The sequence below is a fragment of the Eublepharis macularius genome, chromosome 12 (genome assembly GCF_028583425.1).
Source record: "Eublepharis macularius isolate TG4126 chromosome 12, MPM_Emac_v1.0, whole genome shotgun sequence".
Classification (NCBI taxonomy): domain Eukaryota; kingdom Metazoa; phylum Chordata; class Lepidosauria; order Squamata; family Eublepharidae; genus Eublepharis; species Eublepharis macularius.
In genome coordinates this window covers 46,922,039-47,028,581 of record NC_072801.1, presented here as the reverse complement: position 1 = coordinate 47,028,581, position 106,543 = coordinate 46,922,039, and the positions used below count along the sequence as shown (strand labels likewise).

Here is a 106,543-nt window from a genome sequence, read left to right as displayed (position 1 = left end):
CTGAGGGCGACCTCAAGCCAGCCACACATTCTCGGGCTAACCCAGCTCACGGTTGTTGTGAGGATAAAATGGAACAAAATTGTACCCTGCTTTGGGTCCCCATTGGAGACAAAAGCGGAGCATAAATGTATAATATAAAGGCATAAATAAGAGGGAGCAGAGGAAGTGTCGTGCAGAATTAATTAATCTGAGATGTTCTTTGTGCCTGGAATAGATGGCTTAATGTAATTAAGTCTGTGTAACGTTTCCTGTGCTCTCTCTGAAGGCTGTGCCATCACGTCTCTAATTATTATTTTCTTCCCCCATCCATCCCCTTTAACATCTAGGAGATCTAGGGGAACTCCAAAACTTGCTCACTAATGTGTGGTGCTTTTGAAAGGCACTCTTCAAAGCTTTGCTTTTGTGTTAAGCAGAGACACAGCAGTGTAGGTTGCCCTATGGGAAGACAGCTGCATTTCATGTCTCTGCAGTTCACTTTTGTCGAAAATAAACAGGAGTGGCCACCTTAAAGGCTGACCCTGAAGTAAAGCCCATTTTTTTAAATGTTCTGATCCCCGAACAGTTATGCTGGAATAAAATCTTGTTAATCTTGAAGGGGCCCTTTGCAGTTGTTGTGTCCATCTGCATACTAGGACCCCAGCAACTGCGCATAGGTCTTACCAATAAGTGCAGTATTTGTGTGGTCTGAACAGAGGTGACACATAGATTTTGCATATGCGTACCACATCCTGGTTAAGACACAGCAGGTTTGTTTGTTTGCTTATATGTTTTTTAGATTCTGCTTTTCTCCCTGAATCTCCAGGCGGATTGCACAGTGCAAGACTATATGACTGATCGCTGCAACTTTCAGTAAACTATACAGTAGGGTATGGACTACAGAAATTTGAAAACAGACATAATTCCGAATACAGAGGTGAAACATTGCTGAACAAAACACAAGTAATTTGACTTGACATAATTAAAAATGTAGAAACTACCCCGTAGGAACAGATCTACATTAGCAGACAGAACTCAGTAGTATAGTCAACAGACCCTGTACCTTTGCCAAAGAATCTTAGCCGAAAACACAATGAAAACTGAATAATTCAGTTTTGTATAGGCTGCAGAAAGCCGAGTGGGAGCTCTCTTGACATCTTCAGGCAGCCATTCCACAAGGGGAGAGGCACCACAGAGATTGTGCATGTATGGGCAGCAGCCAATTTTGCAGGGGGGGGGGTGGTATCTGCAGAAGGCCAGTTTTAGATGAGGGAAGCTGCCATGGTGGAACATAGGGAGAGAATAGTCCTGCATACCAAGGTCATGAAGGGCTTCATAAGTGAAAGCCGAAAACCTGAATTGAGCCAGGCAACTGATGTCTGGATCACCATCTCCTCTTCCAAAGAGTCACTCTAGTATCCATTTGTGGAATTTTCTAAGTGTGTTGCTTCAAGTGTCTTAAAGAGAGAACCCATGGAGGGATAAAGAAACTTCTTTTTCTGTTTCTAGGAGATAACAGCAGAGGGCGCTAATGCCCAATATTTGTTGGTAGCTTTTATCATTTGTTTGCTTGATTACAAAACACACACACATAAGTTGGATCCAGTACTCAACCGACCAGAGAATTTTGAAAAAATTTTCAACCCAGGCTCTTTTCCAAACAGATGTGACTCCAAGCACCCGTGTTTTCCTTACCCCAAAAAAATTCTTACAGAAAGATGGATTTTAGGCCACCTCTTCTAAAGTGGCACTGGATCTCGGAGATTCCCCCTGCGTTCCAGAGCTATGGGGGAAGGGCACATGGATCTCATTACAAATAAGATCTCTGCTGCACTTCCCTTGTTAAGGAAGGAAACAGAAGCACAAGACACTCTTTGTAATGTATGAAGTGGCTCATGTCTAGACTCTTTGCTTTCTTTCCCTGAGAGGAGTATTGATACAGAAGGGTTGGGCTGGATTAATCACCAACCACACACAGTATTCTCCAGAGTAAATCCCAAACCAGATTTATGAGAAATTGTATGGGACCCATTCTTCAGTCCCCATTGTTGCAGAAGAGAGAGATCAGTTTTCAGATAAAGCAAGGGTACCTTTGTATGTGATTGTGTCAGTGTAAGCATGGGGAAAGAAAACTGGCTATAGCTGAGTGAAAGGAGTGGCCCTCCAAACTGCATTAGGCTCCAAGGCACAATCTTCCATTCAGCATTGTGGCATTGGGACCCAAATAATCTCCTACCTTCCTGTAACTAGAGTATGTTCCGCAATGCAGACATCACAATGGCTGCCAGGTAGGTTGCTCTTTCTTCCAGCTGGAAATGCCCCTCTCCCAGTGTGGTGGCGGCGGCTAGAGTGTTGGGCTAGGATTCAGGAAGGCCAGGCTGAAATCTCCACCTTGCCATAGAAGATTACTGGGTGATCTTGGACCAGTCATTCTCTTTCATCCCCACCTTGCCATAGAAGATTACTGGGTGATCTTGGACCAGTCATTCTCTTTCATCCTAACTGCTATAGCATAGTGGTTAAGTGGTTGGGATGTGAACACTGTTTTGTAAGCTGCTTTGAATAATTGTTTGGGAGAAAAGTGAGGTATATGTATTTATATAAAGAAACATCTTCCACCCAGAATAAGGAGGTAGGACTTCTTAGAGTCTGGCTGGGAGGAGGGGTTGAAGGATTAGAATGAAGGTGCATAGGCCCATTTATGAGACTGATAATATAAGACAAAAAATACAGAGTTATAACCTTTTCCTTTGTTCTTTCTTGTTTATTTCTCCAGGACTCACTTTCGTAGATTGCAAGATCTCCAGTAGAGAGATGGAAACATTTTTCTGTTCAGTTCTCAGTTCCCATATTGATTTAGCCAAACAAGACACTTTTCCCATTGTTTGGACCAACTAGTATTTAAAATGCAATATTCTTACACAGCTTTAATGTTTATTAACTTTATTTTCTTCACTGGTTTTTCTCCGTAGTTGAGACTCAAAGTGGCCTACATCATTTCCCTCTCTTCCATTTTACTGTCACAACTCTGTACAGTAGGTGAAGCTGAGTGTGGGTGAGTGGCTCATGGTTATCTGGGTAAGCTTCCATGGCAGAGTGGGGACTGAGGTCTCCCATATCCTAGTTCAACACTGTGACCACTAAAGTGGCAATGGATCACACCCTTCTAAATCTAGTCTTCAATGGATTTAGAAGGGCATTATCTCTCCTTAGGACAGGTTGGTAGCCATGTTGGTCTGCTGAAAAACAGCAGGAGTTGTCTAGCGGCGCCTCTGGGACCAACAAAATTATCAGGGCATAAGCTTTTGTGAGTCAGAGCCCCTTTCTTCAGATACCTTCATCCTGCTGTTCTTCTTGGACTGCACTAAAAGAGCAGCATTCTTAACCTGGCCATCCCACACCTGTCTTGCCCTACTGGGAGAACTTATACACTTGGGAGCAAGCAGGGGCCCCAGATGGCCTCACTGAAGGAAACTTCCGAACATTGGGGGGGGGGGCTCCCAGAATAGTCAATCTGGAACCTTTCAAATACCAGTGCTTGGCATATCGTAATGTTCAAGGGAAATGTACTTGTGAGCATGTGTAGACAGCCTTTCCGTCACACCACTAATGCAGAGGAAACCACATGCAACCGTAGTATTTCTGGGAAATAAAAGTAGTGATGGATAGATTTATATAGTGCACCTAGGTTACTGTCCTAATAGTCCCTGGCTACATAGAAATTAAACGTGGCTTCCACTGCGAAAGAAAGAAAAGAATCCTCAGTCTCCAGGGTGAAGAGTGATGGAAATTAGAAATCACTGCAAAAACTCGGCAGAATTAGACTGCAGAATTTCTCTGTAATATTTTGGAATTACTATGCCTTCAAAATTAAGCGTTTTTTTTTTTGCACATTCCCTCATTGTTTGCTGGAATAGAATTTAGCAGGTATTTTTAAAAATTAAGACAATGGTTGATCTGTTGGCAAGTGTGGTTAGGAAGAAGACAGCAGAGAAGGGCATCTGGTGTATGAGACTGTAATCTATTGGTTAAGCGTTTTGGAAACTCCATGTTCTCACCTCTTTCCAACCCAATCCAGTGAATGTTATCCAACTCTGAAACAACTATTTAGTCTGTCCCTGTTCAGATGGCATGATTTACCAGGGAGAAGGGCTGAATGCGGGCAGTTAGAACTGGGGTGGGTGGGGGGTGGGAGTGGTTATTTGGAGAAGTAGGCACTTGGCCAACAAAAGAAAGGTGCATTTTTTGGAAAATCTTTGGAAAACAGGAGCTTTACTTATTTGGGAATAAGCCACATTGCACAGTGAGACATACTTCCAAATAAACATTCATATGACTGGGTTTCAGCTAGGACTGCTAACCACCAGGTGGGGAAGTGCAAATACATATCAACGCAATTTAAAGTGCATATATACAGGAAGAAGGTAGTCTATCGGATAAACAGTAGATATATTCATATATTACAACAAATTTTTCTGGTGGTGAGAGAGCGCAAACAGATGGAAAGAAAGCATTCCGCCTATGCGTGGAAACTGTCCATATGTCCAAGGATGGAGGTAGGACGTGTCCAAAGACACCTAGCCGATGGGCTTTAGCTTGCTATTCCCAATTCCCGTTTCGGTTTTTCTTCTTCTTGGGCTAGACTCTATGGATGTCCACAAGCATCTCTCTCCACTCCACACACCATTGCAATTGCAGGAACACCGATAGTTACAACTAGCCCAAGAAGAAGAAAAACCGAAACGGGAATTGGGAATAGCAAGCTGAAGCCCGTCGGCTAGGTGTCTTTGGACACGTCCTACCTCCATCCTTGGACATATAGACAGTTTCCACGCATAGGCGGAATGCTTTCTTTCCATCTGTTTGCGCTCTCTCACCACCAGAAAAATTTGTTGTAATATATGAATATATCTACTGTTTATCCGATAGACTACCTTCTTCCTGTATATATGCACTTTAAATTGCGTTGATATGTATTTGCACTTCTGCACTATTGCACTTTGAACAATATAATAATACATATTAGCATTGATTGCTTGATCGTTTGTGACCCTGGTTTCTGTATTTTTGAGTTGTCCGCGTACCCAGGGGGTTCCCTTTGTTGTTTTGCAAACCACCAGGTGGGGCCTGAAGATCTCCCAGAATTACAACAAATCTCCAGACTACAGTGACCAGTTCCCCTGGAGAAAATGGCTGCTTTGAAAAGTGGACTTTATGGCATTATAACCTGTGGAGCTCCAGCCCCTCCCTGAACCCTGCACTCCCAAAGCTCTACCCCGCCCCAACCTCCAGGTATTTTCTAACTCTGAGCTGACAACCATAGTTGCAGCCCTCTGCACACTTATACGAGCCTCACAGAACAAAGCAGGACTTGCTCCTGAGTAAATACAACACAAGCATTGTAAAGTTGGGTTCCACACCTGAAAGTCACCCCTGTTGAACTGGAAGTTCTGTATTCAAGAGATCCAGAGGGGCCCTTTGGCATTACAGACACAGCATTGGGTGGTTAGGGACACCTCTTGCTCCTTCAAATGGCAAAATTTCAATAGATGTAGCGCTTCTCTATTGTTTCTGTGCTGGTGGGCAAATTTCTACATCTGGTGGACTCCAGTCTATCATACAACCTTAGAAAGACATAGGAGCCCTAGGTTCCCTCCCCCCATTTCCCCACCTGCAGCTTGTTTTGTACTTTTTTGGGCAGAGGACATGATGGTGTTAAAGATGGAAACCACAAATCCAGTGCCCATATATGTACATTATATCAAGCCCAATGGTACCCAAGTGGCTTACATGGTTTCCTCCTCAATTTATCCTCACAACAGTCCTGCGGGGCAGGTTAGCTTGACTGGCCAAGTGAGCTTCTGCGGCTGAGCCGGGGAGGGGGGCGGGGCGGGATTCAGACCCAGGTCTCCCAGATCCTAAACTGATACCCTGACCAGTACGTGATGGCTGCCCTCGAGGAGTCTGGCGTTCAAATCCCCACTCAGACTTTATTTCATTCGTATCCTGCTTTTCTCCCCAGTGGAGACTCAAAGCGGCGTACATCAGTCCTCTCTCCTCCATTTTACCCCTTAGCAGATCTCGACCATCTAGGGTTGCCAGCTCTAGGATGGGAAGTTCCTGGAGATTTGGTGGAGGAAGAACCTTAGGAGGGTAGGGTTTAGGAAAGAAATTTAGGAAGGGACTTTAGCGGGGTATAAATGCCCTAAAGTCCACCCTTCCAAAGCAGCCATTTTCTCCAGAGGAACTGATCTCTATAGCCGGGAGATCAGTTGCTATTTAGGGAGATGTCCAGGCCCCACGAGGAGGTGGGCAGCCCTTCTTACAGGGCTGTTGTGAGGGTAAATGGAGGCGCGAGAGAACCATTCGAGTCACGCAGAGCTTCCCGGGGGCGGGGGGAGGGAGGGCGGAATTAAATTGAGAGTGAGAGAGTCATAATCCAACAATTTTTCAAACCCAACCCCACCCCCATTTCAATCCGCCGAACTCCAGTTTCCCCTCACGCTTTTAAAAGGAGCCGTCAGCAAGCAGGAAAGCAGAAGCAACATCTTTGCGCCTCTCTCCCTTCTCCTTGTATCGGAGGTAGAAAGCGTGGTTATTTTCAACAGAAGGCCGGGCTGTTTTTTTTTTTAAACCTGGGATTTCTAAGCGATTCCGCCTTCTTCCACGCACATGGAGGATCCCTAAGGAGCCGTGATGGGGAACCCGAAGTCTTGCAGTAAGACTACGGAGACGCGAACCCCGTTGGGGGAAGACAGAGCGCGCCCCCACCCGCCAGCCTCTTCTTCCTACTGCGCGCGCACCTACCCCCTTGGCCGTTGCTGCGGGGCACGCACGCGACTGGGCCCCGCCCTCTCCCTCCCCCCCTCCCGCCCGCGCGTGCTGACGAGGAAGAGGGCGGAGGCGGACGAGGAGCCCAGCGCCGCCGCCCGCCTCGCCCCTTCCTCCCCTCAGTCGCTGCCAGACGTTGCCTTGCCGGGGCGGTTTCTCTCCTTCCGCCTAGTCCCCTCAGGCACAACCTTGTCGGGCACCCTTGTTGTCTCCTCCGCCTTCTTGTCCCTTCCCCAGTACCCCTCCACTTCGGCAGCCATGAACCCCAGCTGCGCCCGCTGCAGCAAGATCGTTTACCCGACCGAGAAGGTGAACTGCCTCGACAAGGTGGGTGCTACCATGGAGGAGGCAGACCAAGCCAGGCCTGGGGGCGGGAGGGGGAAGTGTTGGAAGGAGGGCGGGAAACTACCGTTACCGGACAGGGTGAAGTCTGTCTGTGGGGAGGGGGCGGGTGAGGTTGGGGGCAGGAAGACGAGGAGGGGGCGGTGGCTGGGAGCAGCTGGGGTTATGTAGGGAGAGGAGGGGTTGGATAAGGGAGGGAGGGGAAGTTTGGGATGGTGGGGGGGGTAGGGAATGGGGTAATTTAGGGTGGATTGAGGTTTGGGTGAGAAAGGGTGAAGGGTGGACCGAGGGAGGGGAAAGGGCAGTCTTGGGGTGAATTAGGGGCTGGGAGAGGAAGGGAAAGAGACAATTTAGGAGTGGGTGGAGGGAGAGGAATGGGCAATTTAAGGGTAGGTTGGAGAAGGGGCAGCTTTGGGGTGAATTGGGGGCTGGGGAAGGGGAAAGGGGGCAAAAATCGTATGCTGGAGAGGGGAAGGAGCATTTTAGGGGTGGGTCGGAGAAGGGGCAGTTTTGGGATGAGTTGAGATTGAGGAAAGGAAGGGAGGGAATTAGGGCATTTTCCTTGGCAGGAGAGGAATGCAGATCCTGAAGTGAGGAATTGCCGGAAGGAGAGTCGGAGGCAGTGTGGATAAGGAAGTATGTGGAGGCACAAAGGGAGGGAAGGGGAGGCGGCTTTGATACCTGGCAGAACAGGAGGGGTGGTGGGGTGTGGAAAGGTACCTAAGGCAGGCTGGATTAAACAGAAAGGGAGGCAAAGGCTTGAAGGGTGGTAGTGGGGAACAGGAAGGAACTGCTGAGAATTAGCCCTGGTTTAGGTTAGTGAAAGATACTGGTTTATATGTGGCCTGCCTGATTGAGGAACACAATTTGGTGTTTGGCTTCTTGGGAGGATTATAGAATGGAGGCAGAATTTGATAGGACTGATGATCTGTGATAACAGCTGGTGCTTCTGAGGATTAACAGATTCGGTAGGCTGTAGATGTTTGGTCCCACATATGTCATTTGGTATTGATAAACTGTGTGTGTGTTGAGGGGGGGGGGAAGGTAACTTCACTTCCAGTCAAAAGGTTAGGCAGGTAAGATTCTCAGCAGAATTGGGAGTAAGGAGCTAGAATAACGGGGATTAAAACATTGTCCCCCAACAATGCCTTTTGGAAAAGATCTGGTTTGAGGGGACAGAAAATAGTTTTGAAGTCCATGAGCATGTATTCTCAATAGAACATGTGACTACAGGAGATTGTGTGTATAGTTCTTATATCTGACACCCTTTTGGATTTATTCTTTCCCTGTGAATGATGGCTACCAAAGCAGGCTTGCAGCTCTGATCTTCCATATTAGTGTACTCCTTTGAGGTAGGGTGTATGAATTGAACTAACCTAAATAAACATAACAGGCCCCAGACCTGACTTTCTTCTGCTTCTTTTATTTGTGGCTTTTCTTTGTTAAGCTGCTGAAACGTTCAGTAGAGACAAGCCTGCTTATATTTCTGGTAGTGTTTCTTCTAAATTGTCCAATAGGGGTGTTGTATGTAAAAAGACTGTTAGAGAACAGGACCTTCTCAATTCCTCTATTTTATTTTTAAAAAACATGGAACAACTGAATTGGTGTTGGGGATGTTCCAGATTTGTCTGCCAAGGTCAAAAACATGAGTTTTTTGAACATTTTTGACGGCTGTTGGTTTGAAAAAAAGCTGTGTGATTGCTACATTTTAAGATTTTTTTTCTTAATTGCTTTAAAATTTGCTTCTGATGAACCATTAACAGAATTTTTCCAGTGTTTTTTTTCCTCCACGGTTACAAACAGTTGGGTGTCTCAACAGACAAAATGAAAAGATGGATTCTCAAGGAGTAACTTACTGTCATCTGCTTTACATTAAATTCTGGTCCCCTGCCTCCACCCTTCAGATTGATTGTTCTGCAGTGTTTCCAAGTTTTAAAACTTAGTATTGGTTTTATAGATCTCTTGTAAGAGTTGATTCCTCATTTTGCAGTTATGGTAGTTTACCAAATATTTTAAATTTTAACCTATTTACCGATAGCTTAGGAGAAAGCAGTTGTGTATTTTGTCAGTATCACAGTAACATTAATTGCACTGTGTTGTTGCCCCTGTGAAAATGTCAGTTCTGCGTTCTTGTAATGTCAATTCTGGTTCTTGTTTGCTAATAGCTGGGTTTGGGAGCAGTTGCCTCCAGGAAGATAATTCTGTGGCTTTTGTTTTAAGTAAAAATGAAGATATCTCAACACAGGATTCCAAATTAAAAAGGTTCTGCTGCTTCCACTTACCCTCCTGCTCTGTTCTGGTGGCTGCTAAGGTTGAATGTGATCATGGCAGCAAAATTTGTTTAAACTCCAGTTGTTCCAAACATGTATTGTGAAAGGGATTTGTAGAGAGAACAGGATCCTTCCTATACTTGCTACTTAACACCTCGTAACAGTATTTGAGCTGGGTTGAGAAAAAAAAGAACCTCTGGGGACAGAAAGGTAAGCTACAGAGAAGTGAGAGTCCTGTCCAGCCTCTCATCTATTTTTGTTAAAAGTATCAGTCTTGAGTTTAAATGAATGGGTATGATGTCATTATCTAATGGGAGCTTAAGTTTAGTATCTCTTAAACATCTCATGGGTAGACCATTTCAAAGTGTAGATGTGGTTGTTTATCCCCCTGAAAAAGAGTAGAAAGTTCTGACTTTAAACGGAAAGCATGTACTGTGGGTGCCCTTTTCTATGTGCCTGTTGCACAGTTATGTGTCACTAGCAACCAAGCCTGTTTTTAAAAAGGTGGGGCTCTAGAAAGCAGCCCACTGTGGAGTACAGGAGCTCTCCAGGGCTCGTGGCACCACTCCACAGTGCTCCTGCTCCTGTTTGAGGCCAAACCAGGCCTGTTTGGGGCGGAAATCGGGCTGGTGCAGAGCACAGGAGCATTCCAGGGCTTGTGGCACCACTCCAGCAGCGCTTCCGTACTCCTGTTTGAAAATGAACCAGGCCTGTTTGGCCTAAAATCAGTCCAGCACGGAGTGCTCCCACATTCCCGTCTGAGGATGAACTGTGCCTGTTTGGGGCTGAAATTGGCCTGCTGTGGAGTGCAGGAACTCTGCCAGAGCAGTGCAATGGGCCCTGGAGTGCTTCTGCGCTCTGTAGCAGTCTGATTTCGGTCCCAAATGGGCCCAGTTTGGCCTCAGAGGGGTTGAAATTGTCCTGCTGTGGAGCACAGGAGCACTGCTAGAGCATCGCATTGGGCCCCGGAGTGCTCCTGTGCTCCACACTGGCCTTTCTGCCCATTTGGGGCTGAAATCAGGTCGATGCAGATTTCAGCTCTATGTATACTGTGCAATACTTTTCTTTAAGGTGGTAAGGAGTACAGAAATGTTGCCATGTTTGAAATGTTAATGGCAATATCTGTGCCTACGAGGTGGAGGAGTCTCAGTCCAGTATTGCATGTTGTAGAGATTTTTGGTATAGACAGCGAGAACCCTTTCCTTTAATGTGGTAGTGGTGTAATGATTTTAAATAAATGTGTGTATGTGTCTTTAAATGCTTGGTGTGGTATGAATGAAGAGTGGGGGGTGAAAGAGAGGGGTGAGTGATATGATTGGTTGATGACTGAGAGTGTGGGTGGAGTGAATGCAGTTTTAGACTGAGAGCCAATCTACAAGTGATGCCTGACACAGGTTGGACACTTGTCAGCTTCCCTCAAGTTTTGATGGGAAGTGTAGACGTCCTGGTCTTACAGCTTGGCTCTCTATTTAATTGAAGTTTACAGAAACCGCCCCCACGCACCCAGCAGAGGGGAAGGGCGGCTCCTGAAAAGACCCCGACGCCTGCACTCCCCTCCCAACCACATGTTCTCCTTCCCATAGACTGCTGCTCTGCAAACTTCAATCAAATGGAGAGCCAAGCTGCAAGACCGGACGCCTGCATTTCCCATCAAAACTTGAGGGAAGCTGACAAGTGTCCAACCTGTGTCAGGCGTCACTTGTAGCTTGGCTCTGAGAGTGGAGAGAAAATATTTAGTCAGGGCAAGAGAGGCAAGCTGTGTGCAAGCTTAGCATGTTTAAACATTTTTGAGAAAAATACTTAGTCTGGTGTTAGCAGGCAAGCTGTGTGCAGCCTGAGCTTGTGTATGTTGTCTGAGAGAAAGAAAGGGGTTGTAACAAGTGGGTTATAATTTAACAGTGAGGATAGACAGTAGCCACCTTGACCTAGTTGCGTGCAAAGCAAGCTGTTTTGGTGTTCATTTTTAGTTAGAATTGAAGTTGTTTTCAAAGTACTTCCAAAGGGGTGCGGAAGAAGAAGGGGTCTGTCCCAAGTTCACAGACCAGACAGGTGTATTTTGTCCTCCCTCGTGCTGCAGTTGAGTTAACTCTAGTAGAGATTCATGTGGAACTCAGTCTTATGATTTGAGTTCATGTGTACTGAATTATTTTGGAAAGTAGCCTTGGCACCAGGTTGAGCATTGCTGCTTCAGATGATCTCTCTGCTGGTACTTCCAGCAATGCCAAACTTGAACAGTGTAGACTTTCTTGATCAGTTCAGATTGTGATTGTGTCTAGTTGCTTAGATTATGTCATTTAGATTGAGAACTGCTCAGACTGTTGTTACATGGGACAATGGTAATACCATATTATGGGTCACTTCCATATATGGAGCCAACTGGCAGGTTAGGTAAAAATTCAGTTTCGTATAGGTCTCCTTAGTATATAAGCCCCTGTACCATCAGATTTATAGATAACATGTTTTGTGCAACTTGTACTTCCTGGTATTGTACATAATTAGTGTTGTGATTTTGGTGGATTAATTCCAACTGTAGCGTTTTAGGATGTTTTTTTTAATGTGGGTATGGGGAAACTTGGCTTGTAAGCATTCACTTCCACTGTGAGGTGTTTTTAAACTTAAGACAAATCAGAATTGAGCCTCTTGAATGGTGTGTAGTGTAGGATATAAAGTGGTACTTCATAATTTTTGCAGAAACTACCTTCAGTGGTGGTAGTTGGTTCTAATTCAGTGATACCTTATCACTGTACTTTGTAATCTGCTGTGAGAAGCTGATCAAATAAAGTGGTAATAACCTATATTTTACATATAGAATATTTCATGATTTTTCTTCCTCTTTTTTTTTCTAGTGACCATGTGAGGTAGATTAGTATTTTACCTTGTGAAGAGAAAACTGAGGGTGAATGATAATGGACATCATTAAGTTTTTTTCCGAGATAATATTACCTTGTGCTATCCGCTAGACAAAACTGATCGTTTCATCCTGTAACTTACGCATGTCTGTCTTAGCTTTCACCACGTTTACAACTGTATTTACTCAAACACAATGTTGGGAACATCTTATACATATGCCAAGAGACGATACCAGGTTTCGGTATTAGCCTTGCACGGTGTGTAGTACCGTCCTTTTGTTTCTTCTCCTTGGACCGCATTGGGTGCTTTTCTGTGCCCATGCTTTCTTCAGTATAGGTGTACGTATATTGTCTGTGGTGGCTAGTGGTGGTTCCAGTATGGGAAGAGTAGGAGTCCATCCTAATTTTTACACAGATAAGCAACGCAGGTGTATGTTTCTGATCTCAAACAGTTCAGAGATTTTAAAAAAACAATGAACAGGTTAACAAATGTGCTTCAACATCATGAAGAGTACAGTGTAGACTAAAGGTTCTCAATATTTTGTTATATGTAAAGGGCTTCAAAGGCAATAGCTATGTGGTTGCAGGCTCTTAACCATACATACTTGGTGGTATACTATTTTGCTGCTGTTACTGAATTGAATTAGCAGTTTCTTGTCTGGTTCAGCATCAGAATTGCGAATTGCAGGCCTTAGCTGCATGCTTTTGAAATACAATTTGCAGACAGCCTGAAGTCTACATACATACTGGAGGTGGGAAGATTGTGGTTTTGAAGACGTGTATGAGTCTCTGCAGATCTGCATCTTGATAGCAGAAGACTTGTTATTGCCTGAATGTCTAGGATTTTTTGCCATGAACAAAACAAAATCTGCATAAGGAATCTCTTGTATACTTTTGCATACAAAAAAGTCTGCAATATGAGGTCTGTTCTGCAAAAGCCAAAATTTTAGGTGGACTTTTGCATGCGAGTCACATCTTGGGTTTTGAGTGGAATTGTCTTTACTTTTGGGTGCTGTGGACTTTGAAAAAGAAAAAAAATACAACAGATCTTAAATGAGATGTCGTGACAGTGCATGAAGGAGCATGAAATTAGTTATATCAGAGGTAAATGGAGAACAGGTTTTTCCTGCTGAAAGCTAGAGGGGTCTGTTGAGTTCAAGAATGTAGAAAATTTCTGCAAAAAAGGAATTGGCTCTCAGCCACTGGTGAAGGTGCAAATCTGTTGCCTTAGGCAGCTAAAGTGAAGAAAGACTCCCTTTGCTCCAATACTGAGTCATTACCTGCTTCTGCCATATTGGGTTGTGGTGGTGTTTAACTATTGGGTGTGGTGCTTGCATTCACACCAGAATCTCCATAGTTGCTTCAGTGGTGGCTGTTGAGTATTCTGAATATGAGTGACTTAGGAATACTCAACCCAGTCATGCATTTGGACATCAAACATAAGTGCTGCATGGTGTAACTTGTTTGCAAATTTGTACTTGATAAAGGAAATACAAGTCTCTTGATTGGGTTTATTCACAAAAGGATCTAAAACCCAAATTGGTGTGATCATATGATAGTGTAGACTCTGACATGGCATCCATTTGTCTCTCCAGAACCCTGAACTGAACCTTGTTCTCTTCTGTTTAAAGTAAGTTTCTAGTCCTCATGAATATAGAGAAGTTATGGTAGGAAGTGACTTATAAAACATTTATGCTGCTGTATGGTCTCTGGTCTTGTAAATGGTGAATTGACCTGCAGATCCTTTGTTCATGCCCATATCTCTGTGTTACTTTCTCTTATTGCTGGAGGGGTTCGAAGGGTATTGAGGGATGTGTGTGTCTATACATTTCTTAGGTTTTCCTTCGCAGAAATAAGTGGTCTCTTTTTTCTTTTTTGTGTGGAAGTCTTTATTTTTGAACCGCTGCCTTTTCTGAATGATTAGATTGTAAATGCTCTGAAGAATAATGATGAATTTACAAAATATGTAAATATCTGGCTGCAAATAGCCAGGTAGCCTCTGCCCCCTCTACACAGTTGCCAGTGGGCCTTCCTGAACGTGTAAATTTTAGCTCATTATGCCCAATGTATCCTTTATTCTGTGTTGAAGTCTCTTGGTGGCATATACTGTGATTTGAAGTCTCTTGGTGTCATATGCTGTGACTACCAGAGTTTGCCAATTCATACTGTGAAGTGATATACGTGATGGGCATTTTCTATTTGCTCTCAATGTAGTTGCTGGTTGAGAGCAATGCTGCCTGTTGCCAGAGGAGAGCCTGCTTCTTCCTTAGGGCAGTATGCAGGAAGAGACTGCTTCTCAGCTAACTCATTTAGTTCTGGGGATCCAAGCCACCAAGGGCTGTTCTGCATTGACACATTAGCAAAATGAAAATATTATTCCCTTGAAGTATGTGTCTGGAAATTGAGGCTGTACCTACATCAATCTTACATGAGTGGGAGCTGTCTCCTGAGACCAGATGGGAAGCCTAGGTTGGTTTCAAAGTTAATTGTGAAGGGAGATCTTCCTCGGAGGATCCAGATTATGTTTCTGTGCAGCGCTGCATAAGGCAACTAACTTCCTGTCTGATGAGAGGCCTCTTGTTGCAGCTGGGTGACAGTTGCAAATATTTCCTTTTAAGGTTCAAGCTTGTGTCACTATAACACAGTTCTCTTGGGGTTGACCAAATTGTGTAAGCTAGTAATGCTTGTTTCTTAAAAACAAACAAGTTCACTGTAGCTGAACACTCAGGAATTTATTCCCTAGTCTTGCCCCAAACACTCTGGTTTGGGTTGAGTAACCGCAGTAGAAAGATCTTTTAGTATGTGTCTAGTCAGGTATTGTGTGGTATTGTGCCTGGAATGTCAACCGTTATTCCTTAAAATACCATTTCTAGACAAATTTGGTAGTCACTTCTGCAAGTAGCATATTCTAGGTAGGAAGTAACAGTCTGTTAGAAGCTTTTTTGCATTTATCATCTTGTTTCTCATCTTCTCCCAGTTCTGGCATAAAGCATGTTTCCATTGCGAGGTCTGCAAGATGACCCTCAACATGAAGAACTACAAGGGCTATGAGAAGAAGCCATACTGCAACGCGTAAGTTGAATGCTACCATCTCTTTCCTTCTTGATAGCCCAAAATGTGAGAAATGTAATGCTGTGAAAAATGTAATGCTGGGGTTGTGGATCCATGGGCTTAAATGTTAGGTTATTGGACTTTCTTAGCAGAGGAAAGATAAGCAGGGCAATGGAGCTAATACCTGTGCGTCCTTAATCTTACTTGGACTTTTAGCATCCTTCCAAAGCCTAAAGAGTCATGTGGATAGTATTTCTGTAGTAGTGATTATATAGTTAGTGGCTTATATCGTTAATGGTACTAGTGTGTTTGAGTATAAAATATCGTGCTGATAAGCATAGATAGTTAGGAGCATAGATGGTTAGGACGAGATGTGAAGGCCTGGGAAAAAACAGTCAGGACTTTTTCCACTAGGGTGAAAACCATCCATATTTATTTTCTGGAGTGAGTGAAATGCTTTTAGGTGACAGTTTACTGACTCAAAAAATATATTTTGAAAAAAATAGTGTAAGACAATCAGCAGCATTAATTGCTGTATATACTGTAGACATATGCTACATATTCCAGGATATAACTAACTGCTTCCACAATTAAGATGGTGGTAATATATAAAGTTTAAATCTGTATCTAAAAAGGTTGCTAGTCCTGTTTACTTAATTTATATTCTGCCTTTCTCTCTAGTGGGAACACAAAGCAGTTTACATTGTTCTCCTCCCCTCCCTCTTATTCTGACAACAACCTTGTGGGGTAGGCTAGGCTGAGAGCGTGAGTGGCTTAAGGTCAACAGCAAGCTTCCATGGCAGAATGGGAATTTGAACCTGGGCCTCCCATATCCTTGTCTGACACTTAACCGCTGCACGTGCTTGGTCACCACAGTTTGAATTGGGATCTAAATAAACTGCTAGATTATTTCTGACCAAAAAGATTTTCTTTAATCTGTTTTCAGCTTTTATTTTTCCTGCCTCTGAGATGGCAAAACCTATGATACATATGATAAAGTAGCATAGGTAATAGCAGTCTGCAGCTCTCTATAGTATTGTATATTTGCAGTTTTGCATATAAATAACTAAGACATACTCTCAAATTTCATAAACAATATAGTACAATTGTATATGGATTTTATGTTGTCACTAAAATAAGTTTAGAACTGATTAATATTGCATATGTTTAGTATTGCATTTGTTTAAACATATGAGAGCCAGTTTGGTGTAGTGGTTAAAAGTATGGGACTCTGATCTGGAGAGCTGGGTTTGATTCCCCACTTCTCCACTTGAAGCCAGCTGGGTGACCTTGGGCTAGTCACAGCTCTCTGGAGCTCTCTTAGCCCTGCCCACCTCACAGGGTATTTTTTTACGGGGATAATAATGCCATACTTTGTAAACCGCTCTGAGTGGGCATTAAGTTGTCCTGAAGGGCAGTATATAAATTGAATATTATTATTATAATAAACATTTCCTAAAAATTCTCTCTCTCTCTCTGTAGGGGAAAAATCCTTTTTTCTTCCATGGTTTCAAAATGTCTAGAAATAGTCCATCTCTAGGTAGGACATGGGTGATATAAAGAACAGCAGATAGGGGTGTGTGGATATGAACTAGTTGCAACAATTCAGAAAAAGCTTTGGAGTAGTACGTATTTTAGGAGGTGCTTGGAGGTTTTGGGGGGAGGTTCCAGACAAAGAAAATTGTATGTTACATGGCATGAAAGGAAAACAACAACCGAGGCACCAGCAGAAGATGGCTTGGAAGGTAGCGAATTGAAGCTTAAAGCTATCCGTGCTATGAAAAATAGTGGTTTAAGTGTAGAACTATATGTGGAAGAAGGACATCATAGCTATGGGGACAAGAATAACTTGAGAGAGGCGTTTTGAAAAAACAGGACTTGAGAGAAACTGAAAAAAAGTTAAGATTAGGAGTTACAAAATTTCGAAATTTAATTTAATTTCTGATCCAAAATATTAAATTTGTTTACAGAATAATATTTTTAAAGACTAGGACTTCTTAAGGAGCAGATGTTACATGTAAGTACAGGCAGAACTATATATGGGATGAAGAAAACAGTAGCTGTGGATGGGAGACCATGCAAGGCATAGTTGCTTCTTAAATATTGGTGCTCCCTGGAAACATCTACAGTTTTGCTAATGTATCTACTATCAGAGCTGTAAGCTTGGAAGTATTTTAAAAAGCCAAGATTGCCTAGAATTCAGATGTCCCCAATACCATGTTATGGTGCACAAGGCCCTAGGTAAAAGGGTTTCACCTGGAAACAGTTCATAAATGTCAAAACAATTCAAAAAAGTCAGAATGCTACTAATGAATTCTCTTAGTAGTAAAAAGGTTAGTAATCTAATTTAGGTATTGCAGGCTTCTTGTTTATATCATCTGCTACATAAGTAAAGCCCATAACTAGCCCAGACCAGTTTGGCTAGGTATCCTGACGGTGTTTTGTCATCTTCTGGGCATGGAGCAGGGGTCACTGGAGGTGTGGGGAGGGGATGTAGTTGTGAATTTCCTGCATTGTACAGGGGGTTGGACTAGATGACCCGATATCCCTTTCAACCCTATGATTCTAAAAATGCTTTAAAATTCTTTGCTTAAAATTAAGTAAGCTCACATTGGTCTGCTTTGAAGATGGAAATAAGTGGTGGTATAAAAATATAAGAAATAATAACATGAGAAGGAGTAGAAGCACTGGATTGATTGTGGTCGGCTGATGTAAACAAGCTTGTACAAAACCTGTGAAAGGAACGATTGCCACTGCAGCCCATAATCCACGTCTACTGTATGGCATCCTCGGAAATGGAAGACTTAATATTGCGCCACTGGGAGCTTTTGTGAGATTAACTTAGTGGTGACAAAGAGAAAGCTCTTGCCCTTTCCTGGTGCACTTTCTGTGTTTCTGGTTGTGTACCTGAATAAGTGTAGTCTCTGCTAATGAGAGAGAGACAGCAATCTAGGAAGGTAGGCCACCATCATCCCAGCTTCCGAGTAGCCAAGATGGATGTATCCTCACCATAGTGTGATGGCTTCAGGGCACCACCACCTTACTAAGCTTGAGTTTTCTGTCCTATCTATGAGAATGGGCTATGCTGTGGCCTCTGTTCATATCCTGTTAGTCATAAGGCAAAGAATATAGACACTGTTGGATGGGAAGACATGAGATAATGGGATAGAGCCACAGACTGGGGATTGCCTTTGAACAGGCATTCAGGAAATGCACATGCATTTCCTGTAAGAGAGATTTTAAAGGACAACAAGGGTCCAATTTCAAAGCATGAAGGGAATATTTGTGTCAGGCCTTCCCATTCCCAGACCCTGTACTCAGTGTTACTGTGCAGAATTTGACTTGTGACACAACGTATCTAGCAAAAAACTTCATTCCTGAGAACCTTGTTTTTCATTTAGATAATAAACGTCTAACCTGGTTTATTATTTATATCTGAATAACACAAAACATTTAACTTGGAAAAAAATCCTAAGATTGTGATGATTAGTTGATTTTTAAAAAGTGCTTTTGTTAATCAGCAGGAGCATTAAATATTTTTCCCAGTTAAAAATAAAACCAAAAATGGTAGCCACTATGTTTGAAGTAGTCCTTTTTTTCTTTTACAGTCAGGGAATGCCATTTTTAATATAGTACTTGCTGAGATGTATGCTTTTCTCCTAGAACTAGTACCTTTATTCTTATGCAGATTTAATATATTAAAATCTACCTATTGAATATGATTTCTTTAACTGTATTAATTATAGCTGGAATGGCTTATAGGTGGAAGGGTGTACTCCAAAACCTAACAGGCAGTGCCTGAAAAGTTCCCGAGCTGAAGAATTGTTCCTTGTCCTATTGCCTGTGCTTTTGTTTCCTTGACCCATCTCCTCTTCGGCCACTGTTCTCCTTGTCCCAGAAACTTGGAACCCTGAAAAGCTTCAAGCAACAACTTTACTATAAAGTGCTAAACAGAATATGCTAAGACAAGGAACCCCCTACATATTTATACTTTGCCATAACATTTTGGCTAGGAGGGAGTGGGGGCTGCAGCTAGGATCAGTGCTGTCAGAGTCTCTTTTTAGGGCTTCCTAGTGTTGCTGACAAGGTCCTCCTTTCTAAACAGTCTCCATAAAAACTGGAACTGCACAATGAATGTCTTATCATTCTCTGTGGAGTGTGGAGGAAAAAAAGGCCACGTTTATGCTGGCAGAAGTGAGCTTGTTTTGCCAAACATGTTTAATACAGGCTTTCTTCTGTCCATGCATTGGCTTCCTGCCAAGCAGTAAGCTTATTTCTCAGCAAGAGCAGTAGGAAGAAGGCTGGGCTTCCTCTCTGCTTTCTTGATGCCATACGGTAATCTGAACATAGCCTTCCAATAGGAGCCTTTGCTGTTTGATTGTGTCATCTGAAACTTTCCCCTACCGATGAAGTTAAGAGAACAGGGCATGTTTGCTCTCTTTTCAAGGGTTTCTTCTGTCAGTAGTCTCCAATAATGAACTAGACTGAACTGCCCCTTTAACCCCAATTTTAGAGAATTGGTGCAGTGTACTGCTACAGCTATTAACTGGAATGTCTGTGGTTGAAATATCTCTCTCTCTCATAGATGTACTAGATGGCTTTAGGCAAGTCACTAGCCCTCAGCCTTGCCATACTCTTCCCATCTGCAGTAAGAGGATAAGATTGACCTGCTTTAAGGTTAGTTGTAAGGATTCCAATAAAGTAAGGTGTGGATTTGTGGGCCTCCAGTGTAGTGACCTTCAGGAAAGCAGTTGTGGAAGTGCCTTAATAATTTGGGACATACTTCACACCTCAGTGTGAGAAAGCACTGTACAAATGTTACATTTTAAATTTCCTCATAACCAAATTGTCTTAGATTGCATCTACAAATTTCAGCCTTCTAGTTAGTGTAGAAGCACTTTCATCATATTGTTATATACTTCATTTACCTATTTTACAGAGAGATGTTTGTTTCTAGTAAATGGAAAGTTGTGGACCATACATAAGCTGCATTTCAAGATCCTAGCATAAATGTACTCTAAGAATCTTAATTTTCCCTTCCTCATTGTCAGTCCAGTTAGGCTGCCATTGATTGGCATATTTACCAGTCATCTATGACTTTAGGGACGTCGAGGAAAAGATTAGAACTTACACTTCAGTGAACATCATTTACCAGTCTTTTTTATTTTCTGTTAACTATTGCAGTAACACAGCAGAACAAAATATCCTCTTAATTCTACTGGTTAAAAGTGATGCCTGCTGCTTTAGTTCATCTACCAATCATAGCATCAGCTTTATTTCAGTCATAAGCTGCACCATAATCTGGTTGCAGGAACTGAGTTTATTTAGATGCAGGATTAAAAGAGGATGACAGTCAAGTGATGAGTGAGCAGAATTTCCATTGAGTTTTAAATAATCCCCTCTGCCCCATCTGAGAGTAAATGAATACGCTTTCTGTCGGAATATATTGCAGTAGGATAAAAGACTTGAAAGGGGGGAAATTGTATGAGCAAAAGTTCAATCAGCATAGCAATTTAATAATTAGTTTGTGGTTATAAAAGATGTAGTGCAGCTGTATTTGGCTTATTTTAGTTGAACTTTGTTCTCTAAATGAGCAAGGTAAGGGCCAGTGGGACAGCTGAAAATACAAAAGGACTCCTCAAAATGAATATGCTAAATACAGTGTAAGTGCCTGACACTGATAATCATGTGTCCTATAGAGTCTCTCAGTTTGCACTCACAGCCCAAAAGATAAAATCTAAGGTGGTACTGAATGAGGCTGTTTCATGACTCCTGGGCTAGTTTGACATACTGTATTGTTTTAATTAATTTTAGTAACCTATACAAACTGTGATAAGGGATTTAATTGTTTATTAGTCAATGTTTGGTGAATTGTGACGGCCTATGGCTATAGACAATAAACTCTTTTGGCTTTGGCTTTCTGTATACTAGCGGCCAAAATTGTGGAAACCTTTTGGAAAAAGTGCATTTTTGAGGTTTGATGGCTCATAACACCGCTTTTTTTTGGAGTAATACCATAAAATTATATATCAATGGAAAGATAATTTAATCAAGAATGTAATGCAACAAAGTTTGTTCAATTATCTGTATTCTATCAAATGTTATAGCCAAATAACCAGGAAAAGGAAGCACAACTTGCTTAGGTTGATATGAAGTAGCTTTCCTTCATCTGAATGTAGCCATTCAACGTAATACAATTAAAGAAATGGCACAAAGAGTTGACTGGTCACCTAGAAAGCAAGGTAAAATAGTACTATTAAGTGAACAAGGCTTCGGTTATGAAGAAATTAGAAGAAAAATTGGTGGAAACTTAACCAAAGGTGGCATTTCTAAATTTTTGAAGAGGTATAAGGCAACTCAGTTGCTACAAAACCAGATTGGTAAAGGCAGGAAAAGGTGCACACAAGCAAGGGATGATAGAAGAATTGAGAGACTGAGCCTAGGTGACAGAAGAAAATCTTCGGGGTGTATGCAGAACGAAATGGCGCAGTTCAATGTGAAGTTGAGTGCAAGGACTGTTCGGCGCAGACTGGAGGAATTTGGTCTTAATGCTAGAATTCCATGAAAAAAACCATTGTTATCTCTCAAACAAAGGTTGAAAAGATTAAACTGGGCTTAAAACCCATGTTAACTGGACAGCGGAACAATGGGACAGTGTTATTTGGAGTGATGATACCCAAATCTCCCTCTTTGGTAGTGATGGCATAAAATACGTGAGAAGAATCGGAGAAGATTTGCATCCTGATTGCATTACACCTACCGCGAAACACCCAGTTAGTGTTATGATATGGGGATGTATGACATCAAAAGGTGTGGGCAGAATTTGCGTGATAAATGGCAATATAAATGCCCAAAAATACATAAATGAAATACTTGAGCCCAAACTGAAGCCTTCCACACGTGATCTTTTCCAAGATAAAGAAGCATTTATATTCAACAAGATTCAGCTCCATGTCATGTTGCTGCTGTGTACAAAAAGTGGTTTCAAGATAATCATATTCCACTGTTAGAATGGCCTGGGAATAGCCCAGACCTTAACCCCATCGAAAATCTATGGAGCTGACTAAAGAAACTGGTTAGTGAGAAGCAACCCAGCAATAAAACGCAATTAATAGAAGCAATAACTCAATCGCGGTTTCACATTATAACAGCTGCAGAACTAAAAAACTTGGTTCACTCCATGGGAAGGCATTGTAAGGCCGTAATTAAAGCAAAAGGTTACCCAACTAAGTATTAACTGACATGGTGAGAATTGTTGTTTAACTCATTTTTTCTATGTGTTTCAATTTTCTTCTTTATAACTACTGTTCTAAAAAAAATTCCTTCATAAAAGTTATTGCATTACATTCTTAATTAAATTATCTTTCCATTGATATATAATTTTATGGTATTACTCCAAAAAAAAGTGGTGTTATGAGCCATCAAACCTCAAAAATACACTTTTCCCAAAAGGTTTCCACAATTTTGGTCACTAGTGTAAATGCATTTCTTATCCTTGATCAAAAATTGTAAATGTGAAATGCAGTCATTTTTATAGCACCACCCAGCCCTTCCTCACTATCTATCAGCACAACCACAATCTTTTCATTTCCCCGCCTGTCTTTTCTAGGTAGTTGCAGTGTTTTCAGTCAATTTCTTGTTCCTCGGACTATTGCTCTTTTTAGAAATGAACACATATCCTGCCACTACTGTATAGTGCAACAGTTGTATATGATTGCATGAAAGCATACCTTATTTTCTACATTTCCAGTTTGGGGAGGGAGGAGGAAGGGTTCTGGGCATGGACATGAATCAAGGTGGACCAGAATTTGTTAAATGATCTGGAATTTGATTAGCATGTAGAGTTTCTTATACAGGTATAAGCAATCTTAGACAAGGTGCATTGGAGCAGGCAAATTTTCCTTCAGCATGAAAGGAAGGAAGTGCTAGTATTGATTGTGACTACTTGAGTATGCGGTTAATCAGAGAGGCTGTCTTTTTTTGCATACACCCCACTGAACAGACCTTTTTTCTTCCCTTGAAATGCCATAGAATGGCTGGCAGGAAGCGAATGGCCTACTTACACAGCCATTTCCTACCTCTCCCCTTCATCCCCACCATGCCTAGGAGGAAGATGCAGCACTACTTTCTGCACAACAGCTGTTTAAAAAAAATTGTGTGCAGGGGGAGGGAATTTGAACTGAAGATACGATGCTATTGACTGGCTGCAGTTCAGTTTTTCTTCTTACCAAGCCTTCTAGGAAGAATACTGGGTTGGAAATCCTCACTTAACATGGGTGTGGGGGTTTCATCTGTGTTCTGTTTTGGCTCTGGTGGCAGATGAGTCCTGTGAAAATACCAGGAACTAGATAGAAAATTTGAGGGCAGTGTTGGTGTAAACTGCAGTGGCTCAGAATCAGACCTGCTGTTCACAATGGCTTAGTGTAGAGTGTTAGGTATTCCCTGCCCAATCAGGGTATGTTTGTATGGGAGCTCCTTAACAGTGCCTAAAATGGGGCACCAAATTCTAGTGCTGGAAGATTTGCATGTTCCCTATTCTGTGAGTGCTGAAATAGTTCTGGAGCTGGGATGTTTATTGCCTGCTGACACCTTATCATTTTCAGTGTCTTTGAAGCTGATGTGGCTGATCCCTGGAGTAAGAACATTTCCTCTCTTGTTCCTCTCTTCCGGCATTACTGGCAAGAAGCTCGAAGGTGCAAACAGTGGTAGTTGGTACCGAATAAGATTAACAGACTTTAAGCCTGTGTTTTACGGGCTTTCCAAAGCTATCTTGAAAATTCATAGTCTGACTGTCAGCTTTCCTTTTAATTATTTTATTTTTTGTTTGATTTTTGTTTGTTTGACTCACGTACTTATTGAATTGGCAGCTATGTGGGAGTATTCAGTGCCGGTATAGCCATTCAGAAACTGAAGAACGGACGACCATTCACTTAAGAGACTTACGAAACGGCACTGAAGGTCCTTTTCTGAGAGATACGGTCTATTTTGAATGTTTTGAAAATTTATGAGTGTTATATATATTTCCTTCTCGGACGGAAGAGTGGATTGTTATATTGATATGTGAATTGTATTTATTGTATTTATGACTTATTAATTGTATTTATTGCACATAGCACTTTGCACATAGAGAGAGGAATTTATTTGTTAGAGATACTAATATTGGGTAGTTTTTCATTTATCCCCAAGTGTGGTTTCCATTCAGGATTGTTGGTTCTGATGAAGGGAGCTCTGATTCTCAAAACCTCATGTCCTGGAAATCTAGTTAGCCTTTAAGGTGCTACTGGATCCAAATCTTGCTCTTGTACTAGAAACCAACACAGCTACCTGCCTGAAACAGTCTTACTGTTGTAGGCCAAAAGAGAAGGAACTTCGTGGAATTACAAGAGTGATTGTCTTTTTACTCACTTATTTCACAATCTGAAAAATAGTAAATACAGAGTATTACTTGAGTGAAAGTGAGTCTGGCTCTTTTTTTTTATTAGCAGTCTTCCTTTATGAAGGACAACTTGGTAGTATCCTCTTATCTCTTTTTCTCTTTCCTTTGGGGGAAAGTTGATGGATGAGTAGTTGCATGCAATCACCAGCTTTTCTGTCACTGCCTTTGAGCCTGGATGTATCACTGAAACTGCACATTATGGCTGTGGTTATTCTGTACGAGATGAATGAAGAAATTATGCTCTAGCTTCTGACAGTTAAAGGATCCCCCCCCCCAATCTTGGAACACAGCAACCATGCTTTTCAAACAGAGGATCAGACTTGCTTCTTTAATTGCAGAGAACTTTAGTGGTGATTTGGAAGGCTATTAAAGGCTGGCCCCTGTGCTGCGGTGTGGGTATTAGAGGAGATCTCTTATAATTTCATATATTATTGCTATTTGTCAGTGTCCCCATTTATGGATCTTTATTCTAAGTTGTGCTCTTATAGCTTATGTCTTACTTTGTGTTCTGGGGGTGGGGGTGGGGGGTGCTATTGCCTAATAGCAGACTTCACACAAAATATCACCTCTTATAATGTGTTGGACTAAAGACTTTCAGTAATATTGGAAAAGTGGCTAGATTTTAAATAGCTTCACTTTACCTCTTTCTGAGGCTGCTTGAATATAGCTTTAAAACTACTGAATTGGTATGTTAATATAGTTTTGTCTTTTATGTTTTCTATTTAAAGCTGAAACTAACCTGTAGCCATCTGTTTGCCAAGTGCTAGACCTGTACCCACAAAGTAGGGTCACATGCTTGGTCTCCAGAGCCTTTAGTCCAGCTAGCAGTATGATTCTTGTGTGTTACTGTGTTTTGTTTCTCATGCTATATCACTTGCTTTATCTCAAGGATATAGGACAGGTAAGGGCGCTGCAGAACTGTAAATGTCTGATCACAAGTGTTCACAGTAAAGATAAAGGAGGAAGGAACATTAAAGGAGAACTTGTGCATAATATATTGCTTCTGAGGTTTTTGAGAAACTTTCAAAATGTTTTAAGAACATCTTGATAGCTTTGTAACCAAAGCATAACAGATTTTTGGAAAACACTGTTGTCCAAATTTTATTGTTATTGTTGTAGACCTAACCACCATTAAAAACATATTTTATTCCAATTCCAAATATTCTTCTAGATTGTTTCTACTTTGAACCCTTCTTCAGTATTCTGAGAGTGAGGCAAATAACTTGTGACCCTCACTTTAAAAACAAAACAAGATTTTTCATTACTCTGAGTAAGCTATCAATTGGTGCCTGTGTCATCTTTTCACCTCATGCAGAAGGTGAAATAATACAAGTGTATTTTTACCATTGCTTGCTTAGGTAAATAAAATAAAAGTGATAGAAAATAAGGAGCTACAAGTTTTCCCTCCTTCCCATTGTTAAGAAATGGTGAAGGTGGAAGATGTATGGGTACATGACTGACAGCAATTTGCCAACAAAGAAAGGATGGAAATGTGTTTTGAAGAACATAGATGATATTAAGACAAGACTATGATGGAACTGAGTCATGTACATGGCTTCAGTGAAGTGGCAGCAGTCTGTATGCTAAAACCTTTAAATAGCTTCTCTGATTACTAGTTCTGCATCATGGCACAAGTGCTAGTATTGCAGTGTCAAACCTGTGAGTGTTAAGTCTCATTCCAGTCATAAGACCCCCATATTTTCTGTGCATATCTTCCTTATTTTCCAGGGTATAGATTCAGTAGTTTGGTGTAGTGGTTAAGAGCGTGGGACTAATCTGGAGAGCCAGGTTTGGTTCCCCACTCCTCCACTTGAAGCCAGCTGGGTGACCTTGGGCTAGTCACAGCTCTCTGGAGCTCTCTCAGCCCCATACTTTGTAAAGTATGAGTGGGCTTTAAGTTGTCCTGAAGGGCGGTATATAAATTGAATGTTGTTGTTGTTGTTGTTGTTGTTGTTGTTGTTGTTGTTGTTGTTGTTGTTGTAGCTGGCCCTGCAAAAATACCTTGATAATGCTTCCCTAGGCCCCTTGTGTAAAAGTCATGCATGTTTCAAAGTGACAGTCTACCCATTTACAGTTTCTTCACTACTAAAGACTTAACTGAAATGGGAGGAGTGGAGAATGGTATAAGCTGCTTTAGGTTCTCATTGGGGAGAAAGGAGGATATAAACGAAGGATGCCAAAATATAAGCTCCCTTTAATATATAAACTCTCTTTAAGCAGCCAGTATCTTACAGCAGAAGTGCTGGAGTGGTAACTGAGAGTATTCACACTAGATGCTGGATTCCTCCCAGCTGGTTGCTTGCCATTGTGGGGATTCAGTTCCCTGATGGCAGTTCACTGTCAAATCCAGTTTTATCTGCTTGATTCAAGCCCTAATTTTAAGGCTCCCTGGAGATATGGACAATCTAAATATTCAAGGTAGCTACTTCTAACTGATTGGACAGTATGGTTCATGTGTCCTGTGTAATGTTCTGCCCTTCCTTCTATGCTCTGGCTTTTGAGATAGCATCGGTACTTAAGTATGAAGTGTACAGGGAGTAATTAAATTTGTGTGGAATCAGGTATATCTGATACAGAAATAGTTGTCTTCTGTGTTAACCAAGGGAATCTAAAGTGGAATTCAAACATGGACACAATCTTAACGTCTAATTCTACTTATCCTTGTGTGTGCAGACTTCTCCTATATTGTGTTGCAATGACTGTTAAAACAAGAGGGCCAGCTTTGATAAGCGTTGTTGCATTGTAGTTCATTTGTTTATCAGGATTTTTCATATAATCTCCCAAAGTTGCATTCTTTGTCCCTTTGGAGTTGGGGCAGTTACCCTTTGGGGGTTTCTACATTTTATAATTCCTTTCTTGTCTTTCCTCTGCACTGAAACACAGAGGCCACTGCTGGGAACCCCCTTCTTGAACATGAACACTGGATATGGTTGCCATGGCAAACTAAGGCGCCTTCTCTCTGCAGTAGCAGCATAAAACTCATGAACCGTGACTGAACCATAAATGTGCCAGTATGTCTGCCCATAGTGTTATGTATATTTGGGAGCCTGTAAAAGACTGGAGCTGCCTCCTTCCATGAAAATCCATTTCTGTTGGCAGGCAAATTACTGTGTGTATGTGTGTCCGTAGGCAATTATATGTTCTGATTAAAGTCATCCTGCTGCATATCCCCAACCCCTCCCCCATAAATGGAGGTGGAGACAGCAGAAACTGATGCTGTGGGTCCCGTGCTTTTAACCTCTTCAAAGCCTGCACTGAAAAATAAGAACCAAAAGGTAGACCCTCATTTCCCCACCCCTATCCAATTGTTTGCCCCCAGCAACTCCTTTTATCTCAGTTTCTGTTAGCTTGTGCTCCTTCCTGTTAATCAAGCAACTGTTGATAACTAGATTCAAGTTGCCACCCTTCCCACATACATTTGGTCCCATCCTCCCCACTTAGTATGTTGCTTCAGCCCCATCTGTTGGTTCTACCTGTTGCAAATGCAGGTAAGATTACCATAGTTAATAGCTCACTTGTGGCACATTAATAGTCTGAATATTAGCAAGAAAGTGGACTTGTGGCTAGAAAGATGTGTGAGGATATTGCTGTTGCTGATCAGCCTTTTGGGCAAATAGGTAGTTTGAACTGTATCAGAGAATGCTCATTTACAGTGAATCCTAAACACAGTTGGATCTTTCGAAGTTAATTGAAGATTGGCTGGCCTTATGAGTATGGGGGCGGCGAGGAGCAGTTGTGGAGTTGCTCAGAGAACCACTGTGTGTGGGGGGGGGGGGGAGAGGGAACCATCTTGAAGTGTTCTACTGATGTAAGTGCGATTTTCTCTCTCAGGATGTTGCTCTAAATTTTTTGATTTTGAGCATGTGTGGATCACATATTTTAATTGCTTCTATTTCTGTTTGTGGGGAGATGGGCATCAAATTCCAATAAGGGACAGAAGACTGGTTTGATTGTGTTTGTAGCTACTGAGCTTTTAGGGAAATTTAAAGCAAGCTTGTTGCAACCTGTGATGACTTTCCCTATATTTTCAGTTCTATATTTGTCCACAGTTTTTTAGAAGTCCTTAACTTTGCTCCAATAGCTGTTGTTCATAGTCACTGCCCGGTAAATACATGCTCCAAAAATTAGATTCAGGGGGGTACTCAGGATCACTTCCTTATTCCTAAACTCATAATTCTGAGGGCCTACATGTTGCACTAAATGTTGCAATGTGTTAATGCCATAATAGCACCTACATATTCAATTTCACCCAGCTTACCTGTTAAGATTTACCTTTGTCTTGATATAACAACATTCTGCATTTCCTTACCACCAGCAGTCTGTGTTGTGTAGTGGGGGCTGGGAAAATAAAATTTTGGAATACATGTACAGGTTTTACTAGAAATTATGGAGGCAAGGGGAGCTAGCTGCATATTCAGCATAACATTTGGGTCAAAGGTAATTGGAGCACAGAGAAGTGACACAGATTCAAAATGGCAGCTTTCTGTCCTTATTGTGCTGCTGCATTCAGTGATTTTGGAGTTGATGCCAGCAGTGTTCATATTACGAGGACACTTTGAAAGGTCTTTGGAATTGGAAATTTTTTATCATATTGTAAAGGTTAACTTTATCCAAATATACTGTTAGCCGTATTATGACTGTCTGAGGCTTTCTTTTTTAAAAATACTTTTTATTTAATTTTCCAAATATTTATACAAACAACAATTTGAACAACTTACTAACAATTCAGTAATCAGCCATAATAAATACAATATCCATTAAAGTATTGGAGAAGTAGAGAGGTGAATTACACTTTATTAGTAAAGTACAAAGAGTCTGAGTATTTTTTTGGTAAAGAAATATATGATGATACATAACTAGTTTCATACTCAAAAAAGGGAGCCATTTTTCTAAGAAACAAGGTTGGAAGTTGAAGTTGTCATTCAATATTAGCTGTTCAGATACCTTATCCATTATCATTACATAAGCATATTTTTTGTATCCACTGTGTAATTGAGGGAACTTAATCTGATTTCCAGCTCTGTGCAATTAAAGATTTGGCTGCATATAGTAGTAATGAAATGAGATTTCTTCTCAGTGAAATTTTTTCCAAAGATCTATTAAAATGAGTTCTGGGTTTAGTGGTATGTTATACCATGTTATTTTTTCAATGTTATTTGTGACCTTTTTCCAGTAGGCTTGTATTTTACAACAGGACCACCAACAGTGGATAAAAGAGCCATCTCTGTAAGCATCTGAAGGACCGCTTAGTGAACTGGGGAAGGCAACATGGTTTTGTCCCCAACAGATCTTGTCAGACCAACCTGGTGTCCTTCTTTGATCAAGTGACAAGCTTACTGGATCGTGGGAACTCTGTCAATGTGATTTACCGGGATTTCAGTAAAGCTTTTAATAAAGTTCCCCATTACATTCTAATGGGTAAACTGGAAGACTGTGGACTGGACTATAGGACAGTTTGGTGGATAGGGAACTGGTTTGAGGATCGCACCTAAAGCATGGTGGTCAATGGCATTTCATCAGATTGGAGGGAGGTGTCCAGTGGGGTGCCGCAGGGCTTGGTTTTGGGCCTGGTACTTTTCAATATTTTTATAAGTGATCTGGATGAAGGGGTAAATGGGCTACTCATTAAATTTGCTGATGATACCAAATTGGGAGGAGTGGCAAACACCCGAGAAGATAGAGTTCAAATTCAACAAGACCTGAATACTCTGGAGAAGTGGGTGGTTATGAACAGGATGCAATTCAACATAGATAAGTCCACAGTATTACATCTGGGCCACAAAAATGTGAAGCACAAATACAGGATGGGGGATACACTTCTGGGTAGTAGTGTATACAAAAGAGATCTTGGAGTTAGAGTGGACTGTAAACTAAATATGAGCAGTCAATGTGATGCGGTGGCAAACTCGCCTTGGGTTGTATCAAAAGAGCCATTGCATTGAAATCGCAGGAGGTCATAGTCCCTCTCTATACTACCTTGGTTAAGCCACACCTGGAGTACTGTGTGCAGTTCTGTAGGCCTCACTTCAAAAAGGATGTGGACAAAATTAAGAGGGTGCAGAACAGAGCAATGAGAATGATCGTAGGGCTCAGTCTGGAGACTGAGCCCTACGAGGAAAGGCTGAGGGCCTTGGGAATGTTTAGTTTGGAGAAGAGGAGATTGAGGGGGGACATGATTGCTGTCTTTAAATATTTGAAAGGCTGTCATTTAGAGGAGGGCAAGAGCTGTTCCAGTTGGCAGCAGAGGATAGGACTCGGAGCAACGGGCTTAAATTACATGCAGAAAGGTGGATATTAGGAAAAACTTTTTCATGATCAGAGTAGTTCAAAGGTGGAATCAGCTGTCTAGGGTGGTGGTGAGCTCCCCTTCACTAGCAGTTTTCAAGAAGAGGCTGGATGAATATTTGTCAGGGATGCATTAGGCTCATCCTGCATTGGGCAGGGGGTTGGACTAGAAGGTCCGTATGGTCCCTTCCAACTCTGTGATCCTGTGTGATTCTCCTGTGTGATTTTAATGCTTCCATTCATTGAAGCAAAAGTCAAGCTGGGGTGATTGACTTCTGTCTACTATACAGGATGATCTTGACAGGCAGGAAAACTGGGCTAAAACAAATAAAATGAATTTCAACAGATACATGCAAAGTTCTGCATTTAGATAAGAAAAATCATAATTATAGGATGGAGGAGGCTTGTCTTGGCAGAAGTATGTGTGAAAAGGATTTAGGGGTCTTAGTAGACCATACACTAAACTTGAGTCAACAGTGTGATGTGGTAGCTAAAAAGGCAAATGCGATTTTGGGCTGTAGCAACAGAAGCATAGTGTCCTGATCACGCGAAGAGATGGTATCACTCTGCTCTAGTTAGACCTCACCTAGAGTATTGTGTTAAGTTTTGGGCACCACAACTTCAGAAGGAGACAGACAAGCTGGAACATATCCAGAGGAGGGCAACAAAGATGGTGAGGTGTCTGGAGACCAAGCCCTATGAAGAATGGTTGAAGGAGCTCAGTCGGTATGTTTAGCCTGGAGAGGAGATGACTGAGAGATGTTATGATAACCATCTTCAAGTACTTGAAGGGCTATCATATAGAGGATGGCACGGGAGTTGTTTTCCGCTGCCCCAATAGGTCGGACCAGAGCCAACGGGTTGAAACTAAATCAAGAGTTTTAGGAAGAACTTCTGACAGTTAGAGCGTTCCCTCAGTGGAACAGGCTTCCTCTGGAGGTGGTGGCCTCTCCTTTGGAGGTTTTTAAGCAGAGGCTAGATGGCCATCTGATAGTAATAATGATTCTGTGAAACTAGGCAGATCATGAGAGGGAGGTTACATCAGTGCTTAGTTCTTGTGGTTCCTTCTCACATGCCCAGATTAAGGCTGATCACCACCTTGGGGTCAGATAGCAATTTTTCCCAGGCCAATTTGGCTAGGGATCCTGACAGTGATTTGCCATCTTCTGGGCATGGAGCAGGGGTCACTGGGGGTGTGGGGAGGGGAGATAGTTGTAAATTTCCAGCATTGTGCAGGGGGTTGGACTAGATGACCCCGGAGGTCCCTTCCAACCGTGTGATTCTATATATGCTGTTTTGGGATATTGAGGGGCTTCTGTATTTAGAGTATAATCTCCCTTCTGTTTTTAGTATATAGTGCACTGACCTACCAGTCCTGCTCAGTGGTCCCTTAGTTTTTTTGTATTTTGCTGAAGTCATATGATGATAGATTTGCAAACATTCTGGGTGAGGAAGAAGTTTATTCTCCCCACTTCTAAGAAGGAATGGAAAAAGTGTCCCTGACTATCACATTGTACAGGTCGTTGTTGGTGGGAAGTTCTGAAAGCATGCTCTTTGCTGCTTACTTTTTTAAACTTCCTAGTCAGCACATCTAGACACACACTATTTTGATCAGAGATATTTTTAATCTTGCACTTCCTGCATTTCTGCTAAATTGTGCTTGCAGGTATTTTCCCTCTTCCTGCAGTGGCTTGCGGCTCACCTTTAAGGCACTCTTCAGCAACTTTATGTAAATATGGGTTTCAGCAAAGAGATTGGATTCCTAAGAACTTTATACTTAGGGTGTTTGGGGGCTTTTGGGAGGTGCTCTTGTGTGTGGACAATCATATATGGCTGCTGCGGTGAGCCAGTTTGGTGTAGTGGATAAGAGCGCAGGACTCTAATCTGGAGAACCGGGTTTGATTCCCCACTCCTCCCCTTGAAAGCCAGCTGAGTGACAGCTTCTAGGAGTTCTCTCAGCCTCACCCACCTCACAGGGTGATTGTTGTGGGGATAATAATAATATACTTTGTAAACTGCTCTGAGTGGGTATTAAGTCATCCTGAAAGGCAGTATATAAATCAAATGTTGTTGTTATAGGTATGCAGACTACCTCCAGTGTTAGGGATGAGTGCATGGCCACCAATCTCTTTGTAGAATATAAATCTTCTCCCTGCCAATATGCTTGCTTTGTGTAGTGGTGAAAAAGCCTGAATACTGCATCTGGCATACATAGAATAAACACTATAGGAGATATAAGTAATGGCACTTTTAATTTACAAAATCCTTCATAATCTGCTCTCATGACTATCTTTTGAGATAGGTCATTATATTCCCATTTTACAGTTTATGCCAAAATAGAGCAGAGTTGGCCAGAACAGCACAGATAAAGATGGGACAGTTACCACTCCGACACTCAAGTAGAATTTTTGTTTAATGCCCAGTTTTCCTCCGCAATGGGGACCCAAAGTGGCTAGCTTTATTCTCTTCGTGTCCATTTTATCCTTCCAACAACATTGTGGGGTAGGATAGGATGAATGTGAATGAGTGGTCCAAGATTGCCCACCAATCTTCTATGGCAGATGTCCCAGATCATAGTCCAGCATACAATATATAATACAATGCCGTGCAGGTCAAAATAACTTGAGAACCAGCGTAATATAGTGTTGGATAAAGATGCAATGAGGGACTTGGGCTTATTAACAGTGCCCCCCCCCCATTCTTCTATATAGCTCACTGATCAACTTTGGGCCAGTTTTGCTTTTAGCCTAACCTATTTCACAGTGTGATGTAAGGCTAAAATGGAGGGGGAGGCAGAGAAGGGTGAAGAAAAAATACATTTGCCTAGCTTGCTTATGCTGGGCCCCTACCTGCTATGTGGGCAGTGGTAGTGTATTGTTACTTTCACCTGCCTGTGTTGCAGATCCCTGGTGCACTGAAACTACCTGCTTTTAGCAAAGTTGTTTAGTTTAAATGAGATGTTGTGTATATACAGCATTGTATGTGCAAGTTGTCTGCCTGTCTAGTACTACAATTAAATTGGACATTTGAGGTGCAAAATTTTAGAATTGCCTCCCTGAGACACAGAAACCTAACTCCTTTAACAACAATTGAATTGACTTGAAGCTTCTTAATGTTTTATTTTAGCTGTTGCTTAGTGGGAACTGGAAAACAGTTGTGTAACCTTGTAGTATTTGCAACAGGTGGGTGTATAAGTGTAAGAAATCACTGTGAATTGTTTTTGTGGTAGCTCAGCATAAGCAAGACAGGCATGTTAATTTTTTTCCTCATCCTTCCTTGTAAGAGCTCCATTTTATTCTTAAAACCACATTGTGAAGTAGATTTAAACTTAAGAGTGCAGCTGGGCCAAAGTCTCTTAGCAAGTACATGGCAGAGTGGGGTTTTGAATCAAGTTCTCCCTGGTCCAGAATAGATTTCTAGCTTCATATTTTCTTTATTGGTCTGTAGTGAGTTGAAAGGCTTCAGTTTCATGGGGAAATTTTAAAGCTCACAAAGTGGGGAGGGGAACCATCTTCCACCCTGCGTTTCCTGAGTCTTCACTGCTCCCTAGTTCATTAAGCATGACATACTTGAGCAGAGGCACTCACTCAAGAAGACAGTAAATTCTTCCCATGCCAAGGAAGCAACACTGACAGTCCTGGGGGTGGGGGACAAATGCTTGACTGTTTCACTGATGTAGCCCAAGGACAAATGAGATTCCCAAGCTTTGGAGTTGAAGAGCTATTCTGTTAGATCCTGTCAAGGCTTTGCATGCACTGTGCTGAAAAACTCTGAATTTTGATTCAAGATAACACAGATTCTGTGCCATGAAAGAATTACACAAATGTGTAGCTGTGTGTTTGTTCATAATTTCGTTAGCTATAGGAAGGGACAGACAAATGAAGACCCTGCTTCCCAAGCCATTCATATGTTCTGAGTTCAGCAAGCACTAGCTTCATTAACACACACACCCTCAGTCATAAAGGCTAGAAATGTTGGAGGGGTGGGGGAGAAAGCTGAAATGATCAGGAATTTGCATTAAATGCTCTTTGCTCTTCTGCAGGCCATGCACAGATGGCACTGGACTCCCTTTCTTTTTTGTTGGTGAGAGGTTAAAGATTTGCAAGAAAGCAACTCTCATCTTGTGCTAGAGCAAACAGTGGGATTTCAGGGAAGGGACTTAAATGGACAAATGTCTCCAAGTTAAGGTCGGGGAAGCTGTTTCCTCTTAAACTTGCCACTTACCACACAATCACCTTAAATTACATGGCAAATCTGTTCCTTCTTTTTCTGTAGTAACTAGTCCAGTCACTTTAACTCAAAGCCTCATGCAAGCATGACAAGTTTATTTTTAAATATTTCTGTGCCCTGCATTCCATGTTGGGAGAGAGGTGGAAGTTTTCAAATCACCAGTAAATCAAACCATTAAATTTAATTAAACTTTTAATATAAAACTTAAGAGTAGTTTAAAAGCAGAACAGGGAAAACACGACAGGGTTACCATAGAATGGATCACAAAAAGGAAGAAACCAAAGAAGGAAGACATGCATCAGACAAATGGAACAGACTGCCTGGTGTCCAAAAGATAACATTGAATATGCCAGGCAGATCCCATTTGGGAGTGAGTTCCTTAAAGGGGACCAACCACAGAAAAGGTGGGAGTTTTTTTTCCAGTGTTGAGTAAAGAGGAATGTGTCAACTTCTCTTTCAAGGAACAACAGGTATGTAGGGGGGCATCCTATTTGCATAGGGTTGCTGACTTCCAGGTGGAGTGGAGATCTCCCGGAAATACAGCTGATCTCCAGGCAACATATACCAGTTGCAGTAGAGAAAATGGGTGCTTTGGAGGGTTGTTCCTATAGCATTATAAAAACAACAGAAATGGAAACCACTTCCTCCGATACAAACACAAAACAATCCAAGGATTAAGGAAGTGTGCTACAAAACATAAGAGGACACAGTGCAATATAAGCAATTTGTATCACCTATAATGTGTTATTCAAAATAATTGCAAAACCCACATGCTTAAGGGACATACACAAGTTAATAATGGTAATAATGAGTGAAAGTCCCGGAAGAGGTCCAATATCAGGGAGAGGAGCAACTTCTAAATGGAAGAAATAAACGGGAAACGCCCCGCTGAATCTTCTGCTGAACTACCCGAAACGCTGTTACGTGAGACTGGATACAATGTTAATTGCTTGGATCATGATTATTCTATGGCCTGAAGAAGGATATAAATATCTGAAACAAGTGAAGAGAGATAAGGCCGGCGTGGCTCGTTGCCTTCCAATCAGCTTTGCCTTTCACTCGGAGCTGACTATTCTAGCAGTCCAGAGCACCGTAATGAATCTACGGACACCAGCAGAAGATTCAGCGGGGCGTTTCCCGTTTATTTCTTCCATTTAGAAGTTGCTCCTCTCCCTGATATTGGACCTCTTCCGGGACTTTCACTCATTATTACCATTATTAACTTGTGTATGTCCCTTAAGCATGTAGGTTTTGCAATTATTTTGAATAACACATTATAGGTGATACAAATTGCTTATATTGCACTGTGTCCTCTTATGTTTTGTAGCACACTTCCTTAATCCTTGGATTGTTTGGTGCATATAGCATTATACCCTGCTGAGGTCCCTCTCCTCCCCAAACCTACCCTCCCCACACTCCTCCCCCCCAGATCTCCAAGTATTTCCCAATTAGAAGTTGGCAACCTTATTTTTGCAGGAGCTTTCTCATCCCAGTTATGCTGCTGTGATTTGTTATAGCTTGCTTCATAATTGGGGGGGGGGGCAACGGAAAATTATTTCCGTTGCCATAGAAATTGCCTCTGCCTCTTTGTGCTTCCTCAAAGTAGTAAAAATTTGGAATTTTCAGAACTTGGTTCTACCCAATGAGCTTCTGGATTTCTTTGGAGAACCTGATTCAAGTGCCTTCTCTGCCTTAGATTCTCTCAAAATGGATTTTTTCACCCACTAAGGTTTTGAGTATGTTAATGGTTTTGGTTGGTGCCATGACCCTTCCTTCTCTCTGCCCCCTTCCTTTATTTATTTTATTTATTTATTTATTATTTTTTTGCAGTGATCAAGTAAGCTTTTATTTCTGTCATGCTCATTATTTCTGATTGCCCCCTTCCTTTATAGTATCAAATTTCTCAGTTAAGCAGGCTGGATAATCCTTGATCGATTCTTTACAGCAGGTTAATGGTTTAAATGTTATTTCTTCTGAAAGATACGTTTCTACTGCAAAACATGCTAAGAAAATATTTTCAATACTTTTGATTGTATGGGCGTCTGTGGGATAAACGTGTGAGTTCTTGTAATGAATCCTTTATCAGCCGGATAAAGGGTAGCTCTCCATTAAGCCTGCCTGATTTTTTTGAAAAGCTCTTATAAAAGAAGAGATCCCTTACACTTTCAGTGCTCTTGGTAGCAAAACTAAGGACAACCACACAAGAACATGCAGTGGATTTGCAACAGAGCTTCAAGTTGCAAAATGAAAATCTCTTGCAACTAATCTTTGAATTTGACTAATTTAGAATGACAAAGTAACACTAATTTAGTCTGTAAACCTGGAGTTCTTGGGCCAGGGCTGCATTTAGTGAAGGGAAAACACAATTCAAGTTTTCAACTGGTTTGACATAAAGTTTTTAAACTTGGAAAGAGAAATTGCCCACGTTGTAATAAACAAAAAGAAAGCTTTATTATACAAACTCAAACAGTGTGTTGATCTGTTACTCTCTGGAAACAGAAGAGCTTAAAATAACACATTCGTATAATGAAGAGGTGGCAGTAATTTGGGTGTTTAGTTAAATATAGTGTATCGTCATTATGCACAATAAGGCTGAAGTCCTGTTGACAATTGAGAATGAGTTTGATTGAATCCAGTGTGCTTTCATCTAAGCAAATGCATAGGAACAGCCTACAAGTATCATAATACAGAGAACAAGCTATTCTGAAATTGATATTTATTTTACTGTATCCTGTCTAAGTAAATAAAATGTCATTATTTTACTGTATCCTATCTAAGTAAATAAAGTATCTTTCAAAAATCTTTTTTCTTTAATCAATTTCTGAAAAAGTCAGTTTCTGATTCTGAACTTTTTGAACTTTGCAGAATTTTTTTAAAAAGCTAAGCATGAACAAAAAAGCTTCTTGACTTCCACATACCACTTCATGAAAGTGAAACTTCTCTTTATGTACTTAAACACACTAAGATAAATTGTGCACAGTGATGTAAATGGTATTTTGTTCCTCACATCGTGTATTTTCTACCACTTTTTCACTAAGATGGAAGAAATGTTGGCAAGTGAGAAGCAAGAGGCTTTCTTACTATGTTGCAGGGATGTATGCTTGGTTGCTCTGTATTCTGTAATTTTAAAAATATTTTTCCAATATAAATTCCATAGGGTTTCTTGTACAGAAGTGTAACAGCTGCAGCTGCAATGGTACCACCTTTGAATTTTAGATGTAACAACTTTACAGCAGTGTAATTGTATGTAACCATATTAGTTTAGACAACATTACTATTAACAGATGACTGAAACCCTTTTCAAGAGAGAATACTGCATAAGTTTCCTTACCTCCCTCCCCCTTTCCATTTTTTTAAGTGTCAATCAGAAATGCTAGGGGGAAAATTGGATATTCTTTGCTAGGCAGTTGTGGCCCTAGTTGCCACTCAGCTTCTTTGTTTTTGTCTCTGTATGATTAGTTCATTTAGGTATTTTTATCCCACTTTTCTCTGGGACAAGTGAAACCTTAAACATGGTAGGGGAGGGGATTTACCTACTAGAACTATATTGGCCACAAGATTTATTCATTCATTTCTAGTTCCCATTTCTTGCTGATACTCAAGGTGGATTACAAAATTAAAACAATGTAATAGGAACAGTGTGATAGAACAAACCATGTAATAAAACTGGAGAGAATGGACTAGAAAACTATATAATAGACAGTAAGGCAGCATTACAAAGTTGCAGAATAATGTAGTAAAATAGTATATTATATAGAGTGGACAATGCAATAACAGCTGTCTAAGATTTCCAATATCAACTATAATCTTTTTTCCTTTATAACACCCATCCCCAACAATTCCATTTTACACATTCTACAGAATGGAAGAAGAGTGGGAGCCTACCTGACAAGTCCTCCCAGTGGGGACCACAGCAGAGAATGCGCAGATACAGGCAGCTGTTGATCTTACCCATGTGTGGGATAGCTACCTGATCCAATTCAGTGGAGTTGCATGAGGAAAACCAGAGTTCTGCTTTGCATTTTCTAGCAATTCCTTGTACACTTCTATTTCCTGGATGTAACCATTATAGAAACACTTCATAGAGAGAAAATATCTATGCTGTCAAACTTACGAAACATCTAGAGAGCAGCTGGATGGAGCCTTGAACAATCTGGGAGCAGGTTCATACTGACAAGTAGACAATTGGAATGGACAGAAGTGGTGTTAATCCACTGATTGTGCATTTTTGCTGACCAAACCAGAGCCATTCATTCATTTCTTTCCTTTGCAGACACTACCCGAAGCAGTCTTTCACCATGGTGGCAGACACTCCTGAGAACTTGCGCCTTAAGCAGCAGAGTGAGCTTCAGAGTCAAGTAAGGCTATTTCTGTTTCTTTTGCCTGCATTTTGTCAGTTACAGCTACTTCCATAGGATAAACTAGACATCTTCAAACAATAGCCCCAAAGAGGATAATAGTAACGTCTTAATCTCTTTTGAAATAAATACACTTGCTGCTTCCTTAGCAGACAAAAGGTTGCTAAAACATTAGTAGAGGAAATGAATTTAACAAGCTCTGACAAGCATCAATTCTACATGCAGATGATGTATATGGTACAATAATCGAGGGCCAACAACTCAACAGAGCACATAAAAGCAGCTGAGAAACGTGCGGGGGTGGAAAGCAGTACAGACTAAATAAACCAGATACAACCTTCTTAGGGAAAGAGCACAAGTTATGAAGTACTCAGTAAATAGTTGAACAAATCATTTGTGATGAAGAGCACCAAGCAGACTCTGGAATACGGTAGAAAAATGGAGATGAAACATCAGTTTGGGGCAATATAGGCAGTGATCAGGTGGCAAGGCAGTAGGATAACAGGAGCAAGAAACTCCATTCCTTGAACATGGAGTATAAGCTTTCAAGAGTCAAAGCTCCCTAGATACCAGTTGATTTTGTAGTTTGAGACTAGTAAACTAGCAGTGCAGTCCTAAACGGCGTTACTCCAGTCTAAGCCCATTGATTTCAATGGGCTTAGACTGAAGTAACTCTGTGTAGGATTACACTATAGATTTGAGAAAGCCAGGTATGTGCTGCACTATTCATCCACAGGGTCCTACAGTATGGGCAGTAAAACCAGGAATAAATATTAGTATTCTGAATAAACAAGGAGTATTTTCTTAAGAGGTATTCATTAACAAAGTTTCATAACTACCGATACACGTACATGTGGTTATAGACATAGGAGTGTGACACAGCATACAGCTCAAGAAGTGGGAAGGTTGGAATAATCTTAACTCCTTTAATATTATGAATGTATCTTCTGAAATATCCCAAAGTCTTCAGGAATGTGCAGATTCTGGCACTGAAAGCAGTCCCTTAGAGTTGCAAATTCAGTTAGGCTACTTTATTGGACTTGTTCAAGAATACTGACAGAACCAAGATCTGTAAGTTTTGCATGAATGTAGTAAGCCTTACAACATATACTTAAATTTTACTTATAAAAGAATCTATTTCTAAGCATACTTAGTCACACCCTGGAAAAAGGGAATAGGCCCTGATTCTGCATATAGCTGCTGCAGGTCTCTGTAAAAATGCTCCACCTGAGTCTGGTTCTACGACAGAACTTTCTCTGTGGGTGAAGTGCTCCAACTTCATTTTGAGAGCATGTTTTTTCTACTCTTTGAGGGTGGGGAAGGGGGCTTTCCCTCATTCCTCACTGGCTTGAGTCCAAGTGAGAATTCATTACTTGCTTTTTTCCAAAATCCAGTAGATGGTGCTGGCACATCAGCTATTATTGTCAGAGGGAAGAAATCAGTCAGATGACAAAAATATCTCACTGTTATCAGCTTGGGAGCCCACTCTAAAGCAACTACATACAGTCTTGATAAATTATTGCGGGGGCGGGGGGTGCTGTGTGGGGAAATATGAATACTACAGAAGAAAATCCAGGCTTGAATGTAGCCTCTGGTAAGGGAAAACTGGTTCCCATGAGCTATAGGAAAAAGCTTCATTTTCCAGAAAAGAGATTCATGATATAGATTGCATCATTAACAACACTGTTCTGGTTCCTGTATAATATTTAGCAGACAAAAATAGTTCCTGTGCATTAAGGGTGATACTCTCCATCTTAGTGTAGGTGAATTTAGGAGGTTGGAATAATGCAGAAAACAAATGTTTCTGGTATATTGTCAGGGAGATGGTTCTGTGCTTAAGTGAAGGTGGGGTTCAGAGAAGAAAAAAAGAATTTAAAGTTCACATTTGAAAGGAAATTTTTGTTTGCAGTGTTTTGAGAGACATATTTCACATTGAGGCCATCATGTCTCAACATTTGACCTTGATTTAAGCCCTCTGGGGAAGGAGCATGTCACTTAAATTTTACTTATAAAAGAATCTATTTCTAAGCATACTTAGTCACACCCTGGAAAAAGGGAATAGGCCCTGATTCTGCATATATTCTGTGTAGTCTAGTGGTAGCTCATACTGCCTACCTGTTTTCAAGTATGTCTTCAATCTGAAGGGCAAACTTGCTATATTTTTCTTTTTAAAGCACAATTCTTAATGGGCTGAGTTTTGTGCATCTTTGCTTACCATAGGTTCCTCTACAAATCCTCTTTCCCCAGACAGAGGGTTAGCTATCTTTTTGCTTTCAAGGATAGGAATGTATTAATGGGAGCCAATACATGTGTCCTGGATCTCTGGCCTTGCCATCGAGAAAGGAGGTGACTGAGGTGCAGTCATCCTCATTTGTCTTGTTGTGTAGTTGTGTACATGGCTGAGAGACAAGCAGACAGCTTGATTGGAAAACTGTCTGATTTGAGGCCATCTGCATCGTTCTGTTCTTCATAAGAAGGCTATGCCTCCTTTCTGCCATTCTGGGAGATGTGGATTTTGACTTCTGTATTTGTATCTGATTGTGGTGGCTTCACGGGATGGAGCATTAAAAAGCAAATTACCAAGGTGTCCTAAGGAGGAGGTAGCCTAATAGTGATCCAGAAGTGTCTCCTGCCCTGGATGCCCAAAACCAATTCCTAGTGGGAACAGAAATGGCATTAAAATATGAGTGAACCCTGATCCTAATGTTCTGTTCTATAGATGTGAAATCTTGTAAATTAATGGGAAGCTTAACATTTTTTGTCAACAACATTGTAAAGTCTCCTAACTCATTTCAGGTGGGTACATAGCTTTGGATTGGGAAGCACCAAACATAACCCCCCCATCCTTTCTAACTAGAAGGATAATAAAAGTAAGCTATTAGAAGGACACAACACAACCAATATTACAGTTCTCAGCTGCCAGCTCATAGCCATATCTGGCCCTCTGAGCCTTTTTCCTTGCCTTCCATTACATGTGGTTCCCATATCTTTTCCTGCTGTTCTTGGTAGATATTAAAGCCCCTTTCGCCATTTCCATAGTTTGTTCTGTAATATGCATGTGCATGTTGTGAGGCAAGCAGTTTCTATGAGAAGAGATGCATAGAATGAACAGCCCCTGAAGTCTTGGAGGGCTGGCTTTGCCTCCAGTTGGAATAACAAGGCATTGTGGCCATTGGAATAGATTGCTCCAGATTTGTTTTTTGCATGAGGGAAGAGCATTTAATCTTCGAGGCAAGGCATGCTAGAAACTGCATTGGTCTGTTTGTGCCCAGGGAGTCAGAATACAAACCTTGTCTTGCACATTGTGCCGTCTGGTAGCTTTTGGAACTCATAACTAGACGATCTCCAGGATCATCTGGGATTGAAGTAGCCATGCTAAAGGCCTCCCACATACCTCAGAGGTCTGGCTTTTTATTTTAAGATGTTGAGAAGGCGTAGCTAGTTCCGACAGCTTGCTGGAAGTATACAATTATCTTTTGTGTGAGTAAACAAGTCCTCTAGATGGATTAATTTTAACACCTGCAGCCCACAACTGACTATGGAATAAGACGGCTTACTTCCTGTCATTTTACCTCCCTGAATGATGAAAATAGCATCTTGGGGGGAGCAGGAAGAACTTTGAAGTAGGGCAGGACCTTGGACTTGGAGTTTTGTAGTTGCTTTTCTCCAAGATAAGCTGTTCTATTACTGAAGGATCCCTGAAAGATGTGGGTCCTGATTTTTGTTGAACTCTGAGGAAGGTGCGAGGCAGCTATATAGTGTAGCTTGGCAGCGTTTTCCCACAAAATAAATACACATTGGTTTTCTTATCAAAATACCTTTTGTGTTTCCAAAGTTCAGATTTTAACCCTGAACAGTCAGTTCTCGTGATTTTTTTTTTTCAGATAAGGCCTACTCCTTCATGTGGTACATCTATTCAGCTTGGAATGCCAGTTCATTTCTTGAAAAACAGAAGAGGGTTCTAGGATATACTTATGTGGTTTTGACTGTGGGGAAAGTATTCTTGTAATATGAATATGCAGAAGTAAGGAAAGATTGACCTATCCTGTCATTGTTTTCCTTCATGTGAATGTAGCCGTTACTGTGTTTGACTGTAATAATTTTTAGTACAGACTTTGGGCTTCTTATTGAAAACTTTTACCTTGCTTTAGAAAAAGTAGAGTGGCTTATACCTAGTGTAAAACATTACACAGTTGGCTCAATGATGGAATAGTTCTACTTAGGGAGAGATCTGTGTACTATGCTGCTAAACAAACAAACCCTGAACCAGAGAAAGATGAAACCTGCAGCTTATATATGTTGATTTTGTGTAACTTATTCTGCTGCTTCTACTTACTGGTTCATAGTTTCCTTGTAAATCTTCTTCAGACCATCTTCCTTCATCTGGTTTCTGAGATTTCACCAGGCAATGCTCAAACATTTTCAAGCCTATGGCTGTCATTGTTTTCTTGAGGGCTAGCAGCTTGGTGGGAAAGAAAAGATTAATAATGTCCAGGACTCAATTCTGCACTTATGTGGAATGCACACAGCTCTGGGGGTAAAATGCAATCCACTGCTTCCAGAATAATCCCATTAACTGCAAGTATGGTGGACTAGGATCAGGGAGACCCAGGTTTGATTTCACACTCTGCCATGGAAGCTTGCTGGGGGACTTCAGACCAGTCACACCCTCTCAGCCTAGCCTACCTCACCAGGTTGTTGTGACGATAAAATTGAGGAGGAGACAATGATGGGTCCTGATTGAGTAGAAAAGGCTGAGTATAAATAAAGTGAAAAATGTATACAAGTTTTTTTTGGATAAAAGGATAGTAGTCAAAAATCTTGTTTATTGGCTTCTTAACTGCTGGGAAATAATGCTTCTGTAACTTTTTTGTTAAGTCTGATGAATGGAATTGTTTCCTCAATGAGGGGCTTGCACCCCCCCTCCAGCTTCCCTATTTAGTGCATTTAGTCTTCCACCCCCGCCATCCTCTTTCTACCAGCTCATAATAGCCAAGCATTGAGTGGGACATGGGAAAGAGGGAGCCAGCTTGCCTGACTCACTCTCCTCTGGCCTTCTGTGAGGATCAGAGCTGAGTTGATTCCAGCTAAGTGCCCATAAAAGGACAGAGGGAACTGAAAGCTGGCCTTGTCTGAGAAGCGCTTCCTCTGCTTGCAGCACTCTGGTGCTTCAGCCTCTAATGTGCAGGAGAAACATCCTCCTTTGCACATTCTCTAAAACTGTAGCTGGGATCCTGCTTCCTTGTTGAGGCTCCCCCCAGTTATTATAATTTGGTTAATAGTACTGCACCATGACATGCATTTTTATAACCCTGAAGCAGTTTATTTGAAGTTCCATTTCATAGATAGAGCAACTGAGTTACTGTGAGTGTGTGGCTGGCCCAAAGCCAATGGTTTTATGGCTTAGACACAAGAAAAGGAGTATCCCATCTACCCAGTGAAAAGTAGGGCAGGGCCTGTTTCTTCCTCAAAGGTCCAGTGGGGGGTGGGGGTGGGAATCAAAGCTGGGATAAAATAAGAAACTCCTATTTTTTTCATAATTACCTACCTAATCTCCAAAGGGAAGAGCCCCGTGGTGCAGAGTGGTAAGCAGCAGTACTACAGCCCAAGCTCTGCTCCCAACCTGAGTTCAATCCTGGCAGAAGCCGGGTTCAGGTAGATGGCTCAAGGTTGACTCAGCCTTCCATCCTTCCGAGGTCGGTAAAATGAGTACCCAGTTTCCTGGGGGTAAAGTGTAGATGACTGGGGAAGGCAATGGCAAACCACCCCATAAAAAGTCTGCTAAGAAAACATCATGATGCAACGTCCCCCCATGGGTCAGTAATGACTCAGTGCTTGCACAGGGGACTACTTTTACCTTTACCTACCTAATCTCAAAAGGAATATTAATTTCTGAACATTTTTAGAAGTATGAGTTCCTTTGTTGGTTGATACTATTAAGTCCAACAACTATAGCTTTCTTTTGTGTTTTTATATTGAATTTTTTAATTTTGTCAACTTGCAGTAAGATATGCGTAGCTACCTTAGGATACAGCACCATCTTCTGGAAGTAGCTAAGATAGATCTGTGATCTGGGAGGTCCCCAATTCATACCTCTCTTCTGCTGCAAATTCATTTGGGAGTGTTAGGGGCACTCCCTTCTTCAGTCCCTGCTGCATTATGAAATTAATACTGTCCTACTTTAGGGGACAACATGTTTGAAGCTCTTCAAACACTGAAAGTGCTCTCTAAATGCTAAATATTTCATGTGACTCTAGATATATTTGTAGGGCAATTTTTTTTCAGTAGTGCATTGCTAGTGCCAACAGAGGATCTAAATTTGAGAATCTCCACAAGTTTTATAAAAGGAACATTTAAAAACATGGCAGCAATCACTCACACACCTTCTATTCTTCTGCAATTAGCTTATTATTAATAATAATAATTTAAATGTTTGTTTCCTTTCCACCCAATTCTGGATCCCCAAGGCAGCAGTCAAAACGTTTAATTTTTTAATGCATATATATTAAAACAACAAAAGTTCAACAAAACACAAACACTTATATACAGATAAACAGGAAGGAGAGGGTAACTGAGAGAATCCCAAGCAAAATTGAAAAGGCTTTTCTCTGCTGGCAGAAGACTTTGATAGATGGAGACAAACAAATCTCCTGGGGGTGGCGGGGGGTGGCATTCCATAATTTTACCGCCACAACTGAGGAGGCCCGTTCTCGTGTTGCTACCCATCTAATCCCAGATAGTAGAGGCACCCAAAGTACGGCCTCCAAAGATTATCATAATGATTGGGTAGGTTCATATGGGAGTAAGCGGTCCTTAAGCCGTGCTAGCCTGAAGCTGGATTTTCACCTTGTCGAGAGTGTTATGCCAACTTCAATGTGGGGGCAGGGGGTTGGATATTTCTGGCATGACATCACTGCTCATTTCCCCCCTCTACCCATGAAACTTCCCCAGGGAGAGTTTATGTGCCCTGTCCGATTTGGTGGAGAGGGCAAGCAGCTTCTGTTCAGCAGGTTCCACATGCAGTGTGACAGACTTCCCTGTCCCAGAGGCTTCTGCAGTAATACACAGGCCTCTGGAAATGTTCTCTTAGGACTGATGGTAGTGATATGTACCCCAGTGTAGGAAAGCATTTGGAAACATGGACTGGGGGCCTCCTAAACCTGGCATGAGATTCAGAGATGGACCAGAAGCTGACGGTTTCTGTATTATACCATACTAGGATGAAAAATGAAAAGATGGGATATCTATAGCAATACCTAGAGAACACACTTCTGTTTAACTTTTGTAAATTTGAGTCCATGTCTGAAGTAGAGGCTTTCTCCTATTTGTATGCAAAGTAAGTAAAATATTCATCTTTTGGCTGCTGTGGTTTAGTGTGGGGGTAGAAAGGTTGAATAGCATAGCTGTATTCATAGCTGATAATGAACTATGCAGAGGTTAAGATTTGCATTATGCAGATGTTTGTCACTTGGAAACACGGCATGACCTGTATGCACCTGAACATTGGTTCTCTTACGTAAAACTATAAAGTTTTGCATACTCTTACATCAAACCAAGTCAGCCTCCCTTTGAGATTCTCAGGGCAGCCACCATCTGCAGAACATCTAGAGTACATTTTTGTTGGAGTTGCTTGGTACTTATGGGATAAGTAAGTTTCAGTGCTCGTTAACCCCACACTAGTGCTCTGTGTTGGTATACTTTATTTACTGAAGGCTCTCAACCATTTGAGATCCAGGAAGCTCCCTGCAGCTGTGATAGTCTCTTTCCCAACTCTGAGAACAAGGCCCCCAGTCTTCACCTCTGTTGGCTCTCAATGGGTGTGTTTACAGCCAGTAGGCAGCCAGTTTGAGGGCTTTGGTCCTTGCTTGAAATGACTGGTTTGCTGAGTAAAGAATTATATCTTTACTGAAACAACTTAAGTTGGTGTAGACCTTTGTATATTTAGTTTTGCACAATGGAGAAATGTTTTCTTCAACTTGGATGTTGGAGGCTATATTTGGCCCTTAGGCCTTGGTAGCTATAGTCCTCCATCAATTTTGATGGCATTGAAAGATCATGGAGAATGTGCACAGATTATTGTACTTCTGCTCTGACTTGAAACACTTGAAAATGAAGTTTGCAAGAAGCATATAGTGGTGTCTGTTGAGTCTATACTAGCAAAATTAAGGGGAAAGCATACAACAATGCATGAGTATCCACTTATGATCTGAACCTACAGTATATACAACAAAGAAGTATACTTTGGGAACAACTAACAGATTTGTTTGCTGTATCAAGTTTCCCACCTTGTCATGACCCTTATCTGCCTACTGAGCAGGGGTGGAAGGTAGGAATTGTAGACCTTATAGTCATACTGCATTTTTGAGCCTTGGGAACACAATAACTATGGGAATGGTCCCTCTTTGCCCTTTCCACCTCCGTGTTCAGAAGGGGAACTGGGACTCATTCATATTATCGTGCACCTACAAACCATGACAAGCATATTGAAGCAGTGAAGCAGTGAAGCAGTAGCAGTGATACGAAAGCATGGAAGAATGCACAGAAAAATTGTTCCCCAAGGACTATTTGTTTTTTTCAGTGCAAAAATTAGAAGTTTTGAGCAATCACAAGGGGAGGGGGGAAATCCTCTTATGAAATATTTTCTGGTTTGGAATGAGTGAAATGCTTTTTAAGACAAAGCTTTTGTTCACTCAACCTTCCTCATTAGCCAGTGTGTGTCAAGTGTTTAGAGTGTTGGAATGGGGGTCCGGAACACCTAGGATTGAATCTCCACTCTATCTGCTGGTAACCTTTGGCCAGTCACACACTCTCAGCCTTACTCACCTGCCAGGGTTGTGTTGAGAATAAAATGGAGGAAGGGAGAATGATGTAAACCTCCCAGGGTCCCCATTGGAGGGAAAGGTTGGGGCGGGTATAAATGAAGTACATAAATAAAATAATTTCCTGTAACTAGTGCTGTTAATTTAATATCCTACTATATAAAAGGCAAGCTGTATTGGTAACAACTCACTTTTTATCCTTGTGCAGGTGTATTGCCACCAGCTCTGGCCTCAAGGTTGCTGCGAAGCGCCCACTTGCTGCTGGGAGGGGGCACACTGAATCGATGCCCTAACCACTCTTCCACACACTTCCCCTCAGCGCCCTCCCGCTCTGGCCTCCAGGTCGCTGCGAAGCACCTGCTTGCCCCCGGGAGGGGGCCTGCCGAATCAGTTTTCTAGAGCCCATTCTATTTTTTCATACAACGGGCATTGTTGCTAGTTATAAATAAATTTTAAAAAGTGACTGCACTTGCATAAATTGCAGAATTTGTGCTTAAGAACAACACATTGTAGCCCTCATCATTGCATCAAAGTCTAAGAAAACATTTCCCCTTTGAAATTTCCTCTTTGAAGAACCCAGAGGTTTGCCAAAATGAGCTTTGGTACTTTCACGCACCTCCCCTTAGCGCCCTCCCGCTCTCTTCTAAGTGTATTCCAAGTCAAAACATACAAAGTTCTATGAGGTTAAGCCTAACATGCTCTCTCAAAGCTTTACACAACCTCACTTGACCAAGCCCTGAAAATGGCAATACCACAGCTTCATCCTTATGAAATGAATGAAGATAAGTGTGTGATTTTCCTGTGGCCAGTAGTAGGCCTATTTTTTTATTATTTGTCTTGCTAGATAGTTGCTCCAGGAAAAAAAAACATCCCATGGGATGTGTTTGCGCTAAAAGTCATTAATTTATTCCAACTCAGTGGTATTGAATTTTAGGTGAACCAGCCCTGAAACTTGTGGGTCATAGACCCACAATTCCATTATCACCAGCCCATGACACTTAAGACTTGTATATGTTAAAGAGGCTGCTGAAGATAATTTCTCCCTATTAATAATACCTTTCCCATCATGCAGGTCCGCTACAAGGAAGAGTTTGAAAAGAACAAAGGGAAGGGCTTCAGTGTGGTGGCTGATACCCCTGAATTGCAGCGAATCAAGAAGACTCAGGATCAAATCAGCAACGTAAGCTCTCCTGCCTACAACCTTCTATGTATCTCTATGTATCTGTATTAGAGGTGGGCACAAACCAGGAAAAAACTGAACCGTGCAGTTCATGGTTCGTCCTGTTTCATGAACCACAAACTTGCCCTAGTTTGCGAACCAGTTTGTGGTTCGTGGGGTTTAAATGCCCCTTTCCATGCCGTTGCGAAGTGGCACGGAAAGGGGCATTTCACCCCTGCAGGCTTGGATCAGCTAATTGTCGGGGAGATCCCCGACAAGCAGCTGATCCAGGGGTTAAAATGCCTCTTTCCCTGCCACTTCGCAGCGGCATGGAAAGGGGCATTACACCCTGGCAGGCTTGGATCAGCTGCTTGTCGGGGAGATCCCTGACAAGCAGCTGATTCAGGGGTTGAAATGCCCGTTTCTCTGCCATTTAGCAGCAACACGGAAAGGGGTATTGGGGTTTAACATGAACCAAATGAACTGGTAGACCAGTTCGTGGAAAATGGGCTTCCACTAACCGCTGGTTCGCGAAGCACGAACTGACTCAGTTCGTGACGAACTTTAGTTCGTCTTGCAGTTCGTGCCCATCTCTAATCTGTATGGTTTATTATGTTAAAAGCTGTTTAAACTATGATTTCATCGTCATTCTTTCATGCAATCCCACATAAGACTGCATGCACACAGGCCAGCTGCTCAGAAAAAATCTTTAAAGCTTTAAAACGCTCCTTTATGGGCCACTTCTCCTGAATCACGTAGGATCCCATTTTCCCACCAAAATGTGCAGGTGATAAAGGAGGAGCAACCCCTCTCCCCTCAGTTCTCTCTGAGCCGTTGCGAGGCGAGGATCTTGGCTTGTTTCTCCGTTAGTTTTTCACTTCTGATTGAATTAATCTGACTGAATTAATCCGCTATATCAGATTGTCTTGAGTTCTCTTTTTGGATTGCGGACTATACTTTGTCAACTTTGGCTTTCTGTGGGTCTGTGTACCCCTTCTTTGCCATGTCTGAGGCAAAGGCCTTGTTTAAAAAGCGCACTCAGTGTTCTACTAAGATGACACACTCAGTTCAGCATGATCTCTGTCTTCTCTGCCTTGGTGAGGGACATAATGTGGGAACATGTGCCATTTGTCTCCAGTTTACTCCCGAAGCTCGCAATGAGAGAGCAGTTCACCTCAAGGCTTCTTTATGTGAAAATATGTTTGCCTCAAAAACACCAGTCCCCAAGGATCAGGTCCCTCTGTCAGCAGCTCAGGGATCACGGCCCTCTTCAACCCCTGATTGCCGCTCTCGAGCAGGGTCTGTAGTCTTGGCCAGGTCACTGTCCTTGGATACCAGTAGGCCATTGGAACTGCTAACAAAGAAGTTGAAAAAGACAAGACATCTTTCCCGTTTTGACTTGAAATCGGGGGGAGATCCCTGTCAGAGTCCCGCTTGGAGTAGAGCCTATCAGAGTCGAGGACCTATATTAAGCCCAGAAAGAAGCCAACTGTGCCTTCCGGCTCAAGAGCAGGATCAGAGTCAAGGGCTTCCCATGACCGACCACTACAGCACCCGGGGTACTCCAACAATGTCATTCTGATTCCTCCCTGAACACCTTCTCTGCACTTTTACTCACCCAAGAGATTGATGTCAGAAGGGGAGCTCCAGGACATCCAGCCTGGCTTTTGAAGTGACTCGAGACATAAGTCAAGCAGAGAACAGACGTCGCGTCCAGATCTGAGACCATCAGGTTCCGACTCCCCAACATCCCCCGGTCAGAGTCGACACAGATCCAGCAACAGACAACCTCCAGAACCGAGATAACAGCGGACAGGCACCGTCACACCTGTTGCATCTTGTCGCCTTATCAGTGCTATTGGCCTGGCGGTCCAGGGGCCCTGCACCTGTTGGATCTGAGACCGTTGACATCAACAGGAAGGGCCTGGCTGCCCCCACTGTCTCCAGCCCAGTTAGAGGCATCCTATGACTCTGAGGACAAGGAGCCGGTTCCAACGTTTTCGAAGTTTGGATCCGAGATAGCCTTGGATCTGTCCACGGATGAGAATGTTGCCCCTGCGGCCAGGTCTCCCTTTGAGGATCTGCGAATCTATGCAGAACAGATGTCGAGAATGGTGACTGCCCTAGACCTCGATGTAGCTACATCTACACCAGTGGCTCAAGGGAAATTACTAAGCAGACTCTACAATGACACAACTGCATCCATGGCCTTCCCTATACTTGAAGGTTTGGATCAAATCAACCTGAAGGCATGGGAGAGACCAGCAGAGAACTACTGGCTACACACAAAAGAGTGAGTCCATATATAAAATCAAGCAGGACACATGGCCCTCACTCTTTAAACACCCACAGCCGTCATCGCTGGTGACAGAAGAGGTTCAGTGTAATCGAGCGAGCACACACTCAGCGCCACCTGATAAAGAGGGCAAGAAGATTGATGCCCCAGGGAGGAGACAATACTCCATGTCAGCACTCAGTTTATGGATTGGCAATTACCAAACCATAATGGGAGGCTACCAACTCTATCTTTGGGAGAAGTTGAGTGAGTACATCAAGAACATTCTCCAAGATAAGAGGACCTTGATAGAGCTGCTACAAACAGAAGCCATTCGATTATCAAAGCAGCAGATGATTGCGGGAAGGCACTCAGTGGAAACTTCTACGAAGGGAATGGGCGGTGCCATCCTAATTTGTCATCACTTGTGGCTTCATTCGATGGGTTTACCACTGGAGACGAGGATCAAAGTGGAAGAAATGCCATTTGAAGGCATCTCCTTATTTGCCTCCACTGATGAGATTCTCTCACAGAAGAAAAAGAACAGGCAAATAGCAAAGTCCTTGGGAATCTTGCCCTCAGACCAATGATCCTACAGACTCTGGTATCTTCCTCGCCAGCAGTACCACCGATACCAACTCTATGACCGACCCTACAAACAGGGACAACAGTGCCAAAGGTCCTATCAGCGCTCTTACCAGCCCAGTCAACAGAACAGGAGAAGGCCATATAAACTTAAGCAACAACAACAACAACAGAGGAAGGACAACCAAGGCCCTTCCAAGCATTTTAGGATGTCAGAGTCATAGGATGCCTGTAACTTGTTGCTGCCACCTGTAACCCAGACTACTCCTTTGCAGATCACCTGTCTGCCTACATATTGGAGTGGGAGTCAATAACATCCGCCTCTTGGGTCTTAGCCATTATTGAACATGGCTACAGGTTAGAGTTTGTGGTGCCTTCTGATTGCATTCTGCCATATGCAGCTGTTAACAATGTTTTGCCTGAACCTGAAAATGAAATTGAAGCCCTCCTTTAAAAAGGGTCAGTTGTACCCTTGGATGAAGCAGATCCTTCCCCAGGGCTTTTCCCTCAAAGTTCTTTCAGGTACCCAAGCCAGATGGAGGTCTTAGACATGTTCTTGAATTAAGAGGTTTCAATTGGTATCTGAAGACATCAGAATTCAAAATGGTTACCCTTGTAGCTGTCTTGGCTCTGTTAAACCCTAGTGAGTGGTTTGCAACCCTGGATCTTAAGGACGCTTACTTTCACGTGGCTATTACAAAGGATCACAAGAAGCACCTTTCTTTCAAATACTTGAACAGCGTCTACCAGTATACAGTATTACCATTTTGGCTATCTACCACACCTAGGGTATTTACAAAGTGTATGGCACCTGTTATGGCCCATCTTAGAGAGCAAGGTTGCTCTATTTTTCCATTCCTTGACGATTGGCTTATTTCAGCATCATCAAGGGAAGTACTGCAAAGGGATGTTTCCCTGATGGTAAATACTTGTTTACGATTAGGATTGATTATTAACTTTGACAAATAGAAATTGGAACCATGTCAAAGAGTGAACTACATTGGTGCAGTCCTCGATTCAGAGGATGCTAGGGATTATTTGCCACCTGAAAGGGTGCATAACATCAAAACATTAGTGACTAAAATTTTCTATGAACCACTTCCAACCTGTGTGGAGAATACAAACGTTGTTGGGTCACAGGGCAACCTCCATGGCTGTGTTGCCTTATGCATGCCTGAATATGCGCACTCTGCAAAACTGGTTTGTAAGAAGATATCATGCCACCTTACACTCTTCCTAGTCATAAATTTTTTATACCCAGACAGGTACTCAGATGGTTAGTCGGGTGGTCCCTTGAGTCTGACCTTACACGAGGTGTGCCCTTTGGCACATCTCCTCAACACATACTTTTGACCATTGATGCTTCCTCTCGAGGATGGGGTGCTCATTGTGGGTCTTTTTCCATTCAGGATTTCTGGTTTCCCAGAGAACCAACTACTGCATATTAACATACTGGAACTCAAGGCCATCCGCTTTGCTCTTGTCTCTTTGACAGCTATTCTGCGTGGCAAGAATGTCCAGATCCAGACTGACAATACTATGGCCATGTACTGCATAAACAAACGAGGGGCACTGCCTCCCTGGTCCTATGTGCAGAGGCTGCAGCAGTCTGGAACTGGGCTATTGCCAACATGGTCTTGCTCCATGCCATACACCTTGTGGGATCAGACAACACCAGAGCGGCTGCTTTGAGCAGGGCCTTAACACCAATTATGAGCAGACCCTGGATGACACTTGTCTCAGTCATAGTTTTGCCCAGTGGGGTAGACTGGAGGCAAAAATACCTGTTTGCCATGGCATACAATATCAAATGCCCTTTCTTCTGTTCCAGACCCCCTGTCTCTCGGGGAAGCCTTCCAGATTACATGGTTGGGCAAACTATTCTACCTGTTCCTGCCCATTCCTATAATCCCTAGGGCAATGAGCAAGATCCAGTCAGACAAGACAGATTATATACTGATTGCTCCTTTTTGGTCCAGACAGATCTGGTTCCCAAAGTTACTGAGTCTATCAGAACAGAGGTACATACGCCTGTCAATGACACAGGATATCCTGACCTACAGGGAGCTGTACCATCACAACCCCAACTCCTTGCATCTAACAGCGTGGCACATCCACACAGGAATTTAACATTGTCATTAGGGGTGCAAAGAGTATGCTAGGAGACTATCAATGAGAAGGTCATAAAAGGCCAAATGGAAACAGTTTTGTTGTTGGGCTCAGTCTTGAAACCTGACTTCAGTAGACTGCCCTCTGAGTAGTATTATGAAGTACCTCTGCAGCCTAAAATCAGAGGGCCTGGCCACTACTTCGTTAAAGGTTCATCTAGCAGCCATTTCTGCCTTTCATTCTCCAGTGCAGGGCAAAACAGTCCTTTCACATCGCACTAGCCACCAATTCCTTAAAGCAGCGTAAGGGAATGTATAATCTGCATCCTCCTGTATCAGCCCCAATCCCACAGTGGTCACTGTAGTTGGAGCTAGCCCAGAAATAGTAAACGCTAATTAAAGTGTCCAACCTTGCCAAAGGAATAAATGGTATAACTTAACTCTCCCCCTCTCCTCCGTCCAATAGAAGTGAACAGTTTTATCAAAGCATAAGAGAGAGGAAGGTGGAATATCTGCAAGAAAATCATCAATACATCTAATGCTGAATGTGGCCAGATCTCTGAGTATTTAAATCCAGATATTGGAGCCATGAACAGACAAGAATGAGCTTTCTACAATCCTGAGAAAAGCCTCAGGCTTGCAGAAAAATCCTGAAGGGTTATTCCTCAAATAATAGAAGCAGCACCTCTAACTTTAAGAAACAAATGCCCTCTGTGGCTTTTGATAGGCAATCACAACAGTATTACAAGGTGAAGTCTTGGTTTATGTCAGTAAAAGGCAGGGGATAGTGGAGGGATCTTTCCAAGGTTGTTTTGGCCTTTGAGAGATAACTTATTGGGGCCAGGCCTGACAGCAACCACTAGGCAACTTAATACCACACAACTTGCATGACTCACCCAGGACTGGCTGCTTGCTGCTGTTCAACAGCAGCCATCCCCATGCAATCAAGTGTAGTGTAGTGGTTAGAGTTTGGTGTAGTGTGGGGTAGTGGTTTGAATTTTGCTGTGTGCCATTGTGCCAGTTACATACTCCCAGCCTAACCTACCTCACAGGGTTGTTGTGAAGATAAAATAAAAGAGAATTATGTAACCTGCTTTGGGTCCAGAGTGTGGACAAAGATTGGGGTATAAATGTAGTTAATAAGTATAGCTGAAGATGGATGGGAGGCAGAAAAAAGGTAGCTTGGTGGGTGGGTAGGAGACAAAGCAGGGAAGGGTGATATAGGAGCTGCCAGGAGGAGGTAAAGGGAAAATAGTTTGGGGACAGGGATACAGGGCAAACTGAGGAGCCCTTGCAAGTTCTCTGCTGGGCCAGGCCCAGTAGCTAGCTCTGTGCAATTCAGCCAGATTTTTTCCAGAGTCAGGCTGCCATGGGCAGGGAAGGAAGGAAAACTGAAAAGGGGACGAGGCAGGAAAAGGGGGAGAATGCTATGGGGGCTTTCAGGGAGGGGAAAATGAGATGCCCCTTGCAGGTCCACCACTTGTATAAACTAATTTCATGTCACAGTTTCATTGGTTCAAGATTATGATAGTTGTATGTTATCACAGATTGAGAATTATGAATTACAGGACATGGGGTAAAAGGCATGTTAGTGGGGTGAGGAGGAGCTGAACCAATCGCTGCTTCCTGAATAGCAGCTGTGTCTTTCCCCCTGTAACTGCTTATAAAGATTTGGGGGAAAGTGCCTCAGTGTTTATCACAAGGGCTGGAAGCTTGCTGGTTTTTTTCATAAATGAAAGTGGAGACATGAGTACTATAGTCCTGAAGATTTGTTCCATATACTTGTTCTTCTCTCTCTTATGCTGATATGAATAATTTGCAGTAAATAGAAGCATTAAACTCTCAACTTTCTCAGACGAGTACAGTCCATGAGTGCTTGACCATAATACCTTGTGATTGATGCCAGAATAGCACATTGTAAACGAACCACATGCAGGCCAGTATTTCTGTAAAGATCCAGAAGTTCTGCTTCTCATTGGCTGGTTGAGCAACTCTGTCTCAACCCTGCTGAGTGTCTCATGCCCAGAACCTATGGCCAAATGACCACACCTGCCCTCCTGCTCTAAAACTGCCTGCTATAGTTGATTTCAGTTGATTTCCCCTTGACCTACTGCCAATTGTACACAGGGGTTATGGCATCCAGGCACAGTGGGATTTGAACCTGCTGCTGGCCTTTCTTCCTGGGGTTTGTATTGTGTGTGTGGGGGGGGGAGGGGGGATAAATCTTCCCGGTCCCTGATTTTGCTGGAAGTTGCAATAGAATAGGAAAAGCAGATGATGCTGGCCTGCAAGGACCCAGAGAGAGGAGACAGACTTGACTTCCTCTAGGATGTAGGAAAATGGCAAAACCAAACCACAGTATGTTTCCACCTTTTCCATAGGTAAATTCAGTGGCACATTTCATCATGTAAAGTGTTTTACAGCTCTGTTGTTAGTGAGGCTGGGAGAGGAGTGTGTGTGTGTTCTTCGCCCAAGAGTGTCCAGTAAGCTTCAGGGCTGATTAGAGATTTAAGCCTTGGTGTCTTGGGTCCAAACTCAGTTCTCTGAATAGTGTAAGTACCAATACAAAGGATTAAAGAGCAAGTTTCAGGGCTCGTGGGGCAGAGTGCTTACAGTTGGCATTAGACATGTTTCTCTTTCTAAGGCACAAGTGTAAACTTACGAATTGTCTGGGACATAACCAGAATGGTTTATAGTAGCTATTCTCTCATCTCTACCCCTGGTCCAGTTAAGAGCACTTAGTTCCCATTTTATATGTGGGAAGCCAAGGATCTGAAAATGGTAGCTGTGTTAATCTTAAAACAAGAGTTGTGACACCTTAGAGGTCATCAAATGTATTCTGGCATTCATCAGCTGCAGTCCACTTCCTCAGAGGGATGAACTGGCCATGCGTCCTACAATAGACTGAGCTGTAAAAATTTCATGCCATAGTAAAATTGTTTGTTTCCAAGGTTACTGCCAGAAGGTCAGTCAGTAAACACTTGGGTTCAAATCTCAGCTTAGCTATGATCCCCAAGGCCAAACAAGACACTCTTTCCATTGGATTACACTGGCTTGGGTTATGATGATCACACCGATTAAACTAGGGAGAAGGGATTCTAGAATTGAGAGTGACAGAATTGTAATCATCGTGCAGCTAGCAAAAATAGTTGGATATCAAAGACTCCAGTGAAAGAAAATCAATATGTGGTGACTTCTACGCATGCATTCAGTATAACCCTACCTGTTTTTTCAAAAACAAACAAACAAACCTCTCCTAAAGGCCTCGTGATTTGTCCTGAATCATTGGCTTGTAGCCATTTTGTGTAAGCTGGCAGGATAAATTCAGTCCCAGTGAGAGTCCCTTCCCTGGCCCTCTGCTCTGCAGTGTTTGTCATTCACCTCGCTTGAGCTCTTAAATGGAGCAGTTGCCCTTTTGCTTTGCTGTTTTTCTCTTCAGTTACAGATTCTATTCATTCCCCTCTTGACTATAAACCATCCCAGGCTGAAATTGGATGTTTGCCTTGAGAAAAGGCCTCTCTAATGATGACTTGGTATAATGCAGTTTGCCCCAGTTTCCTGGAGCAGCATAAATACACCTGTGCATGGTACGGAAGATCTATCTTGTTACTCATTCCACCTTCAGATCAGTGACATTCAATGACCTGAAACCTTAAGAACTGGCTTCATCACCTGTTAGGTGAAAGAGGAGAGGGGGTACCACTAAATAAAGGGGCACCTAAGCAGAGCTACGTGCAAGGATGAGCTGAAATATGCGAGCAAAGCCCTTCAAAGGGCAAGAGTGGATGAGGGTGGAGCACTGGCAGGATTTGCAGTAGTTTTCAAGAGGATTTTTGAGCTTGCCTAGCACTTCTGACAGAAGCAGAATCAAATTTGTGCAAATTGCTTGATTTCATCTTTTAGATTGCACAGTATAGATTCTTTTTTACCACCCTTGCCGCTTTCCTATCACAAGGTGGTTGTGAGGATTAGTCACTATTCTCACTGAACTGTTGGGAAAACAGATTATAAAGGATGGTGACTAGGACAAGATTTTCCCATGGGTAGGAGATATGCTGAAGTCTTGAGTCTAGCACTACCTTATGCAGTGCCTTCTCTCACCTGGATTCCTATATACCTCCATTGACCCAAGGTGTCCTCAGTTTAGAGTCATGTATTTGATGAAGGAAGCTTTGACTCTAGAAAGCTTATACCCTGGAAACCCTTGTTGGTCTTTAAGATGCTACTGGACTAAACTTTTCTCATCTACTTAAAAAGCAGATTTCTAGTCTTCTTGATACTCAAGAGCAGTACAAAATTTACAAGCTACCTGTGCTATGACAGAATGTGAGCAGCTGATGTCTGAGTTCCCTGCCCACCCATCCAGTCCCTAAGTCTTGTTTTCCATCTTCAATCGGGCCTTATTTTGAGCCATAGGACCTATTTACAGTGCCATGGCACAGGCTGGTAAAAGTGTACCCTTAAACATGCATAGAGAACCATTCTTTCTCTACTGGTAGTCCGAACTACACTGTCTACTTCTGGAATCAATAGTGGTAGATTTCTGGGCAGAAGCACCACTCTTAATTAGGGTTTAGGCCCCATACACATTATTTTCTTTAAATTTTGAGATTTGGCCTCAGTGAACTATTTCATTTATGGTTTTTTGAGGGGTAAAAGAGCACTCCGTTTAATGTAAGTATTAAGCAGCTTGTCTCTATCTCAAGTATGATTTAAGAGACTGAATCAAATAACCAGCAGTTCTAGAATTTGGCTTTCCCAGTTGTAGTATTTTGGTTTGCAGTGAACAAAAGTTTAAAAGTGTCTTTCCAAAAATTCTATTTGAAGTAATTAGTATTCTTGGCTGTGAGCTAGAAAAGGGAAGTCAAAACGACTGAAGAGAGGGACTGGCTGGCATTAAATTGTGCAGAATGTCGTCTCATGCCCACCTTCCACCACAGAACATAGGGGTTATGGAGACTGCCTATCAACATGGCCCTACTACGGTTCCCTGCTGCCACCTGCTGGTTTGTGTACTGCACTTCAGCACCTTCTTGGATTTGGAAGGAGGAAAGTAGGGGGTTAGAGTGAGTGAGCCAGTATTCAGATTAATAGACCACAGCCAGTTTGGTGTAGTAGTTAAGAGTGGCAGGACTCTAATCTGGAGAACTGGATTTGATTCCCCATTCCTCCACTTGAAAACAGCTGGGTGACTTTAAGTCAGTCACAGCTCTTCTAGAGCTCTCTCAGCCCCACCCACCTCACAGGGTGATTGTTGTAGGGATAATTATAGCATACTTCATAAACCACTCTGAATGGGCCTTAAGTTGTCCTGAAGGGCAGTATATATCAAATGTTATTATGTTCATCCTCCAACCCTTTATATTGATATCTGTTCACTTGTCGGCAGCTTCTAATGATTGGCAGCCCACCAGTCTCAGCCACTGAGGTTCATCTAGATCAGCAGAAAGCAGGGTGAGGGCAATGGTGAGTCAAGAGGGAGAGGCTCCCAGTGAGGATGTAGGGGGAATTACTGCTGAAGGGCTTCCTGTTTGTTTCAAGGCAGTGGTCTGGCTTGTGATCAGGATTGTTCTAATGTTATTTCCTGGCCTTGGTCTGCAGATAAAGTATCATGAAGAGTTTGAAAAGAGCCGGATGGGCACACCTGGTGGAGAGGGAGGGGAACTGGAACGCCGTAACTCCCAGGAGGGCGCCAACTACAGGAGGCCAGTGGAGCAGCAGCCACCGCCCTCGCACCAGCAGCCTCACCATATCCAACCAAGTACACCTGGTAAATGAGCTATGGTCATTCTTAAGCAGAGGGAGGTAGGAACCCTTGCAGCAGTTGTCTACTAGATGGGTCTACCTCTGTGAACTCCCAGAGATCATAAAGGCATGAATGTCATTGGCCTGTGTAAGTTCTTATTGGAATAGCAGTAAGAATTCCGTGGCTGAGGCAACTCAGAGCAGAAGGTGGTTTGGGGACGGGGGCAGTCTGTGCAGAAGGTGAGGCAGAACAGGAGCAACAGGAAAGAGTTGGTCAGGGGCAGGTGAAACTTACCTAAATAAGCCGTTGGTGACAATAGGCAGGTATCCCCTGGAATGGTGGACTCTGCATCCCTGGCAGTGTGTAGACAGTGTGGCTAACAGCTGGTTCAAAGCAGACCAAGGGTTGCAAGTATGAACTACAAAGCATCTATTTTGGGCAGATCCTGTCAGTGTTGTGTGAGAAAGTGGCTGGGTGAGTGAACCTGTAGCCATGTGGAAAACTCTTTGATGAAACACTGAATAGCAGTTTGCAGAAGAACATAAAACGCTAGAAGAAAGAATCATGAGGGACGGGTTCCCTTTGTCAGTTATAGGGCTAAGTCAGCGGTTCTCAAACTCTTTTGGGCTTCTGCCCTGTTGGTTCCATAAACTCATCCCCAGCGCCCCCACCCTATAAAAATGTTACTCAGAATACCAGTTTACATGACCCACTAAGGAAGATAATAAAATTCAAAACTGTCACATTAATTGCACATTTATTCAAAATCTAGTTAAAACTGGTGGTGATGACAGTTTCTCAAAACATGATATGCTGTTCTGACTAGAGCTCTGGTCATGTATTTACTAAAAAATTTCAGTAATTTCCACCAGATTTCAGCACCATGCAGAGACAAACTTGAAGCAAAGGAGGTGTTTTGCTCTATGCTCTAGCCTGGTCAATCATAAATAAGCAAACAGCATTCTCGGAGGGGTCCACCTCCAGCACCCCCTGCCACTCCTTTGCCTCTTAGCGCCTCCTTAGATAATTCCACTGCCCCCCAGGGGGTGGTACTGCCTCCTTTGGGAGCCAGTGGGATAAGTTATTCAAGCCTTTCCTAGACTAGACACCAAGAAATCGGACGCAGAACAGGACATGCACTGCAATCTCATCAACATCAAAGAGTTGACTAACTGTTTTCTTGTCTTCCCCAGCTTACCATCACCAACCACCACAACAGGCGGCATCTCAGTCCTATGGCTACAAGGAGCCAGCAGCACCTGTCTCCATACAGCGTAACGTCCCATCTGGAGGAGGGGTAAGTGCAGCCTTGGAGGGAGAAAGGGAGCTGGTGGCTAGCTAGCCATTTTGTGGCAGGGAAAGTGGATCATTTTAATGACATCTTGCCTATTGCAAGTGTCCCTTTGCCTGTTAGTGGCTTTTCATGCAAGCATGCAAAAGTTTCAGATCTTTGTTCCAAAGAAGGGATTAAATTGTGTAATAATTTTCTAAGCTTGGGGAGGAAAGGAAGATCTGAAGTAAACCACCTGACTCCAGAAACACACCATGCAGCAGTGCAGACAATGTAAAGCACACATGCAGTGCACATCAACGGCATTAAGTGCTCATGGTGCTTTGCATTTCAGACCTGGGAACGGGCATGAGCCATGAAAACAGAGGCTGAAAGAAGGTATCATCCTGCTCTCAGCTCCATATGGAGGCCATGATTACCCTGATTTTTGGGTCATGATTTAAGGCTGTCCCTGCCTTCATTGCCAGGCTTGGTCCTATTAGCCCCAGTAATAAAGTCCTCTCAAGTCAATCCTGTTCCTGTCCACCACCCCCACATCTACCCATAGGGCCCAGATCACTCTATGCCATTATTATAGCAGAGCACCAAATTGTCTGTGGATTTAGATGGCTTTCCCTCCAGTCTTAGTCACCTGCAGGTAATGTGACTGGAGCACAAGGTGTAGAGAAGTTGCTCAGGTGGTGGAGACTGTCATCCAGATAAGCCAGCCACCAGCAGTCCCATGCTTCATTGCTTATGGTGACTGCTAGTGCCTAGAGCCCGTTCTTAGCTATTGTTCTTTTACTTACATCTGAGACATCAGTTGCTAAGCAGTAGAAACAGAAGTCCTTCTGGCAGAAATTCAGATACCACTGCTGTGATTTAGTACACCCAGGTTGTGGAGACCTAGGAGGAGAGAAATTAGGTTACTTTCCATTACCCCCTTGATACATTGGTCACTGGTGTATCAAAGCCCTTTCCCCCAATTTTTAACTGCTACACTGTACGAATTGGACTTCCTTGAACCAGCCCAAACGGTGGGGTAGCTGCTGTTAGCAGAATTGGGTACCCGGCATTCTTTTTGTGAAACCCCATGGGAATCCTGAGCACTGACCCATCTCTTTCTTCTTCCCGCACCAAAACCTCAGAAGCGGTTCCGTGCAGTCTACGATTACAATGCAGCAGATGAGGATGAAGTCTCCTTCCAGGACGGCGACACAATCATCAATGTGCAGCAGATTGATGATGGCTGGATGTATGGCACTGTTGAGCGGACCGGCGACACAGGCATGCTTCCGGCCAACTACGTCGAGGCTATATGAGCCCTGCTTGGGTGCTGCCCTAGAAGCAAGCAGGGGGAAGGGCTCTCATCGTGTGCTTCTCATTCCATTTTCCCTTCTCTGCTGTCTCTTGTCATGCATCAGTTCCTTTTTCTGAGCCTCTGGCATGGCCATTTTTTTATTCTTTTGCCAACATAGCCTTGTTTTGGAGGCATTTGACATTAGGGTGTCTCTCTTGCTCTTTTTAAAAACTATCCATGTAAGACTTTTCTGAAAAGACCAGCTGTCCTTCCATCCTCTCCCTCTGTTTTCATGGAACTTGGCACTGCGCTCTCTTCCCTCCCCAGGGACCTGCCATTTTGAGAAGTGATTTGGATTCTGAACTAAGTGGGCCTGATCTAACCCGACTGCTACATGGGAACAGGAGCTAGGGAGGCCTAAGGGAATAAACCTGGTGCCATACTTGCTTTTCAGGCTGTAGGGCCTTGAGTAACTTGAGGAGAGCCTATAATCAATTTTACTTCAGAAAAATTTGCCCAGGGTGTTTGCATGTCAACCTTGGTTCACCTTTCTTCCTTCTTGTAACATTTATATATCAGTTTGACAGAAATCAAAGGAAAAACATACTTTGCTTTAAAGCAGGAAAGCCTTTGGTGGAATTGCCCTCTGCTGTTTGCATATTCAAGTCAGTGTCTCTGTAACATCTACAAGGAAGATGGTGCTAGATGCAAAGAATGGCAGGAGAGGGTATAGGAGAAGGAAAGTGGCACTTGTAGCAAATACACCCGAGCATTGGCTCCTGGATGCCGGGGTTAAGGAAGAGTGGACGTCTACTTAGACATGGTTGGGAGAGAGCATGCACACTCCTCCTGGAGAAAAGCAGTTCGGAGTAGAGAGGGCTCTGCATGTAGCCTAAGATCTTGCCACTGAGTAGGATCAGTCTGTACAGCTCTGCTTTGGTGCTCTACCTCTGGGCTGGAGGAATTGTGAGGGAGGGACAGCAATATTCCAAATGCTTCTGGCCATTCCTGCTGCCCCCTCTCCCCCAAGAAGCTTTAGAATGACTTTTGAGCCAGCCTATGCAAGAATCATCCAGCTAATGATGCATATAGCCACCTCTCTTAAAGTCTATGGTGCGTCACATATGTGCTTTTTTCCCCCTATGACCTTAATTCTGTAGACACCTAACATATGAAAAGAGACAGGTGCTTCCCTTAAGAGCCATTTTACCTGTAGCAGCCCCTTTCATTCTTAGGCAAGAAGAGCCACGCTTGCTATGGCAATGCTATATTTGGGACCAGTTCTTCCTTTTTTCTTGGGAATGTTCGTGGGGATCCATCAAAGGTCAACGGAGTGCTTTCCTCCTGAACCCCCCTCCCTCTCTTGTACTTTTTCTGAGCCAAGCAATGTTTACAGCCCTTTCTCTTCTTTCTACTTCCCTCCAGCCAGCCTGGCAATTGGATGAAAGGGTCAGGGGAACACATACCTTGCACTAGAAATATACCTCTCACCCTCTCTTTAGTACCTAGCTGGCTGGTGCGGTTGCTGGCTTAGGATAGAATCATGGACCAAAAGTAACTTGTGTGTTCATCTTAGAATGCCAGGGAACTACTCTGTAACTGGAATTACATGAGGCCAGGGTAGCCTGCATATATGGGAAGACACAGGCAGGAAAGGGGAGCAAGTTAGGACGCTTGCATTCCTAACTAGATCCTTAAAAGTCTTCATTCTCCCTGTGTAGTAGCTTTTTGCACTACCTTTTAGAGATCCTCAGAAACTTAGCAAAGTCACTTCTGTGTCAGCAAAGAAGGGCAAATTTTATTTGAAAAAGAAACAGGCAACTCAGTATTCCCCTGCAGAGCCACAGTCCTCTGGAAGTGGCTTGGATCTGACAGCTAAACTACTTCCAGACAATTGTGAAGCTAGGCCTCTTCCACACACGTGGGGGACCTGTGGGAAATCCTTGTCTCTTTAAATGTAACCTGCAGAGTAACTCTAAGTCGCTTGCTTTGGTAGTAGCCTCTTGTTCTGTGTGGATCTCTGGAAGTGGGCTTCTTAAAGCTTCTGCTTTTTAACACTGTCTTTCAATAGTATGTTGGAGAGGAAGTTGGGTCCACTGAATTTCCTCCAGTTCCTAGCGTATCTAATACCTCTCCAGAACCTGGAACCACACAAGGACCAAACTCTGAAACTTGCATTGACTGCACAGATTCTGTGCCATTCCTCTGCTTCTTGCATGCATATGCTCATGGTTTGCTTTTCCCTTTCTGTGCCCAGAGGTATATCAAGGGTTAACATCCCCATATACCCTCCACTCTTTCTGTGGACTCAAGTGCAAAGATAATAAATGTTGGTAATATTAGAAAGCATCTGCTTTATATCTTTGCAAGAGAAGTAAAAATTAAAGGAGTACTCTCTCCCTAGGTTTTTACATCCCTCCTTTAAGTTAAAAGTAATGAGATGCTTTTTATTTTCTTCTTTGTACTTTGTGGGCATGAATACCTGAGTGTTACCTTCTAATTTCACTTGACAGGAGAGTTTTAAACCTATGTCTGCATCCCTACCACTACCAAATTATGAAGCTCTCAAATACTCCTGCTTTACTTGCAGATCTCAGCAGCAGAAGTAGTGATCAACTCGTACAGTTGTGGAAGCACAAACATTTTTTTCATTTTTCCCCCATTGGACACTTTGCACTAGTGATAAATGTGTTTAAAAATGGGTGGGGAGGTTGGGGAAACCTTTCAGTCTCCTCTCCACCAGATCTGTACCTTCAAAGGGAAATCTCTTGTTAGAGTCTGGTGCAGAGAGAGTAATGGCAGTGGCTTTTTCTTCAACCCTTTTAGATATCTGCAGGTGTCTGGGGACCTTCTATCCTTGGGGGTGACCTTTCTCAAGATGCCAACAAGAGTGACTCAGTTAGTAAGGGGATGAGGGAGTCACATTCTTGGTGCTAAGACAGAAGCACAAGCTTAGTGGTGGGTGTTTGTAGCTAATTAGGATGAGGCAAAATCATGTATAGACAATCCTTGAGGACAGCTTTTTTGTGAGGAAGATTCAAAATATCATAATGTGAATAAATATTTTTAGAGGACCAAATAAAATTACGATATTCACTTTTTGACTCTCTCCTAGCTTTTTCACTCCTGCTATGGAAGAAAGTTTCTCACTGCTTGATTTATTTTTCTGCCTTCTTTGACTTATGCACTTTTGCCTTTTTATTTTTTCCAATAGCTGAAAAGCACCTAAACCTGTATTTAAATAAATAAAATGTTTTTAAAAACTCAACAAAAACAGCTAAGTTGCATCAGTGTCGCCATTTTTATTAATGTAAAGTCTTGTACATCTTGGCTTTCCAAGCTAGATTTCAGTGTCTATTAGAATGATTTTTAAAAAATGGTTTGGAGTATATTTTGGGGGTTTCACCTGTTGTCTGTATGTTTTCTTCTTTATGGGCTTGCACGCCCTCTCCAAGAGTCATTTGGGCCTTTTTCAGTGGCACCATAAAATCAAACGTAGTACCAGTTCTCTTCTGGTTTACGCCAATTTGAAAATAAAAGTATAATTTTTACCTGCTGACTGATTTTGGTCTTCATTGATTGTTTTACTTTTCCTTTGCTAGAAATTAATGTATAAAATAAACCCATTATGTTCTAAGAGGAGACTTGTGTCTCAGTGTGATCTAGAATAGCGGAATAGTGACTGTGATCTTTTTAACCTTGGATTTATTTGCATATCCAAAGGTTGATTATTGGGGAAGTTTTATGAACTGAGAGTGAGATAGACTGGATGGCTTTGGCTGTGGGGGGCAGGCTCTACTCACAAATCCTTAGACAAGCGTTCCTGCCAATAATGGTTATTTCTGGTATTCCAAATTGGTTAGACTGGTGTTCCCTGTGAAGAGGCAAATTCCTGTAACAGCCCAACATCTGGGCTAATCTCTTCTGATAAGGAATTAATCATCGAAGAAAATACACTTTGCACAGAAGGAAGGATTGTCACTTACCAGAAAGGTGCCATCTCTTTGCCATATTTTTCTCTTGTTTCCCTGGGTAACTAACAAGCAGTGCAGTCCTATGGAGAGTTACTCCGGTCTAAGCCCATTGACTTCAATGGGCTTAAGACAGGAGTAACTCTTCATAGGATTGCATTGCCAGAAGCATATTCTGTTCTGTCTTGTGGGCTCAGTGTAAAGGCAGCCTATGCTAAGGCTAAAAGGCTGAAGATTTTACTTGCCAAGGTGTTTGCTAGTATACTCTGCAGTATAGTCCTGTTGAGTAGGGGTAACCCCATGGAAACTGCAGGCCTTTCTCCTGTTCCTGCGGCCAGAGCATCTAAAAAGGGTGAAATACTTTTCAGTGGATCTGACGTGTGGCCTGTGAGGCTGAGAAAAAAGGAGTGGAAGGGGAGTGGGAATGTTACAGAATTGGAGGTGGTGGGGGCTATAAATTGAAGATACCTTGTTTTTGGTATCTAAAAATTCAAGTATACTGTAAGGTGGTTGAGTATGAAAGAGACTGACTCATGGTATTTATTCACTTCACTTGGTTCTCAATGGGGACCCAAGCACCATAGATTGCTTTCTCCTTCATTTTATCCTCACAACATTCCTATGAGGTGAGTTAGGCTACGAGTGTGTAACTGAGCCAAGGTCACCCTTTGGCTTGGGCCCTTCAGAGCCTAGTCCAACACGAGCCACTATACCACACTGACTCTTGGTACATCCCTCTGGTGTGACGTGCTGCATAGAGATGCATTCATGCAACAGAAAATAAGTAAAATGCTTTAGTAAAGCTATAGAGCAAATTAAAGGAGTGAAGGGCAAGAAGCAGGTATGGACATGGATGACAGACCTCCCTGAAAACCCCACTTTGAGATTACTAAGGGAACTCTGGTATAAACTCAACCCTATGCCCTAGTGCAGAAATTCTGTGTCCGGCTAAGGCAAGTTCATAGACTGACAATAAATGTTTTTCTTAGCAATTACCCTACGGCTGTTGGTGCAGTTACTTCTCATGTCTTAATAGAATAGCTGCTGTGGGGATTGGCAGGGGTTTATCACAGAAGGATCCTGATGCAGGAGGAGGACGGGTTCTCCTGCCTCTCCTTTTGCTCCTAGACATGCTACCAAAGGGAATCCATGGTTGTTGTGGATTTTCCAGGCTGTATAGCCGTGGTCTTGGCATTGTAGTTCCTGACGTTTCGCCAGCAGCTGTGACTGGCATCTTCAGAGGTGTAGCACCAAAAGACTTTTGGTGCTACACCTCTGAAGATGCCAGCCACAGCTGCTGGCGAAACGTCAGGAACTACAATGCCAAGACCACGGCTATACAGCCCGGAAAATCCACAGCAACTATTGTTCTCCGGCCATGAAAGCCTTCGACAATATAAAGGGAATCCAGTTTAAACGTTTGTCACTATTTCAATTCAATCAATTTATTATGTGTAGCTTAACATCAGACACGCTAGTAGAAATGTGTGTGGGGCAGTGATTTCTATTTGTGTTTTATTGGCCATCTCTTCATAGTAGGGCCAAATGAGTGTGACCTAATGCTGGCTAGAGGGTAGGATCCAGCCAACTTTTCTGCTGGTGAAAAAGACAGGGGGATGGGGGTCCACTTGGATCATGAAAAGGCTCTATACGGCCTGCATGAACAAAAGCCACGAGGGGCAAGGGCTGGATCACATAGGAGAATTGGGTGAGATATAGCAAAAAAGCTGGCTGGAGCCAACCCAGAGAGTTTGCTAATAAACGTATCTTTACCATTCTCTTCTGCTGTGTCTCTCTCTTCTGCTGTAGTGAATACAACCCAAGATTGTGTGGGCTTTTGGGGAAGGCGAGAGCTGAAGGGCTGAAGTTTCCATGCATGTCAAAACTGCCATATGGTCAAGACAGCCTTGGGCCCTTGCTGCAATGCTTCCCATCCCCACTTTGCTCCTGTCCTTTCCACTGGAACCCTTAAGTTTTGTTTGAAAGCAGCTTTTCTCTGGGAGCCTGAAGACTCCAAAATCCATTTGATACAGAATCTGTTAGGAGTAGTGCAGATCAAGTGTAATCCTACTATTTTTTGCTCATCACTGCCTTTTCCCTACCAACTGTAAATCTAAATAAATCCTGGGTTTAACTCTCTCTTCCATCAAGGCAAGGGAATGATTGGCCTCTTTTTTGTTGTCAAATCTCTATTACAAACTATATCTCAAACCTCTGACTGCTACTAACTTGTAGTAGCATTTTTAATTTGTAAATTTTATAGTATTGCATTGAACATCCTAAGCACCCTCTGCTATATTTCCAGAGTATACTACCGAGGACAATGGAGGATAGCCGAGTCTGATTTGCCTAAGGCTATACAATGAGTCCCTACTAGCAAAAAGGCTAGTGACTGCTGCTGCATGACAGTAGCCCAAAAGAGAGTAAAATGCATCTGTTGAACCAAGATTATCTTGGCCCTGGTGCTAGAAACCAGCACACACAGGGAGGGCCATGAAATAGTTCCAAAACATGCATAGGTTGGGTGGCAGCCATTTCTGCAGGATGGCCAATCTGTTAACTGTAGACTGATTATTTATCTCAAAAAAGTAGCCTAATGAGGCTATCCAACTGCCAACAAGTTAGAGGAGCTAGTTTGTTACTTGGCCAGAGATCTAAGTTGAAACAGCTATTCAACCATAAAACTCAGTGTGATTCCTCCCCTTCTTTAACCTACTTTACAGGGCTGTTATGAGGGTAATATAAAGGAGCAGAGAACTATGGACACCAGTTAAGATCAGGCAGTTCTCCCAAAGGTAGCATTTAAGGGTACATCTCATTGCTACTACTATACAGAAATAATTTATGATGAAAAATCTTAGTGCTCAGCAATACAATTGGTGCAGGATGCATTTTTATAGGGGACAGTTCCAGTTAGTAAAGCTTATGTGAATATTTTTGTCTAACAGGAGCAGTCTAGAATAATACTCTTAAATTTTATTGAGATTGTAGTGCTGGAAAGGACCAAACGGCTATCTACCATGCTCCCCCCACCAAAGGGCCCACCCACAACCACTTTGCAATACAGACTGCTCTGTGTTACAGGCAAAGATCTCTAGAAGAGGTAACTGAAGTAAATGCCGCCAAATGAACCAAGCTACTTCTTGAAAGGCTGGGGGGAGAGATCCCCTGGGGCATAGCTAGTCTGACCTGGGAACAAATTCCTTCTTGCTCCCAAACATCTAGCTGAGGTTCATTTCTCCAGGAGATGGTTGCCCTGTGCTGCCCAGCGTCTGGGTGCAGTGGTCTCTGATGCCCCAGAATTCACGGTAAGAATCTGGGAAAAGGAGAGAAGCCTTGCTGGCTTATGCTGTCCTTCGCATCTTCCTCTACAAAACTCCAGCTTTCCCAAATAATCTTCAGCAAGCTGAACTGCGACCAGTGAATCTCTGCTCCCCGCTACAATCTGAAGCCTTTGCTCAGGTCCCCTTGCCCCCTCGGCCCTGGAAGAAAACGACAGCGCTCTTCCAGCCCGAATCGTCTCTCTGCCTGTCTTCAAGGAGCCGCAGCTCGCGCTGTGTGCGCGCACTGCTGTATCCCTTCGCCACCTTGCTTGCAAACCCCTCCCTCCTTCCCTTCCTCACTGCACCATCCAGCCCTCTCTCTCTCCTCGCCTCCCTTACCAAGGCACTGTCGCTGCCCCCGCTTTTCTCCCCCTCCGTCACCATGTTGGACATTTTCATCCTCATGTTTTTTGCCATTATAGGCCTGGTTATCTTATCCTACATCATATATATGCTGTAGCATCTCCAGCTCTGCAACCAGCAACCGATGGATGCCAGACAAGCAGGGAGACAGCGGTGTGTATGCCCCCTCCCCCACTTAAGGCTGGTCCCAGCAGTGTTTCAGACGGGAATTCCGGGTTCTGGATCGCAGCAGAACTGGTATTTAAAACCCACACCTTTTTGCAAAAAATCTGTGATGGGGTGGGTGGGAGTTGAAGATGTAGATTATCTTTTTAAAGCCATCATTGATACTATTCCCCAGTCTTTCTGAAAGAGGAAGCTGTTCTGTTGCTTTGTTTTAAATGCATGTTTTAAAAGATTATTCGTCTCAATACTGCTTTTCCTGTTTAAGAATTATTCTTTCCTTTTGATGGTAGGAGTACGCCTGTTTAGACTGTGGATTTTTTAAAAATCAAGATACAGATACATTATTCTGGCTTTTAGACTTAGTGGGTGGGAGAATGTGTTAGAATCTATTCTTTTTAAGCAACCGATAGCGCATTCTATGTCTTCCAGTTGATTGTTTTCCCCTTAAACATTCCAGTTGATTGTTTTCCCCTTAAACATTTAATAGTATGGATTTTTATTTTTTGCAGATATGAGGCTCCACCCTGGCTCAAAACCGTGTTTACTTCATGGACAGCCAGCATGGCCTCTTTGAGCTGTTCCAGAGCTTTCCTGGAGAAAGGTTAACTCTTGGCAAAAAATGAGCTGGCAAACAGAGCAGTGATTCAGCCCAGCAGGATCTGAAGATGTATCTCAAGTTTCCAAAATGCCAATTTGGATTGGAAATGCTTTACAAGGACGACTGAAACTGGATGGACAAAATCAGGCAGCGAAAGAATATTTACAGAATGACTCTGGGGAAAGGGGATAAGAAAAACTTTATGTCCTCAAAACTGTTAAAGTTGCAGGGGTATGCAACCGTTGAGTAACAGAGATAGTATTTTGCCTCATTTTCAGTATAGAATATATATATTTTAAATAAAAGGAGGGTGGCTTTTAAAGAACAGGGTCAAGCCAAATGGCAAAAAAGGACTGATTAGCTAATCGCATTCCATATACTACTATCAGCTGTAACAGCCATGCAAAATTTGCAGGGTGGGATTGCATCCAGCAGTTTGGTGATAGATTGGAAACTCCATGCCTTAACAGGCTTACCAGATTCCCAGTGGGGACTGGAGTTCTCCTGGAATTAAAGTGGTTCTCGGGACTACAGAAATCTGTTCCCCTGAAACAGAACCTTTGCAGGGTGGATTCTATGTCACCACATTCCAGCTGAGCTCTCTTCCCTCTCCAACTCTTCCTTCTCCAGGGACTGTCCCCAAATTTTTAGGAATTTTCCAAACTGGAAATAGAGCTGTTAACTGATTAATATTTACATCACAGGAGGAAGGTTGTGTGCTGTGCAGCTAGAGGGTGTCAGCTGTTTCTCTCTGGATTGAGGCAAGTGAATAACTTTGGTTTTGCTTGGTTTTTTTTTAAAGAAATCTTTTTGGAAAGCACTATTTTTACATGGTTGCTCTCCTCACCCTGCATGTGTTGTAAGCTACACCAAATGATTGCAGCAGCCAAGAGCTGCCTGCAGTGTAGAAAAAGGAAAATTCCTTTTGGCTGATAGGAAACTTCAGCAGTAAATTTTCTCCAAACTGCCAAAAGTTTGATTTCTACCAATACTAATGGAATGCCAACCCACCCACCCACCCCCCCAAACCAGAGGGTTGTTTGTGAGAGCTTGCAATTGCTTGGATATGCATAAAAATATAAGGAGAACCCTGCAGGCCATCTAAGTCCTTCCTTCTGTTTCACACCATTGCTGGCCTGTTCAGGTTTAGTGCAACTGCTCACACAGACAGACATCTGACACAATGCAATTCTCTTCTCCTGACAAATGTCTACAGAATATGCCAATTTTTCAGGGTGGGGCAATTCTTATGGGCCCCATATGCGGAAAGGACAACACTGATAGACAGCACTAATCTTGTTCAGTCGTTACAGTTTTGGTGCTTCAAACGTGAATAATGGGAGAGCGCACTTACCCTAAGCCATCTGATAAATGTTGCCATTTTGTGTGAAATGTGCATAGAGCTGCCAGATCCAGATTGGGGATTGCCTGGGGTTTGGGGATGGTGCCTGGGGAGAGCAGCCTTTGGGAGGGGAATGACCTTAGCAGGGTATAATGCCATAGAGTCCACCTGCCAAAACAGCTGTCTCCTCCAGGGGAACTGTACTACAATCAGTTGTAATTCTAGGAGGCCTGACCTGGAAGTTGGCAAACCTAGAGGCAACACACATTTCCCAGCTTCGGTACAGAAGCTCACATACCCTCAAAAATCTGGGTTCCCAATCAGTGTACTGAAACTAGAAAATAAGCACATTGTCCTGTTCGCCAAAAATGATGACTGTGTTTTGAAAGGACTGGCCATGGTACAATCTCCCCTTACTTATGGTTAGATCAGCAAAATCATAATATTTGGACACCTCTCTTTCAATTACTGAAATGATCAGCTCCTTTTCCTTCCAAGGCCATAATGCTGGTCAGTAGTGAAACTGTATCCCCCAGGTAATTTCAGTATTTTGGCTTTGCCCTGCATTCCGTTGACTGAACTGTTGACTTCAGTAGAGGGATCTGCTCTTCTTACAGATGTATTAAATTTTGCTGTCAACTATACATGGTTTTAAAAGCAATGATCTGTACACTTTTTAAAAAACTGATAAACAAATTGAATTAACCTTCAGATCTCTAGCTTATTAGTGTTTCAAAAAAATGCATACTCTGGAGAGAAGGGCTGAACCATAAACAAAACTAGTGGGATTTGACCCGCTTTTCCTCTGGTGAGAAAAGGGGGTGAGAAGTCCCCTTTGCCTACCAAAAATGCTATACTGGGGATCATGGGACCTGCACGGACAACAAAGTGGGATGGGGTCTGTAGTAAGGAGAAAATTGGGTAAGATTAAGTGAAAAAAGCTGTTTGTTTCCCATCCAAACCCCTAAATGTGCAAGGATCAGTATATATGAGCCAATATAGAATAGTACTTAGAGTCAGACTAGGATCTGGGACACTCGGGTCTAAATCCCCACTCTGCCATGGAAGCTAGCTTGGGTGAATGTGGGCTGGTCACACACTGTCAGGCTAACCTACCTAACTGGATAGTTGTGAAGATAAAATGGAAGGAGAAAAGAATGCAATGCAGTTGCATGGAGTTCCCATTGAGGAGAAAGGTAGGGTATAAATGAAGTAAATAAAAAATTAATGTGTGTCTGCAGTTTTTTTTTAAAAAAAGAGACAAGTATCCTCTGACTTCCACATAAGTGGTAACTTTTGGAAAATTAGAAATATGAGAATAATTGCTGTTAATAAACTTCAGGGCACCTTGTTGTCTCCTAGGTGTAAAAAATATCTTAAAAGATGAAAGTATTGGAGTTCTAAACAAGGGTTTAAAATGGTTTAAAATTATCAACAAATGTATTTGCTCTAAAGGAATAACAGTTACCTACCGAAAGGTCACTGGTCCTCAGTGAGGTAGCATGCTAACTGATACGTAATACTGTCAAGCATGCACACACTTTCTGGGTTGGAGCCAGTCAGATTTTGGGCCCAGTCTTGCCCAGTTCCCCCTTTATTACACTCTCCGTTCAACCTGGGTTTTGTCCAGGATCTCATAACTCCCAGCATAATATTTCTGGTGGTCAGAGGACCCTCTCCTTCATTTCCACCAGTGGAAAAGCTGGTTGGATCCAACCCTTTAACCTCATTGAATCAGGAAGAGGGGTTTTGTAATGGTGGAACAAGATTTGCAATGAAGTAGGGGAAGGTTCACATAAAACCTGTTTTGTGATCTTTAATGACTGGTGTGGAGGGTGCACGCTCAAAACGATGCTGCTTTGCTGATGTACTTGTGGCAAACCAGATAGTCGTAGTTTTTGTGTTACACCAAGCTCACTAATACAACAAACGCTGAGAAATAAAAAAGCACACTCTTGAATTGTGCTGTCTACTTGTTGGAAATGCTGCTGTGTCTAAGCATTCATTTCTGCCCTCCCACAATTATCAATGCTCACTGGGTTGTGGTAAACTGAACAGAATCTCGGGAGTACACATCACCAGAAATTGTTGATCAACCAGTTTCAGATAATCACTTTATAAACTCATTGCATGGGATGTTGGCATCCAAACCTTCCAAATGAATGAGTTTTCTGCTATTTCCAAGGTGGAAAAGCTATACAATACACTGTGATCTAGACGCTAGTTGCAATGCAAAAGAGAGAGAAGAAATGCTTAATACACCATCTGGCCTACATTTGGACTACTTTGAACCAATTACCATGACAGACAGGATCCTGGCATCTATGAAAGCCACTACTTGTGTGCTTGATCCTTGCCTATCTTGGCTGTTAAAATCGAGTAAAGATCACATCAGTGAACCACTGAGATCTATTGTAAGTCAATTGCTAACTTGGCACCATCCCCCAGCCGCTCAAACAGGCAATTATCTGTCTGCTAATTAAAAGAACATCCCTAGACAAAACTCATGTGGCCAATTATTGCCCAGTCTCTAACCTACCATTTCTGGGCAAAGTGATAGAAAGAGCAGCAGCTGATCAACACTAGATCTTGGAAAACTCTAGCACTCTAGACCCTTTCCAGTCTGGATTCAGACCGGGGCATGGGACAGAGACAGCACTAGTAGTGTTAGTGGATGATCTCTGAACATAGACAACGGCCATGCTTCCTTATTGCTCCTCCTGGATCTATATGCAGCCTTTGACACAGTAGACCATGCCATCCTGTTGAGGCGTTTAGAAACAAGTGGGCATCAAAGGATGTGCCCTGGACTGGTTTAAATTATTTCTCATGGAATGGACTCTTTGTTGCCATCGGAGATCAGCAATCTCCAGAACTATCTTGTGGGGTTCTGCAGAGCACAATCTTATCTCCCATGTTATTCAGCCTCTATGTAAAACCTTTAAGAGAACTCATTTGCAGCTATGGAGTGGGATGTCATCAATATGCAGATGACACCCAACTCTGTATCTTGCTATCCAGGTCCTCGCAGGATGCAGTAGAAATCTTAGATTGCTGCCTGACAGCCGTGGTGAAATGACTGAAAAAATGAAATTGCACTCAGACAAGCCTTAAGTGATGCTTGTTGGGAAGGCAGAGATCTTGAAGGACATTGTACTCCCCACTTTCAATGGAGTTCATCTGACCCTTGCAGACTTGGTTAAGAGCCTAGGGGTTATACTGGATCCAGCGCTACTTCTAGAAAAACAAGTTAAGGGAGCTGCAAAAAAATGCTATCTGCAATCTCACTCTAGTCTGGAAACTGGCTTCTTACCTCGACACAGGCGACCTGGCCACCTAGATCCATGCTATGGTAACATCAAAACTTGACTATTGTAATGCACTATACATTGGTCTCCTATCTAAGTTAACTAGGAGGCTCCAATTGATGCAAAATGCTGCAGCTCGACTGTTAGCAGGAGCCAGCAGAAGCATGAACATCACTCCCATCCTACAGTCACTCCATTGGCTACCTATCAGTTACCGCGCTCAATTCAAGGTATTGGTTATTACATACAAAGTGTCAGGATCATGGCCCCTGCCATACTCTGGGGGTTTGGGGTTCACTGGTGTGCTACAGGCCTGATCTTTGGGCTTCTTTGGGAGTGCTATTAGGATCTTTGACATACTTTGGGAGTGCCGGAGATGCAGTTTGAGAAGCTGTGAGATGCTAAGAAGGAATGCAGTTATCAGAATGGTCAAGGATTTTTAATCATAACAGTTGTACTTTCTCTCACTGTACTTTCTTTCTCTGCATAGATGGGAACCTAGCAAAAAAAAAGGGGGGGGGGGTTAGAGTAGAGTGGGTGGTGCTTGAAGAGTTTAATATGCCTAGTAGGGGGAGGGACAAGTTATTCCTATCAAGAAAGTCTTTCTGTACTGAACTCTTAGGTTATTAAAAGCTTTAACTCATGCATCTTTGGACACATGCAGTGTCTCTGACACAAAGCTCTTCACGGCCTTGCCCTGGCAACGGGACCGCCTCCCTCCCTATGTCCCTCCACGGCAGCTATTCTCATCCAAACAGGGTCTCTTGCAGGTGCCAGCCTGTGGCCCCTACCCTGTGGAATGACCTGCCTGAGGCGGTCAGGAGAGCCCCCCCCTCTCCTGTTTTCTGCAAACAATGCAAAACCAAATTATTCAAAAAGGCTTTTTTACTCAGATAGGAGGGTGGTATTGTAGTGAGGGGGTCTCAGATGATTCACTAATGAGTTAGGGACCATAGACTTCACCACTATGTTGCCTTATGTATTATCTGTTGCTTTAAATATGTACTCCTATATACTACCTGTGCTTCATACTGTCTAATGTCACTTATAATTGATTATGTTCTTTTTCAGCAATTCTTCAACTCCGTATTGGATCCTTGCTAATGCTATGTCTTTGTAAACTTGTATTTATTTACCCTATGACATTGTTTATGGAAATGTACTTGACACAGCATGGAAATGCCTGCCCTTGTCCTTGCTACCGATTGTACTAAACTCACGCTATGTAATCCGCCTTGAGTCTCAGTGTGAAAGGCAGACTATAGATAAATAAATAAATAAACTGGCCATAAGGTAGAAGATGCCAGATGGGAAGCCGTGTTAGTTTGTAGCAACAGAATAAAACAAGAGTCCAGTGGCACTTTGAAGACTTAACAAATAAACTTTTGTGTCATCTGGGTTTTCTCATTTTTTAAAATTATGAATAATTCCTATAGAAACAACAGTGCTTGTTCATTATTTGCTAAGTCCTATGAACAGAAATATTCTAGAAAGAAGATATAGCTACAGTTTTTGTTTGTTAAACTACATGTTGATTTTAGAATATATTTGGGGACTCGATACATTTCTTTCAACTTCCCTAAGATGTACAAAAATATTTTACAGTTTTTTTTTTTTAAGAAGTGAGAAGTATATTCTGGAACTTTCCCTCATGGGAAAGTGTTAGCTGAAAGGCCTTTTTTTCCTTAGTAACTCAAATTACACTAAAGGATGTGGTGACTTTTGTGTTCTAACATGTATTTCTAACTTGTCCTGAAAATTCACCAGAGCAACCCATCACAGTTTCTGTGGGTGCTTTTGCCAAGTCCTGTTAGGAACCAGCTACTTGTGAATGAGTAAAGCAAGCAGGGCATATTTAAAATAATTTCCTTTTGTGTTTCCGATTTCACCAGAGATTATGAAGAAGAAAAGAGAGGGATATACATTAAGTATTCAACAGTCAGAAAAGTTAACCCTCCCAGTTCAATGAATGCTGTCTGTGTGTGGCTACAAACTTCTACACGCAAGAGTTGCTGTACTTGGTGCACAAACCTTTGGTGCCCAGGTGACAACAGAACATATTCTGGAATGTGCGAACATATGCCTGACCCCATGCCTTATCCCAGGGATCCCATGGTGGCAATCTGTGTGTCCATGGGTGTAGTAAAGTGCATTACTGTCTTCTGCCACACCTTGGGATCAGGGCAAGCATCTATTTTAATAGTGAAATCATTGGGTATCACTGTCTAGCCACCAACTTCCAGTAATCTGTTCTGTTACTGGCAGAAACTCTAGCCCAGTAGATAAAAAACTGATCAGGCCTCTTTAATTAAGCCTTTTCCCCATCTTAATGAGATCCGAGTATGGAGAGCTGTGAAAATGGAGTAAGAGGAAACCCATGGAGGAAAGAGTAGGATTTGAGACCAGTCCTGTATCTGAAGAAGGGAGCTTTGGCTCTTGAAAGCTTATACCCTGATAATCTTGTTGGTCTCTAGGGTGCCACTGGACTCAAATCCTGCTGTTCCACTGCAAACTAACATGGCAAACCAACAAGGACAGAGTTGCTGATCCATGGAGCAGAGGTTGCTGAACAGGAATTCCTGTGGCATAACAGATAAGAACTGCACTGTTAGGTAGGTATAGTATTTCGTCTCCTGCCCAGAATGTTTTTGTGTACCTGGGGCAACTTATCCATGTAAGGAAAACCAGTTTCCACATGCAGATGTAGATGTTCTCCTGCTAAGTTTTAACAGATGAGCATTTCTGCAAGGCATATGCTAATGTAGGAGGTGTGCATGTGTGTGAAACCTTATGTAAGCAGGAGGGCAGAATGGAACATGCACACACAATAGCCTCCTTGCTTTGCTCCCACCAGTCATTTTTCCCCCTCATGGGGGTTACTCACAGTCTTGGAAAACAGCTGGAGCAAAGATAGTTTCAGAAGAAAAAGAGTGGCTAGGGGAAAGTTCAATTCTCTCTTCTGCCCACCCATACTGTGCTTTAGATATTCCCCCTCTTTATTCTAATTTAGCCACCCAACTCTTACAAACATCTGGCAACATAATGTCTAGTTTACTCACAAGTCTCAAATTATGTTGGAGGGTTTTATTATTATATTTGTGCCTAAACCCAAAAGCCACACATGCTAAAAATGTGGGATAGCTTCTACATCATTGGCATCATTCTAGAAACAGGTTTGTGTATAAAACCTTCTCACACTGTGTTTTGGTGAGTTATTCATGGGAGTGACTGACTTCAAAATATAACACGGGAAACAGCGGCACCATCTGAAGAATTTATAGATATAGATATAGATTCTTTTATATGGCTATTTTTATATAGTTCATATTTCTGTAGTTTCTACACACAATTAACTACTACTTTCCACAAAAGTCTTCTCTGCACCACATCTTCCTCTTAAATTACAACTGGTTTTTTCAATGTATAAATATATATAGTCATATAAATATATACAATTAAATATCAGTCTTTAAATAACAAGCTTCAGTAGCTGTAAAAATTGTTGCAACTATAATGCATTTGATCTTGCATACTAAAATATGAATTAATTTGGAATGCAGGTGAGGATATCAGCAGCCACATACGTGAAGGGAAATAATATTAATAGAAAAAAAATTGCTTGTTTTATTGCTCTTGGAGGGGTGTTCTTCAAAGTCTTGTGATCCAAAGAATTTTTATGTATTGTTACGCATGGTCAGGTAAAGGATTTCCTTGTGAAAGTTGGCTTGTGCATTCACCAGATGAAACAGGTTCAGGAAGCTGCTGTCTTCCTCATCGTGCTCCCCTAAGCAAAATAAATAAGAACGTTTGCTCTTTTTCAAGAAAAGGAAGAGCTGTTTGAAACCTGTTCACAGCTTGTGCTTAAAATGGTTGCGCAGGAGTGGCTGAGCACATACTTTGCATACAGAAGTCCTTGCCTGGGGTTGGGGGGCATATTAAAATGCACCTGAAGATGGAGCTTCATCTTTCCCCCTCCTAGCATTGCTTCTGCTCTTTTTGCAAACTTGAAATGGCCCTAGGAGCTACTAGTTGGCTCTTTTTGAAAACTTACATGTAGCCCATTTCTCAGCAGAGCAAATTGCATCTCCCAGGTGCCATTTTAGTTAGCAAAAATTGTGTATGTGTTGGGTGTGGGGTGGGGAAGAGCCGAAGACAGTCTTAGTCAATGGACCCTGAGCTGGGGGAGAGAGTGACCCAACCACCCACAGGTCTTCTCCCCAACAAAGGGAGGAAGGAATTGGGCTCTTACAGTTGCTTGTGCCCACCCAGTTTTGACCGTGAGCTGCCCCTTGCTTTGCTTCAATGGTGTGGAGGCAGTGATTCTGGGGCTCCATCCTGGACTCCAGAATTACTAAGACCATGCTGCATTCACCATCAAAAAATTTCTGTATGCCTGTTGTGGTATACACTTTTGTGCATGAGACCACTTTGTCAAAACACCACAGATCTCAGGGGCAAAAAAAAGATATTCTGATAGGTGCAAGAAACATAGTTTTATTGAAACATAACCTAGGTCTACAATGAAGCCAGTACAGGGATGCGGAAGGTGTTAGTTGCTCCTTTTGTAGCAAGCTAACCGAGGAATTCTAAAACAATGACCCTGAGGAATAGTCTGACACTCTGTCAAAACATGTTGGGACCAAAAGTAAACCTTTCTGCAACAACTAGAACTTCACTTTTCTTCAACACAAAAAAAGCCGTGCTGCTTTTAAAGTCCACTAGGCAGACAATGAAACAAGAGTTGTCACACACACCCTTTGCACTAGTTAATGTCTAAAAAGAGAGAGAGGCTTAAGGCCAAATGACATTTAAACATAGTTGGATGTTTCCCCCCCAGCAATTTTTTTTAGTGGAAAACAGTGTTGGGGAAACTGCAGAGACCAGAAGAGCAGCAAAAAACAGGGCATTTCGTCCATTTTCCCACTAAAAAAATTGCAATTCCCATACTATCTTTCCCTTATGGGGGAAAAAGGCAGGCTTGGATAAAAAAAAGTCCTATACCTTTAATTGATAGGGTGGCCATCTTCAAATTGGGGAATTTCTGGAGACTGGTGGGCAGTGCCTGGGGAGGGCAGAGTTTGGTGAGGAGTGGACAGGGAGCTCAGTAGGAAAGGGGTGCCATACAGTCCACCCTCCACAACTGCCATTTCCTCCAGAATGAGTGATCTCTGTAGTCCGGAGATCAGAGTAATTCTGGGAGAACTCCAAGCGTAGAGGTGCCATCAGTTGGCGGGGGAGGGGGAGGGGGGGAGGCACCTGGGAGGGAGCATGTATGCTCCCATTGTGCCAGAAAAAGATGCTATGGGCTGCACCAGGTGGCAATTCATTAAAAATCACCCACCCAAATTTAGTTTTGGGTAAGTGTTCAGAATACATAGAGTAAGTACCCCCCCTCCCCACTACCCCTGATTTGCCCCCTGAGGGACTTGGCAACCCTATCCAGGCCACACCTGGAGATTTGCAACCTTATAATAGATGCATGCGCAACTCATTCAAGCTTTATGCTCAACCTTAGATGCTTAGTGGAAATGGGCAGCTGAACCTTTTCATAGAATGGAGGTAAATAACATCCCATTCAAGGGACAGGACTTTTTTCTGCAGGCATCTGGCAACCCTAATGGCTTGGCAGTACTTGCCCCACCCAGGCCTCTTCTCAAGATTACAGCATCCTGTGGCAGTTAATTCACATTTTTTTAAAAAATGGGATCAATTGCAGTTCAGCCCTGCAGAATACAGCTGCCTGGAAGCTCCATCCTGCTTTATATTTCCAGGCGTGTGTTTATGTGGCTCTACAGAAAAAACTCTCTGTGCATTATCAGATGCATACTATTGTGCCTGAAGAGTGCCATTGAAAATAGATTCTCGAGCAGGGTTCCTACTCCTGTTAAGCCCCAGCTCTCTCTCTCTGTCTCTCTCTGCAGAATGATTGACTACAGACCTCTGGATAAGGAGATGCTTAAGGAGTACTGTCTGTAAACGGACTTACTGGCAGTGTGACTCTTAAGGTAGAGAGTAACCCCAGTTAAAATTTTGGCATCTTCAGACAATCAAGATCAAGACAACTGATGGGGCAAGTGCTTCAGCTACTGTATTTCTCACCAGATATCACTGACTGCAACGCATCCATGATAATGTGTGCAAAGGCATTCTCCACACTTTGTAGGAAGTTGTTCATTTCACCTGATGTGTTGAAAACCTTGCAGACTTTCTGCATCATTTTTACAGCCCAGTCCATGCAGTACAGGTCCTTCTCACACACCTGGTACAAAAGCAGGAAATGTCTGTAAAACAAAGTTTCCCTCAGGGTGGGGAAGAGCAGTTACAAATCTTTGCTTCCCTTCTGCCCGCCCTCCCCCCCCCCACTTTCACTCAGATCTATTAAATGTGAGTAGTTGGGTAAAAAATACAAAGTAGAGGATTGGATTCTTATCTGATTTGTAGCTATCCAAAAGAGTCCCTGACCCTCATGGCTTTTGTTCAAGAAGTTCTCATGATTACCAATGTTAGACTTTTGGGGTAATCAAAGGGTGTGCTTTAACTCTGTGCAACACACTCTGTCCAGTCCTAGGTATCTATTATATTTTTGTTCTACCCTTCCTCCAAGGTAGAGCATACATGAATTGACCTCATGAGGCTTAAAGAGAGTGACTGGTCCATGCCACACAGTGAGCTACATGGCAGGGTGAGGGATTCGAACCCAGGACTTCCAGACTCAGCATTCTAACCATTATACCGCACTTGGTGCTTCAGTTATCTGTCATCTCAGCCAAGAAGACTGTGTACGCTTCATTGGGTTTGGTGGTGAAAAGTTTGATCAGATGGTCATCAGGTTCCTATAAACTGCAATTCTATTTCAGATTATTGCATTCAATCCCTTGCCCTCTCCCAAGCAAATGTTATCGACATATTCTACTGCATCTGCCGCATGTAAGCAAACAAGGAGGGGGAGGGGGACACAGATAACACAGACAATAAAAGATCAAGGTGAGTTCCAGCAAGTGACATTTGTGGTGTTAATTTAATGGGGTTTTCATTCATGCACATTTTGTAGAAATCGCTTCTTTAAACAGTTTTATGTGCTGGAATACTATGCATATGTTAACTGCATAAAACTCTAACATACTTTGTAGGAAAACAGTATAAGGGGAAAGAGTTCAATAACTCCTTTCCTTCTCCTGCTGATGTGCCTGCATCTTTAACAGTACAATCCTAAGCAGAGAGACAATGGACTCTTTCCATTTGCAGGGGATCCATTCCCCAGAAGACAGAGTGCTGCTGCCTCTCTATTGCAAAACAATCATATTTCCCATAAAAATTAATGATGTAATAATTACAATGATGGCAGGGTGGAAGTAAATACAGGTTGGAGACCACATTGTATGACTGGAAAAGTAAAATCACAAATCCACAAACGCTGGGGGTCTACTATACATTGTTCTAAGTCTAGTAGCTTAAATGGACTTAGAAGTGTGTAACTTTCCTTCAAGATTTGCATCACAGCCTCAGAAGCTGCATTCTGTAACAGCAAATAATTATAGAATAACTTCTGTATTACTGGAAAGAAGATGCTACAAAACAGAAAGAGAAATTGATTGTTTATTTCTACTCACCAAAGCCAGGAAAACCACCAGCCTTGCCAATTCAATGGCTCTGCCATTCACAGCTTTACTGGCCATAAATGTGAAACAGATATTGTTTCCACACAGGATAAGGAGCCTGGCACTATTTTCCAAAAGCCACTCCTGAGGAACTACTATAACAACATATGGAAAGGGTTTTAGATAATGCAATATATGTTAATTATGAGTCTGAAACCGGTTTGTTGCCTTTGCAAATGCAACTCCAGTAAAACATCACTGAAACAATTAATAAAATATATAGACAATAAAATGTCAGCCAACCAACATATTGCCAGCAAAGCTATAAAATATCTCATAATTCAAATGCTAGCTTAATTTTTTTAAATCTGCTTAAAATTTACAGTGATAGCCATAAACCAAACAGGAATTTCAAAAATTAGCTGCCAGGCAGGTTAGCAGTACCACTGAAGAAGAAGACAAGAACACCTCCTTAAAAATGTTACTCTCTCTCTCTCTCTCTCTCTCTCTCTCATTGGACATAACTGTAACTTGCAATCGAATGTAAGACGGCCTCCTCTTTTTTTTTTTCTGATGACATATCTGTGGCGGAAAACTACTCTTGCGTTTGAGCAAATGCTGTACTTTCTCTGCCTGTTTAGTTGCAATTATTTAATAGATTCAGTTTTAGGCATTTTCTACAATTACAAATCTGTTGCCCTATTTTTCCCTTTATTAAATTGTAAAACATTAAAACTGGAAAAATTAGAAATTGTTCTTGAAGTTCTAACAACTTTTCCATTCTTAAACACTGCTAGTAAGAATACTTTCTGAAAATGGTGCACCTGTATTTGCCGAACTGTGGCCATTTCCACACACCCTTAAAAGGATGGCCAACTCACCGAATGCTGGCGGCTTTTCCTCATGAATCCAGATGTCTCCATTTGGCTTCTGGTTTTTTGGTGACTTTTTTGGGAATGCACTTTCTGCAGTCCCAGAAAAGATGCTGAAGAAACAGAAGCCAAACAGCCCCCATCTGTTTTGCAAACGGAGATGTTGCCAGCATTCCGTTTGTGTGCTATCTCTTTAAGGGCATGTGGAAACTGCCGAGGTCTTAGTAACCAAAAGGGCAGGCATTCCCAAATACCCCACTCATGCATTTCTCCGTCCCTGCTGGTTCTGGTTTGCCCTCACTGTTCTGTCCTCCTCCAATCCCCTCTATAAACACACTGACTGGTGTATAACTTGTTTCCACCATATATCTAATGGCCATGGGTTGCCCTATCATGAAGATCAAAATATCTGCAAGGGGAAGCCATACAGGGCTGAGATATATGTTTCTACAAACTAAAAGTACACAGCAAGTTTACAGAAAAGTACCAAAAAGGGGGGGGGGGTTAAATTGAGGAGGACAGAAATACCAAAAACAGTAAAAGCGATGACTGCATATGCATAGGCATCTGGGGAGGGGGGGATGTTCAGATGGCATTTTGATTTACTCTAGCAACTCAAAATGGTGCCAAATAATCAGTGCTTGTTTCTGGGAAAAGAGGTGGTGGAACTCAGGACCGCACAATGATGTCACTTTGGGTCAGCTGGAACAAGGGGGGAGTTTTTTAAAGTTTAAATCGCCCTTGGCAAAAATGGTCACATGGCTGGTGGCCCCACCCCCTGATCTCCAAACAGAGGGCAATCTAAACTCCCCTCTGTCTGGAGATCGGGGGTGGGGCCACCGGCCATGTGACCATTTTCAAGAGGTTCCGGAACTCTGTTCCACCGCGTTCCTGCTGAAAAAAAGCCCTGCTAATAATAAAAGGAGGTTAGTGAAGAGGAATGGGGAGAAGAGATGGAGGGAGAAGCTGCAGGAGCTGTGATGGGAGGGAAGGGCTGATGAAATGAGGAAAGAACAAGTGGAGTGAGAGGCCACGGAAAGAAGACCTGAGCAGGTGGCTTCAAAAAGGGACCAAGGCCAGAAACCCAGAAATATTTGAAAGTTGAAAAAAAAAATCAGGTTATAATTATTTATTTATTAAAAATATGTATTCTTCTTCTCTTGGGTTGGGGTAGTTTGCAATGCAAACATTCAAATGCTACAATAAGAATAAAACTAACAATGTAATATAACTAACAGCTCAACAGCAATAAAAGTTAAACTCAGCTGCCCCATATGGGAAAGGTGACAGGGTTGGATCCTACCAACTTTTCTGCTCAATCTTGTCCAGTGCCCCTCCTTGCTACAGCCATAGGGTTTTTGTCCACACAGATCCCACAAAGTGTTGTCCATGATCAAAATGAGCCCATCTTCTTCCCTCCCTTAGCCAACAGAAAAGATAATCCAACCCACAGATTTTAGAGTCAGAAATGCCATTGAAAGAGAGCAGCTTTGTACAGCTTGCAGAAAGCTGATGGGTGGGTGGAGATTCTATGGAGTTCTTGTGCGGTTGTGTTCCACAATGTGGGGGGCAAACTAAGGTTGTCAACATCCAGGTGGGACTGGGGGGATCTCCTGGATTTACAACGGCTCTCCAGAGTACAGAGATTAGTTCCTCTGATGATGATGACATTATACCCCACTGAGGCCCCTTTCCAAATCCTGCTGTTCCCAGGCTACATTTCCAAACCTCCAGGAATTTCCCAGTCTGAAATTGGCAACCACAGGCCCCACTGAGAAAAAGCAATGTCCTCCCATGAAGGACAGAAGTTGCTGGACTGTCAGCACCACAAAAATCTATTTAATGTTGTCAAAGGACAAAATATTTAAAAACACTTGCAGTGCAGTATGGAGTAATGGAGCTTGAATGCTACTGGTAAGAATTATTTGCATTAATACCAATATAAACTAATGGTCTGTGAACTGGTGACAGCTAGCAGACTGCTGCTTCCTTTTCCATTACTTTCCAGAATGTCTCACTTGTATACAAAAGTGTAGGCCTGACTTTCCTGCAATATGTAATAAAGATTTGAAATAAATGACCTTTGGAGGCATGTCACTAACATACAAATATCACAAGGATTTTACATGTTTGTTTGTAGAGTGCGTCTGGCCAGCCCACATAGCATGGGCTCATTTTGAATTGTGGCTTGTATCCCCACAAAGATCATGTAACTAGTTTCTCAGTTTTGATAATATCCTGTTTCATTAAAAAAATCTTTTTAAAAATGTTTTATTTTGTAAGCTGCATTGAGCAGGTTCCCTGGAGAAGCGGCATAATAAATAAATAAATAAACAAACAAATAAATAAATAAATAATCCCTCCATTCTGGGGAAAATGAACATTTAAAAATATCATTTATTTAAAAATTACATATCTCAAGCATTTCCATAAATTCAGAATGGCTTAATGAGTTCATTAAAATATACATCAAACAACAACAATATGAACCAACAACATTCCAGGCCTTTGAGGCATCCAGAAATACAAGCATTGTCTTTTGGTTTCTCCTTTTACATTAATATATTACATTCAAAACTCTCCTTATACCTTCATGGCATAAAGACCATTTGATCTATTTTATGCAATTAGTTATCATGTCGTTCAACTTTTTAGTCATTAAAGCTGTTAATATCTGAGTGATAGCTGTGATGCATCTATACCTGACTTGGATTTTGTCATTACATGGCTTGGATAATACAAGAATTCTTGACAATTTCAGACAGTGATATTTTACTTTTGTTTTATCTGTGACTGAATAATATTAGGGATGAAGAATTATTTATATTGCTTATAGAACATACTTGTCCAGGAGTTATGCTATTTTTCAGTTTCTCAACGATTAACTTGATTTCTTCTTGGTTTTTAAAGAGGGTTAGACATACTTATGAAGGAGAGGTCTATCAATGGATACTAGCCATGGTGAGTAAAGGGAACTTCCCAGTTTAAACCTCTGGAACCCAGTGCTAGGAGGCAACATCAGGGAAAAGCCCTGGTCTCTGAATGCCCCGTTTGTTGGCTCTCCAAGGGAACTGGTTGGCTGCTGTGTGAAGCAGGATAATGATCTAGATGGACCACTGGTCTGATCCAGGAGGGCTCTTATGTTCTTAGAGGCTGGTTTAGCTGAGATCAGTATAGAGTTGTCATCAGCTTCAGCTTCTCCCTCTGGGTGTTCAGAGGTGCACACATTTTTGTAGAATTCTGCACACTGATTATTGATTTCTTGAACCTGTTTTGCTTACGACCTGTTAGTCTGTGAGCATGAAATAAAGAATCTATATCTTATTTCATGGGGAAGAGTATGTAAAACGACTAAATGGATTTTTACGCTGAAACATTTAACTAGTTGTGATCCTCTCCATTAATTTTCAGGCTACCAATTTATAATTTTTGTTGCCGCTGGTGAGAAAGGGAGCAAGGGACCCCAAAATGCTGTGTGGGCGCCGGGCTCTACCCCAAACCTGGAGATTTGGGGTAGAGCTTGGGGGGGGGGGTGGAGTCTGGGGAGGAGAGTACCTCAGTGGGGTATAATGCCATAGAGGCCACCCTCCAAAGCAGTCATCTCCAGGGGAATTGATCTCTGTAGTCTGGAGACCAGTTGTAATTCTGGGACATCCCACTTGGAGCATGGCAACCCTAGCTGGAGATCATGGAACCTGCATATACAAAAGCCATGTTGGAGAGTGGTTGCAGTCAGGAGGAGAACTGAATGAGATTGAGTTGGAAAAGCTGGCTGGATCCAGATATAAGATTTTAGAGAAGGGTTGCCCACTCTGAGTTGGGAAATCCCTGGAGATTTGGGGACGGGTCCTGGAGAGGGCAGAGGTTGATGAGGGGAGGGATCTAAGCTGAGAATAATGCCATAGAGTCCCCCTCCAAAGCTGCCATTTTCTGCAAGAGAACTGATCTCTGTGGTGTGGAGATTAGTCATAATTCCCTGAGAACTCTAGGGCCCACCTAGAGGGTGACGACCCTATTTTAGAGAATCCTGTCCTAGCTCCCTGCTCCCCTGAAAACCATGCATGGTCTGAGACAGTAATTGAGTTTATGTCACATTCTGTTTCTAGATTTTTACAGTCCATAGAGAGTAGCAAGAAAGCTAGGCAAGGGTGAGTTTTATGTGTTCTGCAGCAAAATATGAAATTTTGCTGGGTAGGACTGTTATACTGGAGAAGAGGTAGCTGCATTAGTATGTTATAGAAAAATAAAACAATGGCACCTTAAAGACTAACAACATTTATTTCAATATGAGCTTTTGTGAACCATGCTCACTTCAGTTATCTGAAGTGGACATCATACTAGGAATTCTTCTTAAGGCAGAGAAGTTTGGTGTGAATTCCATCATGACCCTTAAAAGTATAAATTCTCTGTGTATGGGCAAAAGGGAGGAGCTGAGACAGAAAGGTTACACGTGAGTCCCATCATAAGCAAACAGAATTCGTAGTTTATACATACTTGATGGTGATAGAGGTCAGTGGTTCTAACAGATAAACAAGTTGTTAAAATGAAAGTTAACTGATACATGGTTATAGTCTGTGTAAAAATGATAAAAAATAAGTGTTATTAATTTACGAGAGAGAGGCAGTATTGTACCTGCAAGTTCATCCACTAGACTGATAACATCATCAGCTGTCCACTCTTTTGCTTCTGGATCGTAAAGTAGTTTAATAGCACCTGCTAGCCCCTTTAAACTGGTCTCATCGGTTGGATCTTCAATCATTTTCTGCCAAACCACATGCCCTGAATAACATTAAACACAAGAATTACTGACGAGAAGAGACAAAAGTTAGCATTACCTCCTGCCCACTCTTTGAAACAAAAGAGAGACAATTGTGTCACCAGCTTTCCACAAGTTCAAGGAACAGGACCTTCCTGCTAGGCAGAGGTAGTTTCGTTGGCCTCAATATAAAACTAACAGGAGGAAGTCCATTTGTGGACCCAAGTCCTTTGTTCCTTATGCTGAAATAAAATTCTGATAGTATCACAAGACTCCTCAGTATAATTGTGAGGAGAAGCACTGCTGTAAACTACCCAGAGTTACTGCAAAATGAAGTAAAGGTGTAAGAAGTCATGAAATTATGAGAGGGAGGGGTGAAATTACAGGGGGGGGAAACAAACTTTCCTCACTCTGAGCTGTTGGAGACCTGTCAAGCAACTTCTCCATTGCCTGAGGAAGGAAAAGTCTGTGTAATTTCATTCCGCCCTTGGATATCAGGGGTCATTAATCACATTGTGTGTGTTATGTCCTAAGGGTGGGAACATAAACCAATTCTAGCTTTGCTTACTGCAGCATAGAAAGAAAAAATGGGACTGGACGCCTCTATGTATTGTTCCACTTTACAGTGTAGGTTTGCCAACTATGACTTAGAAAATTCCTGGAGATTTGGAAGCAGTACCTGGGGCATATGGCATTTGGAAGGGGAGGGAGGTCAGCAGAGACATGAAGTCACTCTAACAGTGCAAACCTTGGTTTCAATGGGCTTAGACTGGAGTAACTTTTCTTAGGATTGCACTGTCAGTCTTCCATTTCTCCTAGTCTCTATGGTATGCCATAGAATCCAATCTCAAAAGAGCTGGTCTCTGTGGTCTGAAGATCACTTGTAATTCTGAGAGAATTCCTAGAACCCTATTCTTCAACAAGAATGGAATTTTCTTGGAACTTTTGATTGCAAGATTTCTTGTAACATTTGGAATATAGTTCAGTCTTACCATCCAGTTTAGAGGCAGGCCCAAAAATTATATATAGTAGCCGGGCTTGATTGACCATAGGCCATGGTTTTAAAATACGTGTCAGCCAAAATGCTGAATCACTCCGATGGACCCAGTGGTTTAACAGGACACTGCGGCAAAATATCCTTATTCTTAGCTCCAGTTTTTGCGCACTTCCTAGGACAAATTGTAACAACATATGGAAAATGGAAAGGAGAATATCAGGACCTTTGCATAAAAGGAAATAACATAAAATTAGCACCCAGTTATATCTCTGAGGGGGGATCATGATAGAGGTTTATAAAATTATGCAGTGGGTGGAGATGGTGGACAGATAAAACTTTTTCTCCCTCCCCTATAAGATTAGAACTTAGGAGGCACCTGCTGAAGTTGCTTGGCAATAGATTCAGGATGGGAAAAAGGAAGTCCTTCTTTACTAAATAAGTGATTAAATTGTGGGATTCCCTGCCAGTGGATGAGATGAAGACCATAAGCATAAATGGCTTTAAAAGGGGATTAGACAGCTTCATGGAGGAGAGGTCCATCAATGGCCAAGGCAGTTAAAGGGAGCCTTCATATTCAGAGAGACTAAATCGCTGAATGCCAGTGCTGGTGGGAAGTAACATCAAGGGAAAGCCTTAATCTCTAGGCCCTATTTTTTGGCCCTTGACGGCAACTGGTTAACCACTAAATGAAACAGAATGCTGGTCTAGGTGGTTTACTGGTCTGATCCAGCAGGGCTCTTCTTATATTCTTATCTCCTTACAGAATCAGTGCAGGTAGTCAGGTGTTACAATGCTTCCAACTGGGAGGCAGGAAGTTGCTAGGCACCCTTATATTGTGCTTAGACCCAGCTCTATCTAAAGAGTCCTCCCCAAGGAATAACTATTATAATTGTTTGGATGGTCAATTCGTCACATTCCGTTTCAAGACTCTCACCTTTGTCTCCACATCTCCATAGTTCAGAAGAAGAGGTTTGCAGGACATAAAAGTCCAAACTTACATCATGCTCCTTATCAGTGAATATGGGAGTATTTACCGGGTTTGCTGCTGACAACTGTCTGCACTTTCCGGGGTAAGCTGCTCAGCTCACAGAGGAAGTTGTAAACCCGATGACATTCTATTTCATCCCAACCTGCAGTTAACGTCTGAAAATCACACAGAAAAAGCAAGCCAATGTAGATGCAGAAATCACCATCAGCACAATCTTAAAAAGAGTTACTCCAGTCTAAGCCCATTGATTTCAATTGCTAGACCGGCTTAGACTGAAGTAACTCTTCTTAGCATTGCACTGCATATTACTTTATGTTATTTATAGTCCGCCTTTCTCACTGAGACTCAAGGTGGATTACACAGGATGTGAAATATAATCAACAGAATATAATTAACAATGTGATAGGGCTTGGATTGCAGAAATCTGAAAACAAGTGGAAGTCTGAAACATAGATGAAACAAAGATGAAACAAAGCATAAGGATTTTGGTATGACACATTCATTGCTGCAGCAGAAACTACACAGTAGGAGCAAACCTTTAGCAACAAACAGTACACAGTACTTTAGTCCACAGCCCCTATTCCTTTACCAAAGGATCTTTCTGAACCATTACATTACAGAACAGCCCTATTACCTGTATAAAAAGCTATTCTGAATAATTCAGTTTTGCACAGTTTGCAGAAAACCAGGAGATAGGGAGCCTTCATAACCTCATCAAGCAGGCCATTCCATAAAGGTGTTAGTCACAACAGGAAATGCGCATGTACGGGCAGCTGTTGAATTTGACTTTTTATGAGGTGGCACCTGCAGAAGACCCTGCTAAGATTAGTGAATCTGCTGTGGCAGGGCACAGAGAGAGAGAGGTGGACCTGCCAGATATGATGGACCAAGGCCATGAAGGGCTTTGTATGTGACAGCCAAAACCTTGAATTGAGTCTAGTAACTAATGGACAGCCAACAGAGTGACTTTCCTGCTTGTTTCCCAAAGACCTGAGAGGCAGAAAAAAATGACCCAGAAAGATAGCAAAGGCTTCATCAGCACAGGAAAGGGATAGGGTGGAAACAGTGTACAGCCACAATGGAAACTCTTTAATGTAATTCTCTATTACAGGGAACAGTTTGAAGGGATGATTCACACCATACGAAGTCCCTGGTGGCTGTGGTAGGGACTTTGTATCACACACTTGCCAGGAGTTCTGTGCCTCCTAGCTATGCAGGGGCTGTATTCTGATCATGACCACCGTACACATGGAGAAGGAGCTTCTGCCTTTCTACTGCAACTTTTTCTCAAATTGAAACGGGCCAGGGGAGCTGCTATTTGCTCAATTCGGAATATTATATGTAGCTGTCATTACTCATACATTCCCCTGCCATGCAAATAGTAGCTCCCTGGGTCCATTTCAGTTCATGAAAATGGTGCAAGGCGGAGTGAAGGCTGAAGCCCCTTCTCCACTGGAATTATGGTTGCAATTGGAATATGGCTCCCACTTTCCTGGGAAGCGTGGAATGCACAGTACACGTATGATAGAACATCCTCATGGTTACCATGAGAACATTTGTATCAGACTTGCAACAGTGAGAAGGGGATTTGTACATACGGTTCTCTTTTAAATAATTTGGGAATTTTCTGTTGGAGGAATCCTCCTCCCAAAGGATTCCTTCCTCCAAAGAAAACAGTCTTTGTCCATTCCAAACAGTGGTGGAAAAAAGCACTCCTCCCGCCCCACAGTATGGAAGCAGGAGTAAGTGGTATGGAAGTGGGTAGGAAAAGCACCTGCACGCCCCACCCCCGTGCCAGTTTCTGTGGACACTGCCTCTCACCTGTCCCTCCCCCTTTTGCTCTATTGTGTTTGTGCAGAAATGCCAATATGACAGCAATCATGATGGACCTCTTTGGGTCCAGCATGTGCACAAACCAACGCTTTCCTGTTTTCTAAACTGCACTGTGGCTCAGCTGTGAACAGGAAAAAAATCTTGTTACAGGGCTAAGGAGCGGGGGACATGGAGCTTATTTTCACCCCATCCCTGGACTGGCTGTGGATGAAGTATTACTTGTTTAGAAAATTTGATGCCACCTCTCCAGATCTGCTCGAGGTAGCTTATAACAGCAAGCATCAACATGAACATTGCACCTGCAGCCACATGACATTTCCTTCTTTGAGCTGGATCAAAGGAAATTTTCCTCTGATTTGATTCAAAGGAGAAGGCCCAGAGAGGCCCATGAGACGCGTGGGATGCTCCCCCAAACACCTTCACATGCTGAATTCTATATGGGGGGAAATCCCTGTGTGAAAAACAACCTTCCTTCAATAGAACTTGCCTCACTTAAAGGAAGGGAACAATTGCATCCAATCCATTATACCAGCAAATGTATGTACACCTGCAAGACGGGGGCATTTGCAGAGGAGATTTAACAATCATGGCAGTGGTTACTGATTCTCTCTGCAAATGCCCCCTTGTTTTCCATTGCACCTTGGGGGTTTCTGATCTTGGAGCCTGATTTGAAAGAGGAAAATAATACGGGGCTGGGTAGGGTTTAGCTGAGTCATTCCAACAATTCAGGTTCTGCATATGATCTGCTCACCTATTTTCCTGTAGTTGTCAGATCCCTTCTTGTCTTCCAGATGTGCTCAAAGAAACTGTGTTTTATGTGGGGGAGGGCACTTTCATCACCGGTGGTGATGCAAAGTGCTGGCCCTTTTAATTTATTTTTCGCGTGCAGTATAGCACTATATTGATAAACTGTGAGTGTCTAGTCCCCACACAGTATAGGTTCTCCTCTTGCAATGTAAGGATTGGTCAGTCACCTTGCTGCCATATCAACTTTGATTTCATTGGCTGACCCACTGTGAAATTCATTTTGAATTCTTTTAAGCTATTTCCACCTTTTAGTTATTTTAAACTCTGGTTTGATTCTTGAATCTCTTTTGCATCATCACTGACACTGGTGCACCATGGTCCCACTGAGTACATTATTGCTCATGTTGGTTCCACCGTGAACTGAGCTGACAGTTTGATGAAATTCACCAGGAAGGCAACAAAAATAAAAGGGCGATTCTCGGCACCATGCTCAATGTGATGCTTGTACAAGCAAAACTGCTGCCCCTTCATTTTGGTAATTTGATTGGTGGGTGCAATGATTCGTCACTTGGACTTTTCTGCAGCTGATTGTCTGGTGGGAGGGTGGAGACAAATGTGCATGTGCTTTTGCTGATGTGCTACCCCCATGCCTTCCTCCCCCATGTAAATTATTAAAATCAATTCGTAAGAGTTTTCTGCCAATCTTGTTATGGAAGCAAATGAGAGAACTGTAGTAATATAGTACTGTAAGATGATTTTTTTTAAAAAAAAAGGAAAAGGAGCTATCAGAGAATGCAGCAACAAATGGATATACACTCTGCAGTGAATAATCCCACCCACATTTGTAATGTTCTAAACTGGATAAAAATAATCTTATTATTCTTAGAGCAATATATCACAATAAGGGAGGAGATTTTTTTAAAAAGATACTTCTGAGGCAATAGCTACCCCCCCCCCCAGTCCCAAGCGATGTCTTACATAGTGGCCAATTCCTCCCCCAAAGACAATGCTGCCCACAGATATTGCTTATATGATTATATCAGTATGTCGTTATCAGGTGCAAACGTTAAAAAATAAATCAGTGGCACAGTTCACAGTACTGGGAAGGCAAAACATGTGTGATCATATGGGCAAACTCAACTACTGAGTCACCTGACCTACTACAGAGGGTAGGAGGACAGGGTGGAGAAGCTGGGAGAAAAGTGAGTGGAAACCTCACAATCACATTAAATATTCTACATGTCAACCAATGTGCCCCACAGCTGCAACCCCCCCATTAAAAAAAACCCATTGCAGCAACAGTGGTCCTGGAAAATCCACAAAGAGGTGGAGAAAAAGTGAAATACAAACAACTTGTTTGTATACAATAAAGTGCGTAAGCCTGAGGAAAAACCAATACGGTTCAGAAGGTGAACCACAGCAATAATGCTGTGTGGAAATGTTATAGGTCTAATAAGCTAAGAACCCTAGGAGCTACCCTGAGCTCAAATAACCATCTCAGCTGATCTGTGATTACAAAGAAAAAGTCACCACAAATAGAAAGCAAGTCCTAAAAGTGTTATATAGTCTGGCCCTGCTTCAGAAGTGCCAGATTTATTATAAAAGAAACTTCACTTTTGTATATGACAATGTGTAAGCAGTCGGCCCAGCCTCTGCTATCTTTAATAGCCATTTTAACATGGCTACGTGTGATATTAAATATCATCAGGCCTCTGGATTTAAAACTGCAGCTTGTATTGCAGCCAGAGGACTTCCAGCTAACAGTTGCTGAGTCCCGCCCAGGAGACTCAGGCATGAATGGAATGCCACATAGGAATGCAGGGTGATCAGTGGTGATTGGATTTATAGGCTCCCCAGCCCCTAAGGAATCCAGCGCAACAAAGGTTTTGCAGAGTCATCCCCACTTAACACATTCCTTTCCCTCCTATGATGAGATCTCCTGTCCTTGATTGAGGAGCTAATCAAATGACATTCATAAGTATTTATAACTCATTCCTGGGAAGGTACATTCCCCAACTAAAGTCATCAACTTAGTTCCGGTGGACTTCATTAGCAAACTGCCTCTTTGTGCAGCGCTAGAACAAATTTTGCATTCTCTTTCACACGTCCCAGCAGCTACCAATCAAGGTAATCAAACTTTTTGTTAATCCCAGGAACTGACTGCTGGAATCTTTGTTCTAGCAGCTAAGTGGGCTACCCCACCTCAGGGCATGTTTTACCCTATAAAGGTAAAACATTTACCTTTACCTGGCCTCATTCAAATTGTACACGCTTACCGGATCCAAAGCACTGTTCCCTTGAGGTTTGCCCTAAGCCTCTTGCTTTCCTGGCTGAGAATGCTGGCGTTTGAAGCTACTCTCTTCTCCCACGGACTGGACTACTCTTCAGAATAGGTAGATATACTTATTCTCCTCTCTCTATCCCAGCTTCTGGCTAGCTTCCTAGGACTCTGTGTGTGTAACCATTTCTCCCCACATTTCTGTGTGTATGTGCATGCATTTTTTTAATAAAAGATTATTTGAACTTAAGCATCAGCCTCATTTGCTATTTTGGAAGGAACCCTGTAAACATTGGTGAACAAGATCCCATAGTTGCCAGCCTTTCACATAACTGTCTTCCTTGCTGGCTATTCCCCCTCCCCAAATTCTCTTACTCACAAGGAGACCAATTCCAGTAACAAATGATGCATTATTCATGTCTTCCTGAGAAGCATGCTTTACCTGTAAAAATACTCCATAACATTGTAGCCCTGAACAGTGCAAAGGATCGGAGCAGCCGCTGAGTTTAAAGCAGGAAATCTATAAAGATAAAAAGCTTACTTTACAAATACACTTTAGGCTGCACAATGCAATTAGCATGCTCATATATTCTATAGTTATTAATTTCTTTGCTTCTTTGTTTTTATATAGTTATTAATATAGTTTAATATAGTTTCTTTGCTTCTTTGTTTAATATAGTTATACTCTGTACTCTTAATTTTAAAATGTTATGAGCCCATTCTAATGCTAAAATATAAACGTTGCTATAAAAACAAATTCCGTATCATAACAATTAAGTAACCTTAAAACTCAGCAACAGATAAAGGTTTGCATCCAGTGAAATTCACAAACAGAGCTTAGCTCTCGGAGAGGCATTTTCCCACCTCCGCCTCCCACTGTAGCCAGCCACCCATATGACCCTGGAATACTAGGGTTGCCAATTCAAGGTTGTGGAATTCTTGGAAATTTGGGGTGGAGCCTGGGGAGGGGAGGGAACTCAAGTAAGGTATAATGCTATTGAGTTCACCCTCCAAAGTGGCCATTTCCTACAGAGGAACTGATCTCTGTGGCTTGGGGACTGTAATTATGGAAGATCTCCAGGTCCCACCATAGGTTGGCAACCATATCTGGATTTCAAGGGATTCCCCCCACCCCACCCCCGATGGTGGAATGGTCCTTCTGATGGCAGAAAACAGCTATTAGATATAAGGCAATATTGTTAAGCCCTCTTTAAAAAAATATGTTATTATTATTATGCTTACTTCCAAAAGTATCTTGTGTACGTACTTCAGCCTCTCCTTTGTGGGCAATAGTAAGGTACACCTTTTTAGTAATAGGCCTGCAAAAAAGGAGGGCAAATAGAGATGTTTGAAATATAATATTCTGAATATGAATACCTAAGGCTACAATCTTGAGCAGATTTAGAAGCAAGAAGCCAATTAATTTTAATGGGCTGGGGCTGGACTGCATATTGCTTATAAGCAGCAAATTAAAAGAACTGCCAAATAGTATGTGACGGGGGTGAGACGGCTTAGAAAGATCTACTTCTTTTTGCTTGCCAGAGCTCTGCAGTTCATCAATTGGAGCCAGATGTAAAACGGCTTCCCCAGAGGGCACAATTACCTGGAGTACAAATTAGCTACACATTGGAAGACTAGGCTTGTCCTAGATTTAAGACCAGGAGCATTAGGCCGTGAGGATCCGCACTTCACAGGGTCCTTAGTACCCTGTGTACTAATAGGCATAAGTGACTTGCAGGTTCTGCTAGATTCCCTTGCACAGAGTGTCTGATTTGGATCTCAGCTGCAGGCCAAACTAGATGTAACTATGTCCTCATGGCAACCATAAGGATACCACCACCATTTTAAAGTAATTTAAAAACATCATGAGACTCTGCAGCTCAGTGGCCTGAGGCACTCTCTCCCCCTCCCCAGTGCCTTACTGAAACAGCCCCCCCCCCACCATGCAGTTGTTTTGGCATATGAAAAGGAATAGAATGAGGTGCCACACTGCTCACCACATTTTAAAATGACTTTTAAATGGCAGTGGTACCCTTGTGGCAGCCTGTGGTTCAGATGGAACAGGGCTTCACCCTTCTACCTGGTACTATTTTTCCAAACAACCATAGTCCTGGGTGTGCCATTCTGCCTGTCGGGAAAACCCATATGTATACTAATTTCTAGTCAGGATAATGGTGTGTGGTGAAAGGGCATCACAACCATGGGAACTGAGAGGAGCCTTCAAGTCACGTGTGACCGTTACACTGTGTGGAAACAGGGTAGAGTCCATAGACCCAACTTCTGTACTCTGTAATGTGAAGCTGATCTATCATAACCCAACCCAACCCAGGATCTCATGGTAGATTATAATCTATTTGTCCCACCCCTAATATGAATTATACCATTTCCACAATACCTCTGCAAAGCTGACTTTGTCAAATATCTTCTTGATCCCAAACTTGTTTCTTCACTACCACCTGACCCTCTTAGCCCAATGTCACTGAAAATCTGTGCCCTACCTTCCCTGCTTCTCACCATGTTAAAAACCTTCTCAGCAAAGACAATGCCATTTCTACATCCTATGCAGCACCTAGCACAATACAAGTACTAAATACATTTTCATTGATTGTATCCGTTAAGTCCTAAACTGATTTGTCCCAGTTTACTTCAAATGAAAGTTTGGATTTAAGCCAAGTTGAACAAAATCAGCTTAAATCTCTCCAGATTAATTGGTTTATGGATCAGTCTATAAAGCTGAAATCCTTTGACACTTCTGCCAACACTGGCTCTCTGAGCTGAGACTTGAACATCAAAGCATATTAGAAACGGTTGTTGTGTTTAAAAGGTCAAGTAAATAACATCTGGAGCCTTGGAAGAAAGATTATGTCAATCTTTGAATGACAGTCACTAAAAATACCCACATTAAAAAGGAGCTCAATAGATTTTGAATATACACTGGGGGAAACCCAGTTACCCTTGTCCACCATGGAAAAAAGAGCTTCTGACATTTTTCCAAGCCATGTCAGAAGAAATATTGTTCCAAACTCTTGTAAAATGGCACATAGGGAGGGAGAAACAGAATTGGTTTCTGGTGTTGTAGAATTTGGAACAGCTTGTTTGTGTTAGGAAACAAGTATTTCTTAGCCAGTGGAAATTTAACAGACTAAAGGCTTCTTCCTCCCAAAGATCTGGGTCACCAATGGAGAATGGGAGTGAATTGTCACTAGGGATACAAAAGATATGTGGAGCAGGGGCAAAAAATGTAAAAAATGCAGAAGATTGCTCAGCCACTGAGTATTGGCTAGAGTGCTGGACTCTAACAAGGCAGATTTAAGTTTACAGCTTAGTTATAAAACTCAGGTGACCTTGGACTGGGGCTCAGTGATAGAACATCTGCTTTGTGTACAGATGATCTCATGTTCGGTTCCTGGCATTTCCAGTTAAAAGATTCAGGTGCTGAGACTTTGGAGAGCTGTTTCTAGTTACAGTAGACAGCATTGACATGGATGGACCAATGATCTGATTCAGTTTAAGGCAGCTTCATGTGTGTTCACTCTTTATCCAAGTAGCCTATCTCACAAGACTGTTATGAGAATAAACTTGGAAGGGTTCCTTGAAGGAAATGCAGCATACCAATGTGATCAGTAGATAAATAAATTTCATCTGAGGTCTGAAAGTACAGAACGATAACAACACATGGACCAGCAATGTAATAAATAATATTGTAATTGTTACAATAAAAAAGGAGCATAGAGTTGTATCTGGAGTCTCTAAAGACACAGAATTCCTTTCAATCACGTTTTGAAACTGCCCTTCATAAAAAAGAGAGTCAACAGAATGCAAGTCTAAAGATGGAAGTAATGCCATGCCCTGGCTAGAAGTAATGTAATGGGTAAGTGATGCGAAGGACAAATGGTTTGACAATAGTAAATGGAGGACATAGCATAAGAAAGATGTAGCTATGGTAGCCCAGAAAAGGTGTTTTGGATTTACATTTGGAAGGCATTAAAATGAGTAGGAGACTTGTGGTGCAGAGTGGTAAGCTGCAGTACTGCAGCCCAAGCTCTGCTCATAACCTGAGTTTGATCCTGGCAGAAGCCGGGTTGACTCAGCCTTCCATCCTTCCGAGGTCGGTAAAATAAGTACCCAGTTTCCTGGGGGTAAGGTGTAGCTGACTGGGGAAGGCAATGGCAAACCACCCCATAACAAAAAAGTCTGCCAAGAAAACGTTGTGATGTGACGTCCCCTCATGGGTCAGTAATGACTCGGTGCTTGCACAGAGGACTACCTTTACCTAAAATGAATAGCTGGAACAGGATTGTTGAGCAGCCTGTCTGCAAAATATGTATTTATTTAAACACATATCCTGCCCTATTCAGAGGAGAAAACAGGTTGCACAGTTTATGATAGCTAAAAAGAAACCAATTTGTCCCAAAGAGTTTCAACATCATTGGTCAACTCAACTGTATGAGAGAAAGGAGAGTTTAGAAGGTAAAACTTAAAAACCAAAAGCGTGGGCCCTTTTCACCCGTTTCCAGAATCATCTCTCCCATCCTAAGTCAGAAACATCTCTCCTTCCATTCTGTTGATCACTATTTTTCAATTGCTTTTCTATTTTTCTGCAAAATTATTACTCATTCTTAAAAAAAAAGCATTATTGCAATTTTCCAATCAGACATCAATGATCTTTAAAAAATTAGTGATCAATTGCCTTTTCTGCAAAGAGATAAGCAGTAATTTCAGGTCACTCAGTCATGGGGGGAAAAGCCAACTACCAGTGCCATCCTAAGCAGAGTTAAACCTGTCTAAACCCATTGACTTCAATGAACTTAGAAGAGTGCAATTCTGTTTAGAAGTGCACTTTCAGGATCTTTTCATTAATGCACAGGCATTAATAAGAACATAAGAAAAACCTTCCTGGATCAGACCACTGGTCCAACTAGCTCAGCACTTCTATCTGTAGCCAACTGGTTACTCAGAAAAGGGTACAGAGGCCAAAGACTTCCCCTGAAGTTGCCTCCTAGCAGCGTTTCAGAGGTTTACTGCCTCTGAATGTGGAGGTTCCCTTTAGTTGCCATAGCTCAAGGGTCCCCAACTTTTCTGAGCCTGTGGGCACATCTGGAATTCTGACACAGTGCGGTGGGTACAAGAGATGAAGCCTGCCGCAGAATGGCTGCTACAGTCACACAGTGAAGATCCTTGTGCTGTGGAAGCAGTTTCTGCCAAAGCAATGTTTTTTCTAAAATCTGCACAGCCAATCAATAGTCCAATGGCCCACTAGGAGTCATGCCTTGCAAAAGGCCCACCTGGCCACACCTACTTTCTAAAAACACTTGGCAGACACCAGGACAGGTGTTGGCAGGCACAATTGCACCCATAGGCACCACGTTGGGGACCTCTGTCATAGCTAGTAGTCACTGTTAGACCTATTACCCATTAAAGCCATCTATGCCTGTGTATCCTCTGGCTGCGAATTCCACCTTTAACTCACTCAGTAAGTAAAGAAGTATTTCCTTTTGTCTATCCTAAATCTACTGCCCATCAACTCCATTAGATGCCCTGTGTTTTAATATTTGGGGGAAGGGGGAGAAAGTTCACTTTTCTACCCAGTCCATAGTGAGTAAAGAGGAAGCACGAAGACCCTAATTAGCATAAACACTACAGAAGAAGAGGGAGTAAAATATAAAAGAGAAATAGCTGTAAAAAGTCCTAATGGTGCGTTGACAGTTCAGATATGGATGACTGGCAGTGCAAATGTGTTTTAAGATATTTTTTTTCTTCTGCACAAACCAGGCCCCAAATGACAGACCTTTGTTCAAACACAGGTTTTGTTAACAGGTCCAAAAACATAGAAAAACACAAGAATACAATAGACTGACTACTACATCATCTGGATTTTTTTGTAAAACCTGATTGAATAAATTAAGACTGTTCCAGACTAAACAGATAGTGTAGAAGCAAAGCGAATTACCATAAGGAAGCACTCTGCCCATCCTCTGTTATTAACTTTTCCTGTTTATCTGAACAGGATGCAGTTTGTACCTGCATTCTTCCTCTGTCTCTACTTAATTGAAATTGACTTCTTTTTACTTGGTTGAGGTCTTTTGGTGGGTTTTGGACCTCAAAATGGAAGAAAAATTTGACAAACAGTTACCTAATGACCTGTAGTGTTCTAGTATAGAAGTTCCTTTCCTACTGCTAGATAGCTCAGGATTATGAAAGTCTTGCAGCAGCAGCCTTTTGTTTCCTCTTGAAGTTGAGATGTAGTTAATAAGCCGACTGCTGATAGCCTTTGAGACCATGCTTAGCATGCTGATATCCTTCACTGAATAAAAGGAGAGAAAACATACTCATGTTAGTCTTTATTCTCTTCCAAAATACAGGAGATTGTTTGCTCAGAGTTTACTATAAGGATAGACAATTGGTGGCCTAGGGGCCCAATCCAGTCTTCAAGGGTTTCTTATCTGATCCTCTCAACCCCCCCCCCCCCGACCCACATCTCCTCAACTTCTTTCTACCACACTGGTTGTGCTGCTGCTCTATAGTATGAATTGCAACAGAAGCTTTGGCTGCATTCTCTCCTTACCGTGCACTTCAGCGAACTATGTCAATGTTTTAGCAACAGTTACACTCTAACCCTAATCAGAGGTACGTACTTCTAAGCCCATTTACATCAGAATGGTATAACTTTTCTTAGGATTGTATTGTTAGTCATGCTGTGATTACATCAGGATTGGATTACTGTGGAGTGTTCTACATGGGGCTGCCCTTGAAGACAGTTTCAAAGCTTCCACATGTGCAGAATTCTGTAGGAAGGCTGATTGCACAGGTAGATTTTAATGAACATATATCACCAGTTTTTAAAGAGCTACACTGGCTAGTCATATGCTTCTAAGCATGATTCAATATGCTGGTTATTACCAGGTTAATTACCCTAACCTAGATAGCCCAGGTGAGCCTGATCTCGCCAGATCTCAGAAGCTAAGCAGGATTGAACTTGGTTAGTAATTGGATGGGAGACCTCCAACGAAGACCAAGATTGCAGAGTCAGGCAATGGCAAACCACCTCTGTTAATCTCTTGCCATGAAAACCCTGCCAGGGGTTGCCCTGAGTCAGCTATGACTTGACAGCACTCTCTAGAGTCTCTACCACCACACCAGATTAATTAAAGGACTGTGTTGCCTTGCCTAGCTTTGTGCTTGTGACACCTGGCTTTGTGGTTGTGATGTATGGGCACTAGCCAATCAATGCAGTTTAGTACTAGCTTCTGTTGCAAACCAAATGACCCATTTCCCCTAGAAGATTAGACATCTGACCAAAACATTCTGCAGCATTTTTATTCTTTTTAGATACATCTGTAAACATCCCAAATTGGCATAATTTTTGGCAGGTGTAGGAGAACTATCTTAGCAGACATGCCACATATTCTCAGCTTCTTACCTGGAAGATATTCCAAAACCATCTGAAAGATCTCTAAGGGAAGTGCTTTGAAATTCCCAAGAGTTGACAAAGATGGAGAATCTGTTTCCAGAATGTTACTAAATTTGTTGTAATGGCGGCAGCTACGCCGATATTTCTGGTTGGGAATCAAGGTGTAGCTGGTTCTTTTAGGAGATGTCATTTTTCTCTTGCAACCCATAAATCTAGACTGAAAGAAGAAAAGTACAAAAACAAAAATCAAATCCAGCCTCAGTGAAAACACACAGAAGGCATAAAGATTAGAAAATTAAACCCACAGGAAAATGAAAATAAACCACATAAATGGAATATATGCATTTTATTAGTACAATACACAACATATCAAATACTCATCCAAACCTGTACCTTTAATTTCCTGAATCATACTGCAATACATAATCAAGACCCCTTTGAATTTCTCAGGAGAAGGGTGGGATAAAAAGGCAGTAGATGTGAAAAATAGTTCCAGTTCAGGATTGACTGTGAAATCCTAAGCAGAGTTACTCCAGTCTAAGACACTTACTTTCTGATTCTGCACTTCTCAGTCTAGAACTCGAAGTGCTACAAACTGATAACATGTGCAATGAAGGTGTCTGCAGTGCAGACCAAAAATAGTTCCAGATTATTGAAATAAGCAAGACATGTCACATACTAAATGGGAAAGCCAAAAACAAGTAATTCTATGATGGTTAAGCAATCTGAAATGGAAGAAATTTCTTTCTAAATCTTGAACATCAGCAAGGTCTATCTACCAAGTCTTTCCAAGGGAAATTTACTGGGGTTCAACTCCATGGCACTCAGCATTCTATCTCCAATTGTGCCATTCACCTGTGCTTTACTTCATTCAAATGTATACAGATTTAATGTAGGGCACCATCTGCCTTATATAGATAAACCACATAAAAATGAAAATAATTTTAGGTGGATAGTTGTGTTGGTCTGCAGTAGAACAGTGGGATTTGAGTGCAGTAGTACCTTAAAAATGAAAAGAATGGCTTTAATATAATGATTATCAAGGCCCCTAACAACTTTTGTCATTTTGTATGTATCTTTCTAGCATGAAAACCTGCCTAGTCAAGATGGGAAGAGACTAATTTAATTTAATTTATTGTATTTATATTCCGCCCTCCCCGCTTTCGCAGGCTCAGGGCGGATAACAGAATACAAATATACACCATTAAAAACACCTTAAAAAACTCAATCATCTCATCTACATCTATTACATATAAATAATTTTTTAAAAATTTTAAAAGCTAGACAAACATTTCATCTATACAAAAAAACCCCACAACAAACCAATCACACACATACACACATATTGATTTATTCATAGAAAAGGAACCAATAAAATGCAAGACTTCTTTCCTGTCTCTAAACTCATACAGCCTGTGAATGCACATTTGTTCCACTAATACAGCTAATGTCTGGACTTTGCATTTATCATTTTGCAAACTATGCTTCATTTTTGACAGTCACTTCAAGATTTTGGCAGGTCTTTATTTTCCTTATGCATTATATAATTTTTTTCAAAAATATTGAAAGTACCTTATGATTGAAATGATCTAGCTACATCTTACTTCTATTCCTATATAGTTCTGGAAGTGTGGGGGGGGGCATAGTGGAAATTCAGGAAGTATGACAAAATAAACTAGGGCGAGAACAACCTTTAAAATTTGTATTTTAAAGCTCTACTATTTGGTTGAAATTAAAAGGCGCCACTTTCAACCCTTGCTCTAGTTCTGGTCTGTGTTTAATGCTATAACACTTGGTCTTTATTAAATACTACCAGAGTTTATGCTCAGTTCTCAGTTCATCACAATGCCAAAATAATATTTACCATTTTAGAAATGAGGCATATGAACCTCAGCCTTGCATAACATAACCAAGAGGCGATTTAGGCTCGCTTCAGAGGCTGTTAGATAGCAAAGACTAATGGCAATGTCTAAAAATAAATTTATACCTCATTTTTAGCACAGACCATAGTAGTGGATTTGAATATGGGAGATGCCATAATACCTGGTCAGTCAGAAAAATCACAGGTGTCCATAGGCAAGTCTTTTTTTCCTTTCAGCCCTCAAAGATTTGTTTGGTAGATAAAACTAGATTAGGAAGTACCAAAATGAGATTTACAGGTTACAGTAAAATGTAAATATATTTTAATTTCCACTTGAACCCAATTTAATTGTCCCTCACCAGTGGCTAAAGATTAAACCTTTAGTTTAATTTAGTTTAGTAGATTTATATGATGCCTCTCCAAGAACCTACTCAAGGCAGTTTACAAAATCAAACATAGGGAAGAAAAAAATCACAGAACAGCATACAATCATTTAAAAAAAACCCCTCTATTGAACCCAGCCACTAAAAACCTCGTCAGAGCATAAGAACAACAGAAAAGATTTGTCATCCTTAAATTATTCTCATAAGACTGCTCTCAGATTAGAAAGCAGACTGTAATAACAATTTTAAAAGAACAATCCCTTAACTAAAATCACGTTTTGTGTGAGGGAACACCATGGTAGTGGGTTACTGGAGTGGGGGAGGGGAAGTCCAAGCTCATTGTCTCCATTTGAAATTGTGGCAATATGTATTGGCTTAAAGTAATGCAAATGGATTAATGAGAATTTTTTTAAAATAAATATTTCAGTTCAGAATATTAATGTATGAGTCTTTAGTGCTATCTTAGGTTTTCCCACTTACAATCTTCATGTGAGGAAAATTAAGAAATGTGTTGTCTGCCTATCTAGTTGTGTCAAAGTTACAAATCTGTATAACAAATCTGTACAAAATTGTCAGCTTTACATTCAGAATTAATGGAATATTAGTAATAATAAAGCAGCATCTCAGTAGCTACGTTGGTCCCAGAGCATGAAACAGAACAAGCTGAGATAACATTTTTGTAATTTGTATAATGAGTTATGTTTTGATTTTTTTAAAAAAGTTCTCAGGGAAGTGAAAGGAAATCGTCAAAACAGAGCACATATGTGTGTGTATGTATACACATGTATAGTTCATATGGATAGACGGATATTTTCCTGCTGAATGTATTGTGCTATTAAAGACTCTTCATACAAACACC

At 42.1% G+C, this 106,543-nt stretch overlaps 2 protein-coding genes across 2 annotated transcripts; one reads left to right on the top strand and one right to left on the bottom strand.

Moving 5' to 3' along the window:
• The first annotated feature begins 6,830 nt into the window (after positions 1 to 6,830).
• On the top strand, positions 6,831 to 66,441 carry LASP1 (LIM and SH3 protein 1). Its single transcript, XM_054992820.1, has 7 exons — positions 6,831 to 7,134; positions 15,246 to 15,340; positions 39,544 to 39,628; positions 49,520 to 49,627; positions 60,176 to 60,344; positions 61,514 to 61,617; positions 62,739 to 66,441. The coding sequence occupies exons 1-7, from the start codon at positions 7,066 to 7,068 to the stop codon at positions 62,910 to 62,912; spliced, it is 804 nt and encodes a 267-aa protein (XP_054848795.1). The 5' UTR covers positions 6,831 to 7,065; the 3' UTR covers positions 62,913 to 66,441.
• A 13,193-nt stretch (positions 66,442 to 79,634) lies between these two features.
• Positions 79,635 to 103,630, bottom strand: FBXO47 (F-box protein 47). The gene is made up of 10 exons (XM_054993709.1): positions 103,450 to 103,630; positions 102,163 to 102,333; positions 97,272 to 97,348; positions 96,472 to 96,549; positions 91,218 to 91,326; positions 90,179 to 90,355; positions 89,063 to 89,209; positions 83,571 to 83,713; positions 82,060 to 82,219; positions 79,635 to 79,744 (listed from the first exon to the last, which is right to left on the bottom strand). Exons 1-10 carry the CDS (start codon positions 103,628 to 103,630, stop codon positions 79,635 to 79,637), a joined length of 1,353 nt encoding a protein of 450 aa, XP_054849684.1.
• Positions 103,631 to 106,543: the final 2,913 nt, after the last annotated feature.

What these genes read in the sequence shown, in the direction of transcription:
- LASP1 (XM_054992820.1), top strand. Translation starts at nt 7,066, where the DNA reads ATGAACCCCAGCTGCGCCCGCTGCAGCAAGATCGTTTACCCGACCGAG. An exon ending in TATCCAACCAAGTACACCTG is followed by an intron (nt 60,345 to 61,513) that starts GTAAATGAGCTA and finishes TGTCTTCCCCAG; the next exon opens with CTTACCATCACCAACCACCA. An exon ending in ACGTCCCATCTGGAGGAGGG is followed by an intron (nt 61,618 to 62,738) that starts GTAAGTGCAGCC and finishes CCAAAACCTCAG; the next exon opens with AAGCGGTTCCGTGCAGTCTA.
- FBXO47 (XM_054993709.1), bottom strand. Translation starts at nt 103,630, where the DNA reads ATGACATCTCCTAAAAGAACCAGCTACACCTTGATTCCCAACCAGAAA. An exon ending in TACACAAGATACTTTTGGAA is followed by an intron (nt 96,550 to 97,271) that starts GTAAGCATAATA and finishes TTATCTTTATAG; the next exon opens with ATTTCCTGCTTTAAACTCAG. An exon ending in GTTATGGAGTATTTTTACAG is followed by an intron (nt 91,327 to 96,471) that starts GTAAAGCATGCT and finishes TGTGATTTTCAG; the next exon opens with ACGTTAACTGCAGGTTGGGA.